The following is a 144179-nucleotide window of genomic DNA, read 5'->3' as shown; positions in this document are numbered from 1 at the left end:
ACATTTAATTTTCACATAAGGGTTAGGTTTCGAGAGACGAGAGATGGTGCAAGGTTTGCAAGATGACCCTGAATCTAAATGTCTAAAAATAATTCCTAGACAACCTATAATAGAAGTAATGGTTTTTAATGAAAATATTGAGTGTTTGATTGACAGTGGTTCTGAAATTTGTGCAGTATCACAAAATTTGTGAATGCTCTCCCTGAAAGGAAATAAGTAACTATTATTCCAGTGAGGGGGTTAAAAATTATTGTGGCCACCGGTAGAAGCAAAAAGATAGTTAAGCAAGTGTTAATGATACCCATTACTATAGGTGGGGTTGAAACGGAACAGAATTGTTTGATTATTAAAGGACTTAGTGTTGAGGTGCTAGTAGGTGCTGACGTCTTGCAAAAATATAAAGGAAGGTTAGATTTTGGGAAAATTGAGACGGTAATAAATGTACAAGGGGAACTTATATCTATTCCATCCATTGGAGAAAAATTGTCCATGGCTAAAGACTTACCAAAATGCTTTTGCAGAACCACAAAGAACATTGAAGTTATTGATGAAGACAGAGAAGGGAAAAAAGGAGGTCCTGCTGATATAAAATCATTTAAGTGGTTGGAAATCAAAAACATACTTGATTTAAAGAGATACTTGATGGAGCACCAAATAAATATCAGTAACTAAGGAGCCTCGATGGGGGGGGGGGGGGGCATACAGTCTTTGCATTGTCAGGTGGTTGACGATCACCAGGTCACCCGAATTGTTGACAATACCACTTCCCTTTCTTTTCGTCTTGTCGACCTTCCTCTTCAACATTCAGAACTTTGGCTATCATCTTTCCTTCTTCCCTATCAATAAATAGTGTACTAGCGTAGTACAAGAATAGAAACGGAGTTGTAGAGTGAGTATAGTAAAGGTAAAAGTAGTTGGAGTAAATAACATGACTAAGAAGTAACTGATGAGGATGAAAGATGAATGGAAATGAGAGGAAAAGAATACTTTAATGCGACTCTACAGTAATGGCAAGAGTGAATTGCCTACTAAGTAAGTAAAGTTTAGCATTTGAAGTGTTTTGAAAGCCACAGAGGTGAGCTCAATGTGTCTAATTTTCCAAAGTCTGTGACTTGTAGAAATATTGTTGTAAAAGTAATGTGTTCAGAGGCAAGAGAGGATTACCTGCAAAACGAGTGAAAGGAAGTTCTGTAATTGATGTCTTTTGAAAACCACAGAGGTGGACTTAAGAGTATTTACTAATTTTATTGAGGTACATTATTCTTGAATATAGTGTATGAGATGTGTGGGAGAGCCACAGAGAGTTGGCATTAGTCATGCGTAGTGTTTTTCTATAAGGAATTTTTGTATTTTTCTGGAATATTGTGTACAAGAGGCGAAGAGACACAGAAGCTTGCTGGAGTTAGTTTCAGTATTTTCCATAAGAATCTTTGGTATTCTTTGCCAATAAGAATGTATGCTCTTGATAAATGATGTGTCTAATGTGTATTTGCTAAAGCCACAGAAACCGGCAAAGATAATTTTCAGTAACTGTATAAGGACTTTTCTGTAGAATATGTATTCTCTGTAAATAGTAGTTGGCAAGATGTGCCTATGAGCTACTGAAGTGGGCATGAGTAATTTCAGTGATTTTATAAAATTGTTTTTCTCTTTGTATGTAATGTATATACGAGGCGTTGCAAAAGCTGCAGGAGGCGGCCTGGATGTTTTTCAGTGCTCAATAATTTTTATTTCTTTACGTAATGTGTAATAATGTTTTTCAGAGCCGCAGAGGGAGGCAGAAACAATTTTGCAGTATGTTTAATGATGATGTGTTTTTCTTTGTGTAAAATACAGTAGATTACGTATAAAGTCAAGCAAATTTCTGAAAGAAAGTTAAGAAATAGTAAAATTTTGAATCATCAACTTCTAACAGTAACTTGCTAAAACATTTACAAATTTTGGGAATAAGATTTTAGTAGTAGTGCCTATTTCGGGTACTGTTGAAGCTTTGAGAAAGAGTAATTCATTTTTCACTGAATTAATTAATACTAAATGTAAGGAAATGTTGGATTGAAAATGAATATGAATTTACCTGAAAAAGAATTTTGAGTGAAATTTGGATAAAATGTTTTGAGAAAAAAGTTATTTGAAAAAGTTTTGCTTTTACGTTTAAATTGGAGAGTCAAGCTTAAGAATTATTATCTATTAGAATAAATGTGTCTGTTAGGTCAAGGGTGTAGATATTAAGAATGGACATTTAGATGTACTGTACATTGGAAGTACGCAAAAATGTGACAGAACGGTACTGAGGCAGAAGCGGAGGATGAGATGGAGCTGAACACTGTATCCCAGTGACGAGCCATTATGTGTTTCCGGATGAAAGTATGTGTCAGTTGTACCCATTTGCTTCGTTAGTGGGAAAGCCCCCAATTGTGTGTTGAAAAAATGGTACAATGAAAGACAACCTTCGTATCGCCATATGAGTTTATATTTCAGTGGAGTATTTGGACCCGATTCCAGAATTTGTTCTTTTAAAATTTTATAAGAGTTTTTTCATGAGTGTTTTTTTAGTTTAAACTGCAAGCAAATGTTGTATCATGGGATGTTGCGAGAAAAGAATTGAAAAATTTTGTATAAGAATTTTCTGTATGCCATTATGCACTAGCCCATTATTATTTGATGTAAACTGTATATTATGTCGTTTGTTTTGATATTTTGTTTATGCGTGAAAGACTTAAATTCAACATAGAAATTCGAAAGGACCACTTTAGATTTGACAGTGTTGGTATAGATATTGAAATTCGTCCTATCCACTCCGTATTTGGTAAGAACCATAAACATTTGTAAAAGTGATTTTAGTTTCTTAGGGGGTGTATAACGTTGCGAGTCAAACCGCAATAGCATTTTCTTGCAGTAAGCTACCTTGCAGTACGGGCTCGAAACTTTGGAGTCGGTGGCGGTGACAGCCGCTTGTATCTGGCAGTGATTCACTTGACCTGTGGCTAGCACGACAGTGGCAAGCGATACTTGTGTCAGTCGCAACGACAGAATATTCAAACCCTTAAGAATCTAAATAAACTACACTAAATATTATTCAATTTTGATAAAACTTAATAAGTAAGCTTTTGTTATTAAAAAGAAGATGGTTGCAAAATCTCAGCTTTCTAGCTGGTGTATTTTCAAAATTAGAGAAATTACCTAAAATACCAGAAACTGACACTAATAAGATTAAAGTCCGTTTGGATGCATAACAGTTTGTCTTCTACTATCATTTGGAATTAATGCAGAAGCTTTCAAAATGTTACGTCAATGTGGTAGATTTTTTATACTTAAATAGCGTCCAACATTTTTCGTTTTCATAATACAAACTTTAGTCAGAGTCAATATTAATGTGAGAAATATTTGTTTTATTGTGTGAGTAAATGAGAGTGTGTATGATGGACATACAAAGAGTTTCAACATTATGTTCTATGTGTAGCGTAAAGCCGCGTACACACTGCCACTGGAAACATTGTTTTCTGCGATGTTTCGCAAATGTTTCAGACTTTGTTTCTGGTCTCTGTTTGCGTCCACACTGGCGGCAAACATTTCTCGTTGTGTGTTCACGCCGTCTGCAGTGCACCTTGTGTTATTGTTTTCGTATCTGCTACTGGGCTATGTCTGCTGTCGAAGAAACAATAATGATATGTGGTGCTGCATTATTAATACTAGAAGGTTTACACAAACAAAATGAAAGGCGTCCTCGTCGTTGGTGGAGAAAAACATTCTATAGAAGAACTCGCGGAAATAACCTGGTACGTGAGCTGAGTATGGAAGGCGGTTCTGGGTTCCGTAGCTTCACTCGGATCTCATCTACCGATTTTGAATATCTGGCAAATAGGATATCACTATTTGTTTAAAAAAAAACACGAATTTCAGGAAAGCTATTTCAGTCAACCAAAGGCTAGCAGGTACTCTTCGTTTCCTGGCAAACAGGAGATTCATTTCAGAGCCTTGCGTATTTATTTCACATTTCGAAGCAAGCAATATCTCAAATAGTACATGAAGTATGTGGAGCTCTGGTGGAAGTACTGAAGGATTATGTAAAGGTAAATAAATGAAAATCATCATTAAATAAGCATATTTTCGAAGTGTTATTATTTCTCAATTATATCCCATCAAACACAACTTCTTAAATAGTGTTGTCACTGTCTTCATAACTCGTAAATGTAACAGGGGAATTATTACTTGATGATGAGGATGACCCTGCCACATTCATACCCACTGTCGACTTCTCACTTTCCAAATAACCTACATGCTGTTTCATTAACACTTCATTAAGCAAAGCCATTGTTTTTGCTCTTTCTAAATCTGGCAATTTCCGTAAAACTGATACCACATACTGCCCATATGTACTACAGTCATCGTTCTTCTTCTCTTCTTGTTTTTGCAGCACTTTAGTTAATAACTGAGACGCAATCTTGTAGGGTTACAGCATATCTTTTTTCTCGACAATACTTCTAATTTTTCGTGGTGGAGGACTGGAAGGTCCAGCCGCAACCTCTTCATCTTGATTTGTGCCCTCTGGCGAATGTAGGAAAACCTGAAATCAAATTTCTTTCTTTCAGATACCTGCGACTGAAAACGACTGGAGTGAAACTGCATGTTTGTTCTCACAGACTCTTCAGTTCTCCATTGTGTCGGAGCAATTGATAGGAAATATATCGTGTTACAGTGCCCTGTTGGCAGTGTGAAGGGAATATTATAATTATAAAGGTTCACTGAGCATTGTGCTGCTTTCTGTCGCCGATGCTAGCTACAACTTCGTGTACGCAGATATCGACTGCCAAGGCAGAATATCAGATGGTGGTGTGTCCAAAAACGCGAGCTTAAGTGAGTTAATTAACCAAAAGAAACTAAACTTGCCACAAGCTGAATGCTTGTCAGGTGACACAAAAGGCCTACCATACGTTTTTGTAGCAGACGAAGTTTTTCTCTTACAGGAAAACATTTTGAAACCCTACCCGGGAAAACATGTTAAATGTTCAAAAGAGAGAGTTTTTAATTACGGACTTTCTAGGGCCAGAATCTTTGTTGAGAACACTTTCGTCATTGTGGCTTCAGTTTCTCGTGTGTTTACCCGGGTTCCCGGGTTCGATTCCCGGAGGGGTCAGGGATTTTCTCTGCCTTGTGGTGACTGGGTGTTGTGTGCTGTCATTAGGTTAGTTAGGTTAAAGTAGTTCTAAGTTCTAGGGGACTGATGACCATAGATGTTAAGTCCCATAGTGCTCAGAGCCATTTTTTTCGTGTGTTTAGAAAGCCTATGTTGCTACAACCGAAGAAGGCAATAACTGTCACACTTACAGCAGTATGTCTCCACAATTTTTTTAAAGCAAAATGCTGAGGCATGAAACCAGTACGCCCCAAATAGAAGCTTCGATTCCTACAATTTACAAACAGATGAGATGATTCCAGGCTCACGGAGACGAGATGACACTGCATCAGTTTTCATTGCAGCACTGAATATACCAAGGCAAGCTCCTTCCACGAATAAACAAATTCGAGACGAGTTTGCTAATTATTTTTAAGCCCACAAGGAAGTGTACCGTGGCGAAATAACTATGGATGAATTCGGCTCATGAACATCGTCCAAGAACAGCAGCCGATAGCTGAACTAGTGGGAACCATATGCAGTGTCTGGACCACTACCACATCGTGCGCTGGAAATAATTTTTATTTTCTCGCGCCTGTAAGCAACCACGAGCGATAGTATTTTTTTTCTTTATTGTTATTTTAAAACCTGTACAACAGGCAGGCTGTAAGCAGTGTTCTATGCTGCTCTTCAGCCATAGGATACACAACGAGAAAAAACGGAAAGATTACACATAGGTTACAGAACGGTGGGCAATAAAACAGTTGACACAGAAAGACAAACACTGAGCCGTTCACACTCGACGATAATCCACACTTTAAACTGTTGACACGACGCACAAACACTGAAGATGGCGATGGCACAGGTGAACGATGGAGTGCGACGGTGAACACTGAACACTAAAGACGATGGCACACAGGAGACACTGATGGCGATGATCTCCGGCGCGCGAAAGTCCATGTAGCATGTGCGAGTCCAGGGACATGCCAAGAGGAGAAGAAGGGGGGGGGGAGTGGAGAGGGTGTAGAGGGGAGAACAAAGACTCCAATGGCTGAGGAGATGGGAGGAGTAGTTGAAGGACAGGGGAGGGGAAGCCCGGGGGAGGAGTGGGGGGAAAGGGAGGAGGGAGGGAGGGTGCCCAATGGAACAGACACAGGAAGAGGGAGGGAGGATCAAAGTTGGTAGGAGGGGTATATGGAGGGGAGGAGGACATCATCAGGGATGGGGAACTGGCGGAAGCCACCTTGGGAGAAGGTAAGGAGGGTGGAGAGTTGGAGACTGGGTGGGACGTGGGAATACAGGTGCGGCAGCGGGCGGGGGCGGGAGAGGATGGGCGAGACAAGCGGGTGAGGAGGATCGAGTTTGCGGGAGGTGTACAGGATCTGTATCCTCTCAAGGAAAAGGAGGAGGTGGGGGAATGGAATGAGATCATACAGGATCTGGGTGGGGGAGGGGAGACAGATGCGATAGGTGAGGTGGAGAGCATGGCGTTTAAGGATTTGGAGGGAATTATAAAAGGGAGGGGGGAGGGGGGAGATCCAGGCCGGATGGGCATAACAGAGGATAGGGCGAATGAGGGATTTATAGGTGTGGAGTATGGCGGAGGGGTCCAGACCCCATGTATGGCCAGAAAGGAGCTTGAGGAGACAGAGTCAGTAGCATGCCTTGGCTTGGATTGTCCAAAGATGGGGAGTCCAGGAGAGGCGACGGTCGAGGGTGACGCCAAGGTACTTGAGGGTGGGCTTGAGTGTGATAGGACGGCCATAGACGGTGAGATAGAAATCAAGGAGGCGGAAGGAAGGGGTGGTTTTGCCTACAATGATCGCCTGAGTTTTGGAGGGATTGACCTTGAGCAACCACTGGTTGCCAAGCAGTGAACCGGTCAAAATGGGACTGGGAGCGCTGCAGGGTGGGGGCAAGGGCAAGAAAGGCAGTGTCATCGGCAAACTGGAGAAGGTGGACGGGGGGTGACGGCGGCTGCATGTCCTCCATATATAAAAGGTACAGAAGGGGAGATAGGACGGAGCCTTGGGGCACACTGGCGAAGGAGAAAAAGGTGTAGGAATCCGTGTTGTGGATGGTGACGTAGGAAGGACGGTGGGAGAGAAAGGAGCCGATCAGACGGACGTAATTAATTGGAAGGGCGAAGGTTTGGAGCTTGAAGAGGAGACCGGAGTGCCATACGCAGTCATAAGCACGTTCGAGGTCCAGGGAGAGGAAGATTGCGGAGCGACGGGAATTAAGCTGTTCGGAAAGGAGATGAGTGAGGTGATGGAAAAGGTGGCTGGAAGAGAAGGATGGCCGAAAGCCACATTGGGTAACAGGAAGGAGGCGGAGCTGGCGGAGATGCTGGTGGATGCGGTGGGTGAGGATAGATTCCAGGACCTTGCTGAAGACCGAGGTAAGGCTGATGGGACAGTAGGAGGAGATGGCAGACTGCGGTATACCAGGTTTAAGGAACATCAGGATACTGGAGGTTTTCCACAGGTCGCGGTAGTAACCGGTGGACAGGACTACATTGTAGAGCCTGGCCAGGGTGGAGAGGAAAGAGACAGAAGCTTCACGAAGGTCACAGTAGGTGACACGATCGTGACCAGGAGCGGTGTTGCGTTTCGTGTGCAGTGAAGCAATGAGATCCTGTGAAGTGATAGGGGCATTGAGTTCAGTGTGTGCTATGTTGTCCAAGTACTGGAAACCAGGTGCGATTGAAGGGACAGAGGTGTCAGTTCGATCGCGGACATCTGGGAAGAGAGAGTAATCGAACTGGGGATCATTGGGGATGGAAAAGACATCGGAGAGGTAAGAGGCAAAGTGATTGGCCTTACTAAGGGTGTCAGGGAAGGTGTGATCATCATGGAGAAGAGGATAGTAGGGGGTGGGTTTAGTTCTGGTAAGGTGATGGAAGGCTGACGAGTTGATAGGCAGGGTAGCATTTAAACGGGTGCATGTCTGTCGCCAGACCTGGCGTTTCTTAGCTGCGAGCAAATTTCGAATGTTTCGCTGGAGTTGCCGGTGGCGTCTTAGTGTGTCTGGGTCACGCGTGTGGAGGAAGGCATGGTAGAGACAGCGGGATTCACAGAGGAGGAGGACGGCCTTGAGGGTAAGGTAGGATAGTGGGGGTGGATGGCGATAGTAGCGATGTGGGCCTCCACAGCCTCAGACAAAGTCTGCTGGAGAAAGGAGGCAGCATGGGTGACATCATCAGGGTGGTGGTAGGTGAAGGGATGGCTATCGACCTGGATGGAGAGGGTATCCCAGTAGGCATTGCAGTTGGCACGGGAATAGTCATGGACGTACTTTGGGGGAGGGTCATTATGAGGGTTGGGGCGGGGGCGACGACCGTCTGAAATGGTGAGGAGGACAAGGAGATAGTCGCTACCAATAGGCTCCAGGACATCCACCGTTATGCAGACAAGGAGGTTAGGATTCGGGACAGGTGTGCTGGGGGATGGGGATGAGGTCACCGTGAAGGGAGGAGAGGAACCGATGCCACCACCGTAACTGGGCAGCGGAACGACTATGGATGTTGAGGTCGGCGGCGATCACGTAGGAGGAGAAGGTAAGGTCAATGTGGGAGAGGAAGTCGAAGGAAATAGGGACGTTAGGGCGGACATAGATGGTGGCACAGGTGACGGTAAGGCCGGGGAAGAAGAGACTAAGGATCAGGTGTTCAGTGGGGTCAGGAAGGAGAGGTTGGAGCCGAACTGGGATCTGGCGGTGGTGACCAATGGCAACTCTGCCACGCGCAATCGGGAGGGGATTATCGGAGTGGTGAAGGAGGTAGGGCGACGTGTGGACGGTGTGGTGGGGTTGGAGGAAAGTTTCATTGAGGAGGAAGACATCCATGCGGTGGGTGGCAAGGGTGTGCAAGAAGAGGTTCTTAGAGCGGATGTTGTTGAAAAAGATATGGTGCTGTCGTGCCATGATAGGGATTTAGACAAGGGTGTCAAGACGGGAGAAGATGAAATGGGCCTGGTTGTTGGAGTAGGTGGCATACATTTTTAAGTGAAAAATGGAATGGGTGGCGAGGGAGGCCTGTTGGAGGGTGTGAGGGCGCTGGAAAGGGTGGACGTTTTGTAGGACAATGGTGAGGATCCTGATGATGTCCTCAGCGGTTGGGGGCGAGGACAAAGGGAATTGCCAGGAGGGGTGGGGGAGTCCAGAGGATGGACAGGTACAGTGAGTTCAGGAGTGGTTGGAGGGGGTTGGGCTTTACGCTTTTGGGAGTAGGTGGGATGGGGGAGATTGCAGATATTGCAGGAGGGAGGGGATTGAAGGTTAGGGCACTGCTGGAGGAAGTGCGCTTGCATACAATGCGGGCAGCACTCGGCTGTTGGGTGTGCATTATAGTGCAGACACCCCAGGCAGCACAGGGATTGAGGAGGGGAACGGGAGGGGTCGACCTTATAGTGCTGGTTGAAGAGGAGGGCACCCTCCTTCAGGAGACGGTCAATGGAGGGGGCGTCCTTAGAGGAAACCCGCTTAAGGCGGATGGGGCCAGCGGTGGACCGCCCTCACCGCAAGCGTGGGATGCGCCTGGAGCTCCGCTAACACCTCCTCCTCCGTGATCGACAGACTGAGCCGAGTGATCACGGTGGTGAGGGTCGGCGGGCGATGCAGGGGTTGGGGTTGGCAAGTTGGAGGTGGAGAAGAAGCAGGGGTGAGGGAAGCGTTGACGCCAAAACGGGTGATGGGGAGGCGGGAGAGGATGTCAGTATGGAGGGTAGGGCTGGGGGAGGAGATGAGAACGGAATCCCGTCTGGGAGTGAGGAGAGAGACTGGGGCACCAGGGAAGTGTTGGTGGAGGATGAGGGAGAGATTCCGAGCCTCGAGAAGGGAAGGACTGGGACGGGAGAGGAGGTATTTGTATAAAGAGGGGGGAGGAGGCGGAGGAGGAGGAGGAGGAGGAGGAGGAGGAGGAGGCGGAGGCGGAGGGAGCAGGGTCAGGCGGGGAGACATCCATGGCATCCTGGGAGGGGGAAGGAGGACTGGGTGGGGCCTTTTTGGGAGCGGAGGAGGTGGTGGTGCCACTAGAGCGTTTAACGGCGCCAGAAGGGTGGGTGGTGATATGAGGGACAGGAGCAGCAGTGACAGGCTGGGGGAGTGGAGGGAAAGGATCAGAGGGAGAGGAGCGGGAGGAAGAAGCTGGAGAGGGGGAGTGAGAAGAGGGGGGTGTGACTGGGCACACCATGTAATGATGGTGGCGGCGGCAGAGGGGGAAGTATAAACTATGGCTGTGGTGGTAGTGGTCGTAGTGGTGGTGGGGGCTGACATGACGACAAGGATAAACAAAAACGCACAGGACAAAAATGAAAGGAAAAAAAAAGCTGGGGCAGACTAAGACGAAGACGGATGGAGACAAAGACGGACGAGGACCAGAGTCCCACGCTGTTGGCGCTGAAGCTGACGCCGACGACGGCTGGCAGGAATGCCGCAGCTGCTGCTGCTGCCGCGGACGGGGCCGGGGCCGCTGCTGCTGGAGGATGGGCTCGCTGGACCGCTGCTGCTGCAGGGCCGGCTGGCTGCTGCCGGCTGGACCGCTGCTGCCGGCCGGGACCGCTACTGCTGCTGCTGCTGCTGCTGCTGCACGGCTGGACCGCTGCTGCTCGGCTGGCTGGCTGGCTGGCTGGTACCTGAAAACCTAGCGCTTCGATTAGTGCTGGAATGGCACAATCGAAGGGCGGTAACCTTGCGGAGTACCGCCGGAGATGATGGAGCGATCGTAATTTTTTTCACTACACTCCCTTGTCAGTGCCCAAAGCTGCTGAAGTTTTCACAAGTGCATCGTATCTTTTAACAGTGTTTTTGTATTCTTTGCTCCGGACGTTCCATAAGCAATCGTCCCCCTGGTACATGGCAACTGAATCAACAATTTGTTGCCTTGACCAATCCATTATTTTAGAAAAATAAAGGGAAAACGACACTATAGTAAACACAACGCCCCTAAACAGTTGACGACACATACACGCTAACGCCTTGCAGCGGTGACATGTGGTAGCTAGCCTGAAACATTGTTTCCTTTGATTTGTATCGACACTGCTACGGATAGATATTTCTGTGTTTCGAAACATGTTTCCAAATGGTGTCCACATCAACCATTCGCAAACATGTTTTGAAAACATGTTTCAGGCTCAGTGTGTACGCAGCTTAATGTAGCCTTCTCACCGGAAAACGTGCAGCAAGCTGTGAAAACTAAAGCTATAATTCCCCATACTTGCTGATGACGTATGTCCAAGCGCACTTGTTGTTGTAACAAGGCTGCCACAATAACTACACTCCTGGAAATGGAAAAAAGAACACATTGACACCGGTGTGTCAGACCCACCATACTTGATCCGGACACTGCGAGAGGGCTGTACAAGCAATGATCACACGCACGGCACAGCGGACGCACCAGGAACCGCGGTGTTGGCCTCGAATGGGGCTAGCTGCGCAGCATTTGTGCACCGCCGCCGTCAGTGTCAGCCAGTTTGCCGTGGCATAAGGAGCTCCATCGCAGTCTTTAACACTGGTAGCATGCCGCGACAGCGTGGACGTGAACCGTATGTGCAGTTGACGGACTTTTAGCGAGGGCGTATAGTGGGCATGCGGGAGGCCGGGTGGACGTACCGCCGAATTGCTCAACACGTGGGGCGTGAGGTCTCCACAGTATATCGATGTTGTTGCCAGTTGTCGGCGGAAGGTGCACGTGCCCGTCGACCTGGGACCGGACCGCAGCGACGCACGGATGCACGTCAAGACCGTAGGATCCTACGCAGTGCCGTAGGGGACCGCACCGCCACTTCCCAGCAAATTAGGGACACTGTTACTCCTGGGGTATCGGCGAGGACCATTCGCAAACGTCTCCATGAAGCTGCGCTACGGTCCCGCACACCGTTAGGCCGTCTTCCCCTCACGCCCCAACATCGTGCAGCCCGCCTCCAGTGGTGTCGCGACAGGCGTGAATGGAGGGACGAATGGAGACGTGTCGTCTTCAGCGATGAGAGTCGCTTCTGCTTGGTGCCAATGATGGTCGTATGCGTGTTTGGCGCCGTGCAGGTGAGCGCCACAATCAGGACTGCATACGACCGAAGCACACAGGGCCAACACCTGGCATCTTGGTGTGGGGAGCGATCTCCTACACTGGCCGTACACCTCTGGTAATCGTCGAGGGGACACTGAATAGTGCACGGTACATCCAAACCGTCATCGAACCCATCGTTCTACCATTCCTAGACCTTCAAGGGAACTTGCTGTTCCAACAGGACAATGCACGTCCGCATGTATCCCGTGCCACCCAACGTGCTCTAGAAGGTGTAAGTCAACTACCCTGGCCAGCAAGATCTCCGGATCTGTCCCCCATTGAGCATGTTTGGGACTGGATGAAGCGTCGTCTCAGGCGGTCTGCACGTCCAGCACGAACGCTGGTCCAACTGAGGCGCCAGGTGGAAATGGCATGGCAAGCCGTTCCACAGGACTACATCCAGCATCTCTACGATCGTCTCCATGGGAGAATAGCAGCCTGCATTGCTGCGAAAGGTGGATATACACTGTACTAGTACCGACATTGTGCATGCTCTGTTGCCTGTGTCTATGTGCCTGTGGTTCTGTCAGTGTGATCATGTGATGTATCTGACCCCAGGAATGTGTCAATAAAGTTTCCCCTTCCTGGGACAATGAATTCACGGTGTTCTTATTTCAATTTCTAGGAGTGTATATGCATTCCGTAAATGCGGGCACCTAGCTGAACAAAGTCTTTTTGTAATATGCAAACAGCAGAATGAGAAGAAATGAGTCAACAGATAAGAAGAACTGTTTAAAAATCGAGAAACTCGTATACTCTAGTCTCTTATAACTTTGCAGTGAGTTACATCGCGTTCCATTCATTCCATGAAACTATTTTGGCAGATGCCTTCTCATGACTTACTTGTTAGTAATACGAACATGTGGTCTTACAACAAATCAGCCAGGAGAAACACGAGCCAGTTAGTGTTCTCATTTATGAAACTTCAGTGCTACGGACAGGAATTGCTGACTCAACTAAGGGGGTGATGATCTTTTTGCGGTCAAGTAACCTCATTTCCAGTTGTATTTACAAATATTTGATATGCTATATCCTGCAAAATAGTGAAGGGTATCGAGAATTGGGTGAACTGATAAGGAATGAGGTTCTCTGGAAAATCGGCGAGGAGATGAGCACCTGGAAAGTATTAACAAGAAGAAGGGGAAAACGGACACATGTTAAGACGTCAGGTGACAACTTCCATGGACTTGAGGGAGCTCTAGAGCGTAAAAACTGCAGAGAGAGACAGAGATTAGAATACAACTAACAAATAACAGAGGATGTTGTGTGCCTAGAACCAATCTGAGATGAACAGGTTGGCACAGCTCACGACTTCGTGGCGAGCTGCGTCAAACCAGTCAGAAGAAAAATCTAGGCTCAAAACCTGTAGAGGAACGGCACAGACTCAGAAGCAATCAGGAAATCAAACAATACACAAATATACATAGTGACACTACAAGATGCGGGTTAAGAGTCTATGGACACATTAAAAGAACGAACCTAGACAGACTCACAAAGAAAAGAGCCAATTTTTTTTTTGTTTTATTTTTTATAACGGGAGCAATGTCAAAACGGGCACGATAAAATTGTTGTCGAAATAAGAACTACCCTGAAACTGGTAAGAATTACTCAAAAAGATGCTGCATACCGTGAAATCGTCAGGTCCAAGAGGAAAGAACCAAACCAGGAGACTGGAGCAACTTGACGCGAAGAGAGAAAGAAAGCTCACTAAAGATAATGAAAGAAATATGGAGGCAAGTGCTTACCTCTAAGTACTTTGCATAATCTTAACGCGCTTATTTGTAAATAATAATAATGATAATAATAGTAATAAATACTAGTAATAATTTTCTTTCCCTTGGTGGATATTATCTTCTCATCATTCGATGACATTTTTTACCTGTTCCCGAACAGTGAAAGCAGCAAACATTTCACCGTAATCCAGATAAAATATTACGGGCAGAGAGAGTCTCCAGCTGATACCACGGATAAGTGGAACAAGCAATCCTCGAACTGGAGGTCTTCTGGCAGCAGCGACCAGTTGGCTAGAGCTAACAGAGAACCCTGCGTCAGCGGGATTGCGGCGGAAGACCTCGTCAGAGGGGCCCTAGGAGCTCTCACCGCGGGTCCGTACCTGGGTCGATGCTTCAGCTCTGGAGAGGCGTTCGGGAGAAACGCATCTCCCACCCTCCCTCCCCACAGCTATACAATCTGTGGCCGTGGAAGGGAAGGCACTCTTCAGCAGCAAGGCGTGACCTCCGCCGTTCGCCCATTGTTTGCCTAGCCCTACCAGACAGCTCCCGCCCTTTGCGCTTGCACGTGTCCCGCTCGATTGATTGAAAGCGATCAGAACGTGTCCCGGGGAGGGGAGACTCGTGCGAGCTCTTTTCTTTCGTTTGCTCTGTAGCGCGGGGTAGCCTATCTGTAGGAGGACGGGTTTCCGTCACTGTAAAAGGGGAACTAGGCTACGTGTTCTCACAGAAGGATACGCAATCATCCTTAAGGGGTACGACTGCGGGTTTATTTTTTGTTCAGACTTAATTGTTTTCCGACCTGGTGCGACATATTCTTGCATTTTGCCGTCTGTTAGATTTATACTGCCCAAGTGCTTTGAAATTACACTGAAGAGCCAAAGATACTGGTGCATCTGCCTAATATCGTGTAGGGCCCCGCAAGCACGCGGAAGTGCCGCAACAAGACGTGGCATCGACTCGACTAACGTCTGAAGCAGTGCTGGAGGGAACTGACGGGGCTGTTCATAAATCCGTAACAGAACGAGGGGGTGGAGACCTCTTCTGAACAGCACGTTGCAAGGCATCCCAAATATGCTCAATAATGTTCATGTCTGGAGAGTTTGGTGGCCAACGGAAATGTTTAAACTCAGAAGAGTGTTCTCGGAGCCACTCTGTACCAATTCTGGACGTGTGGTGTGTCGCTTTGTCCTCCTGGAATAGCCCAAATCAGTCGGAATACACAGTGGACACGAAAAGATGCAGGCGATTAGAAAGGATGCTTACATACGTGTCACCTGTCAGAGTCGTATCTAGACGTATCAGAGGTCACTTATCACTCCAACTGCACACGTTCCACACCATTACAGCGCCTCTACCAGCTTGAACAATCCCCGCTGACATGCAGGATCCATGGATTCATGAGATTGTCTTCATACCCGTACACGTCCATCCGCTCGATATAATTTGAAACGAGACTCGTCCGACCAGGCAACACGATTACAGTCATCAACAGTGCAATGTCAGTGTTGACAGGCCTAGGCGAGGCATAAAGTTTTGTGTCGTGCAGTCATCAAGGTTGCATGAGTGAACCTTCGGCGCCGGCCGGAATCGCCGAGCGATTCTAGGCGCCACAGTCTGGAACGACGTGACCGCTACGGTCGCAGGTTCAAATCCTGCCTCGGGAATGGATGTGTGTGATGTCCTTAGGTTAGTTAAGTTTAAGTAGTTCTGAGTTCTAGGGGACTGATTATCTCAGAAGTTAAGTCCCATAGTGCTCAGAGCCATTTGAACCATTTGAAACTTCGGCTCCGAAAGCCCATATCGATAAATGCTTCACTTGCTGACACATGTTGATGGCCGAGCACTGAAATCTGCTGCAATTTGCGGAAGGGTTGCACTTGTGCGGCTTGAACGATTCTATTCAGTCACGTTGAAAAGATTCTCGTCAGTCGTCGTTTGTCTCGTTCTTGAAGGATCTTTCTCCGATCGCAGCCATGACGGAGAGTTGATATTTTACGGTATTCCTGATACTCACTGTGAAATGGTCTTACTGGAAAATCCCCACTGCATCTTTATCTCTGAGGTGCTGTGTCCCATCGCTCGTGCGCCAACTGTAATACAAATGATTCAAATGGCTCTGAGCGTTATGGGACTTAACATTTGAGGTCATCAGTCCCCTAGAACGTAGAACTACTTAAACCTAACTATCCTAAGGACATCACAAACATCCATGGCCGAGGCAGGAGTCGAACCTGCGACCGTAGCGATCGCAAGGTTCCCGACTGAAGCGACTAGAACCGCTCGGCCGCAACGGCCGGCGACTGTACTACATCTGCATCTACGTGGCTACTCTGCAAATCACATTAAAGTGCCTGGCAGAGGATTCATCTAATCACCTTCACAATTCTCTCTTATTTCAATCTCTTATAGCGTGCGGAAAGTACGAACACCTGTATCTTTCCGTACGAGCTTGATTTTCCCTTATTTTATAAGGGTGATCGTTTCTCACTCTGTAGGTCGGCAGTATTCTAAACAAGGACGGACAAGTGTAGTCAAGGCAGTCTCTTTATTAGGTCTGTTACATTTCCTAAGTGTCCTGCCAATAGAACTTAGTCTTTGGTTAGACTTCCACACAACATTTTCTATGTGTTCCTTCCAATTTAAGTTGATCTTAATTGTAATTCCTAGGTATTTAGTTGAATTTATGGCCTTTAGATTTGCCTGATTTATCGTGTAACCAAAGTTTAAGGGAATCCTTTTGAGCACTAATGTGGATGACCTCCTGCGCTATTTAGGGTCAATTGCTAATTTTGGCACCATACATAAATCTTTTCTAAATCGTTTTTTCAATTTTTTTGGATCTTCTAATGACTTTACGAGTCGATAAGCAACAGCGTCATCTGCAGACAAGCTAAGATGACTGCTCAGATTGTCTCGCAAATCGTTTATGTAGATAAGGAACAGCTTTCAACACTACCGCGAGGAACGCCAGAAATCACTTCTGTTTTACTCCATGACTTTCTGTCAGTTACTACGAACTGTGACCTCCCTGACAGCAAATCACGAATCCAGTCACGTAAGAGAGACGATATTCCATAAGCACGCAATTTTACTACAAGCCGCTTATGTGGTACTGTGTGAAAAGCCGGAAATCCAGAAATACGGAATCAATTTGAAATCCCTTGAAGATAACACTCAACACTTCGTGAGAGTAAAGTGTTAGTTGTGTTTTACAAGAATGATGTTTTCTAAATCCGTGTTGACTGTGTATCAGCAGACCGTTTTCTTCGAGGTAAGTATTAGCCGAGCGGTCTAAGGCGCTGCAGTCATGGACTGTGCAGCTGGTCCCAGCGGAGGTTCGAGTCCTCCCTCGGGCATGGGTGTGTGTGTTTGTCCTTAGCATAATCTAGGTTAAGTAGTGTGTAAGCTTAGGGACTGATGACCTTAGCAGTCAAGTACCATAAGATTTCACACACATTTGAACTTTTTTTTCGAGGTAAACACTGGAGGATACGTAAACATCCTTGAGGCTCTCTGAGCACTATGTGACTTAACGTCTATGGTCATCAGTCCCCTCGAACTTAGAACTACTTAAACCTAACTAACCTAAGGACGTCACACAACTCCCAGTCACCACGAGGCAGAGAAAATCCCAGACCCCGCCGGGAATCGAACCCGAGAACCCTCGCGTGGGAAGCGAGAACGCTACCGCACGACCACGAGCTGCGGACCATCCTTGAGGGTTGCGACCACGGATCTGTTTCCTTTCCAAAATAAATTATTTGTTTTCCAATCTGGTTCAGCATAATCTTGCATTTTGCAGTCTATTAGGCTTATACTGCCTTAATAACGAGGGGGTGTAGATCTCTTCTGACCAGCACGTTGCAAAGCATCCCAGATATGCTCAATAATGTTCATGTCTGGGGAGTTTGGTAGAGTAGCGGAAGTGTTTAAACTCAGAAGAGCCACGCTGTAGTAATTCGGGACGTGTGGGGTGTCGCATTGACCTGATGGAATCGCCCAAGACCGTCTGAACGCACACTGGAAATGAGCGGTCGCAGGTGATCAGATAGGGTGCTTACGTACGTCACGTGCCAGAGTCCTATCTAGACGTACGAGTAGCGGTCCCTTATCACTCAAACTGCACATGCCCCACACCATTAAAGAGCCTGCACCAGGTTCAACAGTCCCTTCCTGACATGCAGTGTCCATGGATTCATGAGGCTGTCTCCATACCCATACACGTCCATCCGCTCGATACAATTTGAAACGAGACTCGTCCGATCAGGCAACATGTTTCCACTCATCAACAGTCCAATTTCGGTGTTGACGGGCCCATGCGAGACGTAAACATTCGTTAACGGTACACGAGTGGGCCTTCGACTCCAAAAGGCCATATCATAGATGTTTCGTTCAATGGTTCGCAAACTGACACTTGTTGATGGCCAAGCATAGAAATCTACAGCAATTTGCGGAAGAATTGTAGTTCTGTCACGACGAAAGATTTTCGCCAGTCATCGTTGGTCCCGTACTTGCGGGATATTTTTCCGGCCACACCGATGTCGGAGATTTGATGTTTTACCGGATTCATGATGTTGAAGGTACGCTCGTGAAATGGTCGTACGGGAAAATCCCTACTCCATCGCTACCTTCGAGACGCTGTAACGCATCGCTCATGCGCCAGCTATAACACCATGTTCAAACTTACTTAAATCTTGATAACCTGTGTATTTTTATTCAGAAACATTGAAGGATTGATTCAGGAGCTAATGTTTAGTACCCCTCCAATGAACAGTAAAATGTAGTATGTGTTATAAATTGCAATTTGATACGTCCTCCCGTTCTGAACAAAAGCGGTCTTAACAAACGGAAGGAAACACAGTTAACAAATAACAAAACAGTCTTTTTCGCGTAATATAATTTCAAATTAATAATGTTCAGATTTTCCCTTTGGTTGTACTGTGATACCTTGCTTCTTGCCAAAATTCATGATTGTGGATCATCCAGAAGTACCGTATAGCTTTTGATGAGTGAGTTTACGAGTATCAAAATACGTGATATTAGTATGTGACAAAAAAATTTTCTATCTGTTTCTGAGAAGAAAGGTTTTCAATAGTCCAACAGACAGACAGAGAGACGAACGGACAACAAAGTGCTCCTAAAAGTCTTCCCTTTTCACCAACTGGCTATGGAAGCCTAAAAGTGACGTGTTTTACGGACATGTGCCAGGATTACAATGATCTGAGCGTGAAGTTTCAAGGCACAAACAAAACAGTTGTTATGATGATTGATCTTATTACTGCTTTTGACGCTAAACGGAAAGTATTTAAAAAGGATTTCGTTTCCAAAAACTACAAGTATTTTCCAACTTTGAAAAAAAAATTTCCAGTGATTTGCGTTTTCACGATAAACTAGACTGAGGAAAATTCACTGACGAATCTTCTTCGGCATTACAGACTTCAGTCGAAGAATCTTCATCGAGATTTTCTCAGTTAAAAGAGTTTTCGGAAATCCTAAAATTTATTATGCATCCAGAAGTGGCTTGACTGGATAAAGTGAACTTATCTATAGTTGAATGGTTGGGTACTGAAGTAACTGAAAGGCAGGTGACTGATTTCCAATCTAGTTCAGTATGGACTGAAAAATCTATAGAAACAAGAAAAGAACTGGAAGTAAACGAATTAAAAAGACTATCAAACGCAAGATCAAAAATACCGACATTAAAATTATGAAAACGTGGAATTGAATTCCAGACACATAGAACTGTACAAAGGAGCTGGCCTTTGCTACCTGGACAATATTTTCATGCCCCTATTCCTATGAGTCATTATTTTCGTTATAGACTCGCTAAGAAATAGTTTGTCAGATAACATGTCCAGCTTGCATTCTGCAAAAAGTAAGAAAGTATGCACCAGTATAACTTATTTGGAACCTAATTTGCAACATCAAAAATCACATTATTTTTTATTTCTTTTAGATAAACTAAAAACTTTTATTTAATGATTACTTTGTAACAGTTCTGTTTATGGTTGCAAATAAAGAGTATTAATATTGGAGTCTTTCTTTCATTAATCAGTAGAATCCAAATTCCTATGAACTATAAAATATTAAAACATACATGCGTTCAAGCTCTATGATATGTCTAAACATGCACAAAATAAGCAAGAAAAAAAGGAGTAATATGCGGTATCAAAATTTAGTTCTACGATTAGTTTGATGGCAAGCCGTGGCCGTATTAAACATTTATGTGGGAAAAACGCTATATTGCTCTCGCCTACGTATATCTCGCGAAGAGACCATGAGAAAGTCAGAGAGATTAGAGCCCACACAGACGCATACTGACGGTCTTTCTTTCCACGAACAATACGAGACTGGAATAGTAGGGAGAACCAATAGAGATACTCAAGGTACCCTCCACCACACACCGCCAGGTGGCTTGTGGAGTATGGATATAGATGTAGACGTAGAATGGTTCGCCATCCTTGCTGTAAGGGTGTAGACACAGATCCTTTACACAACAAATCGAATCTGCCCTTACTCATCTTTGGTCGGTTGTAATGGCAACGATGAAGATACGATGCCCCATATTACGAGCGTGCAGATTTTGGAGTGCGGGTCAGTCCATTCTTAGCCAGTATGTTGAACGTACCGCAAAAGAAAGCGATGTACGTAAACGGGAGTAAAAGTGCGTTATTTGGAAATTAGGATTATTTTCATATTTTAGAAAAGAATATGAAATCGAAGGCGACCGTATAAAATCGAACAGCAATGGCAAACGCAAAAGAATCTTTGAAATACTGGTGGTCAAGACCGTTGTGTGGTTGCTGATTTTGGGACGTAGCGATATTTTGCTTGAACGTAAAGAATAATTAATTCAATGCTTATTTTAAGCAACGTCTAATCTTGGAAAAACCTGTAGATCATATTTTATTATTTTGGTTGGAACAAATGTAGAGAGATAAACTGGTGTCCAAAATTAAAGCTACAAACCGCCATTTCCCCGACCTGTGCCTGATTCACGATATATTAAAATAAACTGCCAACAGATGTCGGTACGATCATGTTCTGGACGGAAGATGGCATTCCGATTAAAGGACAGTCACGCCGACGATGACATCAGGGCACCTATCAAACGGAGTAGCGCTTGCTGGGTAGTACCACATCCACAGACGCTGTGTACACAGTCACGGACTTTGTGGGATGGCACACAGGAGACGCCTACCAGGCTATCTGCAGTGGAGGACCATAGAAAAAAACGGAAGCATGACTGATGTGGCCCGGTGGCTTAATGTGAATCTTGGATGAGGCGACAGTTTATAGAGACCGAAACTATCCCAGAGACCAGGATGGGGGCGACCACGTGTGACGTCAGGAAAAGTGGGCTGTTATTTGGCTGTAAGGGCACGACATTACTGCCTTACGGCACTGGAATCGGACCTCGCAGCATCCACTGGACCTCGTTGTATCGGGGCAAACGGCATGCAGAAGGCTTTGGCAGGTGGCCTTAATTGTCGGAAACCTGCTGTATGAGTAGCTCAGACGCGTGTTCTCAGAAGGGAACGTCTAGAGTGGAGCCATCAACATGCCACCTGTACTATCGACAAGTGGGCCAATGTTGTTTTCACAGATGAGTCACGATTTGGTCTGGAGAGTGATCCTGACGGATTCGCATCTGGAGGGAACGTGGAACTCGATTTCTGGACCCAAACATTGTGGAAAGAGACCGATATGGAGGAGAATCGTTATTGGTGTGAGCAGGGATTATATTGACCAGAGGAACACCTTTTAGTGAACTTTTACGAGTGAATCGGCAAGATTTAACTGCTATGAGGTATCGTGACGAGATCTTGGGGCCTCATGTGCGCTTGTTGTGAGGTGCTGTGGTTCCAGACTTCGCACTGATGGACGATAATGCTCGATCTCATAGAGCATGAGTGGTTGATGTTTTCTTGAAAACGGAAGACATTGCACTCATCGCATGGCCTGCTCGGTCACCCGATTTGAATCCCATGGATCATGTCAGGCATGCAGTAGGCAGGCGGGTTGTATCACGTCATAGTACACCAACCACTCTCCAAGAATCTGCAGGAATAATGGGTGTTATTGTCTCAACATGAGACTGATGACTTCATTCGCAGCTTCCTCCGTCGTTGTCAGGCTTGTATATCTGCCAGAGCTGGTCACACCCAATAATGAGCACATTAACCAGTTGTCAGAATGTGTGTACAAATCCGTTAAATTGGAAAAAACTAAAAAATTTTTGTTTACTTCTATGTATGTTGCAGTTGTTTGCGTTCTTTACATTGTTTCTACTTTATTACCACTTGTTTATACTGTTCTGTGGCGAAATAAACGCAACCTTACAAAATTTCCGTTTGTTGCTTTAATTTTGGACACCAGTGTGGTACAAGTGTCAGTTGATACATCCTTCAACATTTTCATCTTTTGAGGGATGCATTCATTTTTAAGAATGAGAGTGCGAGACCGCATCAAACAGTGCAGGTGGAGGAGTGCCTGAAATGAAAGGATTAGCGTCAATGGTCTGGCCCCCACTTCTATGGAGCACTTGTGGGATGTTTTGAGAGACACGTCGCAGCACATCCACAAGCACCAAGGACCATCTAGCACGTGTCAACCGCGCTGATGGAGGAATGAGCGTCCTATCACAACAAAACCTTGCCAGTATGGCACTACCGTAAAAATAACATGCCAAGTGTCGTTACTTTTATAGCTTTCCATTTGGGCTACCAGTTTCGGCTGCTCAACACAATCGTCTTCAGAGAAAAAAAACATCCAGCTATACACGTATATAAGAAGGCACTAATTATTGCGCCTGGTTTCCGTAGATGTTTCAATAAATGAAAAGGAGTAAGATCAGGTGATTACGACGGCCGAGCATTTGGAAGCGATCGGCTGATAATTCGATCGTTTCCAAATGTGTTTCGGAGAAGCTGGTGAACTTAATGAGCGATGTGCGGTGCAAGCATGAAAACTGTTTCTCCTGTAGGGCGGGTATGACATGCTGACGAAGCATAACGCAGTAACGCTTGGTGGTCACACTACACGTCTTTGATCCATGAGCGACGACTTGTTCAAAAAGGAATGGACCAATGATTAACGTAGCCGTGAAGCCACACCTTATGGTGACACGTTCACCATACAGAAGAACTTCATACAGAGCGACTGGAGGTGGATATCCCCACATTCGGCAATTCTGTGTGTTCACTTCATCCACAGTGAAAAATGAGCTTTGTCTGTCGATAGGATGGTCCAGGACCAGCTCTCATCAACTTCAGTCCTTGCGAGAAAGTGGAGAGCGAAGACAACGCGATGTTGTGCGTCCTGTGGTGCAAGCTGCTGTTCGGGATGGAGAATGGTTTGAAGCACCTCCTATACAGTCGACCACCGGATGTTCAACTGTCGTGACACAGCACGCGCACTACCTGACGATCGGGAATTGCGCGCAGCGTTGTCTGCCGTAGCAACAGCAATTTCATCAACCACCTGTGGTGCAACCTGTCGTCGGCCTCTTCCCGGAGTGACGCCCAGTTCTCCAGCTGATTCGAACTTCTTCATCGTGCTCCGCACAGCAGTTGGAGAAAGAGCACCCATCCGTAATCCTTCCAGACAGCAATATTCTCAAAGTGCAGCTGCAGCATCACTGTTGTTTTGGTAATAGAGCTTCCCCAATAATGCCCTGCTCCTCTTGCGCAAGCTCATGTTGACACATCAACAGCTGCACTGTGACTGGACAGGTGTGTGAGGCTTTGGATCACGATAACTTATAACGCCACCTGGTGGCCATGACTGCAACTGGACGGTGGTGCAGTGACACATGGAAATCTTGGACCCCATACCCCGGACATTAATTTTACCAAGTTTGGTACTCCTACGGTGATTAGTTTCCATGTAATAACGTGTTAAATAGGGAATATTTAACTATAACCACCCGGTGCGTGTACAGCTGGATGATTTTTGTCATTCATGCTACCGGGCCTGACGATGACAATATTGAGCAGGCGAAACTGGTAGCCTAAATAAAAGGCTATAAAAGTAACGGCTCTCGGAAATTTAATTCTACAATTCGTCGACCAGTCACAAATCCAAACTCGATAACCGTAACATGGAGTTACATTTACAGAGCATACGTATAGGTTACAGAGGACGCACTGCCGTCAGTGGAGATCACACAGCCTACTAAGAAGTATGGCCCAACTTTCGTAATGTCCAAGGAACTCTCATAATCACGATGACTTCAATGTAATAATAGTGTAATTTCTGTTCGTCTCATTGTCAGTGTCATTCAGTTACCATTTGTACTATTCTGTAGCTTCTCTTTCTATGTACAGTCCAAGATTTATAGAGCTATCCAACTTGGCAGTGACACATAATGCTAAGGATGCTTTCATCCTTAATCTTTGCACGCCAGTTAGTCTCTACAGTAGAATAACAACCACAGTTAAGGAATTCAATTATGTAAACTCAAGCACAGCTTTACAATTTGAACTTCAAGAACAAAATGTCAATCTATAAATAAACTCTTAGCTACTAGGGTAACAACATGTGAGATGAAAACTTCTCCATTCATTTTTACAAATTTGTGTAAATGAGGTACAAACAAAATGTCAATTTGGTTTCCAGAAAGGCTTTTCAACAGGAAATGCTATATATGTCTTAATTGATCGAATCTTAAATGCATTGAATAACCGAACCTCACCCACTGGGATATTTTGTGATCTCTCAAAGGCTTTTTATTGTGTGAATCATGAAATTCTTCTAGATAAGCTTAAGTATTGTGGTATGAGTGGGATAGTGCACAAATGGTTTAATTCATATTTAACTGGAAGTATAGTCTTCAAAAATCAGCAGAGTCCGCTAACTGGGGATGTATCAAGGATGGTGTACCGCAGGGTTCAGTTTTGGGTCCCTTGTTGTTCTTATTATATTAATGACTTGCCACTCTATATTCATGAAGATGCAAAACTAGTTCTTTGCTGATGTTACAAGTATAGTAATCACACTCAACAAACAAGAATCAGCTGAGAAAGTTGCAAATAATGTCTTTCAGAAAATTATTAAATGGTTCTCAGGAAATGGACTTTCAATAAATTTTGAGAAAACACAGTATATACAATTCTGTACAGTATATGGCATAACACCACTGGTAAATAAGGACTATGAACAGAAGTCTGTTGCTAAGGCAGAATATTCAAAATATCTGGGTGTTTGCAGTGATGAGAGATTGAATTGGAAGAAACACATCGATGTTCTGCTGAAACGGTTAGGTTCAGCTACTTATGCTATTAGGATTACTGCAAATTTTGGTGATAAACATATCGGTAAATTAGCCCACTATGCACATTTTGATTCACTGCTTTCATATGGCGTCATATTTTGGGGTAATTCATCATTAAAAGGAAAAGTATTCATTGTAGAACAGCGTGTAATCAGAATAATACCTGGATCCTACCCAAGATCACCTTGCAGACATTCATTTAAGGAATTCGGGATATTCATAGTACATTCGCAATACGTATATTCACTTACGAAATTTGTTATAAATAACACATCCCAATTCAGAAATAACAGCGAAGAGCATAGCTACAACACTAGAAGAAAGGATGATCTTCACAATTCTGGGTTAAATCTGACTTTGGCACGGAAAGGGGTGGATTATGCTGCCACAAAAATGTTTGGTCATTTGTCAAATAGCATTAAAAGTCTTACACATAGCCAACCAAAGTTTAAAAGCATATTAAAAGAATTCTTGAATGATCACTCGTTCTACTCAAAAGATGAATTTTTAGATATGAAGTAGTAACTGTAATGAAATTTATTAATCAATTATTTTGTCTAATGAAAACTTACGTTAAAGTGACACGTTACAAAGCATAACGAAATGTCGTATTCATGATCTATGGAACAAGTATTAACATAAGATTGTATATATGCAACCGGCTGTAGCCTATCTGTGTAACCAATAACAAGTGGACACAAGTTTTATGGAATGATTTATTGGAATTAGGTTGTCCCGCCACCTCCTCAATTTATTTACTAGTTCCCCTAAAACACTGTGCTTAAATAAGATTCGGATGGAGAGGAGGCAAATTGAATGACAGGCAAACAGAATGTACAGGACTGATTATCGAGGACAGCACTTTGGTGGACTTGCAAAACTAAAAGGGTTAAATACAACAGGAAGAAGTGGGGTACAGCAGCAGAGCTGAAAGATTTAGTTTTATTTCGCTTTGTTTGCGTTCGTCAGTTGAACCAGTGGCGGGGCGAGGATTTGAAAGCTGCAAACGGTGACGGGAGGGAATTTGGCGCGGACTGCATTCCGATGCAGAAGCACTGGCTGCCCGCAACGTACGAGCAATGGACGCGGAGACCGTTAATGTTTTGTGTTGCGGCCGGTTCTGGCTGAACAGTCGGTACGGCGCAGAGAGCGCGCGCGATTAATTTGCAGTAGTATCGAACCCTGCACGGAACCCGATCGAAAATTCTAATATTCATGGTCTCTTTGACGGCTGCGTTCTGGTGATTATTTGTCCCTTGCAGCGCAGCCTTCCGCCCACAGTGGAAAATGCGTCCTTCATTCGTGCTGTGTTTCGCGGCAACGGAATATGTCAAAGTGGTAGCACGCAGAATGAATATTACAGTCGCTGAAGTGTAAAACATTACAAATTGTACCAAGTAACGGAAATATTTGGGCATATAAAATGCATGTTGTGTTACACAGCAATTACTGGAAAGTTAAAACTCATTATTTATTTCAGAGACCATAGTGATTTAATTTACGTGTATTAATATCTTACAATGCAGTCTGGAAGTGGAAGAAGAACTTTAATGGGCAAATGAAGATTAACATAAATTTCGGCCAGAATTACCCTTTACCGTATTTTACGGACTATAAGACGCTACAAACTTTAATTCTTAAAATTTTTATCTTTTTTTATTATTAGACTGCAGTACCTGACTAAAAAGAGTTTTCGTTTATAAAACCGGACTGATCTTTAAAATACCTGAAAATCGCATCTGATATTTCTTCAGTAAATGAAGCAGGCAAAAAGGAATACAAACGTCTCAAAAATGACATCGACAGGAAGTGCAAAATGGCTAAGCAGGGATGGCTAGAGGACAAATGTAAGGATGTAGAGGCTTATCTCACTAGGGGTAAGATAGATACTGCCTACAGTAAAATTAAAGAGACCTATGGAGAAAAGAGGACCACTTGTATGAATATTAAGAGCTCAGATGGAAACCCAGTTCTAACCAAAGAAGGGAAAGCAGAAAGGTGGAAGGAGTATATGGAGGGTCTATACAAGGGCGATGTACTTGAGGACAATATTATGGAAATGGAAGAGGATGTAGATGAAGATAAAATGGGAGATACGATACTGCGTGAAGAGTTTGACAGAGCACTTAAAGACCTGGGTCGAAAAAAGGCCCCGGGAGTAGACAACATTTCATTGGAACTACTGACGGCCTTGGGAGAGCCAGTCCTGACAAAACTCAACCATTTGGTGAGCAAGATGTATGAGACAGGCGAAATACCCTCAGACTTCAGGAAGAATATAATAATTCCAATCCCAAAGAAAGCAGGTGTTGACAGATGTGAAAATTACCGAACTATCAGTTTAATAAGTCACAGCTGCAAAATACTAACGAAAGTTCATTACAGACGAATGGAAAAACTAGTAGAAGCCGACCTCGGGGAAGATCAATTTGGATTCCGTAGAAATGTTGGAACTCGTGAGGCAATACTGACCCTACGACTTATCTTAGAAGCTAGATTAAGGAAGGGCAAACCTACGTTTCTAGCATTTGTAGACTTAGAGAAAGCTTTTGACAATGTTGACTGGAATACTCTTTTTCAAATTCTAAAGGTGGCAGGGGTAAAATACAGGGAGCGAAAGGCTATTTACAATTTGTACAGAAACCAGATGGCAGTTATAAGAGTCGAGGGACATGAAAGGGAAGCAGTGGTTGGGAAGGGAGTGAGACAGGGCTGTAGTCTATCCCCGATGTTATTCAATCTGTATATTGAGCAAGCAGTGAAGGAAACAAAAGAAAAATTCGGAGTAGGTATTAAAGTCCATGGAGAAGAAATAAAAAGTTTGAGGTTCGCCGATGACATCGTAATTCTGTCAGAGACAGCAAAGGACTTGTAAGAGCAGTTGAACGGAATGGATAGTGTCTTGAAAGGAGGATATAAGATGACCATCAACAAAAGCAAAACGAGGATAATGGAATGTAGTCGAATAAAGTCGGGTGATGCTGAGGGAATTAGATTAGGAAGTGAGACATTTAAAGTAGTAAAGGAGTTTTGCTATTTGGGGAGCAAAATAACTGATGATGGTCGAAGTAGAGAGAATATAAAATGTAGATTGGCAATGGCAAGGAAAACGTTTCTGAAGAAGAGAAGTTTGTTAACATCGGGTATAGATTTAAGTGTCAGGAAGTCATTTCTGAAAGTATTTGTATGGAGTGTAGCCATGTATGGAAGTGAATCATGGACGATAAATAGTTTGGACAAGAAGAGAATAGAAGCTTTCGAAATGTGGTGCTACAGAAGAACGCTGAAGATTAGATGGGTAGATCACATAACTAACGAGGAAGTATTGAATCGGATTGGGGAGAAGAGAAGTTTGTGGCACAACTTGACCAGAAGAAGGGATCGGTTGGTAGGACATGTTCTGAGGCATCAAGGGATCACCAATTTAGTATTGGAGGGCAGCGTGGAGGGTAAAAATCGTAGAGGGATACCAAGAGATGACTACACTAAATAGATTCAGAAGGATGTAGGTTGCAGTAGGTACTGGGAGATGAAGAACCTTGCACAGGATAGAGTAGCATGGAGAGCTGCATCAAACCAGTTTCAGGACTGAAGACCACAACAACAATTTCTTCTTGTTCTTCTTCCTTCTCGTCGTCATCGTTGTCCTCTTCGTATATAAGATGATCTTCATTGCAATCGAGAGCGTTACTTGTGCCACACTTCTTGAAGTTTGTAACAATGATGTCTTCTCTCACTCTATACCACCATTGTGTTATCCACTGACTCACTTGTTTGATTGTGGGTCGTTTTAAAGCTTTCTTCGGCGTGAATTCATGTTGGTTTTCATCCCTCATCCATTTGTTCCATTCCTCACTCATATGCACTTTAAATGGTGCTACAGGGTTATGAACAATCATGGACTTACCGTGCGAGCCAAAACCAAAATACCTCGGAAAATACCACAAGAGTATACAGAGAAACCTCATGTTCGTCGCATCGGTGCACTGCTACTGCCATTTCAATCCAATGTTACCAGATGGAGATAGATTTCCCGCGGCATCGAATGTATGGCCCTTTTTAAGTCTGACGGTATTTTTAAATCAGACACTGGACATTTTTATTTTAATTTCGAGTATAAGACGCGCTTGAATTTTGCAGGCAATTTTTTTGTAGAGAAACGTGCGTCTTATAGTCGGCAAAATATGATATAAGCATTGCTGGAGGAAAATGAAGATGACATATAAAGAAGAATACATTTATTGGAAGAGATTTCGAAAGAGAGCCAGTTAACAATTTCAGAAAGAAAGACAAATCAATGGTTTTTAGAGGAAAACATCGCCTAAGGACAAAACTTGTAATTAACAATCGAATAATAGGACAGATCAAACATTTTAACTACTTAGGTTGTAACATCACACATGAGTATGACAAAGACATGGAGGAGAAATTACAGACGTTTGGGAGTATATGTGGAACAGTAAACAGACTAAAGAATAAAACGAGGAAAGAAACATGACCGAAATTCTGTAATACAATGGTGAGGCGTAGCGCCGCATATCAATTCTGCCTTGGAGGCGGTTGAGTGGGAGATGTGTCTCAGAGCTGGAGAGTGACAGATGGTGACGCGAGACTGGACGCGCATGTAGTTTTTGTATGAGCCGATAGAGGACAATATTGGATAGGGGGACTGTGATTTTAGTTTCGATTGTGCCCACTAGAGCGCACTACAGTAATAGAATGTTTTTCATAAACTGTTCTAGTATTTTCATAAAGTGTTATTACGTCTTGTTGTATAGGTAAAATGTTATAAATGTGTTTTAGCAGTATGAATGGTGCATGAGTATGGTTTAAGGTTAATATGAAGACAATTGTTTAACGAGTTATGTAGTAGGATATAGTGTGGGAACATTTCGAAGAAGTATGGATGTGGACAAAGGGGATTTTTGTAGAATAGATTGGTAACGTAAGTTTATGGTAAAGGGAGTTAATTTAGGTAAAAATAACAATAGTAAATAACTTCATGCATAAGCAAAACTTCAGCATATTAGATAATTACGTCGGTAAAAAATGCAGTCGTTTGGTTTACTATTTTGTGATTGGTTATTGTTGAAAAGCGCGGATTGACGCGGGAGAATGTTGTTTTGCTATTGGCTGTTGGGTAAACTGACCAATGGTAAAGCAATATTCTTCGCTCGCCTTTCTCTGCTGGTAGAGAAGACTTAGAGTATTCTAGAGAAGAGTGGGAGTGTAGCCATGAAACAGTTCGGACGTGTGTAGTAGTAGTTCCGATGGAAACGATAATTTGCCCGTTCTAGCAGTGTTTCATACATCAAAAGTGTGGTAAAGTGTCGGCACAGTTATTACGATGGGTGTGTAGAAATTTCGGAATTTTTAAGTGAATTTTGTGACGAGAAAAGACATATATTCCACGTGGCTAAAAACTGTGACTGCATTTGGTACCGACAGACTTAATATTTGGCGAGCATTATCAATCGAAAACAATCATTATTTTTGTAGCTATTACGCTTTCGGGAAATGCAACACCACAAACTTGCTAACGTGAGTGGAAGATATTGTGAGTGACTGTGTTAAGACTAGCACGTGCTTGGCAGTGATATTTGTTCACCTAAGTTTCAGTATATATTAATTAAGAACAAAATTTCCAATCTTTCATTTCGTGTGGAAACTTTCTCCCGAAACTTAACATTAGTGACTTTAATTGCAGCCTGGTTCATATCGAAGTCCAGTAGGTTGCACTCGCCTTCCCTACTGATGATATGCTGAGACAATGTTCACAGGTAGGTGCAGGTCCGTCGTCGTAAAGGGACGGAAAGAACCGCGCCGCGGCACGTGGTGCATCGGTGCCGGGTAACGCTAAAGCTATAGTATTTTGAATGCGCGGTCGAGAGAAAGACTTTGATGGACTGAACAGTGAATGTTAGTGAAAGAATTTAGTGAACTGGTACTAGCAGAAGTTTGAACGGAACCCTTTTCGTGTTGCTGGAGTTGCAAGAAAGAAGATACGCAACGGCTGCAGTAGCAACGGGAGCGCCGCGAAGCAGCAGATGGCGTGTTAAGCGGTGGCGGCGAGCAGTACACAACGGGGCAGCGCGGCCCAGCCTGCACGACGAGCGGGGGCCCGGAAACTGTTATGGCAGGGGATCGGACTCGCAGTCTCAACACGCCGAGGCTGCAGCATTCGACAAAAGATAAGTCAACTTTGTTACATCTGTTGTGTGTGTGTGTGCTGAAAGACGGCGAGACATGGCAAGTGATAAAGATTTTGTCAATACGGTGAAGGAGGAAGAACTTTTATTCAGTGTGAGTGCTTCACAAACTAGCACACCTGAACAGAGAGGAGTGGATGTTAAAATAAAAGGGAATGTTTTTGATGATATTTCTATGTTATTTACGGACAGTGGAATTGTGTCTGCTTCAAGTATGTCTGTTAAAGTAAGTAGTGGGGATAATACTAATTCAAAAAGTGACATTAAACATGAACTCAGTAATGATCAGGTGTGTGATGATAGTGTTGGGAATGTTACTGAATCAAATGTATCATCTGTGATACCAAATTTGATATAGTGCCGGTGGAACAAGGTAAACAAGAAGCAGTTACGCCAAAAATGGAACTAGGAAGTATGGAGGAAATGTTTGCCGGTTTAATGGGCTCTATACAAGGACAAACTGAAAAAAATTAACAGTAAGCCTGAAAAACTTGACAATGGTTTTAATGAAAAAATTAGTAAACTTGACAGTTGTTTTAATAAAAAAATTAGTAAACTTGACAGTGGTTTTAATGAAATAATTAGTAAACTTAATATTGGTTTTAATGAAAAACTTGGAAACCAGACTGCTGTTTTACAAGAAATGTAGGAAAATGAATTGAAGTCATTAGAAAATAAAGTAGATGCCAAAATTTCTCGAGTTGAGAATAATTGCAAAAGATCTGTTAGCATTGTAAAAGGTGAATTAACAGAGGCTTTGAAAAGAGTCGTTATTGGAAACAAAGAGTGGATGAAACTGAAGAAGGTATACAAAAAGTACAGGTTAAAATAGCGGCTGTAGGGTCTGTATGTGAAACTGATCACAAACTGTTAGCCAGCAAAGTCAGTTCTGAATCTGACAAACGTATGAATGAAGTAAAAACTGTGTCAGAACGAGTGGATGAGTCTGATAAAAATGTTCTTCAGCTAACTAACCAAGTATAAGAAGTGGAAAGTAGGTTGGATGATCATGACAGTAGACTATGCAAGTTGAAACTAACCTCAATCATGGAATTAACAGTAGTGGGTGTAGTTTTGTGGTAGAATCATCCGAAATTTCGTATGTCACTAACAGACAGTTTCTACGTTTTGATCCAACAGGAAATGTGCATCCAAAAGAATTTTGGAATGATTTTGAAGGTGTGTTACTAGTTTGTAGTCAGACAAACAAAAAACCGGTTTCATTACGTCAAAATTCTTAGGAGTGGCCAAAACTTGGGGGGGGGGGGGGGGCTGTTACTGCTACTGAACAGTATGATACTTTGGATAAATTTAAAGCGGAATTTTTGAAAAAAATATTGGGGTAAGAAAAAACAGTTGGAGTTATTAAATAGCTTCTGGGCTGGGGAAAAGTTTAATCCCAGAAGGGAAAGTGTAAAAAAGTTCCTGTTAAACTGGATTACAAATTTGTCATACTTAAACAACAAAATCGAGCCAGAGCAAATTGTTATGGGTTTGGAAGGTAAACTGCTTATGCACTGGTGGAACAAACTTATTTCAGCGCCAAGGGATGATGTGCGTAAGTTCATTTGTCATTTGGAGAGGGTTGAGAAGTTATTGCATGAGCAGGTATATGCAAATCGTAATGACAGACCACCAAATGATGCAGGACCGCGACGTAATGTAAACATTAACAGAATTGGCGTGTTCCGTGGAAATGGCAGGGGCAGAGGTGCCGGGAGGTGGCGCTATCCTGCAAATGATAGGCGAAGTAATGACGAACAGGTGCACGATTATCCATCATATATTCCAGTCCGAGAGAATGATGTTGCGCAAAGACAGTAACAGAGAGGGGTGAACGTAAGAAACGATACCGAACTACAGAATCCGTCAAACTAAATGCCGTCTGTGAAAGGGCTAGCATTTACCAGATGGGTAGTAGTTTAAGTCCACAAGCAAAACCTTTTGTATGTGTTAATAGTAACCAGACAGGGTCTGTAATGGAGGTACAGGAGAAGGTAGTAGCAACAGACGAAATGAGCTACGTAAAAATCTGTACGTTTAATGGAAGTTTAGAGGATTTTTTGGATAGACATAAACAAGATAAGCACTGTATTGCAGACGAGAGGTATGGTGTATTAGTGGAAGATGTGACAGAATCCGATTGCAAGAAAGTGGTTAGCAACCAAGTTGAAGCTGAGTCATGTTCTGAGGAAGGAGAAGGTACAGAGGCTGCAGAATTACAGGAAATTAGTGATGCCAGTGTGGAGGAAATATTAGCGTCAATAAATGACGACATTTGAGAGGCTATTAGGGAGAAGCAGGAGGATGGTGACCAAAGTGGGGGTCGACTAATCAATAGTGGAGAAAGGGAAGAGAGAGAGGGTATAATGGAGAATGGCGAAGCGCCAGAAGGGACTTTTGAGTTGTCACTAGTGGATAGAATACTTAGTATTCGGGAGAAAAGTGGTGAAGGTTCTTCGGCAAAAATCTTTGTAATTTCCGGAAACAGGCAAAGTTTCGATAGAAAAGAGGTTGTGAACGACTTGATGAAGGAGGGTGCTGATACTAGCAAGGAAAGGAAAGCACTGAGTCAACCAATAATTAGTCTGCAAGTGTGTGATGAAGAGGTACAGTGTTCAGCAGATACAGGTATTGATTTATGTGCAGTAAGTAAAGGTTGGTTAGAATCATTGCAAAACGGGAATAATATTGTAATAATGCCAGTAATGGAGGTATAGATTATTGTAGCTACTGGAAAAGTGAAAAAAGCCTGTTAGACATGAAGTCTGTTGCCAGTGAAAATAAAGGGATGGAAATATTCCATAACTTCCTTATAATCCCTGATCTGTGTATAAAAATGCTGATTGCTATAGATTTCTTTAACCATTACAAAGGGAGATCAAATTTTAAAGGAAATGTGATAATTTTTGAAATAAATGAGAAAGATGTGGTTGTGCCATTTTTCGAAAAGACTATGTGATCGATGAAGAAGTAGCTACTTTACCAGTTAGGGATTGTAGAAGGACAGAGGATTTGGGGGACTACAATGAGTATGGAGATGATGTGGGGGTGGACCCTGAGGAAGGTGGGTGGTACAAGAAACATGGAGCAAAAAGTGAAAGAGGTGCCAGATTTAGAGGAGGATCAAAGGAACTGCTTAAGAGTAGTGTTACTAGATCATAAAAATGTGTTTTTCTGATAAACCTGGCTTAGTCAAGGGGTATGAATGCTACTTAGATGTAAAAGCTGACACTCCTTTTTTTTTTAAAAAAAAAACCTATACCTATCGCTGAAGGACACAGGGAAGCTGTTAGGGACCTTATACAGAATATGATTAAATGGGGGATTGTTGAAAAGGCTGTGAGTGTATATAATAATCCGGTCATCATGGTTACGAAGAAGGATTGATCTGTATGACTAGTGCTGGATGCTAGAGCTTTGAATAAAGTTGTGTTACCAGAAAGTGACAGGCCAGATAACATTGATGAGTTACTGCAAAAATTTGAGGGATCTAATTATTTTACATCTATGGACGTGACCTCAGGTTACTGGAATCTGCCGCTGGCCAGGGAATCCAGAAAATATACTGCTTTTTTTGTTTGAAGGCAGATGTTATCAATAGAAGGCGGTACCCTTTGGTTTAAATATATGTGTGTGTGCTTTTGTTAGAGCCATGACACAAGTGTTGGAGGATGAAATACTTAAGAAAATAACAGTCTATGTACAAGATATATTAATTTCAACTGCCATATGGGAAGAACATTATGCTTTGTTAAATAAAGGTTTGGATGCTATTGAAAAAGGGGGATTGAAATTGAAATTGGAAAAAAAACTGATTTTGCTAAGAAAGAATTAAAATTTTGGGGTCACATTATTAGTGGGAAAGGAATAACACTGGATCCAGAAAAATTGAAGGCTATTATGGAATACAAAGCTCCGAATAGTAGAAGGAGTTTAAAAGGGATGTTTGGACTATTTGGATTTTACAGGCGTTTTGTACCAGGGCAATTATTTAACACAAACTGTTTAAGAAATTTGTTGAGAAAAGATGTACCATACAAATGGACCAATGAATGTCAAATTGCATTTGAGAAACTAAAGAAAGCTTTATGTGAAAGCCAAATACTTCATCATCCTGATTTTTCCAAACCTTTTTGCATAATGCCAGATGCGTGTGGATATGGGATTGCAGTAGAGCTGTTTCAAGTGTGTGAAGAAGGAGATAACGAGGTTCAGAAAACCAAAGCATTTGCGAGCAGATCATTGTAACAGTCTGAGAAAAATTATTGCATTTCAGAACAAGAGGCATTAGCTATTATCTTTGGATTAGAAAAATTTAAACAATACCTGTCGGGACATAAAGTATTTGTACAGAGTGCCCATAGGGCGTTGACATATCTGCAGACGTGCAAATTAAAACACCCCACGCTAACTAGGTGGTCTCTATAGTTGCAACAATACGATCTGGAAATTAAGTATATAAAAGGATCTGAGAATGTGGTGGCTGATGCATTATCCAGGTGGTTAGAGGATAATGAGGATAATGGAAGTATGTTGAAGACAAAGAAGGTGTTCATGTATTTGCAATTGTGATGAAGATTGAGAAGGAGGGACAGTTGAAAAAAGTGTTTAAAGAATTAAGAAGGGAACAGAACCAAGATGACAATTTGAAAATAGTAAAAAGTTATTTAGGTAATCCAGCTTATCCTAAAGTTGCCGAATATTATAAGATGTATCAAGGGGCTTTATTCTGTCAGAGAAAAAATACTGATAATCAACGGAAGGTTTGTTGTCCTGATCAACATGCGAATTTATTAATTGACTATATTCATAAGAAGTTTGGGCATTATGGGGCCAGAAAATGTGTAACTAAGCTCAGTGAAGATAATTGTGTAGACGAGTAAAAGCAAGGGTTGAAATGTGTGACAGATGTCAAAAAGTCAGGGCTAATAACAAAATAGTTCAAGGAAACATGTATAGTGTTGAGCCGCAGAATAAATTAGATCTTGTAGCCTGTGATTTGTTCGGTCCTTTGCCTGTGTCTCGAGGGGGTTGTGAATACGTTTTTGTGTTGGTGGATGGGTTCACAAAATTTGTGAAACTATACCCAATTAAGAAACCTAATGCGAAAGTGCCAGTAAATCGTTTGCAGAAAGAGTATTTTGTGGTGGGAGGAGTTCCAAAAGCTATCTCTTCAGACAATGGTCCGCAGTTTGTCTCCAACAAATTTAAGGAATGTTTAGAAAGTAGGAACAGTGTGCACATAAAGATTTCAGTGTATTTTCCGTAAGGAAATGTGCGAAAGAATTATGAAGAAGTTGAAAAGGTTATGTCATACTTATTGTCATAGAAAACATATGACATACGCACAGTATATAGAATATTTTGAGAATGCCATCAATAATATAAAGCATGAGGCTACAGGTTTCGCTCCATGTGAATTGTGTGGGGACTAGACCAGACAGTTTGCTGTTTCCAGTTAATGTAGACATGGCACTGAGTGTAAAAGAAAAAATTGCTAGAGAAAACATTAAGAACAAAGCATTGGAACGTAAAAGACGCCATGATGCTAAGGCTCCACCGACAAGTTTCGAAGTTGGAGAATTGGTATTAGTTGAAACAAGGGAGAAATCAAAAAAGATTACAACAGAAACGAAAAAGTTCACTGATGAATATATAGGTCCATTTAGAATTACTGAAAAACCACACCCAAATGCATACATATTAGTGTACTGGAAGGTGGGGAAACCATTGGGTTTAAGAAATATTGTTAATTTAAAAAGATACATTAGTCCTGAGGTAGATGTGAGTTAAGCTTCTAGCCTCAGAGGGCATTGCAACCTATGCAATGCTAGGTGTTTGACGAACACCAGGTGCTCGAGCTACTGGCAGTGTTATTTCATTTTCTTTTCGTATTGTCAGTCTTCCTCTTCTAATCATTCTGAGCTGAATCTATCTTCTGTAATATTATTCTCTATCAGGGAAGGTGTGTTTGTAGGTGTAAGATGGAGTCATGGGATTAAGATAAAGTACGTTTTGTGGTGAGAGAGATGGGGGTCAGTTTGTGATTGAAGGCTGAGTGACATGTACAAATATGAGAGTAACCGGACGTGACAAGGTCAGTTAGTAAAGGAGATCTAGGTGAAGAATATTTTCTATGAATGGAGTATGAATATATGAGAAGATATGTACATTTTGTAAATACAATTCTTGATTTGTGTTACATAGTGGTGTAACTATGAGGAAGAAGTGATGAAGATAGACGCTACATAAAAAGTGGTAACTATGTACTATAAAAATGTTTGTAAATAATTGCTTTATAGGAAATGTGTTTTTTACCATTAAATATTTTCAAGTTGAGTGAAAGTTAAACAGAAAAAATTAATATAACTTTTGCTTGCAATAGCAACTAGTTCTTTTAAATTTATTAAGTTTTTGGAAAACAAGTAAATTTTAGAAAAGATTTTCGAATAAATTTGATCTTGCTGATTGTAGTAAGCAATAATCTACTCTGTTAATTAACTTTCATTTGAATTCAAGTTAAACTAAATAGTAGAAAATATAAATAATCTCCTATACTATGAATAATCGTATGTTAGGATGCATATAAAGGAAGTAGGCTTAGACGGAATTATGGTTTCGGGGACAGCAATGAATGTAAACCATGGAGGGACCGATAAGGGAAGAATGGAGGTGTGTTCTGTACGCTACAATGCAAAGTGCCATACTCAAAACTCACGGAAAATGTGTGATAAAGAGGCGATAGTTATGTGCAGTTTTTTTAAGGCAGGACAAAATACTATTATTAAATAGTAGGACACCATTCGCCGTGTCTGATAAAAGACATTCAAAATGTAAATATAAAAAGTTATTAAAAAGTTAGGACTGTTTTTGTGAGATTTGCATTTTCAAATGAGAAAGGATTATTATCAAAGAAATTAAAGATTTTAGTCTAGGTTAGTTATAAACTTCCAAGTCCGAAGTAAGAGATTTGTGATTTTAGTCTATGTTGTTGTTGTTGTGGTCTTCAGTCCTGAAACTGGTTTGATGCAGCTCTCCATGCTACTCTATCCTGTGCAAGCTTCTTCATCTCCCAGTACCTACTGCAACCTACATCCTTCTGAATCTGCTTAGTGTAGTCATCTCTTGGTCTCCCTCTACGATTTTTACCCTCTACACTGCCCTCCAATACTAAATTGGTGATCCCTTGATGCCTCAGAACATGTCCTACCAACCGATCCCTTCTTCTGGTCAAGTTGTGCCACAAACTTCTCTTCTCCCCAATCCGATTCAATACTTCCTCATTAGTTATGTGATCTACCCATCTAATCTTCAGCATTCTTCTGGAGCACGACATTTCGAAAGCTTCTATTCTCTTCTTGTCCAAACTAGCTATCGTCCATGATTCACTTCCATACATGGCTACACTCCATACAAATACTTTCAGAAATGACTTCCTGACACTTAAATCTATACTCGATGTTAACATACTTCTCTTCTACAGAAACGCTTTCCTTGCCATTGCCAGTCTACATTTTATATCCTCTCTACTTCGACCATCATCAGTTATTTTGCTCCCCAAATAGCAAAACTCCTTTACTACTTTAAATGTCTCACTTCCTAATCTAATTCCCTCAGCATCACCCGACTTAATTCGAAAACATTCCATTATCCTCGTTTTGCTTTTGTTGATGTTCATCTTATATACTCCTCTCAAGACACTGTCCATTCCATTCAACTGCTCTTCCAAGTCCTTTGCTGTCTCTGACAGAATTACGATGTCATCGGCGAACCTCAAACTTTTTATTTCTTCTCCATGGACTTTAATACCTACTCCGAATTTTTCTTTTGTTTCCTTTACTGCTTGCTCAATATACAGATTGAATAACATCGGGGATAGACTACAGCCCTGTCTCACTCCCTTCCCAACCACTGCTTCCCTTTCATGTACCTCGACTCTTATAACTGCCATCTGGTTTCTGTACAAATTGTAAATAGCCTTTCGCTCCCTGTATTTTACACCTGCCACCTTCAGAATTTGAAAGAGAGTATTCCAGTCAACATTGTCAAAAGCTTTTTCTAAGTCTACAAATGCTAGAAACGTAGGTTTGCCCTTCCTTAATCTAGCTTCTAAGATAAGTCGTAGGGTCAGTATTGCCTCACGTGTTCCAAAATTTCTACAGAATCCAAACTGATCTTCCCCGAGGTGGGCTTCTACTAGTTTTTCCATTCTTCTGTAAAGAACTCGCGTTAGTCTATATGAATGAGAATATTTTTGTGAAATATTTTGTAGTTTTATGTGAGGTTCGATATTAGTATAATTTTAAAATTTTTTGGAATCAAATTATAGAATTATAGGGGGTGTGGGGCGTAGCGCCGTATACCGATTCTGCCTTGAAGGCGGTTAAGTGGGAAATGTGTCTCAGAGCTGGATAGTGACAGATAGTGACACGAGACTGGAAGCGCACGCATTTTATGTATCAGCCGACAGAGGACAATATTGGACTAGAGCGCACTAAAGTAATAGAATGTTTTTCATAAACTGTTCTAGTATTTTCGTAAAGTGTTATTATGTCTTGTTGTATAGGTAAAATGTTATAAATGTATGAATGATGCATGAGGGTGGTTTAAGGTTAATATGAAGATAACTGTTTAACGAGTAATGTAGCAGGATTTAGTGTGGGAACATTCCGAAGAAGTATGGATGTGGACAAAGGGGATTTTTGTAGAATAGATTTGTAACGTAAGCATATTAGATAATTACGTCGGTAAAAAATGCAGTCGTTTGGTTTACTATTTTGTGATTGGTTATTGTTGAAAAGCGCGGATTGACGCAGGAGAAGGTTGTTTTGCTATTGACTGTTGGGTAAACTGACCAATGGTAAAGCAATATTCTTCGCTCGCCTTTCTCTGCTGGTAGAGAAGACTTAGAGTATTCTAGAGAAGAGTGGGAGTGTAGCCATGAAACAGTTCGGACGTGTGTAGTAGTAGTTCCGATGGAAACGATAATTTGCCCGTTCTAGCAGTGTTTCATACATCAAAAGTGTGGTAAAGTGTCGGCACGGTTTTACGATGGGTGTGTAGAAATTTCGGAATTTTTAAGTGAATTTTGTGACGAGAAAAGACATATATTCCACGTGGCTAAAAACTGTGACTGCATTTGGTACCGACAGACTTAATATTTGTCGAGCATTATCAATCGAAAACAATCAGTATTTTTGTAGCTATTACGCTTTCGGGAAATGCAACACCACAAACTTGCTAACGTGAGTGGAAGATATTGTGAGTGACTGTGTTAAGACTAGCACTTGCTTGGCAGTGATATTTGTTCACCTAAGTTTCAGTATATATTAATTAAGAACAAAATTTCCAATCTTCCATTTCGTGGGGAAACTTTCTCGCGAAACGTAGATTAGAGATTTTTATGCATCCTGGTTCACGTCGAAATACAGTAGGCTTCACTCGGCTTCCCTACTGATGATATGCTGAGACAATGTTCACAGGTAGGTGCAGGTCCGTCGTCGTAAAGGGACGGAAAGAACCGCGCCGCCACAATGGGAGTGCCAGTACTTATCTATGGAATTGTGTCATGGGTTATACATGAACGCCAAGAAAGTAGCATACAGGCATCAGTGATGAGATATCTAAGAGCAGTAGGGGGATGCACAAAAGCTGATAGATATCGAAATTCAGAAATTAGACAAGAGCTGAATATATCTAATCTGCTCAATCAAATACATGAAAATAGGAGAAAATGGAATGAACATCTCGAAAGAATGAATGAAGCTACATCATCTACATCTACATGACTACTCTGCAATTCACATTTAAGTGCTTGGCAGAGGGTTCATCGAACCACAATCATACTATCTCTCTACTATTCCACTCCCGAACAGCGAGCGGGAAAAACGAACACCTAAACCTTTCTGTTCGAGCTCTGATTTCTCTTATTTTATTTTGATGATCATTCCTACCTATGTAGGTTGGGCTCAACAAAATATTTTCGCATTCGGAAGAGAAAGTTGGTGACTGAAATTTCGTAAAAAGGTCTCGCCGCGACGAAAAACATCTATGCTGTAATGACTTCTATCCCAACTCGTGTATCATATCTGCCACACTCTCTCCCCTATAACGTTATAATACAAAACGAGCTGCCCTTTTTTGCACCCTTTCGATGTCCTCCGTCAATCCCACCTGGTAAGGATCCCACACCGCACAGCAATATTCTAACAGAGGACGAACGAGTGTAGTGTAAGCTGTCTCTTTAGTGGACTTGTTGCATCTTCTAAGTGTCCTGCCAATGAAACGCAACCTTTGGCTCGCCTTCCCGACAATATTATCTATGTGGTCCTTCCAATTGAAGTTGTTCGTAATTTTAACACCCAGGTACTTAGTTGAATTGACAGCCTTGAGAATTGTACTATTTATCGAGTAATCGAATTCCAACGGATTTCTTTTGGAACTCATGTGGATCATCTCACACTTTTCGTTATTTAGCGTCAACTGCCACCTGACACACCATACAGCAATCTTTTCTAAATCGCTTTGCAACTGATACTGGTCTTCGAATGACCTTACTAGACGGTAAATTACAGCATCATCCGCGAACAATCTAAGAGAACTGCTCAGATTGTCACCCAGGTCATTTATATAGATCAGGAACAGCAGAGGTCCCAGGACGCTTCCCTGGGGAACACCTGATATCACTTCAGTATTACTCGATGATTTGCCGTCTGTTACTACGAACTGCGACCTTCCTGACAGGAAATCACGAATCCAGTCGCACAACTGAGACGATATCCCATAGCTCCGCAGCTTGATTAGAAGTCGCTTGTGAGGAACGGTGTCAAAAGCTTTCCGGAAATCTAGAAATACGGAATCAACTTGAGATCCCCTGTCGATAGCGGCCATTACTTCGTGCGAATAAAGAGCTAGCTGCGTTGCACAAGAGCGATGTTTTCTGAAGCCATGCTGATTACGTGTCAATAGATCGTTCCCTTCGAGGTGATTCATAATGTTTGAATACAGTATATGCTCCAAAACCCTACTGCAAACTGACGTCAATGATATAGGTCTGTAGTTAAATGGATTACTCCTACTACCCTTCTTGAACACTGGTGCGACCTGCGCAATTTTCCAATCTGTAGGTACAGATCTATCGGTGAGCGAGCGGTTGTATATGAGTGCTAAGTAGGGAGCTATAATATCAGCGTAATCTGAAAGGAACCTAATCGGTATACAATCTGGACTTGAAGACTTGACCGTGTCAAGCGATTTGAGTTGCTTCGCAACCCCTAAGGTATCTACTTCTAAGAAACTCATGCTAGCAGATGTTCGTGTTTCAAATTCTGGAATATTCCATTCGTCTTCCCTGGTGAAGGAATTTCGGAAAACTGCGTTCAATAACTCCGCTTTAGCGGCACAGTCGTCGATAACAGTACCATTGGCACTGCGCAGCGAAGGTATTGACTGCGTCTTGCCGCTTGTGTACTTTACATACGACCAGAATTTCTTCGGATTTTCTACCAAATTTCGAGACAATGTTTCGTTGTGGAACCTATTAAAGGCATCTCTCATCGAAGTACGTGCCAAATTTCGCGTGTCTGTAAATTTTAGCCCATCTTCGGGATTGCGCGTTCTTTTGAACTTCGCATGCTTTTTCCGTTGCCTCTGCAACAGCGTTCGGACCTTTTTTGTGTACCACGGGGGATCCGTTCCATCTCTTACCAATTTATGAGGTATGAATATCTTTGAATTTGAGCCACATCTCGTCTACATTCGCATAGTCAGTTCGGAAGGAATGGAAATTGTCTTTTAGGAAGGCTTCTAGTGACACTTTATCCGCTTTTTTAAATAAAATTATTTTGCGTTTGTTTCTGATGGATTTGGAAGAAATGGTATTGAGCCTAGCTACAATGACCTTGTGATCACTAATCCCTGTATCAGTCATGATGCTCTCTATCAGCTCTGGATTGTTTGTGGCTAAGAGGTCAAGTGTGTTTTCGTAACCATTTACAATTCGCGTGGATTCGTGGACTAACTGCACGAAATAATTTTCGGAGAAAGCATTTAGGACAATCTCGGAAGACGTTTTCTGCCTACCACCGGTTTTGAACAAGTATTTTTGCCAACATACCGAGGGTAGGTTGAAGTCCCCACCAACTATAACCGTATGAGTGGGGTATTTATTTGTTACGAGACTCAAACTTTCTCTGAACTGTTCCGCAACTGTATCATCGGAGTCTGGGGGTCGGTAGAAGGAGCCAATTATTAACTTAATTCGGCTGTTAAGTATAACCTCCACCCATACCAATTCGCACAGAGTATCTACTTCGACTTCACTACAAGATAAACCACTACTAACAGACACAAACACTCCACCACCAATTGTGCCTAATCTATCTTTCCTGAACACCGTCTTAGACTTCGTAAAAATTTCTGCAGAACTTATTTTAGGCTTAGCCAGCTTTCTGTACCTATAACGATATCAGCTTCTGTGCTTTCTATTAGCGCTTGAAGCTCAGGGACTTTTCCAGCGCAACTACAACAATTTACAACTATAATTCCGACTGTTCCTTGATCCAAGCACGTTCTGTAATTGCCAAGCACCCTTTGACATTGGCAGCCCATCCCGCACTTTCCCGAGGCCTTCTAACCTAAAAAACCGCCCAGTCCACGCCACACAGCCTCCGCTACCCGTGTAGCCGCCAGCAGAGTGTAGTGAACTCCTGACCTATTCAGCGGAACCCGAAACCCCACCACCCTATGGTGCAAGTCTAGGAATCTGCAGCCAATACGGTCGCAAAACCGTCTGAGCCTTTGATTCAGACCCTCCGCCCGGCTCTGCACCAAAGGTCCGCAGTCGGTTCTGTCAACGATGCTGCAGATGGCGAGCTCTCCCTTCATCTCGTAAGCAAGACCGGCAGCCCTCACCAAATCAGATAGCCGCTGGAATCCAGAGAGAATTTTCTCAGATCCAAAGCGACACACGTCATTAGTGCCGACATGTGCCACCACCTGCAGCTGGCTGCACCCTGTGCTCTTCATGGCATCCGGAAGGACTCTTTCCACATCAGGAATGCCTCCTCCCGGAATGCACACGGAGTGCACACTGGATTTCTTCCCCTCCTTAGCCGCCGTATCCCTAAGGGGCCCCATTACGCGCCTAAAATTGGAGCTTCCAACTACCAGTAAACCCACCCTCTGCGATTGCCCGGACCTTGAAGGCTGAGAATGATCCTCTGAAACAGGGCAGGCAGCTGCATCTGGCTCAGCCAGAGACAGTGCCTGAAACCGGTTTGTCAGACGCACCGGGGAGGCTTTCTGATCAGCCTCCGGGGACGCCTTTCTCTGCCTGCCACGCCTTGGAACGACCTCCCAGTCAACCACAGGCGAGGGCTCAGCCCCACTGCGGGCAGCAACCGGGGCAACCACAGCGGCAGACCTATCTGGGGACAGACGGGACGAGGTTGACATCCCCGTGATGCCCAAGTCCGGCTCCCCACAGTGGTGCCCATTGGCAACAGCCTCAAGCCTTGTACACTGCAAAGAGAGTAGTAAACCAGTTCCGAGGTAACAAAATCATTATAATAGTAAAGCCCAAAAATTATAAAATGTAATTACTACGTACAGTATTCCTGTGATTGTGATATGTGCTAGGCGGACTGAGCAGGAAGCTCTAGAGAGATGTTATCGACTGCTGACATAATGATAGCTCAATACCTCCAGCATGGCGTCACTACTGCCCAATCACTATGAATCATCAGTATAAGTAATAGAAGCTACTTCTAAAATAAACTGATTTTGTCTATTAAAGTGAAAAAAAAACGAGAACACTATTCATTTTAAACTAAAACTTGTTATATAACAGTTAAGACGTGGATAAAAACTTCGTTAATCATGATACTGGTCTTGTGACCGATCGCCGCCCTCTGCAGGTGACAGACAATTGATACTACGAGAGCTTGTTAACTATGGAAACGACATTTTACATCGGTTCCTTCGTAGGCCAAAGATATTGTGAAGGCTGGCTGGTGCAAGGGACACCATCCACTAACCAGGGAGACGATGTACTAATCGATAATTTGTGAAACTGAAAGATGACGGTGTAATATACAGCCAAAATCCGTTTATACGCATGAAATTCTATACCAGATCTGTCATAAAATGTGCATAATTACATCGTCAAAAAATTAAGTTAAATGCAGGGTGCACTGCCGGAAAGAAACTGCGTATACAAATAAAATAAACTAACGTCAGTTATTACATAAAGGTTTACCTGACGACCAAAAAGTAACAAAACAGCTCCCTAAAATATATTCTACTGTAGACGGTGAAAACGATGAGAAACATTTGCCTAGTGCATTTTAAATGTACTAGTGTAGCATAAGAAAATAGATACACCAGATACTTATTTAAATGATGCCTGCTTAATTTTCAAAGTTACTGTAGGTGTTATTAGGAACAAGTTATGTAAAATATCTAGAACTGCAAAGACTACTTTGCCAATACAGCATCACAAGCATCACCACTCCTATAGAGGTATATAATTGAAAGCGTGATGGACATGGAGGAAAGAAGTTCCAAAGCAATCTGTAACTTAAGATGTCAAGAAGTGTAGAAAGAGGCAATATTAATTACATTTAAATTTAAACATGTGTTGGATTCAGTACGATAATAACCCATCTGCATAAGAGAAACTGTTAGAGTTAGGGATATTGCAGAATAGCTCATCGAATAAATGGGAGGAACCTTTTTCTCTAAAATCGAACTGTTCGTTAAGAAGAGCATCGTGATCATTTTTTAGATAAGTGTAGATTTCAAGTTCCTCTGAAGTATAAGCAGAATACCTTTGCATTCACATGGCTGGCTGTATGCAGCATTTTGAGGTTATTTTCGATGGTTACCTCGAAATGCTTGTTGTGAATAATGTGTTGACCAAAGACTAGACGTTCCAACAGTATGCTCATGATATCTCGTTCGGAAATTCCTTCCTGTTTGGCCTTTATAATGACTGTCACGTGTGTTACACATTATTTTATAAACCCGAGAGTTTAGATATTTACTATTACAATTTCCAATAACGTGTCTTACTTTATTCTGCAAACAGCTATTTGTTTGAAAGGCAAAACACACTTCTGCATTTTTAAATATTGTCAGAAATATTTATTAAATAGGTCATTTTTGCAAGTTACAATTATTTTGACCTGTGGCTTGATTTGAATTTTGGTAAGAATATTTTATTTTAGTGAATGAAGTCATAATTATTGACTGTTGCTGTCTGTTTCAGTATGTCAACTTCTTTCTGAACTGCATCTGCTCCTAATAGCAACTTTAGAATTCTATAAATCATTGACTAAAAAATTAATTTTTGTAAAGCAAGATGTTGCATTAATAATAACATTGAAAGATGTTCGCTTTCTATAGATAGCGAAGACATGTTTGCCATCATCATTGATAATGGTAATATCAAGAAAATTCATGCTTTCATCAACCTCATGTTCAACTGTGAAAACCTTATTAGGGTGCATATTATTCATCTTGATTGTTGTAGAGTCAATTTCTTCTTGAGAGCCTTTGAAAATAATGAGCATATCATCTACATATATTTTGTGGTATATGACTTTAGTGCTAATAACAGGATTAGCTACAATAAAATCTGGTTCTATGTGATAAACGGAAATATCCTCAATTGTACCTGCAAGGGAGTTGGCCATGGCAATGCCATCTTTCTGTAAGTAATTTTTACCATTAAATGAAAAACAGTTGAAGGGAAGACTATTCTAGAATAATTCAATTAGTTCAGATATTTCCTCGAGGTTCATTATCTTGTGTTGATAAGATTATGTTTTATGATAGCAATAGTTGCTGCAACAGGAATGTTTGTGTGTAGGCTGGTATTGTCCAAAGATGCAAACCTTGCACTGTCAGGGATACTGATATCGAACATTAACTCAGATAAATGGAATCCGCTATTAACACCGAAATTTTCTTCATAGAAGTAAAAGTTTTTTAAAATAACTTTTCATTTCCTATGTAATTTATATGATGGATGGAGTCTGTTTTTAACTGTAGGACATACAGGTATGTTTTCTTTGTGTAACTTTATCTCAGACCTTAACGTAGGTAACTGAGGATTCTTTACATTGAGAGAACTTGTCTCATTGGACTGGAAAAGAAATTTACTATAGTCAATTATCTTTTGCAGAGTTGTTTGAAATTTAGAGTTAGGTTCTTTTTTTACTTCTGTAGTATTATTACTGCAATTTTTTTTAATGTTTTCGAAATACAAATCTGTTCATCTATTGTAATTAAGGTTTTCCCTTGTCAGAGTTTACAACTATAGCTATGTTCATTGCCTATAGTTCATTAATCCCTTCAATTATTTCCAATTCATCGTTTATTTTACATTTAATTTTGTATTTTCATTTATAATGAGATCATCGACTTTAAGCTTTATCCTATAAGTTTCAGATATATTCCATTTAGCCAACTTTGTGTCAACCCTGACATCATGTATTAAATGTTTGATATTTACATGGTTAATGGGTAGGGTCTTGTGTTTAATGGAAAATTGGCAACGAACAATGCTATAGTTGTAAAGACTGATAGAGGAAACATTTAACCATTCCCATAATGATGATTTGCACATATTTTTCCAAATCATTAAATTTGATTTTCTTTGGTAATTTAAAATCATACATCATATTTCTCTATATTATTTCACAAAGCGTGCTGTTGGTTGCATATGTCAGATATTTCGATAGCACACATTGGTATATATTACTGAAGTTTTAATTTACTGTTCAGATAACCGACTGCTCAGTGAATAGAGACTTGTCTATTTGGACAGGCGACTCTGTTTAGAAATAACCAGAGTGATTTGATGTGGGCTGCTCAGAACTTTGTGGAGCCGTTTCGTTGCATTTGCGCTACTCCATAACGTTTATTCACAATTTACGTAAGAAAAGAGTGCAGTATGTAATTTGTAAAAATGCCTTGTAGTAAATTTTCCACCATTAATTAATTATTACTGCGGAAACGACTGCCTGAATTTTCTAATTCTTTTAGGGCAACGCCGTCACGATTATTTTTGCATAACCGATTAAAGAGAGGGAAGGTTACAAGTTCTCCACAGAATCTGAGACGAACGAAATATGGGAAAACTGAAGGGAGAGGTTGAAAGGGCAGGTAATACCTTCCATGGTAGTAGAGGCAGCTGCAGAGGACATAAATTGTTATAGGAGGTTGAGTACATACAGAAAATAATTGACAAGCTTGGCTGTAAGTGCAATTTCGAAATTTAGAAAGGATATCATGGCAGGTCGTCTGGAGCAATGAGAAGAGTAATGTCAAGGAAAAAAAAAAGTTAGCACGGACGAAACTGGGCAAAGGCTGTGTTAGGAAGCACTGACCGTCCCAGTGGGTGAGTCTTGCAGGGCTTAGAGGAGGCGCCCGCCACCTGTAATATATCGATACAGCCAGGGCCGCAGGGAATATCGACTTGCGGCGGAGGTACTAAATCTTTCTTTCCCTTAAGCCAACCCGCAGTGTCTGTGGTGGCCACGATTTTACGTGGGCGGGCAACGGAGCTCCTACCATCGTTGGTGGCGAAAGTTGTTTTGTTGCTGTCGGTCCCAATAAACACAAGTAACTGAGTGAGTCTCAATTTTGAGTAGAGAAAATTTGTTGGAGAGATCGATACATCTTAGAAAATATTTTCTAAACATCAGTCCGGTTTTCTTGAAGACTGAGGCAGCGTTCAAACTGCATTCCAGGTGTCTCAGTAAATTGGTGAGGGTGTCAGTCTACGAAAGCGTTCTTGCTGCGGGGAACAGTTTCCTGCTAACGTAATTACCCCGAGAAGATCATGAGAATCGTATCGTATAGAGAGAGGTCAATGATAATCAAATTTCTATATTCCGTCTCGCTTCTATTTCGTATGGAAATCATGAACAATTAGAGATCAGAATGAGATTTTCACTCTGCAGCGGAGTGTGCGCTGATATGAAACTTCCTGGCAGATTTAAACTGTGTGCCCGACCAAGACTCGAACTCGGGACCTTTGCCTTTCGCGGGCAAGTGCTCTACCAACTGAGCTACCGAAGCACGACTCACGCCCGGTACCCACAGCTTTACTTCTGCCAGTATCCGTCTCCTACCTTCCAAACTTTACAGAAGCTCTCCTATGAAACTTGCAGAACTAGCACTCCTGCAAGAAAGGATATTGCGGAGACATGGCTTAGCCACAGCGTGGGGGGATGTTTCCAGAATGAGATTTTCAGTCTGCAGCGGAGTGTGCGCTGATATGAAACTTCCTGGCAGATTAAAACTGGTAGAGCACTTGCCCGCGAAAGGCAAAAGTCCCGAGTTCGAGTCTCGGTCGGGCACACAGTTTTAATCTGACAGGAAGTTTCAATTAGAGATCAGTGTTGCAAAGAGAGCTCTTCTGTAGCCGTGAAAAGTAATAAGGCTTGGCGTGTTTAATATACCCCTCCCTCCTTGTTGTTGCTCCTGGCCACGACGATGAAGTCTATTCAGAGGATTCGAGAAGTGAGATTTACAATAAAGTTTTTACTTATCTTTTCTGGCGCAGTTGGCTCCACTTCTTCATGTCTATAGGTCTGATTCTTGAAGCTGAAATTCTAACATTTTAGGTTCTTTCTTCAATTCATCTACATAATTTTGAGAAATGTCTTTGCAGAATTTTTATATTCACGACAATGTATTGTCTCGCATTTTACTATATCACACTGTCTTTTGGATTTTCACATTAAAAAAGCCGAAATTACATTGTTCGTCCAAAATACAAATATACGTCCGATCACATCTGAAGCATGCTGACTATTACGTCACCCTGCGGTAATAACAATATTGCAAAGGGTTTACAGTTTTTCTTGACAAATGAATTTCTAGTAGTTTACATTATTATTTTATAAATGAATCCAGAAATAAGCATAATAAACAGTACTAGATTGTGTCATTAATAATACAAATTTTAGGCGCGCCAAATATTTCGTAATTTCAGATGTTTCTAAAAAAATTTTAACTTTTCTTCAGAGCTCTAGTAGTTTAGATTATTATTTTATAAATGAATCCAGAAATAAGCATAATAAACAGTACTAGATTGTGTAATTAATAATACAAATTTTAAGCGTGCCAAATATTTCGTAATATCAGATGTTTCTAAAAAAAATTTAACTTTTCTTCATAGCTAGTACATATCGATTGTTACGACGAATACAAAGTAATTCCATTTCATAAACTTAAGATTGAAGTATAATATTTCGTATAAAATTACATGAAATTTTTCAGAAAAACAGCTGAGGTAATCTCGACCTGTCCAAAATTTGAAAAATATTTCTAGTATTAACTTCTACTGTTAAGGAAAAGGAGGAGGTCCCTTTACACGTGTCACATGGCAAAGCGGTTTCATCAAGAATATAAGAGCAGAGCTGAAAGTTTATCTCGTAAATACGAATGTTGAGGGGGGAATAACGAAGACATTAGAATCTAAGAAACAACCTGTTGTTATTAACCTAGTTATAGAAGAGATTTGCGCAAAGAGAAAAAGATTTGGCCGAAAATCGTGAGAGTTCGAAACACACAGACAGTTCAACCTTGAACAATAAGAACAAGAGATTAACTAAAATGGTATTCTGGAAACTGTCTTCTTTTCCACTCTACATCTTGGACATATATTAAACCTTCATTTTCACTTTGAAAAGCTATCAGAACCGTATTGTATAACTTGTATTACAAAATAGCTGCCACACAATGACTGCCCCTTTCTGTAGGCTACGTTTTGAGGCGCAAAGGGGACAGAAATGTCAAGGGAAAGTAACCAGAAGGTTCCCAGAATTTCCATCAACTCAGCGAGATTAATTTTCATTGCTATTCTAATTATAGCCACAGATAATATAGAAACGATAAAATATACGTCTTTTCTCAGAAAAAAGTGCTATGGAGTAAAACTGGGGCAGACTGTTCTCGCTAAAGAATCGACCCACTGCGTTGTATGCTGGTACCCGCTCCTCTCTGCAGTGTTACGACAAGTAGACAACCAAAAAGATAGGCAGAAGTCCTGACCACTTAGAAGCGAGTGATTCCACGTGTTTCAGCACCAGCCGCACTCATGTAGGTTTCCTCTTCTTTTTGTTTCTACTTACATTCACAAAAAGTACAGAATTTGGAAACGAAGAATAAGCATGTGATACACGCTGGTATTTTCTGATGACAAGACACATTGACTAATCAAATGCCAACAATGCCTGTCCGTAAGAGCAACGGCAGGTAGCACACCGAAAGTACATCCTTTGTGATGGCGTCGAATAACGTCCGCTTTGATGACCGCCTCGTTTGGCAGCCATAAACGCAACGAAATTTGACGTTGTCGCACAGGAGTACTAGACTGGATTTGTCTTCATTGTATTTGATGAACTTACGCCAGTGTACTGATTTAGATGCTTAAGAGAGCCAGAATCAGCATCTGGTTACTCGTTGGAGTAGAAACAGATAAATCTTACGAAGACAGTTGACAATATACAGTCACATATGGGGTCAGGTAGCGAAAGTCGCATTTTGCGGAACTGAAACACATCGATTTACGAAGAGGTGTAATGAAGGTTGCGAAGATCCTGTACCAACACGTCACATTTTACTTTAATTTTTGCATTTTAAACTTATTTATTTAGTTTGCCTTCTAGTGAGTATCGATTGCCAAGCTGTAACAGCTGGTTAAATTGCGTCCACCAGTAAAAAATAACCTTTGCATGCTGACAATGGTTTTGGAACTATCGACTAACAGATTTAAAGAGCAGGTTCATAAAATAATTTTGTATGTCACGTTGTAAAAAGTAGATAACTAATAAATTTTATCACGGATGTTTAAGCGTAATTTTTAATTCATATTAAATAAATAATAGTAGAGCCTAAGTACGTAAATTCATATGCTATTGTAAAGACATAAGTGAAAATTTTCTTATCAGCATGTGCAAATTGATTTCTAATTGGTTGCATTCATCTTCTTTGTTTTTTGTGTATGGTAAAAACTTTCTGTAAATAATTATTTTTTGTGTATGCTTTCAAAATTGTCTGCAAAATCATTAACATATAACTTGAACAGTAAGTGTTTCAACATATTTCCCTGGATCACGTGCGAAGTTATTTCTACATCTCTCGCCGGACGGTGTAGTCGAGCGGTTCTAGGCGCTTCAGTCTAGAACCACGTGACCACTACGGTCGCAGGTTCGAATCCTGCCTCGGGCATGGACGTGTGTGATGCCCTTAGGTTAGTTAGGTTTAAGTAGTTCTAAGTTCTAGGGGACTGATGACCTCAGATGTTAAGTCCCATAGTGCCCAGAGCCATTTGAACCATTTTCTACATCTCTCGATGACTCTCCCTCCAAGTTAATATGCTGCATTGTACCTACCAAGAAATCACCATCACATTCACAAATTTTTCTTGACACCACATGCAACCTCACGTTTGATAATAAGTGCAGAAGTGGTACTAACTCAAATGTTTTCGGAAATCGAGCGATACTGCGTTTTCATGACTGTCTTGATCCACGGTTTTCGGCATATCGTGTGAGAAAACTTTTATTCGGTTTTCGCATTGTCGATGTTTTGAGGATCCATGCTGAAAAATGTCATTCTGTTCGAGATACCTCATTATGTTTGAGCTCAGAACATGTTCTAAGATGGATATCATGGATACTGGAGTTGCTTGGATCACTTGCTACCCTTCTTATAGAAAGATGACAGCTGTGTTTTCTGCCAACGACTGGGAATAGTTTTTGGCCCGGCGCATCTACGATATATCGTGATTAAGATAGGGTCTAATTCGGGTGAAGAATTCGCTATAATATCTGAGAGGCAATAGCGATATGTGGTGAATAAAAACGTTCTATGGTTTCCAGAGAGCTCAGGTGATTAAAATCATGTGAGTTTTCGTCCAAGCACTTCTCCCGAATGCGGCTCCAGGGTACTAACCTAACACTGGAGCTCCCGGTAACTATAAATACCCCCTCCCCAGCCCTCCCTTTTCCGGACTGTCGACTTACTCACTGATGTCTCTGTCCAGTCAAATCGGACCTGAGATTACTTTGTAATGCTGATTTATGAATGATAGTAAAAAAAAAATATACGTAAATGTTTCCATGTATCTCTTGTTTTTCAGATTTTCATTTATACGCTGAAGAGCAAAAAAACTGGTACACCTGACTAATATCGTGTAGGGCCCCTGCGAGCACGCAAGAGTGCCGCAGCACGACGTGGCATGGGCTCGATTAATGTCTGAAGCAGTGCTGGAGGGAACTGACACCATAAATCCTGCATAGCTGTCTACAACTCCGTAAGAGTACGAAGAGGTGGAGGTCTCTCTGAACAGCAGGTTGCAAGGTATGCCAGATACGTTGAATAATTTTCATATCTGGTGAGTTTGGTTGCCAGCGGAAGTGTTTAAACTCAGAACAGTGCTCCTGGAGCCACTCTGTAGCAATTATGGACGTGTGGGGTGTAACGTTGTCTTGCTCGAATTGCCCAAGTCAGTCTGAATGCACAGTGGACATGAATGGATGCAGGTGATCAGACAGGTTTACGTACGTATCGCCAGTAAGAGTCGTATCTAGACGTATCAGGGTCCGATATCACTCCAACTGCACACGGCCCACACCATTACAGCGCCTCCTCGAGCTTGGCCAGTCCCCTGCTGACTTGAGGGGCCCATGGATTCATCAGGTTGTCACCATAACCGTACACGCCCATCCGGTCGATACAATTTGAAACGAGACTCGTCCGGCCAGGAAACATATTTCCAGTCGTCAATAGTCCAATGTCGGTGTTGATGGGCCCAGGCGAGGCGTAAAGCTTTGCGTCATGCAGTCATCAAGAGTACACGAGTAGGCCTTCGGCTCCGAAAACCTATATAAATGATGTTTCGTTGAATGGTTCGCACGCTGACACTTGTTTATGGCCCAGCATTGAAATCTGTAGCAAACTGCGAAAGGGTTGCACTTCTGTCACGCTGCACTTCAGTCGTCGTCGTTTCCGTTCTTGCAGGATCTTTTTCCTGCCGCAGCGATGTCGGAGATTTGATATTTTACCCGATTGCCGATATTGACGGTACAATTGTGAAATGACCGTAAGGGAAAATCTCCACTTCGTCACTTCCTAGGAGATGCTGTATCCCATTACTCGTGCGCCGACTATCATTCAAGCAGCAGTAACCGATCTAACAACTGCACGTAGACACTGCCGACTGCGCCGTCGTATTCTGCCTATTTACATATGTCTGTGTTTGAATACGCATGCCTATGCAAGTTTCTTTGGCGTTTCAGTGTACAATGCTAATCAGTTTACACACATCAAAACAAGTTTTGCAATAACTCATTTCCCAGAACTCCTGAAGATAGACGTTGACTGTGGATATTGTATCACAGACACAGTCCCTTCGACTGTTCACTAAACGGGCCCAAAGATGTAAACAACCATGCATGAGAAGTGCCTCTTAGACGGAGGGGGTCCGACAGCCAACCAGTTCCAGTCATTCCACCAGGGAGGAGGTACACGGCTCGTATTGTCTGTAGTTCAACCATGCCTAGACGGTCAATACCGCGGTTCGACGTGTCCGCATTGTTACTTTGTGCCAAGAAGGGCTCTTAACAAGCGGAATGTCCAGGCGTTTCAGAGGGAATCAAAGCGATGTTGTTCGGACATGGAGGAGATACAGAGAGACAGGAACTGCCTCGCTCAGGCCGCCCAAAGGCTGCCGCTGCAGTGGATGACCGCTGCCTACGGATTATGACTCGGAGGAAACTTGACAGCAACACTACCATGTTGAATAATGCTTTTCGTGCAGCCACAGGACGTCGTGGTACGACTCAAACTGTGTGCAATAGGCTGCATGATGCGCAGCTTCATTCCCGATGTCCATGGCAAGGTCCATCTTTGCAACCACGACACCATGCAGTGCGATATACACTCCTGGAAATTGAAATAAGAACACCGTGAATTCATTGTCCCAGGAAGGGGAAACTTTATTGACACATTCCTGGGGTCAGATACATCACATGATCACACTGACAGAACCACAGGCACATAGACACAGGCAACAGAGCATGCACAATGTCGGCACTAGTACAGTGTATATCCACCTTTCGCAGCAATGCAGGCTGCTATTCTCCCATGGAGACGATCGTAGAGATGCTGGATGTAGTCCTGTGAAACGGCTTGCCATGCCATTTCCACCTGGCGCCTCAGTTGGACCAGCGTTCGTGCTGGACGTGCAGACCGCGTGAGACAACGCTTCATCCAGTCCCAAACATGCTCAATGGGGGACAGATCCGGAGATCTTGCTGGCCAGGGCAGTTGACTTACACCTTCTAGAGCACGTTGGGTGGCACAGGATACATGCGGACGTGCATTGTCCTGTTGGAACAGCAAGTTCCCTTGCCGGTCTAGGAATGGTAGAACGATGGGTTCAATGACGGTTTGGATGTACCGTGCACTATTCAGTGTCCCCTCGACGATCACCAGAGGTGTACGGCCAGTGTAGGAGATCGCTCCCCACACCATGATGCCGGGTGTTGGCTCTGTGTGCCTCGGTCGTATGCAGTCCTGATTGTGGCGCTCACCTGCACGGCGCCAAACACGCATACGACCATCATTGGCACCAAGGCAGAAGCGACTCTCATCGCTGAAGACGACACGTCTCCATTCGTCCCTCCATTCACGCCTGTCGCGACATCACTGGAGGCGGGCTGCACGATGTTGGGGCGTGAGCGGAAGACGGCCTAACGGTGTGCGGGACCGTAGCCCAGCTTCATGGAGACGGTTGCGAATGGTCCTCGCCGATACCCCAGGAACAACAGTGTCCCTAATTTGCTGGGAAGTGGCGGTGCGGTCCCCTACGGCACTGCGTAGGATCCTACGGTCTTGGCGTGCATCCGTGCGTCGCTGCGGTCCGGTCCCAGGTCGACGGGCACGTGCACCATCCACCGACCACTGGCGACAACATCGATGTACTGTGGAGACCTCACGCCCCACGTGTTGAGCAATTCGGCGGTACGTCCATCCGGCCTCCCGCATGCCCACTATACGCCCTCGCTCAAAGTCCGTCAACTGCACATACGGTTCACGTCCATGCTGTCGCGGCATGCTACCAGTGTTAAAGACTGCGATGGAGCTCCGTATGCCACGGCAAACTGGCTGACACTGACGGCGGCGGTGCACAAATGCTGCGCAGCTAGCGCCATTCGACGGCCAACACCGCGGTTCCTGGAGTGTCCGCTGTGCCGTGCGTGTGATCATTGCTTGTACAGCCCTCTCGCAGTGTCCGGAACAAGTATGGTGGGTCTGACACACCGGTGTCAATGTGTTCTTTTTTTCATTTCCATGAGTGTAGATGAGTTCAACAACGAGCAAATTAGACCGCTCAGGACTGGCATCACGTTCTCTTCACCGATGAGTGTCGCATGTGCCTACAAGCAATCGTCGAAGACGTGTTTGGAGGCAACCCGGTCAGATTTAAAGCCTTAGGCACACTGTGCAGCGCGTGCAGCAAGGTGCAGGTTCCTTGCTGTTTTGGCGTGGCATTATGTGGGGCCGACGTACGCCGCTGGTGGTCATGGACGGCGCCGTAACCGCTGTACGATACGTGAATGCCATCCTCCGACCGATAGTGCAACCATATCGGCAGCATATTGGCGAGGCGTTCGTCTTCATCGGCGACAATTCGCGCCTGCATCGTGCAAATCTTGTGAATGACTTCCCCTTCAGGATAATGAAATCGCTCGACTAGAGTGGCCAGCATGTTCTCCAGACATGAATCCTATCGAACATGACTGGGATAGATTGAAAAGTGCTGTTTATGAACGACGTGACCCACCAACCACTCTGGGGGATCCACGCCGAGTCGTCATTGAGGAGTGGGACAATCTGGACCAACATTGCCTTGATGAACTTGTGGACAGTATGCCACGACAAATACAGGCATGCTCAATGAAAGAGGATATCCTACTGGGTATTAGAGATGCCGTGGTGTAGAGCAATCTGGACCGCCGCCTCTGAAGGTCTCTCTGTGTGGTGGTACAACATACAAAGTGTGGTTTTGATGAGCAATGAAAAGGGGAAAATGATGTTTATGTTCATCTCTATTCCTATTTTCTCTGTAGGTTCCGGAACTCTCGGAACCGAGGTGACGCAAAATATATTTTTGATGTGTATATTTTACTACAATGTGGTATAGTGTTGTATTACATTGTCCCAAGAATATCAATAATTTCGGTAGAATTTAGTCTTACTTCTACTGCTTTATTTCGACTCAGGTCTTTTCCAGCGTTCTGTCAATGTCTTCTCGCATTACCACATTTCCTACCTCATCTTCATACAATTCCTCTTCAGTTTCTATGTTACTGTGTTCCATCAGTACGCTTCCTGTACATTACATTAATACTTGTTCCATAGAACAAGAATACAGCATTTCATACTATTAGGGAACGTGTCAGTTTAACATACGTTTTTTTGTCTTTTCCCTTTCTTTTACATGATGCTTTTCTATTACTACTACATATCTAAAAATTCATCTTTTGAGTAGAAAGAGCTGTCATTCAGAAATTCCTTTAATTTGTTTGTAAACGCTAGTTGGCTATCTGTCAGGCTTTTAGTGCTATTTGGCAAATGAACAAACATTTTTGTGGCAGCATAATTCATCTCTTTCTGTGCAGAAGTCAGATTTAACACAGAATAGTGATGATCATCATTTCCTCTAGTGTTGCAGTTTAGCACTTCCCTGTTATTTTTAAACTGAGATGGGTTATTAATAACGAATTTCGCGAGTGAATATATATATTGCGAAGGTAGTGCGAATATTCCAAGTTCTTTAATAATTGTCTCTGTATAGCCCATGTGTATATTTCTTCCATCTTTGAGCCTCCATTTCTTTGATTAGAATGGCATGATATCTGAACTGCTGGTATTAAAACACCTGATTATGTTTTCCACAAAGGTTCCTTTAACTGTCCTAGAAGCTGCATGTATCATACAGTCATGTAAACTTTAACTACTACACGAATTTCCTTTAGCCATTCCTGCACTGCCATTGTGGACTTTCGATAATATTTTTAGGTGGTCGTATTATCTTTTCTCTGCTACGTTTACTGTCTTTTTATATTTTCTGTTTGCGTCATATAATGTTGGTAGTCAGAATGCAAATTACCGACTGCCAAGGAAAGGAAGGTAGATTAAAGTTTAAAGTCCTTAGATAACGTCGTAAGAGGAGGAGCAAAGGCTCGCATTGGCAAAGGAGGGGGAAGGAAATTGGCAGTGCCCTGTCAAAGGAATCGCCCCAGCATTCACATCAAGCATTTTAAAGGAGTCGCACCTGCATGACCTATGTTTCGATATCTTGGATGAAATATCTGTTTCACCAAAATTGTGCTCCAACTTACTTTAAGGAGACACTCAACTGTTTTCTCGGACAGACTTTGTAAGTTGAAAACCGGCCTACAAGAACAATAAAAACATTCGGTCTGTAGTTTTCGTTCATAAATATGAAATCAGTGTACGTAGCAGCGACGGAACAGTCCTGCCTGAATGTTTTTCTCGTGCAGCTACCAGGCTTACGTATTTAGGGGGAAACGGGTTTGCGCTACATTGGCGCACCGAAGCGCCAATTTCCGCTAACACAGTTGCTGAATTTTCTCGTTTCCACTAATGGGATCACTTGCTTCCCGATGAGGGCGCTGCTAGCTCTGATACTCTGATACAAAGGGTTACGATTGGATTCGCTGAATGTAGACCCGACCAAAAAAAAAAAAAAAAAAAAAAAAAAAAAGGGGGGGGGGAGTCTCAAACATAATTACATTCGTTGACTAAACTAACAGACTGGAGGTTACGTGGCTCCCTCCTATGTAAAAGTTACATGCAGCCAACTTTACTGTTAAAATATTGCATACAATGAAACAATGGTGAACTGAAGCGGGGTCAGAGTTCAATACCGTACACTTCATTGTCATATAAGTGGGTTATTCAGAAAGTAAGGAACGATCGTTCGCGAAATGGAAACCACAGTGAAAATCCGATGACGTTTTGCACAGGTGTGTTGGGCAGTGTCTCTAGTATGCCCGTTGATCGCCTTACATTGTTCTTTTTAGTTATGAGCACATAGGGAGCACATAAAGATACCTAGAACCATAGCATCTCCCTCCAAGCACGAGGGCCTGGTGAGAAATTTCGCCTGAAGCTATGCAGCCAACATTAAATAACTGTCGTGCGTTTTCTTCTTCAAGACAATTCTCAGCCGCATTCTGCCGGGGCAATTAAGATGCTCCTGCATCGTTTTCAATTGGAAATGTTTGATTACCCACAATACAGCCCTTAATTGCCTCCCTCTGAGTTCGATCTCTGCTCAATTAACCGCTGGCTACGAAGACATCATTTTGGCACAGACAACGAGCTGTAGGTCAGCGTAGAAAGTTGGCGGAAAGCACTGGCGGCTGTCTTCTATAACGAGGGTATTGGAAAGCTGGTACAACGCTACGACAAACGTCTAAGTCAGATCGGCAACTATGGTCATAAGTAGCTGGAAGTTGTAGCTAACTGTTGCAAATAAAACAGTTTTGATTTTCACTGTGGTTTCCATTCTGCGACCTATAGTTCCTTACTTTCCGAAAAGCCCTCGTGCAACATTTTGGTGGTACTCAGTTCAGACCCAGAAAAAAATTGCAGGCCAAACATTTATGGCCTCTGTTTATTAAATGCGAATGCATATGGTGAAACCATTCGAGGGAACTTAACTGAAAGGCAGTATTGTAGAAAACGGAGAGGAAGTATTCGAATATGAGATCGATGGTGTGACGAAGGTTTCCATCCAGTCACTCGTCGACCAGTCTGGTGTGACAATAGAACAGAGCAAAGGAGAGCTGAAGTTTTAAATTTTAAGTTTAAGGAATCACTCACGCAGAAGGATCGTACAGACATACCGTCGTTTGACTGTCGCACACCGAGCGAGGTGGCGCAGTGGTTAGCACACTGGACTCGCATTCGGGAGGACGACGGTTCAGTCCCGTCTCCAGCCATCCTGATTTAGGTTTTCCGTGATTTCCCTAAATCGTTTCAGGCAAGTGCCGGGATGGTTCCTTTGAAAGGGCACGGCTGATTTCCTTCCCCATCCTTCCCTAACCCGAGCTTGCGCTCCGTCTCTAATGACCTCGTTGTCGATGGGACGTTAGACATCACTAACCTAACCTAACCTAATGACTGTCGCACAGACCCCCGTATGGGGGACGTAGTAATAGACATCCCTGGCGCAGAGAAGCAACTGACAGAGTTGAAAACATATAAGTCGCCAAGTCGAGATGGAATCCCTGTTCGGTTTCACAAAGAGTATCGTACGCCATTGGCCCCTTACTTTGCTTGCATTTATCGTGAATCTCTCGTCCAGCGCAGAGTCCTGAGCGACTGGAAAGATACACAAGTGACTCCTGTATATAATAAGGGTACAAAAATGGACCATCATAATTACATCTAAATATCCTTAGCATGGTTTACTGCAAAGTTCTTAAATATATTCAGAGTTCGAATATATAAAAATAAACACTTCAATTATTCTTACAACAAAATTGGATGAAATTCAGACGCAGAATAACTTGAATGTTGCCCAATGATAGACAACTTGGCAACAACATGATCATTTACAGTGTCTGGCAATCAGCCATAACCAAAAACAATAACTCAAAGGCTTATGATGCCAAAGAAAACTTAACCCTACCTACAATCGGTAAATACAGGATATGAAGGATATAAGTGCACTTATTTTTACAGGTGATTGAAGGCAGTGTACTGGGCATGATTATATTACACTGATAATTGTAACTATTGGGAATAGAAAATGTTTAGGTTGGTTAGTACCTGCAAGTACATATGGTGATAACAAGCCATTATTGCTTATTTTCCTCTGGGCAGTAGGTCTTGTGTAGAAATGAGGAGATATGAACGCAAGACGGTTAGTCTATACTGAGAGGCATAGTCTACTTCGCTGTGCCGTAAGTCCGTGCAGAAAACAACAGGTAGTAAATTATGTGTTGTGTTTGCGGGAAGACTATTGGATGAAGAGAAAAAATAAGTGACACACTAAGGTGAGTGCATATTAAGGTACCAACGATCACAGTATCTGTAATAACACCTCTAACGCTCTGTATAATCTCTAACTACGTGTCCGCCCCAAGAGCTGAGCGGTCAGTGCATTGGAATGCCACACACGGGGGCCCGGGTTCGATCCCCGGCTGGGGTGGGAGATTTTCTTCCCTCAGGGACTGGGTGTTGTGCTGTCCTCATGATTATTTCATCCCAACTGTCGACACACAAGTCGCCCAATGTGGCGTCCACTCAATAAGACCTGCACTTGGGGGCCAAACTTCCCGCCTGGGAACTCCCGGCCACTAACGGCATACGACCATTTACATTTCCATCTATAACTACGTGTTGATGTAGTATTACTACCATCACCAGACTGCTAAAAGACCAACTACCCACAGTGCTATCAACTTGTCCATGCAGACGTCTGAATTATGTGTTATTACACAATCATGTAGCAGCTGTTTCACAAAAAAAAGCAATAACGACAAAATCTTACTGGAACCAGACAGCCACATGCTCAATCACATAAAACCAATAATCCGATAAACTCTTAAAACGACTGGACTAACCAGTTGATTTACTCTTACAGCGATAAACAAGCAGTCTCTACTTAAAGCAGCTAATCGCACCCACAGCGGGTAGTAACACAATTCACCTACCCTGCATCCCGGTAGGCTTCGCGTGCCATAAACAACGAGCTACTAGTCACATAGCAACCAAAGCTTCCGTGCAGGAAGCTGTTTAGAAGTGGCCACACTCAGTGCACGGTTCGCACGTAACACGGTGCACCGCCTTAGCCGCAATACCACCAGGATGTCAGCGTTAGCCGCGACAAGTAGAAGCCGTTCCGTCGCCTCCACTGGAATTACTGTGCCTCTGGCCGGATAAACCAGCAGCCGCTCTACCTGGTTATCGTCCACACGGCAGCCCCGCCCGTGCTGAACGTCGTCTGGCCTGGTAACACACCAGCTTCCTGAGGCCTTTGGAGTTATCTCTCTCTTCTTTGTACGCGTCCAGCAACTGACCAGCCCCAACAGATTCATGATCAGTCCACAGTTACTAACGCATTGGCTGCTGTCCCAAACCAATCCCAAAAATCCAGTCCGCTGGACTGCCCAACGCTCTCACCACGGCAACGGCTTCGGCACCTGCACACGTCACTCAAGTAGTTAAGAAAAGTAGTAGGAGTAGGTCGATGAACCACGGGCTCATCTCAATCACGTCGATTTGCAGTAGGATTTTTGATTATACAAGGGCCGTTGAATAAGTAATGGAACACATTGATTTTGTCGCACAGCTTCCGTTGAAAAGATACAGAATTTGTTGTGGGACACCGTGAAATATTCCCACTTCAGCACCTAAAGTTTCATGTAGTTTAGACAGATGGCGACCCTGTATGTAGCTTTCAAAATGGTGTCTGTAACGGAGGTGCATTCCAAGCAGAGATCTGTCACTGAGTCTATTTTGGCGGAAAACCAAGGCGTCGTAGATATGCATAGACGCTTGCAAAAAGTCTATACAGAAATGGCACTGAACAAAAGCACGACGAGTCGTTGGGCGCGGTGTCTGTGATCACTGTAACAAGGTCGCTGAAACCTGTCTGGTCTCCTGTGTGCCGGATGGCCGCACACATTGGTGACTCCTTCAGCGTTGGAACGTGCGGACACTGCCATTCGAGGTGATCGACGGATTACAATCAAACACCTTACTGCACAACTGGAGGTCGCTGTTGGTGGTGCTGACACAGTCGTCCACCAGTTATGGTGCTCAAAGTGTGTGACCAATGGATTCCTCGCCACCTGACCGAAGAGCGTAAAGACCAACGTAGGGGTGCTAGTACGGAGTTATATGTGCATTGCACGGCTGATCGTGACAATTTTTGTCGAACATTGTCACAGGCGATGCAACATTGGTTCATCATTTCGAACTGGAAACAAAGCGTGCATCGCTCAGGCCGCCCAAGAGCTACTACCTCCGTGGATGAGCGCTACCTACGGATTATGGCTCGGAAGAACCCTGACAACAACACCACCATGTTGAATAATGATTTTTGTGCAGCCACAGGACGTCGTGTTATTACTCAAACTGTGCGCAATATGCTGCACGAAGCGCACCTCCACTCCCGACGTCCATGGCGAGGACCATCTTTGCAACCACGACACCATGCGGCGCCATACAGTAGTGCCCAACAACATGCCGAATGGACGGCTCAGGGTTGCCATCACGTTCTCTTCACCGATGAGTGTCGCATATGCCTTCAGCCAGACAAACGTTGGAGACGTGTTTGGAGGCAACCCGGTCAATCTGAACGCCTTATACACACTGTCCAGCGAGTGCAGCAACGTGGAGGTTCTCTGCTGTTTTGGAGTGGCATTATGTGGGGCCGATGTACGCCGCTGGTGGTCATGGAAAGCGCCGTAATGACTGTACAATACATGAATGCCATCCTCCGAAGGATAGTGCAACCATTTTGGCAGCATACTGTAGAGGAATTCGTCTTCATGGACAATTCTCGTCCCCATAGTGCACATCTTGTGAATGGCCAACATGTTCTCAAGACATGAACCCTATCAACATGCCTGAGATAGATGAAAATGGCTCTTTATGGACGAAGTGACCTAATAACCACTCTGAGGGATCTACGCCGAATCGCCGTTGAGCAGTGGGACAATCTGGACCAACCGTTCCTTGATGAACTTTTGGATAGTATGCCACGACGAATACAGGCATCCATCAATGCAAGAGGACCTGCTACTAGGTATACCGGTATGTACAGCAATCTGGACCACCACCTCTGAAGGTCTTGCTGTATGGTGGTACAACATGCAATGTGTGGTTTTCATGAGCAATAAAAAGGGCAGAACTGATATTTACGTTGATCTCTATTCCAAATTTCTGTACAGGTTCCCGAACTCTCGAAATTGAGGTGATGCTAAACTTTTTTCGATGTGTGTATATAAACGATTTAGAAGACTCTTTGAGCAGCCCTGCTAGATTGGAGATGATGCTGGCATTTACCGTCTAGTAAAGTCACCAGAAGATAAAAAATAGTCGCAAAATGATTTAGACAGGGCACGTGTAAGCCGCGAAAAGTTGTAGTCGACTCTAAATAGTGAGAAATTGTTAAATTTCGGTTACGCGATAAATCACAACAATCTAAAGGTCGGCAATTCAGGTAGATACCCAGAAATTACAACTACGTTCAAAGTAAATTAGAACCATCACGTAGATAATGTTGTGGGGAAGGCAAACCAAAGACTGTGTTACATTGGCAAGGCATTTAGAAGATCGGACAGGCGTACTAAACAGACTGCCTACATTGCGCTTGTCCATCATCTGTTAGAATATTGCTTTGCAGTATGGGATCCTTGCCAGATAGGATTGATGAAGGACATCGAAAAAGTTAAAACAAGTGCAGCCCGCTTTTTGTTATCCTGAAATACAGCACACGGTGTCACGAACATGATGTTCGTGCAGCTGTGGCTATCACTAACGCAAAGGCATTTTTTATTGCGGCGAGATCTTTTCACGAAGTTTAAATTTCCAACATTCTTCTCAGAATGGGAAACACCCGCGTTTATTGGGAGAAATGATCATTGCAGCAAAATAGGAGAAATCACAGCTCGCAAGGAAAGATTTAAGTGATCCATTGGACGCGCGTTGTTCGAGTATGGAACGGTAGCGAAATAGTGGGAAAATGGTTCGATGAATCCTCTGCCGGGAACTTCAGTGCGCAGAGTAGCCACGTAGATGTAGATGTTCCTGGTTCCAGTCGCTCCAACAACCCATTCACATCCTGGCCATCGCGGTGCTAGCGTCCATCAAGTGCCCACGACATCCACCCTCTCGCGGTACGAGCGCGACACTCAACTGGAAAAGACTCTGTGATGTCGGGGAAATCGAGCCTGCCCTCAACACGGCACAATGTTCAAACGGCTTTTCAGTTGGCCTCTTAAGCCTAAGGCCAGAAGAACACTGGGACGCAGCCGACGAAGGCAGGACAAGGCAGCGCGACTCAGTACGTATATGCGATTATTGTGAGGCAGTTTAGCTATTGTCGCACAATCTTTTCTTCTTGATCCAGTGCACAATCTTTCCACGTGAAGGTATGGCTGAACCCATCAATCTTAGTTCAGAGTCGGATTTTCAAGAGAAAAAGTACACGCGATCGTATAACCAAAATGGAACAAATAAGAATGGAAAAGCCGATAGCATACATGAACAAGAGAAATACTGATGACGAATTCTCTTTGACGTTGAGAGTTTTCTGATAAACAGGTCACGAACTATCTCTGTTTACACCGTGTGCGGTTGGGCGGGGTGTTTAGTCGATTACTTGATCGTACAGTCTCTCATTAACTGTCCAACTACCACAGTACGGCTTCCTTACGACGTCGCTTCACTCTGCAGTAGCAGATACTCACTAGGCCGTGTAAAGCAGAGTTGATGCTACCACGACCTAATACCTACTACACAGAGGCTGCGTAACTCAAGTTGCGAATCAGTTCCTGTAAGTTCATTTTAACAAGTTTCGGGTGATGGGTAAATGCAGTTTAACCGCAGTAAGCTTTCAGAAATTTTAGCAAACTGGTTTTTATTCTTAAGGATGGACATACATTTCCTATTAAGTCCGAATTTACTATTTTAACTGCTCTACTATTCCCAACTCACAGCCTGTACAAAATGCTCTCACACGAAAAAAAAGCCAGAATATCTACCAGTCCGACCCGATTAATGTTCGATCTGACAGTTACTGACCCACTACTATAGCGAGTTGAAACTTCGATCGTATCAGTGGTGTTCAAAGTTAGAAGCGGTCGCCCAAGTATTCTATAAAGTATGAGGAATATGCCACGTGGAATTTCACTAATATCGAAATATCACACACTCATAAAACATTAATTAATTAATCAAATTGTCCTCAAAATGTTCGTTAACTTAAACTGCCTGAGTCACTTCCTATCAGAAATGAACTCAACAGTGCTTCATTTTACATTTACATTTACATTTACCTCGGCGACATTCAGCACGATGTTACACGTACGAAGGTGGCCATTTAGCTTGATGTTAAACGTACGAAGGTGGCGAACGACTCTATCGATGCCACCCCACTCTATGCCTATCTAACGTTCTGCTCACAGGAACAAAAAAATGGCTCTGAGCACTATGGGACTCAACTGCTGTGGTTATCAGCCCCCTAGAACTTAGAACTACTTAAACCTAACTAACCTAAGGACATCACACACATTCTAGCCCGAGGCAGGATTCAAACCTGCGACCGTAGCAGTCGCTCCTGGAACCGCGAGACCAACGCTGCTGGCGCTCACGGGAACAGCTTAATTCTGATTGGCTAATGGTTTGAATGACCAATCAGAATGATCGTTCTTCATCATTCTCGTGGCAAAACTTGCCTATCAGAAAATCATTTATGTTCTTCCAATGCCAATTTCTAATATAATATTTAATAAAATAGACCGAAATACAAAATAATCTTTAAATTAATTTAGAAACTTATTCCACTTTCGACTTCTATTCTGGCTGCTCTCTTACAAAAGCAATCACACATCGACAAACGTCAGCAGCTTTGTGGTTACAACACTATTTTACCGCTTCATTTTCATAAATTTGTACATAAAATAGTAGTAAGTTTTTTTGAGTATGTCCCACAGACACTCTCTCATTCACTCCCATGTATACACACAACAAAATAATAAACAGATAATAATTTTGAATGATTCTTTTACACTACGGAATGCAGAGTAATTATAGTTTTGAAAAGACAATTCCAGTTAAGTGATTTTATACACCGGTAACTCTGTTTATGACTTGAGATGATGGTAAAAGACAAACTAATATTGTTCCTAACTGAGTTTTGAAACATAAGTGTCGGTTTTTTGACATTTAAGTAATTTTCGTAATCTCCGGAACTATATGAGATAAAAGTCTGAAAATCTTACAGCATCTTTTACTTAACAAACGATGGTATACGAAGTTTGAGCAAAATCGGACGATAATTACTATAGTTTATTTAAATTCGCAGGGGGTATGAATTTACGTTCCTACTAGCCGTTCTCACGGCTAGCAGCGACAGCTGCGCTGTGAGTCATAGCGAAGGCACAATCCTGCAGCCACCGGGCTACACGGCTGCGTGCTTAACTGCAATGAATGTTATCTCGTAATAAGTTGCTACGTTAGATGTGGTTCATGAACTTGTAAGGGAATCTGTATTTTCTGAAGGACATAATACCAAAAACTCCGTTGGAAGCGAAGAAAATCCCGCTGTGTTCTTGACGTAAGTTTTACGGATATTTATTAGAAAGGAAAGATAAGCAAGAATTATGTTAGTTACTTTGGAAAATTAGTTAGGGAAATTGTTGTTATTATTTGTAAGTTAGGCCTGAGATCCATCAGCTGTTCTTAAAGGCACGTCCTCTGAGTTCTGAAAAAGTGTCAAAGACGTACTGTTGGCTTCCGGCGAGTACGATGGATCTGAAGCATTTGCTGCATCGTAATTCCGATACGGGTTGGGTTCTTGAGCTGGAGGACTGAGAATTTCTAGGAGAGATTCCTCAGTTTGCGGAATCATTTCAAATATTTTTACTTCTGATTAAATGTTGGCCTGTTGGTGGAGTGTTTTTCATTGCTTGCCAGAGGGACAAGAAGAAATTCTGCAGTGGGTTGCTAGCAAATTTTGAATCTTTAGTCTTTTTACTTTCAATCCCTCTTTCCTTTACAACTGAAACAGCAGATGACGGCCGGCCGGTGTGGCCTTGCGGTTCGAGGCCCGTCAGTCTGGAACCGCGTGACCGCTACGGTCGCAGGTTCGAATCCTGCCTCGGGCATGGATGTGTGTGATGTCCTTAGGTTAGTTAGGTTTAAGTAGTTCGAAGTTCTAGGGGACTGATGACCACAGATGTTAAGTCCCATGGTGCTCAGAGCCATTTGAACCATTTGAAGTAGATGACGAGAGCGGTGGAAAACAGTAACATCACCGGCGAAGCAGTTTACAGGTTCTGCCAGCGAAGCGTCATGAGCAGCCAGGGTGAGATGCACTGTATGTAATGCACATGTACGTATTCTAAACGGGCACTTGATTATTCAGTGGCGCGCACAGACATCTACCGTGGGGCAGCACTCCACACGTACTAAAGCTCAGATATACGCCATTATGGTCTCCAAGTGATTCCTCCCCCCCCCCCCCCCCCCAGCCCCCCGCTCTCGGGAGTGAACACCATATTTCTGTCACTCGAACCATTTAACCAGTGCGCTTTGCCGAGAAATACACACCGTTTCGTGTCCGTTGCTTGTGTCTATGAAGAGACGCTAAGAATTTCACCTGTAACAGCGGCCAGGAAAACACATTCACAATATGTAAGGGTCGAGAAACAATGTAGCTAAACATTGGTTTTGGAAATTCTGAGTAACGTGGAGAAAGGAGTATGTGGTGAATTGTGCTTCATGCTTCATGGAAACATCTGAGTCCGCAGCTCGTGGTCGTGCGGTAGCGTTCTCGCTTCCCGCGCCCGGGTCCGCGCGTTCGATTCCCGGCGGGGTCAGAGACTTTTCTCTGCCTCGTGATGACTGGGTGTTGTGTGATGTCCTTAGGTTGTTAGGTTTAAGTAGTTCTACGTTCTAGGGGATTTATGACCATAGATGTTAAGCCCCATAGTGCTCAGAGCCTTTTGAAACATGTGATGTATGTTATGACACATTTTCAGCAACTCACAGGAACTGACACACATACACATACACAGCTCCGGATGGTCGAGTCTGAAGTGGTGACCGAGACGCGAACTACTACACCACACTACATGCACCACAGCGTTTTTTTAATATATATTATTTAGTATTGAACAGTTTCAAATAATTAGAGAAAACGAACTCATATGAAAAGTAAAAATATACAGTACAACACTTTCACATTTCAGTCTTTTGTCTTTTGTACGGAAATCTGCAAGATATTGTCCACTGAGTTATTTCTTACGTAGATTCACATTACATACCTTTTTTCTTTTTATTTTTTTTCCTTTTTCGTTAGCTTTCATGTCAATATACTGTCATCTGCTTTACATATTGGAATCTCGAGAGAATTCAAGTACGTAAGCCTGTATTTAGGATGACGAGTTACTTCCTCAGTTTCATCCCATATGTATACCAGATACTGTAACTTATCTGTTAATTTTTAAGTCCAAAAATTATATGAATTTTGTGCAGCATGAACCACGTTGTTCCATATCGCTTTGCTTTGGGAACCGGTTTCCATTCGGTTATCACAGCATTGGAAACCTATATATTGCGTATGTCCGTTCTATTGATCAGTCGAATCATGTCCCTTGCAGTGTGCCATATCTCGACAAATTTCGGACACTCAAAACGAGGTTCGATTGTGTCCTCCGAATTACTGTTTCCAAATGCGGCAGCAATATTTTGCTCTGAACAAAGACTGTGTAATGTTTGACTCCACGAGGAACTGTTGCGTTACAGGCGAAGTTTAAATTTACTGAGCACTTCCTGGGATTGCGGAAGCACCTTCCAGCTTAACTAGCGGTCCAACAACTTTACAAGAACGTCCTCCTAATCTGAGCAGATGAGTAGGTTGGTTTGCACAGCGCCGTTCCGCGTCTGCTCTTGAGAGCAGTGTTTTCCTCGACTCATCTGCTGCCGTTTCCTGAATTTGTTCTTTCATTACCGTGACTGGTTGTTAGCCTAACTGTTGGAGGTTCATGCTCTGCAATCATTAAACATTAATGTTTGTAAAGCTTTTTCCGCTGTTTCTTAACAGTGGCCGATGTTTTTGGCAATTCAAATATTAAAGTAGAAAGATGGGATACACATTATTGGGCTACGATGTTTCCTTCCTAGAGAATAACTGTATGTAGTCTTATTACCACACATTACAAAGAATCTTCAGATTTCACTTTATAGCGATGGAACACAATTAACGTAGTATAGCATTTTCAAGGGAAAATACGGATCATTAACGGAAGTTGTAAGGAAAACGAGGGGAAATGGTAAAAATTAAACATTAAACGTAATTCCACGGAAGTGGTAAATCAATATTTTAAAGTAAGAGGACTGTACGACTATATAAGGGACAAGTGACGTCGCTGAGGATGACTGAAGACGGTGATGATTATGTTGATACGGACGAAATACGGAATCTAGCAACACGATAGCGCCGGCAGGGGTGGCCGAGTGGTTCTAGGTGCTACAGTCTGGAACCGCGCGACCGTTGCGGTCACAGGTTCGAATGCTGCCTCGGGCATGGATGTGTGTGATGTCCTTAGGTTAGTTAGGTTTAAGTATTCTAAGTTCTAGAGTACTGATGACCTCAGAAGTTAAGTCCCTTAGTGCTCAGAGCTATTTGAACCATTTGAACACGATAGCACTTCGTTAAGGTGCCGAAATATTGAAACCCAAAAAAATGTGCAGCATATTACACTAGTAATAACAGTTCTGCAGGTACAGTTCATTCTTTTATTTACTATTACTAGCCAATGAAAAATACCACGAAAAGTGTCAGCATTAGTCGATAAGGCACCATTGTTCTACCTCGCCATTTCTGCTTCATTTGCAAGTGGCGTGCTAAATGATATCCATAAGCCTCCGTGTGAGCTTGAATATTCTAGTTTTTCCGTCGCGATCGTTTCGCGATAACTTTGTATGGCAGGAAGAAGTATGTAATCTAACAGTAAATCTGTCCGTAATTAGTGACGCACTGAAAGCAGTCTCGTTTGCAGAAAAAAAGTAGACATATTTAGCAAAAAAACATTGAAGTCAGTTCTAAAACCGTGATTCACAACACCTCTCATCTGGTACGTGTCTCAGTGTGTCGAACAGTACTCTAGTACCGGTCAAAAGATGATTTTACGAGGTATTTCTTTCTAGAAGAATCGCATCTGCTCAGACTTTTCCCACTGAATTCCTGTAAGGCGTTTTGTTTGGATGTTACCACAGTGGTTCCGTTGGTGTGGACTGTTACCAGATGCATCATTTATTTACCTTTTAATGTTATAAATTTGCAGAAACATGAGAGTAAAGGGTAATGAAATAACCGAAAATTAAAGATTCGCGCTCCTTTTGAGAAAATTGTGTGCACTGCGGCGGGGGGGGGGGGGGGGGGGGGGGGGGGGGGAGGGGGAGTGAGTGTAGAGGGGAAAGGAGAGAAAGTGACGTCCACTGTTGTTGTTGTGACATTGGACTACATCTTATTCATTGCGAAATTTGAGTTTCTACCTTCCAAACTTTATCTGATATATTTTGTGATTGAACCACTGTATTACGAGTATACGAGGGATGTCATGTAAGTAATGCAACACATTTCTCATATCTGAAAAGAACTTGAATTTATTCACTGTTCTGACAAACCATATTATTTACCAATCTTTCAGCTCCAAAACCCTATTTTTAAACATATTCTCCGTTCAATGTTACAGCCTAATGCCACCTTATTAGCAGGGCTTGAAGGACTCTACTGGTCGACGATGGAATCAAGATCTTGCTCCATCAACAACATCGCAATCATCGACATACCGCTTTCCGCAGAGCTCATCCTTCATTCGGCAAAACATATGCAAGGTGCGAGATGTAGGCTGTACGGTGGATGAGAAAGAACAGTCCAAAAAGTTGTGTGAGCTCCTCTCGGGTGTGCAGACCTGCTTTAAGGAGAAGGAGAAGCCCTTTCGAATTTTTGTGACGACGCATACACTGAAGTCGTTTCTTCAATTTCCTGGCGGTATCACAACACACTTCAGAGTTGATCCTTGCACCATGAGGGAGGACATCAAACAGAGCAACCCCTTCAGAATCCCAGAAGACCGTCGCCACTACTTAACCGGTTAAGGGTGTGGGTTTGAACTTTTTCTTCGGAGGCGCGACTTCATGAACTGCTTTTCTTGTTTCCGGTTCGAAGTGATGAACCCCCGTTTCATCACTTTTTCGATCCTTGACAAAAAATTGTTACGATTAGCGTGCTAATGCACAAGCAATTCCGCACAGATGGTGTTGGACTGAGACTCGAACTCGGGTACTTAGCCTTTCGGGTCCTTTCTTCCACGAGTGCTAGTCTTGCAAGGTGCGCAGGAGAGCTTCTGTAATGTTTGGAGGATAGGAGACGAGGTACTGGCGGAAGTAAAGATGTGGAGACGGGGCGTGAGTCGTGCTTGGGTAGCTCAGCTGGTAGAGCACTTGCCCGCGAAAGACAAAGGTCCCGAGTTCGAGTATCAGTCCGGCACGCTGTTTCAATCTGCCAGGAAGATTCATATGAGCGCACACTCCGCTGCAGAGTGAAAATCTGTTCCCAGAGCACTGTTGCAGGACCTCGTTCAAACTCAGTGAGACGTTCATAATCGAGTCTTTGTCGCCTAAAGGAATTCTTAACTAACGTCAACTCGGTACGTGCAATCTCAAAGTTTACTAAGGCTCATGACAGTTACAACCTGTGTTTAAAGGAAACCTGATTTATCCTCGTGGCGCTATTAGCGGCTGTCTAATGCGACTAGCGTGAAATATGAATAGACGGCATCTTTCAGATGCATGCCCACCAACTTTTGTTTATGTCGCACAACTCCTTCTCGATGTTGCGATTTTTTTTCCGTCAGTGTAGTAAAGTAAGTGGGAATTATCCGATTTCAGATATATCTCCAAAACCTACGGTAACGAGGTTTGGCATTATATTTTGATATAAACATTGCCGTCATAATAATGAAGAACAGGTAATGTCGCGAGTTAATACGCAAAAGCATTTATTGCACTACTTTGCAGTATGGCTCGTAACTTTGGAGCCGTTGGTGGTGACAAAAACAGCCGCTTGTATCTTAGCGTGACTCATTCGTACCTGTCGCTAGCTTAGCCAAGGGAAGTGGTATATGTGTCAATTCGGGCTACAGAATATTCAAACCCCTAAGAATCTAAATAAACTATATTAAATATTACTCAATTTAGTTAAAAGTCAAAATGGTGCCCTTTGTTATTAAAAAAAACGATTGTGTAAAAATTTAAGCTTTCTAACTGGCATACTTTCAGAGTTAGAGAAAATCACTTAAAACACCGCTGACCGACACTTATAAGATGTAAGTCAGTTAGGATTCATAACAGTTTGTCTTTTAGTATCATTTGGAATCATTACTGAAGCTCACAGAACCTTAGGTCAATTTGTTTAGAGCTTCGTAATTCAAAACTTTAACTATTTGGCATTTTTCGTAATATAAAATTCAGCAAAGATCAATATTTTTTAAATGTGTTGTTGTGTGAGTAAATGAGAACGAGTGAAAGTGTGTATGTGGCACATACCAAAAAATTCAATATTATCTCATGTTAAACATTACATAACTATGTCATGGGAAAGTGTTAAGCAAGCAAGTTGCAATGAAATATGTAATTTCCCCACCGTGCTGATGACGTATGTCCAAGGCTACCTGCTTTTGTAAGAGGGCAGCCAGAATAGCAATTTGAATGGTAATAGCTTTCTAAAGTTCTTTCAAGATTAGTTTCCTTTTCGTTTCGTTTTGTTAAGCATTTTATTAATATTTGCATGATGAGGTGACGTAACTGCATCTGTGAATGTTGATTGGAGTAAGACAGTTTTAGCGCGAAAAAGAACTGGAAGGATCTTTTTGATTGGCTGGTCATTTTGGACAACCAATCAGAGTTAAGCATTTCCCGTGCATTGCAAGTGGTTATAGTCCCGGGAAGGAACGGCAGTGAGTCATTCGCTGGCTAACTATCGGACGTGCACGTCATGTTGGATGTATCAGTCTACATTATGAGTAAAATGAAGAAGTTATTGGTTTCTCGCGTCCGGATTGTATTGCCGTGAAAACAGTTGCATTTACGGACAGATTGTGAAAATTTGAGCTTGGTGAAGTGATTTGTTAGAGAGATAAACGCGTGTGAACTTTAGGCCTTTGTAAAATTCCGCGTGGCATGTTTCATATTCGTCTATGGAAAATCTGGCGCGCAATTTCTTTATTAGAAATCCACTGAAAAGGACCGATTGTGAAGTTCATATATAGTAGCAGAATAATGACTGTAAATCGCGTAATAATTCGGGTCGGATTTAAGCACATTTCTGGCTGTATTGTGTGTGCTGGGTTGTATGAACTGTGAGCTGAGGACACTGATATTATTCGTTGGTGGCAAGTGTTTTATTTTGAACCTAAAGAAATAAAAGAATTCGTTGCAGAATTTTGCCATTTTTCTAAATAGATGAAGCAATCGCCCTCCACCCGAAATCTGTTATAAGCTATTACATGACAGCTTGCTACCATAGTTACCGAGACTTTGCAAAAGTAAGTATTGGCGGTGTTTTTCTTCAACGTTGCTTTTAATATCGTCTGAACAGTATCTACGTATGCAGAGAAACGGGCTGGTGATTTGACGCCGTACTGAGGTAGGTGGAACTTTTGTGGAAAAGTACGCCAAAGATTAGTGATCAAACAATCATTTACGCTACAAGACAAACCCGCCATGCCGCAAACTTACGTGAATTATCGCGTCGTGTCGGTTGAGGGAGATGGGACACCTTACAGAAGACGTGCGATCTTACGTCAGTCGACACAATGGACGAGAGAAAGTAGCGTGGGCTGCTTACTGTGACAGCGGCTCTGCTACAAGCTGAAATAATTTCAGAGTACGCAACACCATGTAAATCTCAAAGGAGCAAGATAGAAATCAAAGTCAAAATGGATTCATGACAATGGAACTCTGCTCCAGTCACTACTGCAAGGCTAAGACCTCCTCAGCTAACTCTCAGCTCGTGTCAGTGTAAGTCGGCAAGTTATTCCGCCGAGTCTATGTCGCTATCAGCAGCAGCCTGCCGAGGCTAACACCTGTTCTTCTAAGTCCGAGACTGGGCGACTAGCGAAACAGCGGTAGTGTATCCTTACCCATGCAGACCTGTTCTCCTCTGGATCGCAGAAGGACCCGTATTTATTATTTTCACATAGGGCGCTGTCTTGGACCATACTATACTAGTAAGTCTTCTACAAAGTCTCTTCTGATTTCTGTTTGTGTGTGGCGTGGCTAGAATCACGTACACGACACAAGCCTCCATTCATTTGTGTGTAAGAGTCCTGGTTTGTCTCCCGGCGCCGAGATGTCGTCAGCTTTGACATGCTTGTTGTTCATACGATGTCTCAGCGCCCCGGCTGGTTCTGGCTGCCAGCTCATAACTACGGTTTCGGAATAATTTCTGAGGTTGAAATCTTTTTTTAACTCTTAAAAAAAATGGTTCAAATGGCTCTGAGCACTATGCGACTTAACTTCTGAGGTCATCAGTCGCCTAGAACTTAGACCTAATTACACCTAACTAACCTGAGGACATCACTCACACCCATGCCCGAGGCAGGATTCGAAACTGGGACCGTGGCGGTCGCTCGGTTCCAGAGTGTAGCGCCTAGAACCGCACGGCCACTCCGGCCGGCTATCTCTTAAAATCAAATGGCTCTGAGAACTATGGGACTTAAAATTTGAAGTCATCAGCCCCTAGAACTTAGAACTACTTAAAATCTACTAACCTAAGGACACCACACACATCCATGCCCGAGCCAGGATTCGAACCTACGACCGTAGCGGTCGCGCTGTTCCAGACTGAAGCGCCTAGAACCGCTCGGTCATTTACCTATTAAGGTATCAGGATTAGCTACAGGATAACTGACTCTACATACACCCCAACTTTCGAACTTGAGATTTCTGACTAGACCGATAAGCAAAAGATACAAGAAGCAACGTTAAAGAAGTTCTGGGCTAAGATTGCCTCATACACTGATGAGCCAAAACATTACGACCACCTGCTTAACAGATTGTTTGTCCGTTTTTGGAACGAAATACATTACTGATTCTGCGTGTCAGAGATCCCACGTTTGATGGTAGTTTTGTGGAGGTATGTGGCATTAGACGTCCAGCGCAAGTAAAGCACTACACGTAAATAAAGGGCCGTTGATTTGCGTATTCTGTGATGGTACCCGACAGCGACCCAGATAGGTTCTTTAGGATTTAAGTCAGACAAATTTGGAGGCCGAGACATCAACGTGAGTTAACTATAATGCTCCTCAAACCACTGTAGCCCGGTTTTGGCTCAAAGGCACGGACAATCATACTGCTAAAAGGAGACATCGCTGTCGGGGAAGTTATCAGGCACGCAGTGACGCAGGTAGTTCGCAGCTGTCAGAGTGTCTCCGATTGCTACGAGAGGCCCCATGCAAGCGCACGAGATTACTGCTCCGACTAGCCTGCAGCCGTGCTGCGCTGCACGTTCCGGGCCACCGCTCATCTCGATCATGGCGTTTGAGGAGACTAACAGCAATCTAGTGCAGCATAGACCGACACATTTCCGTTGATCGACAGTAGAATCCCGATGGTCCCGTGCCCACTTCAATGATACTTGACAATGACGTTGGGTCAACTTGTGAACATGTAGGGGTGGTCTGCTGCAGAGCTCCATGTTCGACAATGTACGAGGATAAGTCAGTTATTATCCGCAGTTTAGTTATATATTTCTTTATTTTGCTAGTACTGTCGTTTTACGTCGAAGACGCGCGCTTTGTTTATTTGTTGTTACATCTTTGTAATTTTGAAGCTTTATCGCTGTCGTACTGTTAATCATCGAGGACTTTCGGTACAGTACCGGAACAGTGTTTTGCCGCAACCGAGTGCCTACGAATGGAGTGAAAAATTTCAAAATGGTCTCACACATGTTACGCACGATGAAGGAGCCGGGCGACCGTTTACCGCCACAAATGAAGAAACCATAGAGCTTTCACGTGAAATGATTCTCTTAGACAGACGATTAACTATTGACGAAGTGACACATCGTCTGCAAAGTAGTCACAGCTCTGCCGACGAAATCATAAAGTTTCTGCAAGATGGTTCCCAAAACAAGTCACACAGTTGCATAAACAAACGCGCTTTTACATCTGCAAAAAAACATTTGGTTCGCAATGGTAACGAAGGGGACAACTTCTTAGACAGGATCATTATTTGTGACGAAATATGGATCCATCATTACGAGCCGGAGAGTAAACGGCAGAGTATGGAACGGAAACATTCAAATTCGCCGTGTTCAAGACTCAACCGTCCGCAGGAAAACTGATGTTTACGGCTTTTTTGGAACGCAGTAGGTCCAGTACTGGAACGTTATGGGGAAAGGGGCACAACAGTAAACAGTGTACGTTAGAGTGAGATGCTTACTGCCAGGCTAAAGCCTGCGATTCGAAGCAAACGCCGAGGATTGCCGCCGAAAGGTGTTGTGTTGTTGCGCGACAATGACCGTCCGCATACTGCTGCCCACACTGCTAAAACGCTCCAGAAACTCAAATTTGAAGAACTGGATCATCGTCCATATAGTCCCGATCTTGTCACTTCTGACTACACTTGTTTTGTCCACTCAAACAGGCATTAAGGGGCGGTCTGTTTGCTTCGTACAAAGCAGTGAAACAAGCGGTGCATTCCTGGTTCGCAGCTCAAACGATAAACTTCCTTTATGAGGGCATCAGGAAGGCTGGACAACGATGGACCAAGTGCGTTGAAACGCAAGGAGACTATGTCGAAAAATGATGTCCTATTTGATTACAATAAAATTGTATCGCTACTTTGTATAATAATTGACTTACCCTCGTACGATGGATGGTGGTCTCCGAAACACTTGTGCATGCACCAGCATTGTGCTCTTTCGACAGAGATGTCACAGATAACCATCTATTCTACTTTATAGAGCAGACAAGGCTCAGAACCCCACGTTCTGTGAAGAGCCGTGGACGTCCAGCCATTTAGAGCCTGGTGGTAGTTGCACTGTCCTACTACCTCTTTCCGTACAAGCTGGCGACAGTAGCGCGTGAACATTCGACCAGCCTTGGAGTTTTAAAAATACTCGTTCACAGGTTCTGCGTAATAATAATCTGCCCTTTGTCAAACTCACTTATCTGAATGAATTTCTCCACTTGCAGATAGCGTGATCACCCGTCCGTGTCTGTTCCGCTTATATACTTTTGTTAGAAAGCCACGTGCGTACAGTGCCACCAGGCAGCATCCAACCGCGGTGGGCGGGCGTCTATTAAGGTAGTGGTAACACAATGCATTTCTCACCTACGGCTTACAATTGAAATTTAGAGCAGAGAAAATCGGTAGGACTTTAGTGTCATTTGTCGAGCTAGAAAAAAAAAATTCTTGGACAGTGTCAGGTGGCATACTATCCCGAGAATCCTGAGAAGCCTGGGACTCAAATACAGAAGGAGACGAGTAGGCTACACTACACACACACACACACACACACACACACACACGCACACACACACACGCACAAACAAAAATGAGAAATCAAGAGCTAAGTTTGTCCTAGGGAGTTAGATGGCTTGTAGTTTGCCACCACTGTTGTTTAGCTTGCGAATCGAAGTTGCATTGCAGATAGAGTATGTAAAATTTGGAAGTGGAATAACAGTGCTTAGGGAACTACTGTCAGTGTTACAAAAATGGTTCAAATGGCTCTGAGCACTATGCGACTTAACTTCTGAGGTCACCAGTCGCCTAGAACTTAGAACTAAGTAAACCTAACCTAAGGACATCACACACATCCATGCCCGAGGTAGGATTCGAACCTGCGACCGTAGCGGTCGCTCGGTTCCAGGCTGCAGCGCCTAGAACAGCACGGCCACCCTGGGCACAGTTTGTCCAGTTGAATGGAATGTCAGCTTACATAGAATGTGAGACAAGTGTGAAAAAGCTAACATAAGACAAAAGTGGTGAAGAGTGATGGAAATTAAATCTGTAATATAGCTGTGGAGAATGACTGTACAGAACGGTCGAAAAAAATGAGCTACTTTTTAGGAACAAACACTGAAATTACAAAAAAGTAATAGAGAATGCTGGCTATGTTAAACTTGTAGATAAGAAAAGATAAGCATGAAATTGGGAGAGAAACAGAACCGGATCAAGGCAGTCTAAAAATTATTCTGACAAAGGAATTTTACAGTCAGCTTAAGGACGGCGATGAATAACGTTCTTGTCAGTCCACACAATAGCCTGAAGAATAGTAATCTCCAATTTGACGCATAGAGTCATGGTTTGAAACTCGAAAAGCAATGATACTAGTAATACAGATTTGTAATAAAATAAGTGGATGTAATATTGGTTCTTACAGTTCTGCTACATATGGCTTGAAGAATTACACATTGTATTACGCAATATTAAATTTAATACTCTCTTTACTCATTCTTCGAATGACTATATTCATTACATTATAGACTATTTCAACAAATATTTAATAATAAATGGTACCTTGTTAATATTTATAAAATATGTAAGAATTTAATAATACTCAAATTAAGCAGTGATTTTCTGTCGTGGCCCTGAGAATGACAAGCTAAGTTGACATCTGCAGAGAATTTCATCCTCTCACTGCTTCTTGCGCTATATCATGCGAAGAATTTTTAGATGAAAGCAAAGTATTTTCCGATAGGAAAAGACTTAAAATATCTCATCAAAAGTCTCCTAGAAGCAAATTACTTCCGTTTCAGGTGGCCTTTAAGAAGACAGCATATTAAATGCCTGTGAAATAAATTACACACCTTGCATATTTCACAACTTACGTTAATAGTCTCTGTACCAGAGCAGCAGACATTTCTGACATATCTTAAAGTAATGGAGCCATTCCGTAAATACGGATACTCGAATAAGCAACGCGAAGCGTCTGCGAAACTCCACCCTACGCCTTTCATTAATATCCGTCAATCAAGGCATCGTTACAGGGAAAGCACTTAGTGAATTCCCGCTAGGTGCAGGGGTAAATGTTCAACGACTGACTTGGTATCCCTCCATCGACTTGGAGTTAGCTACGATGGATGAAAACAGAGCTGAAATACGGTGTGTAGGAAATTTCATATATTAGAGTGATTCAAAAAGAAACGGGTCTGCCTTGTAAAACTAGGCTAGGCGCAAATTGAGACGCGTATAGCGTGTGTGGCGCGACGCAGCGCAGCGCGCGTTTTTGTAGCATCACAGTTTCGAATAGGACCGCGCAAATTGCGACGCGACGCGACTGGGACGCGACACGCGCCTGCCCTAGGTCGCCCGGCGTTGTGGTTGAGGCACAGTTTCTGGCGCCACGCGTCGCGTTTGCCTCCCTGGCACCGTGGGAAATTTGAGTTGTGGAGCGGAAAAGTAGCCCGGCCATATGCTCACATCGGAACGGCGCATATGAGCAGTGCGAATATTGCCCATACGATAAATTTTGCCTTACTGTGTACTGAATTTTATTGCCTTTGGGCAGTGTTTCGTTTTTCGCCATTTAAACGCTCCATCTTTCTTCGTTAGTACATTATACTTTTCTGTTACTTATATCTGTATAGTTTTGTTTTGTTTTTCTTCTGTCAAGAAAAATGCATACTTCAGTAACTGATGAGCCATTGACCGCTGGAATTGTATCATATGCCTCCGCGATGTTCTCAGATCGCAAGAAGGGACAGAGAGTGGTGAATAAGGAAGCAAGGAATATTATAAAATCATGTGATTAAGAATAAAGGTAGGAAAGTGAAACAAGGTTATCTTCTAGCTGTCTAGTATGCTGGCGTATCTCTACGATCTGTTACAAAAATTTAGAAAGGGATAGCTACACAGGTGTGATCCTTTTGTGCTCCTGGTAAAAAGCGTCCAAGATCTGAAGTATAGAAGTCTCACTGTGATTACTCTGATGTGGATGTAATAATGTAATACGACACACTGTACTACATGCATGTGAACGTCACATTTCCACTGCAAGCTAGAAACAGTCGAAAAGCAGTCACAAATAACAATGTTTTAATTGGTTCGCCGTGATGAGAAAAAGCATTTCAATTGTTGCATGCACATTATCAGCACTAATAAACTAATTATACAACAGGCTGCACAAATGCAGAAAATGGTCTGTGTTATTACGAAAGTAGGAATATCCTAAAATAGTGTTATGATTAGATATATTTAATTCGTTGAAATGTACTGCTGACAAAGGCAGGTCTACTTTCATGACAATGTTTTTCGAACTCCATCTCACAACGCACACATGGCTAGCTTGTGGATTCCTGTCGCGCGCATTATCCTTTGCTGCTGACAATACACTGACCATTGTGTTGTGCGACACATCAGTTGTTTATTTTTCTCAATAACAACTATTTTATTCGCGATCACACATTGTCAGTTTGGCAAGCCGTAGGTGAGTAACCAGTATCTGGCATGTGCCTATTATTCCACCTGAAGGAACGCTCGTCATTATTTTAATACTGCTCAGATCAAGAGAAGGAATAAAATACTTTGGTAAGTTTCCATTCCAGTCGCTCAGCGTCAAATACGATGGGTTACGTGGATTCCACAAATATTCCAACGGAATTGGCAATCTATTTTTGTGTGAGTTGTTAATCGTTTCCCATGCGAAGAAGCATCACCGTTTGTGAGTAACGGTGAATGGTTTAATTATACTTGTTTTGTCACAATGTAATTTGCAAAACGCATCTCACAGCAACTGTTGAGACAGACTTCCGAAACGGAGGGCCTCATTAAACAAGTAATTGGCAATCACAGAGCTCAATAGCTTACGAAAAACCTCATAGTGTCGGTTTGCAGTAACATAAAAGAAGAAATTGCATGTTTATTTTCATACTAGGAAGCTCTTGCTTCGCTAGCTGTCGACAACTCTTAAAAAATTACAGTCACTGGAGTGAAATAAATTAAAAAGGGAAGTATAAGTACTGATATATCGCCATAGATAAGAAAGTTCCGTGTGTTTAAGAATTGACAGAACAGTCTCCTCCTTGTGTGCTATCATTCGCCAAACTTTCGTTTCGATGTCTCGAGCGGTTTAGGAGATACGCGAGATGTTGCGAGTATTTCATTCTCGCGGGCGTGAGATCGAAAGTGAGCGTGCTACATGGGATCCGTTTTCTCGAGATCGGAGGCAGATAGAGACCTCCTCCCAAATCTAAACAAAAATTGAGCATGTTAGCTAAAGCAAGGCAAAAATCGTATATTTTCAGTGAATAGTTTCTGTAAAAATCGTTTGAGTAAGATAACAGGTTGCGCGTGCCTCGGTTCTGTCAGCGCAGTTCTTCGCGCGTGCGAAGTATGGTGTACGCGTCGCAATATGCGCTGGACCCGCGCGACCCGTGCGGCACGTGCGTGTCGCGCTGTAGTGTCGTGTCACGTCACACGTGCTATACGCGTCTCAATTTGCGCCTAGCCTAAAGAGCGTCTGAGGCCACAGACGCGGTGCTAGAGGGACACGTACGCACACCCACGTGACAACAGGACAAGCACGTACACGCGTCCACCGCCCACTGCACACGATCGTGCTGAGAACGGCGAAACGGTGGCTTAACAGAAGTGCAAAGGGAAGTAGCGCGTTTCCTCACAGTGGAATGAATGGGGGAACGGAAATTCATCGGCAAATGGCCCAAGCGTACGGACAGATTGCAGGTTTGTTACAAGGGTCAAGGCGTGGCACAGGCAATTCAAGGAAAGACGAATGTCGCTACTCGATGACTCAAGGTATCTTTTGTTTCAGGGCGCAAAAACAACTAGGGTCATAGGCGCCCATGTCAGAACAGCAGAACACGAAAATAAAGAGAGGAATTAAAAACGACTACACGTTAAGTCCAGTCGACGGAAGGGGAGACAGTTAAGGAGGGAGACGTCGAGAAAGGTCTATAAAATACGCCATAGAGAAACGGAGGTTCTGAATTAAAGATTAAATGTCCTTCGCCCTACTACTGCGACGGATTAAAGGAAAACGCGGTCTACAGCCCGCACGTCGTTCGCTAAAACGGCTGATAACTCAGATGGTAAATATAAATGAGAACGTAAGTGGTTAAAAAAAAGCATTCTGTCATGAAATGGCGGAACGTTAAAGGTTGAGGCCAATGAGCACAGAGTGGTGGGCCACCACCTAAGAAATGACGATGGGTAAAAAGACCGTGTCCAATACGCAACCTAACTAAAAAAGGTTGTCCAAGATTTAATTCCCCGAAGCGTGTTCCCATGAAGGGAGGACCAGCGGTGATACAACAGTGCCCACAGACGGCAACACAGAGATCATGGGAAGCAATGTGAGAACTAGCGGGCTGAGGTACGAGGACTGCAGCAGCGTCAGCAGCCTCTTTTCCCATCAGACCGAAATGACCAGGAACCCACAGAAACATCACATTGGTTCCATCATGAGTGAACAAGTAACAGCTTTCCTGGACGCGTTGCACTAAGCAATGGGCTCTGTACAGCACGCAGAGGCTCTGAAGGGGACTGAGAGAGTCGGAGCAGAAGACACAATTGAAAAGCCAGTGTCGCCGGATGTACTGCAGGCACTGTTACAGGGCGAAGAGCTCTGCTGTCAATACTGAGCAGTGTTCCGGAAGCCGATACCGATAAATGTAGGCTCCAATGACGAAGGGGCTGTGCGGTTCTAGGCGCTTCAGTCTGGATCCGCAGAACCGCTATGGTCGCAGGTTCGAATCCTGCCTCGGGCATGTATGTGTGTGATGTCCTTAAGTTAGTTAGGTTTAAGTAGTTCTGAGTTCTAGGGGACTGATGACCTTAGCTATTAAGTCCCATAGTGCTCAGAGCCATTTGAGCCAATGACGAAGGAACACTCGTCACCACAGTCAGTCAGGCACCAATGTATACAAATGTACTATCGCGAAGTTCCGTGCGAAGGTCGTGAAGCTTACAGCGACAGAGCGAGGCCGCAGTAGTATCCTCTAAATGGTTCAGATGTCTCTGAGCACTATGGGACTTAACATCTGAGGTCATCAGTCCCCTAGAACTCCTTAAACCTAACTAACCTAAGGACATCACACACATCCATGCCCGAGGCAGGATACGAACCTATTGCCGTAGCAGAATCGTGGTACCGGACTGAAGCGCATAGAACTGCTCGGCTTAGTATCCTTAGGAAGCGAATGAAGACCAAGATAAATACTGGCCACCGCACGAAGCCAATGTGGTGAAGGGTTCATATCCATTGGGAAAGTGGCAGGTAGCGTGAAGTTAAACTGCTGGAGCAATAACCGAAAGCGAACTCCATGAGGTAAGAGAGAAGAGGGACGCCGATACTGCCGATCAAGGGAGTCACCGCAGAGGGGGGCATAGGATGGGTAGCCAGATGTGGCAGACAAAACGGCGTGTAACTGCTGAGGAAGAAATGGTATGACAACAGTAGTTCGGCAGCGTCTGCATACACACTCTCCACCGCGCTAGTGTAGGGGGCGCCAGCGATTGCCATGACGTTGGTCTTTACTGAAATGCTTAAAACGGAGAGACATTTCACTATCTTCGACTTCCCAACAGGTGGATGCTTAATATGAGTATCTCGAACAGAATCGTTAGCGACCAAGATATTATATGAAGCGTACTCGCGCCCAACTGACTGCGAGAAAGCATCTTTATCGCAGACGCTCTCTCTAGTCTTTGAACTAAGGGAGTTTTGGATCGATGTTAACTATTGTGAAAAGATATAGTCCAGATATAGTCCGGCTTAAGAGAGAAGGCATTGTTGCGAGACCGCCATCTTTAATTGTAAGGCATTTTCTGATTTTGTGCGAGAATAATAAGCTAATAAACCAATTTCTGTGCAGCATAAGGTGTGTATTGCGCAAATTATTGTCCATCTTATGGTTTCACATTTTCAAATATTTGTGCATGCCTACGAGACACTTGTTTGGAGTGTGGATGCTCGAACCTGCAAACTCTATACAGTCATTAATTTAAAGACTTTTAAACAAATCCACTTCGACGGACAGGCTTTCATAAAAAGGACAATTGGGCCGTAGTTAACGTACACTAAGGTTCCTACAGATTCGGCACGCAGTTCGACGGCCGGCACACATCGAGTACAGCTTACAGTGAGAGTGCAGCAGCAGATCTCTGGTCTACCATGCACAATCCCCTGAACATAAAAGTCGTCTAGGGAGATCTGTTTGGCTATTTATTCATTTCAAAGACCTAACCTCGTTTCTAAGAGAGACTGAATACTAAACAACAGTCGGCCGTGGTCGCCGAGCGGTTCTAGGTGCTACAAAAAAAAAAAAAATGGTTCAAATGGCTCTGAGCACGGTGGGACATCTGATGTGATGTCCTTAGGTTCCTTGGGATTAAGTAGCTCTAAGTCTAGGGGACTGATGACCTCAGATGTTAAGTCCCATAGTGCTCAGAGACATTTGAACCAGCCGTAACCATCGCCCAAGTGGTCGTATTGAGCATAGGAATGGCAGTGGATATTTAGCGCTTTCCGTACACGTATGCCATTTTTCTATGAATTTACCTTCCCCGCAGTCCTTTCGTTGTCAGGAAACGCACTACACCCCTTTGCAGTTCTTCTGAAGCATCCAGGTCTCTGACAAAATATCTGCGTCTCGGATTCTTCGATCGCCGGTCGTTTCACGATTTTTTCCGAGGTATCACTATCACGAGTTGCTGGCATTGTCAAACCTTCACCCTCCAATGCTGGTGAACGACACGAGCTGAGCTCGCGGCTGCGGATTATACACGGTCCAATTACTATAATGTGACCACCGCCTACGTTCTACGTCAACGTGTAATGACCACGCAGGTGGCAGCTGGCAGCACTAGCAGTGGGAGGCATATAAAGTGGGGACACGGTAACAAGTGCAGGCGTTATGGTAATGAGTAAATGCTGTGTACTGCTTTGTAGACAACGATAAGGAGAAGCGGGCTACAGAATGGCGCAGCAGCTGTCGCCTTGAAGAAGCTGGACAGGAGCAGAAATGATTAACGAATTCGTAAATACAGCGAATAGAAGTCTTTTACCTTTCTCCAAGCGTTGCCAAGAAACTTTACAAAAGAACAAATAAAAAAATGGCTCTGAGCACAATGGGACTTAACTTCTGAGGTCATCAGTGCCCTAGAACTTATAAATACTTAAAAAACTAACTAACGTAAGGACATCACACACATCCATGCCCAGGGGAGGATTCGAACCTGCGACCATAGCGGTCACGCGGTTCCAGACTGAAGTGCCTAGAACCGCTCGGCCACAGCGGCGGGCAAGAACAAATAGCAACAGAGTCCAGCTGATATAATAAGCAAACGAAATGACATCGTGAAGTGTGAGGCATCCGCTACTAATGCACGTGCGTACTGTTGAAGGCTGACTAAGAATGGGCCATGTAGCTGCCGCCAACAATACTACACTCATGCTCATAAATTAAGGATAATTGCAGAATGTGGTGCTACAGAACGTGGTACTACACAAAACTGGCGCTAATAGCATAGGTACATAGGCCGGTATTACACTATCAAATTTCTTTGTCCAATATCTTTGTCAAAGATATTTGCTGGTGTAATAGGAACTTTGTCAAATGTCGTCCAATATTTAATCAAATCTAGGGCCTCGCTGTAGATTTGATCAAAGAAATCGCTTGTCTTTTGTTCACTGCAATGTGATATGTTACCACATGGAGCGCTAGCATCGCTGAAGCGTTGTGTCATCTGTAGTGTTTTTATAAACATTGCCGGTAAATACATTTGGTGTGTCCGACAACGTATGAAGCTGATGAGGCGCTTTACAACGTGAGGTACCCTGAATACAAAAATAGATTAAGAAGATTGGAGACATGACCTAACCCAACCTAACCTAAATCTCTCCTGTAGCAAGGAATCGGAGTGTTACAGTGAGCCTGTTTTCTGAAGATGTAGCAGTTCTTAAGTGAATATTGTGCTTTGTGATATGAGGATACACTTCACTGAGCACATACAGAAATGTATGCTCATCCATTCTTAAGTAATTGATGTACGACTTGACGTCTTCCACTGTAAGCTCGCGTAACAAGTTTTGTTGAATGCTTTTATCGTGTCGTCGTGAAACCCACGGCTTCATCCAGATTAGATTAGTTTTTCGTTCCATAGATCCGTGCTGAGGAGATCCTCGTGGATGTGGAACATGTCAATTTTTTTAAGCTGAAATAACAATACTAATAGTATGAATAAATACAATACATCATTTGTTTCTATTAAAAATTTCGTCAATGGAGTAGAAGGAGTTGGCCACTAGTAAGTCATTCAGGCTCCTTTTAAACTGATCTTTATTTGTAACTAATTTTTTTATGTTTGCTGGCGAATTATTGAAGATGAGTGTTCCTGAGTAGTGGACTCCTTTTTGAACTAAAGTAAGTGCTTTTAAGTGCTTGTGCAGATCATTTTTGTTCCTGGTATTGTACGTATGAATTGAGTTGTTTGTTGGAAAAAGAGATATATTATTTAGGACAAATTTCATTAATGAGTAAATATACTGAGAGGCAGTAGTTAGTATACCCAGCTCTCTGAATAGGTTTCTGCAGGACGTCCGTGAATTTACTCCACAAATAATACGTATTACACGCTTTTGGACTCTGAAAACTTTTGTTTGACTTGAAGATGTACCCCAAAATATTATCCCATATGACATTATGCAATGAAAGTAGGCAAAGTATGCGAGCTTTTTCATTTTTACGTTGCCTATGTCTGCTAACACTCGAATTGCAAATACAGATTTGTTAAGGCGTTTGTGCAGTTCTGTGGTGTGCTCCTCCCAACTGAATTTAATATCAAGTTGTAATCACAGGAATTTAAGACTGTCAACCTCGTATGTATGGTTCCTTTTTTCCCCCCACTTCTTTTCCGCATGTGCACACAATGCAATTGCGGTACGTGCTGCGGTTAATAACAAGTTGTTTTCAGCCATCTTGAACTTTGACGAAAAATTGGATGACAGTGTAATACACCTTCTAGCGCTACGTCAAAGATCTTTGTCAAATATATTTGAAGGAGTATTTGATCACACCTTTGATCAAATCTTTGAAAAAGAAATTTGATAGTGTAATACCGGCCATAGGGAACACACACGATACAGATCTGTTACTTCGTGATATTGGTGATACGTTGAGAAAACCGTCCCGAAACACATATGCTACAAAACGCCCTGTTTCTTGCGCATGTACCACGACATCTTTATGGGATATCATCACCATGCACTCGCACTCAGGCCGCACAACGGGCTGGCATACAATGGATCAGGAGAAAGAGCAGCTGCTGGGGTATAGCCTCCCATTCTTGCACCGGTGCCTGTCGGAGTTCTTGAAGTGTCTAAGGGGTTTGAAGATGTGCAGCGATACGTCGACCGAGAGCATCTCAGACGTGCTCGATGGGGTTTAGGTCTGGAGAACAGGCAAGCCACTCCATTCGCCTGATATCTTCTGTTTCAAGGTACTCCTCCGATGGCAGCTCGGTGGGGCCGTGCGTTATCATCCATCAGGAGGAAGGTGGGACCCACTGCACCCCTGAAAAGGCGGACATACTGGTGCAAAATTACGTCCCGGCGCTCTTGACCTGTTACAGTTCTTTTGTCAAAGACATGCAGGAGTGTACGTGCACCAATCATAATCCCACACCACACCATCAAACCACGACCTCCATACAGGTCCCTTTCATGGACGTTAAGGAGTTGGTATCTGGTTCCTGGTTCACGCCAGATGAAAACCCGGTGACAATCACTGTTCAGACTGTACCTGGACTCGTCCGTGAACATAACATGGGACCACTGTTCCAATGACCATGTACTGTGTTTTTGACACTAGGCTTTATGGACTCTCCTGGGACCAGGGGTCACTGAAAGGCACCTTACAGGTCTCCGGGTGAATAAACCATGTCTGTTCAGTCGTCTGTGGACTGTGTGTCCGGAGACAACAGTTCCCATGGCTACGGTAAGGTCCCGAGCAAGGCTTCCTGCAGTACTCCGTGGCCGTCTGCGGGCACTGATGGTGAGTATCGTTCTTCTTGTGGTTTTGTACACTGTGGACGTCCCGTAATGTAGCCCCTGGACACGTTTCCTGTGTGCTGGATTCGTTGCCATAATCTTTGTGGCACACGGAGGGCCCGTGCTACGACCTGCTGTGTTTGACCAGCCTCCAGTCGCCCTAGTATTGTACCACTCACAACCTCATCAATATGTATTTCTTGAGCCATTCTCAGCACACAGTCACCATTAGCACGTCTGAAAACGTCCGCACAATTACTCGCTGCACTGTACTCTGACATGTACCAACACACCTCTGCGTATGTGAACTGCTGCCAGCGCCACCGTGCGATGTCTGCAGATCAAATGCACCGAATAGTCATACTACGAGGTAATTTAAATCCGCAAACCGCCCACCACAGCGTTGTTTCACCATGTATCAGCATTATCCTTAATTTATGAGCATGAGTGTAGATTGCGTCGGCAGAGGGCGCTAGTAGTCGGAAGAGCTGAAGGCGTGACGCAGATGGCGTGCATCGTTGGAACTGCCGGCTACCCAGGCGATCGCTATTGGGGTCTGTCGGAAACGCGCGTTTCCGTTGCCAACTCAGAGATACCAGTGGGAGCGATATCGATCTATGGTATGGTATCACAGTAAACATAAGATTTATCTGACGTCTAAAAGAGTAGGATCATTGAGTTTCAGGCAAAGGATGCAACCATTTCCGAAACAAGTTTGCAAAGACTTCCCGTGCCGACGTGGTTAAAGTATATAATGCGTGGCAAAATGGCACTATCGAAAATGGTGCCAAGGCAACAGTGGTGCCCTATGGGCAGTAGATGACAGGAGTCAATGACAGTTGTGGAAATGTGTACGGGTGAATAGTTGTGCAATGCAGAGCGACCAATTGCTCAGGGGGTACCAACAGTGTCTCCTCAACGACTGTTCAGCGAACGTTGCTGTCTATAGTCCTCCACAGCGGGTGCCTCGTTAATGCACACAGGCTGACTGCTGGTCTTCAATGATGAAGGCTAGAATTTGGACGCCGGTACCTCAACTGGACATCCACTGCATGATGAAAGGTGGCCTTTTTAAGTGAAGCACCTTTTACAGATTATCAGACAAATGCCCGTAGACTTGAACGGCGTGAAACGTCTCGAAGCAAATTCTCTGCAACTATCTCAGGGAGGATCCAGGACCGAGTGAGGTGGCGCAGTGGCTAGCACACTACTTGCATTGGGAAGGACGACAGTTCAAACTCGCGTCAGGCCATATAGATCCAGGTTTTCCATGATTTTCCTAAATCGCTTTAGGCAAATGCTGGGATTGTTCCTTTGAAAGGGCACACCGGCTTCCTTCCCCATCCTTCCCTAATCCGATGGAACCGATGGCCTCGCTGTTTGCTCCCCCCCCCCCCCCCACCCCATAAACCAACCAACAAACCAACCAAGTGTCCAGGCCGGTGAGCACTCTCTGAGTGCCAGCCGGAGTGGCCGAGCGGTTCTAGGCGCTACAGTCTGGAATCGCGTGACCGCTACAGTCACAGGTTCGAATCCTGCCTCGGGCATGGATATGTGTGATGTTCTTAGGTTAGTAAGGTTTAAGTAGTTCTAAGTTCTAGGTGACTGATGACCTCAGAAGTTAAGTACCATAGCGCTCGGAGCCATTTGAACCATTAGCCACTCTCTGAGTGATCTCGTCGCTCTTGAAGGCACAATGGTTACCATCTATCCTTGGGGAACATGTCCACCCCTACAGGCAGTTTGATTTTCCTCGGAACGCCTCACACAGCTCGTAGGGTACGTGTGTGCTTCGTAGAGCACCAGCATCAGTTTACCCTACTCCTCTGGCCACCAAACTCCCCAGATTTTACCCAATGGAGAACCTGTGGGACCAGCTCGGTCGGGCTGTTCACGCCATTTACTCTCAGCTGAGAAACCTACTGCAGCTGGCTGCTGTACTGGAGTCGGCATGGCTCCATATCCCTGACCGTACCTTCCAGAATCTCACTGAATCATATCCCGCACGTCTCGCTGCGGTCCTTTGACAGGTTATCACATTAATGTGACTGATTAGTAGATCTACCTGTCGCTCCGCCGTCAGAGGGTTTTTCCTCTGGTTGATTACCACGGTGGTTCTCCCTATGCTACTTGCAATGGTCGTTCGCTGCAGCACGGGAATTCACGATCCGTTCCCCTTCACCTTCTGCTCTTTCTTGTTGAAGCTGTTATCACGTTTGCGGATTTCTAAGGCTCTCCTGAACAAGCAGGCGTGGCAGCTGTTCTCCACAGCCAAGATTTCTGTGTTAGCGAATTTTGTTACGTGATCGGTCTCACAGAGCAGGTGCTCAACCACGGCAGATTTCTCCAATTGTCCCAAACTACAGTGCCATTTATATTTTCTAATTCTTGTGTTGAGTGATCGTCGAGTGATTCCAAGATAGATTTTTCCACATTAGCAGGGTGTGTGGTATATTCCCGACACCTCCATATACATACAAACTCCGCAAGCCACCGTGTACCTTGTACCACGAACAGTCGTTTCCACGTTTCACTCACAGGTAGAGCGAGAGAAAAGCGACTGGCTATATGCCTCTGTGTGAGAAACAATTTCTCGTAACTTGTCTTCGTCGTCCTTACGTGAAATGTATGATGGTGGCAGATTTAAATGGCGGTTCTTTAAAGTTTCTAAATAGTCTCCTTACCTCTAGGTATACCCATTTGAGTTCCTGAAGCCCTTACGTAACACTTATGTGTTCTTTGAACCTACCAATAACAAATCTAGCAGCCCGTCTCTAAACTGTGTCGATGTCTTCCTTTGATTCAACCTGGTACGGATCCCAAGGAATCGAGTAGTATTCAAGAATAGGTCGCACCAGCGTCCTATTGCGGTCTCCTGTACCCAGATGAGTCACGCTTTCCTAAAATTCTCCCAATAAACCGAAGTCGACCATTTGACTTCCGTACCACAATTCTCACTTGCTCGTTGCAATTCATATCGCTTTGCAATGCTGCACCCAAGTGTTTAAAAGACGCGACTGTGGCGAGCAGGCCACTACTAATGCTTTATCCGAACATCAAGGGTTTCCTTTTCTTATCGGCATTAACTTAACTTTTTCTGCATCTAGAGCTAGCTGCCATTCATGACACCAACTAGAGCCGTTAACACCACTTGTCCGAAATTACAGTCCGCAATGCTATCTCACAGCAAGTTATGATCCTTGAAGTTTCAACAACAGCCGTATAGAAAGTCAAACCGAGGCGTCCTGACCGCGAATGTACGGGGGGCTTCCGATAAGTAATACAATACTTTTTTTCTCAGAGCAAATTGGTTTCATTCAGAATGAAAATGGAACTGAAGCCCCATGCTTCTTCATAGGGGAACGAAGCGGGAGACCCGCACCGCCATACCAGGCAAGGTCCTAATGGAGGCGGTTTGCCATTGCCTTCCTCCGACCGTAATGGGGATGAATGATGGTGATGATGATGATGATGATGATGATGAAGAAGACGACACAACAAAACCCAGTCATCTCGGGGCAGGTGTAAATCCCTGACCCCGCTGGGAATCGAACCCGGGACCCCGTGCTCGGAAAGCGAGAACGCTACCGCGAGACCCCGAGCTGTGGACAGAATTCCAGTATTCCTTATTATTATCCATTTTTCTGACTACAATAAATCCTATTTTTCTACATAGTCCCCGTTCAATGCGAAGGCCTTACGCCACTTTACTGGGAGGACCTATATGCCTGCATGGTGGCACTCTGCTGATCGACGTCAGAGACAACTTCTTGCTGCGTCAATAACCTTCCCATCATCCATGTACCACTTCCCGCGGAGTGAATCCTTCATCGGGCCATACAGATGGAAGTCGATAGTTACGAGATCTGCGCTGTAGGGTGGATCTCAGCGGACACACACCTCTGAATACTCTAAATGGTGGACAAGTGTGTCAGCACTATGAACAGAGCCATCCAACAGTGCAGCGAGGTGTTCGATTGTGACCCGTTGATCAAATCGAATGAGAGTGTCCGCACGTTCTAACACTGTAGGAGTCGCAGCTGTGTCCGACCGGCTGGCACGCGGGAGATACGACAGGTTTACGCGATTTTGTTGCCCAACGACTCACCGTGCTTTTGTTCACTGTTAGGTCTCCGTATGTATTCTCCAATCGCTTATGAATATTTGCGATGCTCTGGTTTTCCGCCAAACGATACTCTATGACAGCTCTCTGCTTGGAGCGCACTTCTGTTACAGACGCCATTTGATGAATACGTATTGTTCTGCAACCTGGTGGAACTTCATGAAGCAATTGAGTCTGAAGCGGGAATATTCCACAATGTCCCACAACAAATTCCGCCGAGAAAGAGAATGTATTGCATTACTTATTGAATGACCCTCGTAAGAGTGTGTGCCTGATACTCGTCGGAAAATGACGGGGTAGCAGCGAGGCAACATCAAATGTTGTGTAATGTTTTGTGTTCGTGGTCGAGAATTCCTAGAATTCAACCCCAGTGCTGGGAGGTAGCTTCCTGGACGCTCTAGCTCACACAGTGAGGATTGCACGCGAGATTTTGGACAGCAAACGGATCATAGTATTGGATCACCCACCGTTTTCGCCGGATTTTGCCGTAGCCGACATCTGGTTGTTTCGCAAATTGCAGCTGCCAATGAAAGGACACCGTTACGACGCAATTCAAGACATCCAAGAAAATTGTACTGCCGTCCTAAATTCAGTCCCAAAAAAGGCTCAGTTTTCAGCTGTGTAATGATTCAGGAGGAGAGTATTATGAATAAATACAGTGACTTTTAGAATACAATCCATGACCCGTTATTCATAACCACAGTCCTAACGGAGGTGGGACGCACTGCGTATTGCCTCTTGACTTTCGTCTCGGGATCTTTGGACGACTTTTATAAGTGACTTTTTCTGACGTTTAGCCAGAGCAACTGGCTGGCAATGTCAACAATTTACTCTTTATTTCTGGTCGATCCCACGGATGAATATTATGTGCCTACTATTAATTTAGACGAATACAAAAATTTCATGTAGCGTGTGAAGTTATTTGAAATAGTTGTGTTTGTGAAGACCCGTTACATCTCTAGTGCGAAAAAGTGAGACCGTTTCGAGAAATTAGAGTGAGGTCGCAGTAGGTCTGCTCGGACGAGCTCATGTTTGCATAATACCGGAAAAATAATCTGCCTCGCTTGTTTCTGAAAACGAATTCAGCTGCGGCGAGTTGAGACGAGATAACATACATATTCACATCAGCAGGACTTGCTTAGAAGTCGTCCTCTGTGATGACTTTTCACTTGTGGAGGGAGGAGAGCGGGGGGGGGGGGGGGGGGGGGGAGGAGGCATTAAAATGCGATAATATCGCGTCACTATTCTGGGGCACGCTTTTCCTTCCCGGCGAAGGTGCTGGTAATGCAGTACTCGGAAAATGACGTCTCTGATTTCTGAAAACCGGTGTACAGAATTCCGTTTACATTTACACTAATCGTACGCGATTAAGTTTGAAACCACAGCAGCAGGTATGCTGCCTCGGTAGTTTCCATGTCTCTTATTCTTTATTCTTCTTATCCAGTAGACGGTTGTATTTCCGTATTGCCACCCACACCTACGAACTAAAGAAAGAGTACTCTATGACTGCGGACAACTCTCATATTAATTCCATTTTTTCTCTACATGTGCATCAGCATACATCTCATACGAACGCTATAAGCCACAGTGTGATACATGTACCACTACATCTACATCTACATGGATACTCTGCAAATTACATTTAAGTGCCTGGCAGATAGTTCATCGAACCACCTTCACAATTCTCTATTATTCCAATCTTGTAAACCCCTCGGAAAGAATGAACACCTATATCTTTCCGTACGAGCTCTGATTTCCCTTATTTTATCATGGTGAACGTTTCTCCCTATGTAGGTAGGTGTCAACAAAATATTTTCGCATTCGGAGGAGAAAGTTGGTGATTGGAATTTCGTGAGAAGATTCCGTCACAACGAAAATCGCCTTTCTTTTAATGATGTCCAGCCCAAATCCTGTATCATTTCTGTGACACTCTCTCCCATATTTCGCGATAATACAAAACGTGCTGCCTTTCTATGAACTTTTTCGATGTACTCCATCAGTCCTATCTGGTAAGGATCCCACACAGCGCAGCAGTATTCTAAAAGAGGACGGACAAGCGCAGCGTAGGCAGCCTCCTTAGTAAGTCTGTTACATTTTCTAAGTTTCCCGCCAATAAAATGCAGTCTTTGGTTAGCCTTCCGCACAACATTTTCTATGTGTTCCTTGAAATTTAAGTTGTTCGTTATTGTAAACCTAGGCATGTAGTTGAATTTATCGTGTAATCGAAGTTCAACGAGTTCCTTTTAGCACTCATGTGGATGATCTCATACTTTTCGTTGTTTTTTAGTGTCAACTGACACTTTTCGCACAATTCAGATATCTTTTGTAAATCTTTTTGCAGCTTGTTTTAATCTTCTTATGACTTTATTAGTCGATAAACGACAGCGTCATCTGCAAACAACCGAAGACGGCTGCTCAGATTGTCTCCCAAATCGTTTATATAGATAAGGAACAGCAAAAGGCCTATAACAGTACCTTGGGGAACGCCAGAAATCACTTCTGTTTTAATCGATGGCTTTCCGTCAGTTACTACGAACTGTTACCTTTCTGACAGGAAATTACAAATCCAGTCACATAATTAAGATGATATTCCATAAGCATGCAATTTCACTACGAGCCGCTTGTGTGGTACAGTGTCAAAAGCCTTCCGGAAGATCTGAAATCCCTTGTCAATAGCACTCAGCACTTCATGTGAATAAAGAGCTAGTTGTGTTTCATAGGAACGATGTTTTCTAAACCCATGTTGACTGTGTGCCAATAGACCGTTTTCAAAAATGGTTCAAATGGCTCTGAGCACTATGGGACTTAACAGCTATGGTCATCAGTCCCCTAGAACTTAGAACTACTTAAACCTAACTAACGTAAGGACATCACACAACACCCAGGCATCACGAGGCAGAGAAAATCCGTGACCGCGACGGGAATCGAACTCGGGAACCCGGGAGCGGGAAGCGAGAACGAATAGACCGTTTTCTTCGAGGTAATTCATAATGTTCGGGCACAACATATGTTCCAAAATCCTGCTGCATATCGACGTTAACGATATGGGCCTGTAATTTAGTGGATTACTCCTACTACCTTTCTTGAATATTGGTGTGACCTGTGCAACTTTCCAGTCTTTGAGTACGGATCTTTCGTCGAGCGAAAGGTCATATATGATTGTTAAGTATGGAGCTAATGCATCAGCATACTCCGAAAGGAACCTGATTGGTATACAGTATGGACCAGAAGACTTGCTTCTATTAAGTGATTTAAGTTGCTTCACTACTCCGAGGATATTTACTTCTACGTTACTCAGGTTGCAGCTGTTCTCGATTCGAATTCTGGAATATTTACTTCGTCTTATTATGTGAAGACATTTCGGAAAGCTGTATTTAGTAACTCTGCTTTGGCAGCACTATCTTCTATAGTATCTCCATTGCTATCTCGCAGAGAAGGCATTGATTGTTTCTTGCCGCTAACATATTTGGATCTTCTGCCAGGTTTCAAGATGAAGTTTCGTCGTGGAAACTGTTATAAGCATGGAGTCCGTGCTAAATTTCGAGGTTCTGTAAAAGATCACCAATCTTGGGGATTTTGCGTCTGTTTAAATTTGGCATGTCTGTTTCGTTGTATCTGCTACAGTGTACTTACCCGTTTTGTGTACCAAGGAAGATCAGTCACTCCCTTTCGTATTCCACTCTGAAATGGAGCGAGACAAAAATGACTGTCTGTATGCCTCCGTACGAAAACTAATTTCTCATATCTTATCTTTGCGGTCTTTGCTCGAAATGTACATTGGCAGCAGTACAGTCGTTGTGCAGTCAGCTGCGAACGCCTGTTCTCTAAATTTCTCAATAGCGTTCCTCGAAAACAACGTCACCTTCCATGAAGGATTCCCATCTGAGTTCAACTACCCGTAACAAATCTAATAGCGTGAATGTGGATTGCTTCGATGTCTTCTTTTAATCCAACGTGATGAGCATCTTAAACACTCGAGCAGTACTCGAAAATGAATCGAACACCTGTTTTATACGCGGGCTCCTTTGTAGAAAAGCTGTATTATTTTGTCAGAAGCACAGTAGAATCAGTGAACTAATTACGTCAGGTCGTTTACTAAGTGGTGTCCAGCGATTATCTGTAACTGATCTTATCTTACTAGTGGAGCCGTCAGGCAAAGTTATGTCGTGTTGCTTGAGTGCCCCATTCAAAATTGTAAATATCGTGTGAATTAAGTCATTACTGTGACGTGGTAGTTAAATTTTAAGGTAGTTCGTCGAACCTTATGAGTATGAGTGGTTCTTTTAATGATGTTTCCCTGTTGTGTATATGTATAGTTTAGTACTTTTTAAGACTGTTCATCTGTCTTTCGTTTGTTACAGGAAAGGCGCCTTGTAATTCTGTCTGTTTAATTTGTGTATCCTTGGACTCCATACCGGGTTCAGCACGTGATAAACCACGCCTATACTGAAACCGACTGTTCACTAGCAACAAAAAAACCTTTACACCAGGTGGTTATAGTTGAACTTTCCCTATTTAACACATTATATTGACAGTAAATGAAACAAGTTCACTGTTACCAGCCACCGTTTTATTTATTTCCACGACGCGTTTCAAAGGTTTAAACCTCCATCATTGGGTGGATTTACATTAGTTAGTATGGCATTTGTGTGTGTGTTGTGTTACGATTTTTTGGAGGAGCTTGTGGCACTGCCTAGTGGAGAAACAAGACACTATTTCAGAACATAGTTTTAGATTTCTTCTGACAAAAAATTAAACTGATATCTATCGGTTCAAATGGCTCTGAGCACTGTGGGACTTAACTTCTGAGGTCATCAGTCCCCTAGAACTTAGAACTAGTTAAACCTAACTAACCTAAGGACAGCACACACATCCATGCCCGAGGCAGGATTCGAACCTGCGAGCGTAGCGGTCGCGCGGTTCCAGAGTGTAGCGCCTGATATCTGATGGTAAACATAAAATAAGTAAAATAGAGTACCTCCAATGGTCACAGGTTCCATTCGCTGTCGTAACACATCACATGTATACTGTCACATTTGTAGAGAAATATGACGTGTAACTAATGTAAATCAACCCGTTGATGGAGATTTAAACCTTTAAAACGCGTCGTGGAAATAAATAAAACGGTGACTGGTAACAGTGAACTTGTTGTTTGATTTAATATCAATAACAGTCACGGTGAAGCCTAACCTAAAATGTTCGCATTTAAAACATTATATTGAAATGAAATTTTGTGGTAAGCTCTGTGGGACCAAACTGCTTACGTCATCGGCCCCTAGGCTTAACACACTACTTAATCTAACTTTAACTGACTTACGCTAAGGACAATACAGACACCCATGCCCAAGAGAGGACTCTAACCTCCGACCGGGGGAGCCGTGTGAACCGTGGCAAGGCGCGCCAGACTGCACGGCTACCACGCGCGGCTAACACATTATAACACGGAAACTAATTACCGTACGAGTGCCAAACTTGGTAGCATTAATGACCAGCGTGTGGGGTGCATGATTTCCATGCGTCACAGCGACACCATCCAGTTCCAACTATGACCACCAGGTGCCGTGAACAGTCATCGTAATTGAAACTTCCTGGCAGATTAAAACTGTGTGCCCGACCGAGACTCGAACTCGGGACCTTTGCCTTTCGCGGGCAAGTCCTCTACCAACTGAGCCACCGAAGCACGACTCACGCCCGGTACTCACAGCTTTACTTCTGCCAGTATCCCGTCTCCTACCTCAGTTGGTAGAGCACTTGCCCGCGAAAGGCAAAGGTCCCGAGTTCGAGTCTCGGTAGGGCACACAGTTTTAATCTGCCAGGAAGTTTCATATCAGCGCACACTCCGCTGCAGAGTGAAAATCTCATTCTGAAAACATCCCCCAGGCTGTGGCTAAGCCATGTCTCCGCTATATCCTTTCTTTCAGAAGTGCTAGTTCTGCAAGGTTCGCAGAAGAGCTTCGGTAAAGTTTGGAAGGTAGGAGACGAGATACTGGCAGAAGTAAAGCTGTGAGTACCGGGCGTGAGTCGTGCTTCGGTAGCTCAGTTGGTAGAGCACTTGCCCGCGAAAGGCAAAGGTCCCGAGTTCGAGTCTCGGTCGGGCACACAGTTTTAATCTCCCAGGAAGTATCATATCAGCGCACACTCCGCTGCAGAGTGAAAATCTCATTCTGGAAACATCCCCCAGGCTGTGGCTAAGCCATGTCTCCGCTATATCCTTTCTTTCAGGAGTGCTAGTTCTGCAAGGTTCGCAGAAGAGCTTCTGTAAAGTTTGGAAGGTAGGAGACGAGATACTGGCAGAAGTAAAGCTGTGAGTACCCGGCGTGAGTCGTGCTTCGGTAGCTCAGTTGGTAGAGCACTTGCCCGCGAAAGGCAAAGGTCCCGAGTTCGAGTCTCGGTCGGGCACACAGTTTTAATCTGCCAGGAAGTTTCATATCAGCGCACACTCCGCTGCAGAGTGAAAATCTCATTCTGGAAACATCCCCCAGGCTGTGGCTAAGCCATGTCTCCGCTATATCCTTTCTTTCAGGAGTGCTAGTTCTGCAAGGTTCGCAGAAGAGCTTCTGTAAAGTTTGGAAGGTAGGAGACGCGATACTGGCAGAAGTAAAGCTGTGAGTACCGGGCGTGAGTCGTGCTTCGGTAGCTCAGTTGGTAGAGCACTTGGCCGCGAAAGGCAAAGGTCCCGAGTTCGAGTCTCGGTCGGGCACACAGTTTTAATCTGCCAGGAAGTTTCATATCGGCGCACACTCCGCTGCAGAGTGAAAATCTCATTCTGGAAACATCCCCCAGGCTGTGGCTAAGCCATGTCTCCGCTATATCCTTTCTTTCAGGAGTGCTAGTTCTGCAAGGTTCGCAGAAGAGCTTCTGTAAAGTTTGGAAGGTAGGAGACGAGATACTGGCAGAAGTAAAGCTGTGAGTACCGGGCGTGAGTACTGCTTCGGTAGCTCAGTTGGTAGAGCACTTGCCCGCGAAAGGCAAAGGTCCCGAGTTCGAGTCTCGGTCGGGCACACAGTTTTAATCTCCCAGGAAGTTTCATATCAGCGCACACTCCGCTGCAGAGTGAAAATCTCATTCCAGTCATCGTGATTCATAGTGTCACACCCCTGACCAGTCGCAGTGCACTTGCTGACCTGTCAACATGTGAGTCGTGAGCGGCTCGCGTTGGTGGCATTAGTAGGTTGGCATCGTGTAGTAGGGAGAGTGGTGTCACGTTTTCTTCTTCTGTTTACTGGTGCCACAACGCTGCTAGCGTTGTCTGTCCGCGAGTGGCAGCAGCAGCGCTTATCAATGTCTAGTACCCGTACCGTCTTTGGAAGGACGCGAAGTTTTTTCCGGGTCGGGACTGTGGGGAGTTCGGTTGGGAAGGAGCGGCAGACGGGTCCGGCAGCGCGAATACTTGCCGGGACCGCTGGGGGCACGCAGGCATGGCCAGATCGAGGGGCTGTAGATGTGAGGGCCACAACCTCGTTGTCCACCAGACCCACCACGCTGTGCTGAGTGAACACTAATCCACTAGTGATGCCTCCACTACTCTGTGATCACGCCATTTGTTCGTGCGGTGATGCTCGAGGGTCGCCGTGACATGAACAGTAGCAAGTGGAGCGTGTCGAGTTGGTGGAATCTACGAGGGTCAGTCAAAAAGTAATGCCTCCTATTTTTTTTTCTATGTTTAATTGTCAGGAAATTTAAAGGCAATTACATAGGTTGAAAACCACAACATTGAGGATCATTTTGTCATTTTTCAATGTAATCTCCGCCCATCTCTACAGTTTTGGTCCATCTTTGAACAAGGGCATGTATCCCAGCACGGTATAAATCACAGCTCTGCTTCCTAAGCCATTGACGCACGGATGTTTTGACGGCCTCCTCATCTTCAAAATGAATCCCACGATGAGCTTCTTTTAGTGGCCCGAACAGATGGAAGTCTGATGGTGCCAGGTCAGGGCTGTATGGGGGATGAGGCAAAACTTCCCATCCAATTTTGACAATCTCGTCAGAGGTGTGACGACTGGTGTGTGGTCTTGCATTGTCATGCAAAAGAAGAACATCTGCCATTGATTTTGTTGGGCGAACTCGCTGAAGACGTGCTTTAAGTTTTTTGAGGGTTGTGACGTATTGAACAGAATTTATTGTGCGTCCCTGCTCCAAAAAATCAACCAGAATCACACCCTCTGTATCCCAGAAAACTGTTGCCATAACTTTCCCTGCCGATCGCACAGTTTTGAATTTTTTCTTCCTCGGCGAGCTTGTGTGACGCCTCTTTGATTCGGGTTCAAAAAAAATGCACCCATGTTTCGTCCCCGGTCACAATTTTTTTCAGAAACTCATCTCCCTCCAAACGGAAGCGCTGCAAGTGTTGGGAGGCTATTGTTTTCCTTGCCTCTTTATTCTGATCGGTTAACATTCTTGGAACCCACCGTGCACAAACTTTTGAGTACCCCAATTGTTTAATAATCGTGATCACACTGCCTTTACTAAGAGAAATAATGCCACACACTTCATCTGCAGTCACCCGACGGTCACCACGAATGATGTCATCAACTTGCTGAATGTTGTGTGGAGTCACTGCACTCACCGGCCTGCCGCTCCGCTTTTCGTCAGTCAACGGTGTTTGCCCTTCAGCTTCCTTACAACGACGAACCCATCGTCTAACAGTGCTGACATCCACTGTCACAACACCATACACCTTCTTCAGTCTTTCATGAATGCGTATGGGCGTTTCACCTTCTGCATTCAAGAATTCAATCACACAACGCTGTCTCAAACGAACATCGATGTCGGCCATCTTACAAACTTCTGCTGTGCTGCCACCTGTTGACACAGAAAGTTACTACTGCAGTGGATTGCAGAAGAAGGTTTGAGGAATGGCGCCAAATTCAAATTTTTCACTTAACTTAATTTTTTTAAGTAGAAAAAAAATGGGAGGCATTACTTTTTGACCGACCCTCGTATTAGCCGTCCTCTACTGCCTGTTATTAGTTTTTGAATTTTGTGTTATTATTTTGTGAAGTACAACCAGCGGCCGCTAACGCCTCAGTTACCTGCCCTGGAGGTTACCGTATTTTTGCGGCACTGTACTTTTCCTCGTCTTGCCGATGCTGTCCGGCATGACGTGTATTGCGACAGCCTCCTTGATTGCGGCGTATATTGTGGTTTCTTTTGTCCAGGTTGGTTGCAGTGGTTCCTTCTGCCTCTCGATGTTTTAAACACCGGGTATTGAAGACGCAGTGCTGTTTGTCACTTCGTCCTCGCTTGAACTATTCCATCGTTGTACTGGTTATCACACGTTAGGTGGAGTTGGTAAGAGGACTGATCGGCGTTTAAATTGTCCCTAGTTTGAGTTGCCATCCTGTTAGGTGAGCATAACTCTTGGCTGCCTGTCTCACCATTTACGCAGCTGTAGGGACTTTTCTCAGGTCGATCCTTGGAGCACTGTCTGTGGATCGTTCCCTTTTTTTATTTGGTCTGGTTGTGTAAATTGTTTAAAACTAATATTTTGTTTAAATTATTCCTATTGCTTGTAGCCTTCAGCCGACAAATGATTTTGAATTCTTTCGAATTAAGAACTTCAGCCGTCAGTGTAGCTTGTGTTACAGTCAATTTTTTAATGATTCTTTTTAAAAATTACTTTGGTATTTTTAACGTGTAATTGTCTTCCTCATTTGTGATTCAGGCCTTCAGCCATTAATTGTTCTGAAGTATTGCTTGTGGCCTTCAGCCGACAAATAATTTTGAGTTCTCTCTTATTAAGGCCTTCAGCCGTCAGTGAAGCTTGTCTTACAGTCAATTTTTTTAAGTGATTGTTTTAATAAAGTGTATGTGTTTACTGTGCAACCAACGGTAACTGATTAGGCCCCGTCCACACCTTTTCCTGCTTTCCCTTAGCCCCACTTTTCAATATGAGCTTGGACAAAAGGAGGGAAGCTCTGTAATCAAAACAACAGTAATGCTGCAGCTGCACTTGAGAATATCGCCGGCTGAGAGGATCACGGGAGGGTTCTGTTTCTCCTTCTGCTGTGCGGAGCGTGATAAAGAAGTTAGAATCGACTGGGGAACTTGGCGTCGCCCGGGAGGAGGCTGACGACCGTTTGCACCACAGGTGGCTGATGAAATCGCTGTTGCTACGGCAGGCAAAGCTGCGCGCAGTCCCCGATCGCCAGGCAGTGCGCATGCCGTTTTACAACAGTTGAACATCTCGTGGTCCACTGTACGGAGGGAGCTTCGAACCATTCTCATACGGTATCCGTACAAGACCCATACCGTACAGCAGCATGCACCACAGGTCGCACAACGATGTGTTGACTTCGCTCTCCACTTTCTCGCAAGGATCGAAGTTGACGAGGGTTGGCCCTGAGGGGTGAGGTGAACACACAGAATTGCCCAGTGAGGGGATCTTCACCTTCAGTCACTGTGCATGAGGGTCCCCTGTAAAGTGAATGTGTCACCGTGTGGTGTGGCTTCACGGCTAGGTTCATCATTGGCCCATTCTTTTCTGAACAGGTTGGCGGTCGAGGACCAAGTGGCCAGCGTTAATGCGATACGCTTCGCCAGCCTGTAATACCCGCCCTACAGGAGAGAGACGCATTGAACTCAACAGTTTTCATGCATGATGGGACCCCACCGCACATCGCTCGTGAAGCTCGCCTGCTTCTCGGAAACACGTTTCGCAACGATCGAATTATCAGCCGATTGTTTCCAAATACTTCACCGGCACGATCACCTGCTCTCACTCCCTACGATTTCTGGCTGTGGGCCTACCTGAAGGAGAGCGTTTACCGGGGGAATAATCACATTCGTGCTGATCTGAAGCGCAGCATCTCAAGAGAGGTAGCCGGCATACCCACCGACATACTTCGTTCTGCTGCGTAGAATGCAGTCCTGCGCTTTCAGACTCTTCTGGACACTGATGAGCGCCACATTGAGCCCCTTTTGTAGCAGTAATGTTACTGGTATGTAATGGTGTGATCTACCGTAGAAGCACATTAAAAGTATTTCAGTTGTACTGATTCTGCATTATTTCCCTTCTTCGTGTCCTTGACATTAATGCTACCAAGTTTAGTACTTGTTCGGTAATTATTTTCCGTGTTAGATTGTGTTAAATACGGAAAGTTTAACTATATCCTCCCAGTGTTATCCGCAAGCCGCATAATTTGGGTTAAATTAAGTCACCCCTCATTCTGCCAACGGCCTTGTCTAAGAGGGTGGAGGAGCGGACAGAGGTTCAGGGAACTCTCTTGCTCTAGGAGTGGGAAACTGCCCGTAAACACCAAAGACTCAGCGATGATCAACGGCATGAGGGTGAAGAAGGCATTGGTCACTACTGCATTAAAGACACGTAACGCCTATCCATAGAACAAGTAGCCTGCAATTGCAGAAGTGTCATGATGATCTCTGGTTAGATGAGTATAGGGTAACATCAACAGCAGCAGAAAATAGTATAACGGGAGTGGGATTCGTTATGAATAGGAAGATAGCCCAGAGTGTGTTACCGTGGACAGTTTCCTGATGGGTTGTTCTTATCAGAATCGCAGCAAACTAACACCGACAACGATAGTTCAGGTATACATCCCGACGTCGCAAGCTGAAGATGAAGAGATAGAGAAAGTGTATGAGGACATTGAAAGGGTATTACAGTATATGCAAATCTAATACTCATGGGAGACTGGAATGAAGTTGTAGGGGCAGGAGTAGAAGAAAAGGTTATAGGAGAATATGGGCTTGAGACGAGGAATGAGAGAGGAGAATAACTGAGTTCTGTAACACGTTTCGACTAATAATAGTGAATACTATATTCAAGAATCACAAGAGGACGAGGTATAATTGGAAAAGCGCCGGTGATACGGGAAGATTTCGGTTAGACTACATCATTGTCAGACAGAGATTCGGAAATCTGATACTGGATTGTAAGGCGTACCCAGGAGCAGATACAGACTCAGATCACAATATGGTAGTGATTAAGAGAGGGCTGAAGTTTAAGACATTAGTCAGGAAGGATCAATACGTAAGGAAGTGGGATATGGACGTACTAAGGAATGACGAGATACGGTAGAAGTTCTCTAGGGCTATAGATACAGCAATAAGGAATAGTTGAGTAGGCAGTACACTTGAAGAGGAACGGACATCTCTAAAAAGGACCATCACAGAAGTCAGAAAGAAAAACATAGATACAAAGAAATAAACTGCGAAGAAACCATGGAAAGTCAAAACAACTTTCTGTGACATTAAAAGCAAGGGTGATAACATTAAGAGTGCAACGGGAATTCCAGTGTTAAATGCAGAGGAGAGAACGGATAGGTGGAAAGCCTCTATGAGGGGGAAGATTTGTGTGATGTGATAGAAGAAGAAACAGGGGTCGGTTTAGAAGAGATAGGGAATCTGGTACTGGAATCGGAATTAAAAAGTGCTTTGGAGGAGATCAAATAAGACAGAAGGAATACATAACATTGCATCAGAATCTCTAAAATCATTGGCAGAAGTGGCAACAAAACGACTATTCTCGTTGATGTGTAGCATGTATGAGCCTGGCGATATACTGTCTGACTTTCGGGAAAGCATCGTCCACACAATTCCGAAGACGGCAAGAGCTGACAAGTGGGAGAATTACCGCACAATCAGCTTAACAGCTCATGCATCGAAGCTGCTTACAAGAATAATATACAGAAGAATGGAAAAGGAAATTAAGGGTGCTCTAGATGACGATCAGTTTGGCTTTAGGAAAGGTAGAGGCACGAGAGAAGCAATTCTGATGTTGTGGTTGATAATGGAAGCAAGACTAAAGAAAAATCAAGACACGTTCAAGGATTCGCCGACCTGGAAGAAGCGTTCGACAGTGTAAAATGGTGCATGATGTTCGAAATTCTGAGAAAAGTAGGGGTAAGCTATAGGGAGAGACGGGTCATATACAATATGTACAACAACCAAGAGGGAATAATAAGAGTGGACGATCAAGAACGAAGTGCTCGTATTAAGAAGGGTGAAGACAAGGCTGTAGCCTTTCGCCCCTACTGGCCAATCTGTACATTGAGAAAGCAATGACGGAAATAAAAGAAAGGTTCAGGAGTGGAATTAAAATACAAGGTGAAAGGATATCAATGATACGATTCGCTGATGTCATTGCTATCCTTAGTGAAAGTGAAGAAGAATGACATGATCTGCTGAACGGAATGAACAGCCAAATGAGTGCAGAGTATGGATTGAGAGTAAATCGAAGAAAGACGAAGTTAATGAGAAGTAGCAGAAATGAGAACAGTGAGCGGCTTAACATCAGGACAGATGGTCACGAAGTCAATGAAGTTAAGGAATTCTGCCACCTAGGTATTAAAATAACCAATGACAGACGGAACAAGGAGGACATTAAAACCAGACCTGCAATGGTAAAAAGGGCATTCCTGGCCAAGAAAAGTCTACTAATATCAAATATCGGCCTTAATTTGAGGAAGAAATTCCTGAGACTGTACGTCTGGAGCACAACATTGTATGGTCGTAAAACATGGACTGTGGGAAAACCGGAACAGAAGAGAATCGAAGCATTTGAGATGTGGTGCTGCAGACGAATGTTGAAAATTAGGTGGGCTGGTAAGGTAAGGAATGAGGAGGTGCTGCGCAGAATCTGAGAGGAAAGGAATATGTGGAAAACACTGACACAGAGAAGGGACAGGGTGATAGGACATCTGTTAAGACATGAGGGAATGGCTTCCATGGTACTAGAGGGAGCTGTAGAGCAAGTCAGAGATTGTAATACATCGAGGAAATAATTGAGGACGTAGGTTGCAAGTGCTACTCTGAAATGAAGAGGTTAGCACAGGAGAGGACTCGTGGCCGACCTCTCCAAACCAGTCAGAAGACTGATGACCAAAAAATTAAGAAACTAGTGCGGTTGGCCACCTGTTAACTCTAGCGCTGCTAAGACTAACATTTTTTTTTTTAAAATTCTGCTTCCGTTACAGTCTAACGGCCCGATGTCACAGACAGAATTTTTTGTAACAGCGTACTATTTCAGGATATGATTACCGGTGTTGAGTTTTGGTCCAGCTAAATATTGAGTGTCTATTCTGTAATAAGTTTTGTGACTGAAAGTGTCTACCGTTTGATTTCATTTTCATTAGGTAATTAGATCTTCATGGTACAATACTAATAAATATATTTGCTACAATATTTCGGTGGACTAGCCACTCTAAATTAATTTAACATTCACTTAAATTGACAGTGTTATACACACGTCGAAAGAAGTTTTACATCACCTCGGTTCCGAGAGTTCCGGAATCTGTACAGAATTTGGAATAGAGATCAACATAACCATCATTTCCTCCCTTTTAATTGCTCACGGAAACCACACATTGCATGTTGTACCACCATATAGCGAGACCTACAGAGGTGGTGGTCCAGATTGCTGTACACACCGGAACCTCTAGTACATAGTAGCACGTCCTCTTGCATTGCTGCAGAGCTGTATTCGTCGTGTCATACTATACACAAGTTCATCAAGGCATTGTTGGTCCAGATTGTCCCACTCCTCAACAGCGATTCGATGTAAATCCCTCAGAGTGGTTAATGGGTCACGTCGTCCGAAAACAGCCCTTTTCAATCAATCCCGGGAATGTTCGACAGGGGTCGTGTCTGAAGGAAGTCATTCACAAGATGGGCACTAAGGGGGCGCGAATTTTCGTCCACGAAGACGAATGCCTGGCCACTATGTTGCTGATATGGTTGCACTATCGGTCGGAGGATGGGATTCACGTATCGTACAGTCGTTGCGGCGCCTTCCACGACCACCAGCGGCGTACGTCGACCCCACATAACGACACGCCAAAAGAGCAGCAAACCTCTACCTCGCTGCTCTCGCCGGACATTGTATCTAAGGTGTTCAGTCTGACCGGGTTGTCTCAAAATACGTCTCGTTGAAGGCATGTGCGACACCCATCGGTGAGAGAACATGATGCCAATCCTGAGGGTTCCATTCGGCATGTTGTTGGGTCCATCTGCACTGCGCTGCATGGTGTCGTGGTTGCAAAAATGGACCTCGCCATGGACGTCGGGAGTGAAGTTGCGCATCATGCAGCCTATTGCACACAATTTGAGTCGTAACACGACGTCCTGTGGCTGCACGAAAAGCATTATTCAACATGGTGGCGTTGCTGTCGGGGTTCCTCCGAGCCATAATCCGTAGGTAGCGGTCATCCACTGCAGTAGTAGCCCTGGCCTGAGCGAGGCATGTCATCGACAGTTCCCGGCTCTCTGCATCTCCTCCGTGTCCGAACAACATCGCTTATGTTCAGTCCGAGACGCCTGGACACTTCCGTTGTTGAGAACTCTTCCTTGCACAAAGTAAAAATGCGGCCGCGATCGAACCGCGGTATTGATCGTCTAGGCATGGTTGAACTACAGACAACACGGGTCATGTATCTCCTTCGCCGTGGAATGACTGAAACTGATCGGCTGTCGAACCCGCTCCGTCCAATAGGAGCTGCTCATGCATGATTGCTTACATCTTTGGGTGGGTTTAGTGACATCTCTGAACAGTCAAAGGGACTGTGTCTGTGATACAATATCTACAGTCAACGTTTCAATAGTTCTGGGAACCGGGGCGATGCGAAACCATTCTTTATATGTGTATTAAATGTTAATTATATCAATAGTTTTTATCACTCTTTTGTGGGAAGTTATTGCTGGAGTTTGTGCTTGTACGATCAATCTATTAAAATTGGCCAGGATTTCTTAATCTTCTGTAGTAAATTCCTTCGGCAGTGGTTTCTTAAAATTGTTGCACGAACAGTCGCTTTTTTTAACTGCATTTGTAAATGTTGTTGGCAGTGTTCCTTGATGGTGGTGTTATTAACTTATTTGTATTAAAACTGTTAGTGTCATAAAATCTCAAGAGTAAATTATGCAATGCTTTGATTTATAGTAAGTTAAGCCACCTTGTGTTTTGGTTAAAGTGTCATTAATAAAGTCTTGCTGTAAGTGCTGGATGATGTGATAGTATTCAACTTATCTGTGAGAAAATTTTTTCCTTGTTTAAATAAAATGATTTGTTTAATTTTTAATAAGTTCATTGTGATCCGGTATCTTAAGCACTCCACCCCAGTTCCCCTCCGCGGGCAGCTGGAAGTGGCATACATTTTTAATTCTACGGACTGAAGGCAAACCCGCTCTGTCTGTGACTGGAAATGCCGACACCTGAAAAAATAAAAATGTCCCGGGGGTGGGGGCAGTTTAGGATGGACAATCCAATAACACTGAAGGCTGCTGTTCCACGGAGCGCGTGACCTCGCTACACAAGCAGAGGGGCAGAAACAACCGCCGCTGTCTGTTAGATGGTGCAAAAATATTTCGGCTACCGGAATGCAGAGAACTCATGGCCTGTGGCGCTAGACGGACGCCAATGGACCGTCGATTGATGAGCGGTGCGCGTGTGTGTCAGGCCAAATGATGTAACACGCCATATATAGTCCGCGGCTCGTGGTCGTGCGGTAGCGTTCTCGCTTCCCGTTCCCGGGTTCGATTCCCGGCGGGGTCAGGGATTTTCTCTGCCTCGTGATGACTGGGTGTTGTGTGATGTCCTTAGGTTAGTTAGGTTTAAGTAGTTCTAAGTCCTAGGGGACTGATGGCCATAGATGTTAAGTGTCATGCTCAGAGCCATTTGAACCATTTTTTGGGATATACACAGAAGCGCCAAAGAAACTGGTACAGGCACGCGTATTCAAATTCAGGGATATGTAAATAGGCAGAATACGGCGCTGCGGTCGGCACCACCTGTATAAGGTAACAAGTGTCTGGTGCAGTTGTTGGATCAGTTACTGCTGCTACAATAGCAGGTTATCAAGATTGAAATGAGTTTGAAAGTGGTGTTATAGTCGCCGCATGAGCGGTGGGACACAGCATCTCCGATCTGGTGATGAAGTAGGGACTTTCCCGTATGACCATTTGACGAGTGTACTGTGAATATCAGGAATCCGATAAAACATCAGATCTCCGACATCGCAGCTGCCGGAAAAACATCCTGCAAGAAGGGGACCAACGGCGACTGAAGAGAATCGTTAAACGTGACAGAAGTGGCACCCTTCCGAAAATTGCTGCAGATTTCAGTGCTGGGCCATCAACAAGTGTCAGCGTGCGAACCATTCGACGAAACATCGTCGATATGGGCTTTCGGAGTCGAAGGTCCACTCGTGTACCCTTGATGACTGCACGACACAAAGCGTTACGCCTCGCCTGGGCCAGTCAACACCGACATTGGTCTGTTGATGACTGGAAACACATTACTTGGTCGGACGAGTCTCGTTTCAAATTGTATCGAGCGGATGGATGTCAACAGGTATGGAGACAAACTTATGAATCCATGGGCCCTGCATGTCGGCAGGGGACTGTTGAAGCTAGAGGAGGCTCTGTGGGGTGTGCAGTTGGAGTGACATGCCACCCCTGATACGTCTAGATACGATCCTGTCGATTGTCTATTTCGACAGACTTGAGCAATTCGAGGAAGCCAATGCGACACCCCACACGTCCAGAATTGCCACAGAGTGCCTCCAGGAACACTCTTACGAGTTTAAACACTTCCGCTGGCTATCGCACTCCCCAGACATGAACATTATTGAGTACATCCGGGATGGCTTACAATGTAATATTCAGAAGAAATATCCTGCCCCTCGTACTCTTACGGGTTTATGGACAGCCCTGCAATATTCATGGTGTCAGTTCCCCCCAGCACAACTTCAGATATTAGCCGAGTTCATGCCAAGTCGTGTTGGGGTGCTTCTGCCTGGTCGCGGGGCCCTACACGATGTTAAGCAGGTGTACCACTTTCTTTAACTCCTTAGTGTATTTACTTATGATAATGCGCGAGCGCACTGCCAACTTGCCTCATCGGACTTTCACGTGTTACCTGCATTGAAAACCGCGCTCTAGGGGCGTCGCTTCCAAACCAGGTCTGAGGTTTGGAGTGGGCTGTGCGACAGTTTCCTGCATCGCGTGGCACCGAGTAATTTCTCCAAACTGATTGCACACCACGACAGATGTCTCGATGTCGGTGGCGATTTTGTCTGAAAATAGTGCAAGACGTATACTTCATGATGCCACGGAGTATTTGATTTTGCCGACGAAATTTCCGTGTACAGAATAATGGCGAAAGTTGATTTCGGAACTTCAAAAAAATGGTGCAAATGGCTCTGAGCACTATGGGACTCAACTGCTGTGGTCATTAGTCCCCTAGAACTTAGAACTACTTAAACCTAACTAACCTAAGGACATCACACACATCCATGCCCGAGGCAGGATTCGAACCTGCGACCGTACCAGTCTCACTTCGGAACTTCAGTGTCGTTTGTTTTGCCATTTATAATTTGTGTATTATGGTATTCAGAATTGACGGAACATCAATTAAAATCTTCGAAGATAGCTTCATCTAATGTTCACAGTTTGCAGTACCCATTCCCTTGATTATAGATAACGTATAAAACTGGTTAAACAGAGGAAGCCGCATGGGCTGTCCAACCTTAAAGTGTACGTTCTAAAGCGGACACTCCACTACTGCAATCATCAGGTGACAAATGGTCGATCAAAGCGTATACATCACTAGATTCAAAGCGTGATCCTGAACACGTCTAAACACGGTCGCTGTTTTTTTCCATTCTGTGCCGTCTTCAGATCCACCCATCTTACTCTGGTGAGTCCATAGAAACGACTGGAACATAAGACACTCTAGTCCACCGTTATGATGTACGCCTACGACGGAGGGTCAGATGACCGGCTGGTACTATTTCCACACTATCCAAAGTCTTTTAACAGAGTGCCAAGGATTTTGTCCGGTGACTTTAGTAATAATTCAGCTTTGAACGGTGATACAATCATTTACCTGTAGAATCAGTTTACCGTAATACGTCTTAAGACTGACAAAGAAGCGACATCCGGTCTGTTAGAAACCTGTGTATCACATTCTGTATTCCATGTTGGTGATATCTGTTGATATTATCTGAATAAATCGTCATATTATACTGTGAATCTCCTACATAACGTTTTGAAAGTTAGTCGTTCAATATTTTCGCCTTCCTTTGGTTTACACTCAATCCCTACTCTGTCCTTAGAATACTTCGTTCAGTTCGATAGGTCATGTAATTCTTACTGACTTCCTCACATGACAGGAATTTTATAACTGAATTTCATGACTGATATCCTTTCACCCTAAACTTTAGTACAAAATTCGAGCCACTCTTGTATTTTTGTCTGGCAAATATTTGAAAGGGATCATCGCTGTTTTAAGCAATCTCCTTGGAATTCCTGAGCTGGGTGGTCGCCGATCTAGAGGGGGCTGCATACTGCTTTAATTGGTGAGGGCTCACGATGTTCCTATGGGCGGAGAACGCATTCCTATTACGCTTTTTTACAATAACTTCAAGAATTCATCGCACTTCCAGCGTTTCTCTTACGCATCGTAAGTTCACTCATTTCACTGACGGATGGGAGAGGAGGAGCTCGATGAGTCTGGAATGGGTTTGAGGTTCGTACCCATACGGGCGAGGGTACCACATCTACACTCCTGGAAATGGAAAAAAGAACACATTGACACCGGTGTGTCAGACCCACCATACTTGCTTCGGACACTGCGAGAGGGCTGTACAAGCAATGATCACACGCACGGCACAGCGGACACAACAGGAACCGCGGTGTTGGCCGTCGAATGGCGCTATCTGCGCAGCATTTGTGCACCGCCGCCGTCAGTGTCAGCCAGTTTGCCGTGGCATACGGAGCTCCATCGCAGTCTTTAACACTGGTAGCATGCCGCGACAGCGTGGACGTGAACCGTATGTGCAGTTGACGGACTTTGAGCGAGGGCGTATAGTGGGCATGCGGGAGGCCGGGTGGACGTACCGCCGAATTGCTCAACACGTGGGGCGTGAGGTCTCCACAGTACATCGATGTTGTCGCCAGTGGTCGGCGGAAGGTGCACGTGCCCGTCGACATGGGACCGGACCGCAGCGACGCACGGATGCACGCCAAAACCGTAGGATCCTACGCAGTGCCGTAGGGGACCGCACCGCCACTTCCCAGCAAATTAGGGACACTGTTGCTCCTGGGGTATCGGCGAGGACCATTCGCAACCGTCTCCATGAAGCTAGGCTACGGTCCCGCACACCGTTAGGCCGTCTTCCGCTCACGCCCCAACATCGTGCAGCCCGCCTCCAGTGGTGTCGCGACAGGCGTGAATGGAGGGACGAATGGAGACGTGTCGTCTTCAGCGATGAGAGTCGCTTCTGCCTTGGTGCCAATGATGGTCGTATGCGTGTTTGACGCCGTGCAGGTGAGCGCCACAATCAGGACTGCATACGACCGAGGCACACAGGGCCAACACCCGGCATCATGGTGTGGGGAGCGATCTCCTACACTGGCCGTACACCTCTGGTGATCATCGAGAGGACACTGAATAGTGCACGGTACATCCAAACCGTCATCGAACCCATCGTTCTACCATTCCTAGACCGGCAAGGAAACTTGCTGTTCCAACAGGACAATGCACGTCCGCATGTATCCCGTGCCACCCAACGTGCTCTAGAAGGTGTAAGTCAACTACCCTGGCCAGCAAGATATCCGGATCTGTCCCCCATTGAGCATGTGTGGGACTGGATGAAGCGTCGTCTCACGCGGTCTGCACGTCCAGCACGAACGCTGGTCGAACTGAGGTGCCAGGTGGAAATGGCATGGCAAGCCGTTCCACAGGACTACATCCAGCATCTCTACGATCGTCTCCATGGGAGAATAGCAGCCTGCATTGCTGCGAAAGGTGCCGACATTGTGCATGCTCTGTTGCCTGTGTCTATGTGCCTGTGGTTCTGTCAGTGTGATCATGTGATGTATCTGACCCCAGGAATGTGTCAATAAAGTTTCCCCTTCCTGGGACAATGAATTCACGGTGTTCTCATTTCAATTTCCAGGAGTGTATTAGCCTCTCTAATCTGGAAGCAAGTCACCTGATTATTCCAGTAGCTTTCTGTCGAGCATTTTCTCCTACGTTTACTGGAGACCTGCCTCTCCCTGTTGAACTAAAGCCTACATGCATGAACGTTCCTTTCGGGGGTGGGAGTGGGGAGGGAGGGTTCCAATCTGTTTCGTTGCGGGCCGCCAGGAATGCCTCCCCAGCGCCAGCCTCTTCATCTCAGAGTAGTAATTACGCCGAGCGTCCTCAATTACTTGTTGGACAGATCTAAATCTGTCTTCCTCAACAGTCTTTACCCTTTTAATCTCCCGCTAGCCCCATGATAGTTATTCCCTACTGTCTTAACACATACTCTATAATTTTGTCCCCTCTTCTTATCAGTGTTTGCCACATGTTTCTCTCTCCCCGATTTTGGGGAGAATCTTCTCATATCAGACCACCTAATTTTCGACATCCTTCTACAGCATGACCTCTCAAACGCTTGTGTTCTATGTAAATCTGCAGGCATTCGTAATCGTTGTCACTGAAGGTAAGGTGTGAAGCACTGTCATGTTCACTTTATTCGATGTTTCGACCAATCAGCGGTAATCTTTTTCAGGATCTTCAAGTGGTTCTGTTTAACTGAATACTGTAAGACAGTATTCAAATACCAGGAACATCAAATGGTTCAAATGGCTCTGAGCAGTATGGGACTTTAACATCTGAGGCCATCAGTCCCCTAGAACTTAGAACTACTTAAAACTAACTAACCTAAGGACATCGCACACATCCATGCCCGAGGCAGGATTCGAACCTGCGACCGTAGCGGTGGCGTGGTTCCAGACTGTAGCGCCTAGAACCACTCGGACACTCCGGCCGCCCCCAGGATGTATCAGACGATACCGAAGAAGACTCCAGCGGAGGGGTTGAAAAGTGCAAGAAGTAACTGAAGATGAGCATGACGTCCCTCCACAACTTAGAAGGCCTGCGACGGTACGTAACGGTTACTGCTGAGTGTAGCTGCCAATCCAAATAGCATCCCATACGAGAATGTAGGGTCCATAGATTCATGAGGTTGTCTCCATACCCGTTCACGTCCATCCGCTCGATACAATTTGAAACGAGACTCGTCCGACCAGGCAACATGTTTCCAGTCATCAACAGTCCAATGTCGGTTCTGACGGGCCCAGGCGAGGCGTAAAGCTTGGTGTTGTGCTGTCATCAAGGCTACACGAGTGAGTCTTCGGCTCCGAAAGCCCATATCGATGAACGGTTCGCATGCTGACACTTGTTTATGGGCCAGGTTTGCACTCCTGTCACGTCGAACGATTCTCTTCAGTTGTCGTTGGTGCCGTTTTTGCTGGATCTTTTTCCGGCCGCAGCGGCCACGGATACTTGATGTTTTACCGGATTTCTGACATTTACGGTACACCCAAATCATCGCTACCTCGGAGATGCTGCGTCCCATCGCTCGTGCACCGACTATAATACGATGTTGATAGGGGCCCTGACGTCATCGTTGGTGCGGCTGTCTGTTGACCGCAATACTATCTTCCGTGCAGAACACAGCGATTGTTAATGTGGGACTACCCTAAAAACACTACTCCACTTGATAGGGGCCCTGACGTCATCGTTGGCGCGGCTGTCTGTTGACCGCAATACTATCTTCTGTGCAGGACACAGCGATTGTTAATGTGGGACTACCCTAAAAACACTACTCCACTTGATAGGGGCCCTGACGTCATCGTTGGCGCGGCTCTCTGTTGACCGCAATACTATCTTCTGTGCAGAACACAGCGATTGTTAATGTGGGACTACCCTAAAAACACTACTCCGCTTGATAGGGGCCCTGACGTCATCGTTGGCGCGGCTCTCTGTTGACCGCAATACTATCTTCTGTGCAGGACACAGCGATTGTTAATGTGGGACTACCCTAAAAACACTACTCCACTTGATAGGGGCCCTGACGTCATCGTTGGCGCGGCTCTCTGTTGACCGCAATTCTATCTTCTGTGCAGAACACAGCGATTGTTAATGTGGGACTACCCTAAAAACACTACTCCGCTTGATAGGGGCCCCGACGTCATCGTTGGCGCGGCTGTCTGTTGACCGCAATACTATCTTCCGTGCAGAACACAGCGATTGTTAATGTGGGACTACCCTAAAAACACTACTCCACTTGATAGGGGCCCTGACGTCATCGTTGGCGCGGCTCTCTGTTGACCGCAATACTATCTTCTGTGCAGGACACAGCGATTGTTAATGTGGGACTACCCTAAAAACACTACTCCACTTGATAGGGGCCCTGACGTCATCGTTGGCGCGGCTCTCTGTTGACCGCAATACTATCTTCTGTGCAGGACACAGCGATTGTTAATGTGGGACTACCCTAAAAACACTACTCCGCTTGATAGGGGCCCTGACGTCATCGTTGGCGCGGCTCTCTGTTGACCGCAATACTATCTTCTGTGCAGGACACAGCGATTGTTAATGTGGGACTACCCTAAAAACACTACTCCGCTTGATAGGGGCCCTGACGTCATCGTTGGCGCGGCTCTCTGTTGACCGCAATACTATCTTCTGTGCAGGACACAGCGATTGTTAATGTGGGACTACCCTAAAAACACTACTCCACTTGATAGGGGCCCTGACGTCATCGTTGGCGCGGCTCTCTGTTGACCGCAATTCTATCTTCTGTGCAGAACACAGCGATTGTTAATGTGGGACTACCCTAAAAACACTACTCCGCTTGATAGGGGCCCCGACGTCATCGTTGGCGCGGCTGTCTGTTGACCGCAATACTATCTTCTGTGCAGAACACAGCGATTGTTAATGTGGGACTACCCTAAAAACACTACTCCACTTGATAGGGGCCCTGACGTCATCGTTGGTGCGGCTGTCTGTTGACCGCAATACTATCTTCCGTGCAGAACACAGCGATTGTTAATGTGGGACTATCCTAAAAACACTACTCCACTTGATAGGGGCCCTGACGTCATCGTTGGCGCGGCTCTCTGTTGACCGCAATACTATCTTCTGTGCAGGACACAGCGATTGTTAATGTGGGACTACTCTAAAAACACTACTTCACTTGATAGGGGCCCTGACGTCATCGTTGGCGCGGCTGTCTGTTGACCGCAATACTATCTTCTGTGCAGAACACAGCGATTGTTAATGTGGGACTACCCTAAAAACACTACTCCGCTTGATAGGGGCCCTGACGTCATCGTTGGCGCGGCTGTCTGTTGACCGCAATACTATCTTCTGTGCAGAACACTATTGTACGGACATCGGTTGACAGTTTGTATGATTGTATCGTGACTTAGACAAAGGACGGGGAAATAGCGGTTTGTTGCTATAATTTTGGACGTTAATCTATATTCGATGTTAACAGATCCATCCTCTTCAGAAAACGTTTTCCTTGCCATTGCCAGACTACATTTTACATCACTCTACTTCAGCAAACCACCAGTTACTTTGCTGCCCAAATATCAAAACTCATCTACCACTTTAAGAACCTCGTTTCCTAATTAAATTAGCCGCACGGTGTAGCCGCGAGGTCACGGTTCGCTCGGCTACCCCGTCGGAGGTTCGACTCCTCCCTCGGGCATGGGTGTGTGTGTTGTCCTTAGCGTAAGTTAGATTAAGCAGTGTGTAAGCTTAAGAACCGATGACCTCAGCAGTTTGGTCCCATACAACGTATCACAAAAATGTTTCATAATCGAATCTCCTCAGCATTACCTGATTGAATCTGACTACATTACATTATCCTTGTTTTCATTTTGTTGATGTTAATCATATATCTTTCTTTCAGGACACTATCCATTACGTTCAACTGCTCTTCTAAGTCCTTTGCTGTCTTTGACGGAATTACAGTTTCATCGGCAGACTTCTAAGTTTCTATTTCTTCTCCCTGGACTTGAATTACTGATGAAAATTTTTCTTTTGTTTTCTTTATTGGTAGCTCAATATACAGATTGAATAACATTCGCGATAGGTAACAACCCTATCTCACTCCTTTCTCAACTACTGCTTCCGTTTCGTTGCCTTCGACTCTTGTAACTGCCATCTGGTTTCTGTACAAATTGTAAATAGGTTTTCGCTCCCTGTATTTTACCCGTGCTACTTTTAGTATTTCGGAGTATTCCATTCAACATTGTCGAAAGCTTTCTCTATGTCTACAAATGCGATAAACGTACGTTTGCCTTTCCTTAATCTATCTTCTGTGAGAAGTCGTAGGGTCAATACCGCCTCGCGTGGTCGTATATTTTTCCGGAATCCAAATTGATCTTTCCCAAAGTCGGCTTCTACCATTTTTTCTCTTTTTTGTAAAAAATTCGTGTCAGTATTTTGCAACCGTGACTTATCAAAGGGATAATTTGGTAATACTCACACCTGACAGCATCTGCTTTCTTTGGCATTAGAATAATTACATTCTTCTTGTAGTCTGAGGATATTTCACCCGTTTCGCACATATTGCTCACCAGATGGAGGACTTTTGTAATGGCTGGTTTCTGGCTCTCCAAATGCTATCAGTAGTTCTGAGGGAATGTTTTATACTTATTTATACTTAGGGTTTTTAGTGCTCTGTCAACTTCTTCCCGCAGTATCATATCTCCCATCTCATTTCATCTAAGTCCTCTTCCGTTTCTATAATATATTTTTTTTTTATAATATCGCCTTCAAGTTTGTCTGCCTCCGTTATCAAGTCCCACGTCGGAAATGCCGACTATTGAGATGAAATAAAGAAGGCTACATTACCTCGCAACGATAGTGCTGTGATTTCTGTTTCGTTACACTTGTTTCGTCGGGGGTCACGGTTAACATTATCACCGTTCATGGAATCTGTGTATGACGGTACTGCTCTTCTGTTGGATGGCATTTTACTTTTTTTTGGAGTGTTTTGTGCCAACACTTGTTCTTTTGCATTATCTTGAACCCACAGACGACGACGACGGATTGCTTATATTGATATTTTGAGCGACTGTTCGCTCTCTCGGAACACATATGCGATTTAGGGAATAAAGATTTGCACAACCGTAAAGTTAGCGTAAATAATGAATCCTTGCTAACAAACAGTCTACCTGGAAAATTTTAAATGACGTCGACATGTATGTCTACACACGCAAACACCCAAACGAAGCAAATGGTGAACAATAGTAAGGACAGAGCGAGAAGTACACTGTTTAGGCAGATAATTCAAAAACTTCAGAATTAATTTGCACTTTGCAGTGAAGTGAGCGCAGATGTGTTTAATAGTTTTAACCTGCCAGGAAGTTTCACTTTAGCAATCGATGAATCGATAAAAAATTACTCCACCCATCTCAGCCATTACATGTGTAAATGAATGTTAAACTAGATTTAAACATATACACTTTCGCTATGTCACAAATGCTGAAGTAAAAATTATTTACAACGTGGATAATTATAGACATCCGCGACGTCCACATGTTAACAGTGGTACGAGTATAAATGAAGTTTACTTTAAGGACATTGACGTGGTGTATCGTAATTTGTTGCTTAAGGGAAACCTGAAATGACTTTATGAGGTTTTGTTTTCGTTGTCTCTTGTCACCGTCGTTACAAACTTTCTACGGGCAGAACTAATTTTTGCATCAGGAAGTAATTAATTTTTCCGAACTTCTGTAATTGACTTTTTGTAGCCAGTGGACAGTAATTCGATATCCGTAGCTCTCGTCTGCCACACGCAAATTTTTCAATAGTAAGTCAAAATCCACCAAAATATGTTGAATACTAACTGCAGTAGTCCCAGAAAGTTAGAATCTCTCGCTTCTATAAAAGTTTTATTTAGTTTCGTACGACTGTTAATGAGCACATCTCAAAGACGAGCCTAAAATGCTCATGTTGAAAAATTATACTTATTTCAGAATTTCTGCCACAGCGGAAATTTATGTCTTTCCAAAAGACCTCACAGATAATTTATTGTGACATCAAAATTTATTTCTGTGCAAATATACCGATAGGTTAGAACTCATGAATATTAATGTCACCCGTAGAACATACCTCGAACGACTGAGAAAGCTGAACGGAAGACTTAGATTATTGCGGCTGGATCGATAACCACTAGAATTAATATTGGAGGTTATTGTGAAAAATCTATGGTATTGAATCGTTGGCAACGTTGCAATGATGCTTTTTCACAGTCTGCTTTTAAATCGAAGTCAATACATCTTTAATTCACTGCCCCCCCCCCCTCCCCGCACCGCCACCAAAACGTCCATCTATTCCTGTAGGAAGGTATCTATGTATAATGGAAAGCGAATTGGCAGCAGGTCGGTTGCCGTTTACGGAAGATATTATTAATTTAAACACAGTTTATTTTCAACGTGGAATTCGCGTTTCGGTTCCGGCCGCCTAAATTTATTTTTTCCGTCGATTCTAGAGATCGTTTCAGCTGCATGACGGAATGGGTTTCTCCTGTTGTACACTACTGGCCATTAAAATTGCTACACCACGAAGATGACTTGCTACAGACGCGAAATTTAACCGACAGGAAGACGATGCTGTGATATGCAAATGATTAGCTTTTCAGGGCATTCACACAAGGTTGGCGCCGGTGGCGACACCTACAACGTGCTGACATGAGGAAAGTTTCCAACCCATTTCTCATACACAAACAGCAGTTGAATCGCGTTGCCTGGTGAAACGTTTTTGTGTTGCCTCGTGTAAGGAGGAGAAATGCGTACCATCACGTTTCCGACTTTGATAAAAGTCTGATTGTAGCCTGTCGCGATTGCTGTTTATCGTATCGCGACATTGCTGCTCGCGTTGGTCGATATCCAATGACTGTTAGCAGAATATGGAATCGGTGGGTTCAGGAGGGTAATACGGAACGCCGTGCTGGATCCCAACGGCCTCGTATCAGTAGCAGTCGAGATGACAGGCATTTTATCCGCATGGCTGCAACGCATCGTGCAGCCACGTCTCGATCCCTGAACCAACAGATGGGGACGTTTGCAAGACAACAATCATCTGCACGAACAGTTCGACGACGTTTGCAGCAGCATGGACCATCAGTTCGGAGGCCATGGTTGCGGTTACCCTTGACGCTGCAACACAGACATGAGCACCTGCGATGGTGTACTCAACGACGAACGTGGGTGCACGAATGGCAAAACGTCATTTTTTTCGGACGAATCCAGGTTCTGTTTACAGAATCATGATGGTCGAATCCGTGTGTGGTGACATCACGGTGACCGCACATTGGAAGCGTGTATTCGTCATCACCATACTGGCGTATCACCCGGCGTGTTGGTATGGGGTGCCATTGGCTACACGTCTCGGTCACCTCTCGTTCGCACTGACAGCACTTTGAACAGAGGACGTTACATTCCATATGTGTTACGACCTGTGGCTCTACCCTTCATCCGATCCCTGCGAAACCCTGCTTTTCAGCAGGGTAATGCACGACCGCATGTTGGAGGTCCTGTACGGGCCTTTCTGGATACAGAAAATGTTCGACTGCTGCCTTGGCCAGCACATTCTTCAGATCTCTCACCAACTGAAAACGTCTGGTCAATGGAGGCCGATCATCTGGCTCGTCACAATACGCCAGTCACTACTCGTGATGAACTCTGGTATCGTGTTGAAGATGCGTGGGCAACTGTACCTGTACACGCCATCCAAGCTCTGTTTGACTCAATGCCTAGGCGTATCAAGGTCGTTATTACGGCCAGAGATGGTTGTTTTGGGTACTGATTTCTGAGGATTTATGCACCCAAATTGCGTGAAAATGTAGTCACATGTCAGTTCTAGTATAATATATTTGTCCAATGAATACCCGTTTGTCATCTACATTTCTTCTTGGTGTAGCAATTTTAATGGCCACTAGTGTATATTAAATCTGTCTGAATATATTTTAAAGTTGCAGTAACAATACTTCAGTTCTCTATTATCTTGTAACATATCTGCCATCTTAGAGAAATAAAACAAATCTTAGCAAAATAAAACATATGAATTATGTACGAAATTTAAAATGGCTGAGAATTTATGCATAAAGTATCTCTTCTTAAAGAAGCTTTTGGGCTGGTTCCAAAACTGGTCTCGACTTTTTCGAGTCTATAATATTTTCGAAGTTATAGAGAATTTAAGCTTCCCATTTATATTCTAGTTATAAAGTATTAAATCAGCTGATGCATTTGGATCTTGGTTATATGTGATCACATCTTTTTCCCTCTAACATATGTGGAAAAAATTTTAGTTTTCAAAACAATCATTTAAATGAATGTGAGTATTGCTCATCAGAGTCCTTTCCTCATATGTGATACGCTTTCAGAATTATACAAATTAATAGTGGTCCCATGAGACCCATTATCCCATTATGATATTAACAGCTATTGACTTTTAATTTACGGTTCCAAAGTATAGGCTGAGGGATGAAGTTGGTTTAACATACGAAATGTGGTTTTCTTACAGGACTGTGTTGTATCAGTGCAATCGGTAATATTGTGTTGTTGTCATAAATATGCGTTATGTATAAAAGAAATGTAACTCGCTTGATATAAAATTTTTCGTTTCATTCAAAGAGTAGTTGGATGTTGCCACCGATTTGGGGCGGTTCGGGGTTTAACTTCTCGTGTCTATACGACATTGTCACTGTGCTGGCTGTAAATTAACATTCGCCTACCTCAGAAAGGCGTCTGCTCAATGTCCCTTCACTCGGCATCGCAAATACTTACAAGATGATGTAAAAACAACGTTGATAAAAACACCACCTAATATCTACAATTACTGAGGCTGGGCAACTCTAGTTATGAAAGAAAATTCTGTAGAAATACTGACACCCAATTTTACTGGGCAGTAAGAAAATGGATTGGCTTTTGAAAAATAATGTCCAAAATTTCCACATAGTAATGTTTATTTTGTCCTTGATAACCAAAGAATAGGTACTATTCAGTCCACATTTAAACTACTGGCTATTTACTTACAGTTCACGATTGATACACGCATTTCAAACGCAAAACAGTCTCAAATCTGTCCAAACACGACCCAAATTAAACAACGTCTTCACAGTCATTAATTTCACCACTAATATGGGTTATTACATTCGGTCCTTCTTGTTGATTTCTTAAAAAGAAACTACTCGCAAAAAATGCTCATTAGTTGAATACTGAAACATGCCACACGGATTCTATAAAGGCCAATATTTCACACGCGAATATCTGTCCAACAGATTTAGTCAAAACCTCTGAAATTTCGCCAAGCGGTCCTCAACAACAACTGCTATCGACTTAGCTCACCAATAACTCCAACACTAAGTACTTCTTCATCTTGCACATTATTTTTACTGGCACTAATAACGTGACCGTCCGTGTTCAAAGCTAGTGAGCGACTTCCTTTTTCCAGCCTCACTCCCAGTATAACTATCAGGTAACGAGCGGGGACCGTCTCAGTTCTGATTGGCTGACCATACTGAATGCCAATCAGAATACTGTCTTGTGATAATACTCACGACAAAACTCGTCTGCACCAATCCTTATACACAGACACATTTACGTCAATCTGACATAAAAATATTATAGTAATGTTTAATAAACGAAATATTCTTTAGATAAAGATTTTACTCCAGCTGACTTTCTGGCTGCTCTGTTACAATAGCAATCACACCTAGACATACGTCATCAACAAAGTGGGTAGATCCGCTAGGATCATTTTTCCATGACAGGCTTGTGTAACGCTTGCACGTTACTTAAGGCGGTATATAATGCAGTATTGAAATTTGAAGAATGACGCACATACACACTCTCATTTACTCACAGGCTCACATAACACATCATAAAACAATTATTGATTTTAATAGTTCTTTCTGAAATTATTCTAGATTTCATACCATGAAAACTGTAAGCTATTTGAAATTTTTAAATTAAATTTCAATTAAACATGCTGATACTTCAGGTGAGTATTTCAATTGACAACCAAATACAAGTCATAAATATTCCCAGCTGAATTTCCTTTCTTAAGTGTACTTTTTCTAATTTTAAAATAAATTGTTCTATCTCCGAAAATATGCCAGCTAGAAAGCTGAAATTTTCACAACACCTTTCTATTAATAACAAACTGCAGTATACAGATTTTGGAAGCGATTAGACAAAAACTACCATCCTTTATTTAGATTCTTATAGAGGATGAATGTACGAGTTCAGTTAGAGAGATTTAATAGCTTTGCCACGGCAGGCAGTGACAGATGTACATGTGTCTCTCTGGTAGACCGCTATATGTCAGCTCCCGAAGTTACATACAGCAAGCTATCCTAAAACAAACATTTGCTCGGAACAAATGGTTCAAATGGCTCTCAGCACAATGGGACTTAACATCTCAGGGCATTAGTCCCCTAGAACTTAGAACTACTTAAACCTAACTAACCTTAGGACATCACCCACATCGCCCGAGGTAGGATTCGAACCTGCGACCGTAGCTGTGGCGCGGCTCCAGACTGAAGCCCCTAGAACCGCTCGGCCACACTGGCCAGTTCGCAGGGATTAGTTTATATTAAAGCCAGGGTGTATCCTTCGAAAAGGACGCACATGATTGCTGAAACCAAAAACCAAAATATGTCATTTAGTGAATAATTGTGAAGCACTTCGTTACATATCTATTGTGTTTAAATTAGGTCTGTTAGAAATTCTGCCATAAGCTTAAGCCCAAGACACAGTACACCAACATAAGAGGTATACTAACAATAAACGTAATAAACACTGGAGGTCATTACACACTCTTTGTTTTTGTTTTGTTTTGTTTGCAGGCGATATGATGCCCCGCTCCCCCCCCCCCCCCCCCACCCCCCCTCAACTACAATTCTGCCTTCTGCCTTATAATCACTGATACGTTACAGACTCGCTAGCACTTCCTAAAGGCCGGTCGCGGTGGTCTCGCGGTTCTAGGCGCGCAGTCCGGAACCGTGCGACTGCTACGGTCGCAGGTTCGAATCCTGCCTCGGGCATGGATGTGTGTGATGTCCTTCGGTTAGTTAGGTTTAAGTAGTTCTACGTTCTAGGGGACTGATGACCACAGCAGTTGAGTCCCAAAGAGCTCAGAGTCATTTGAGCCATTTTGACTTCCTAGAGCACGTCATGTGGCTACTCTCATCGGCATGAGGCTGGGACACGGGTGTTACCCACCCACTTATACAGTGGCTGAAAATCATCGCTTCTGGACACTGTGATCGGGACACAACGGCGGTGGCGAATCTGAACCACGTCATACTAGCATGTATCACGTACTCGGCTGCACAGGCGGTCTTGCACTAAACATTACCTGCGTGGCATTACCTCCTACCTATAAGTTCTACTTCATCGGTTCCACATACTCAAATACAGGTATAATTTACTCGTGAACTATTTAAAATACGCTGGTTTGCAGCAGTTGTGTGGATCTTGTCCTTCCACGGAGCCAGAGTCTTTCGAAAATTGGAACATCTGTATTTCTACTTTGCATTAAGGGAGCACGTTCGTGAAACTCACAGAAAACGCCTATTTCCAAGTTATTTTTTATTTATTAGTAGAACTCATGGAAAATAAGTTCCCAAAGTTACAATTATGAAATCGGATTCGAAGTGTCTTAAAAATAATTAAACGTGCACGCGGCCTTCCTGCCACGCCCACTTTTTGTAGGAACCCTTCAATACTAGCCTGGCGAACAACAGTCCAGCGGAATACTTTTCAGCAAACTGACGCGAGACGCTTACTTGCTGGGGCTTACGTGCTTCATTTCAGTACTCTGTTATTAACGATAATTTAAATTTAATTTCCTATTCGCTCGTATTTTTTGAATACGCATGGAAGGCTGTGAATCCGAACTACTAAAACAAAGTGTGTTCGTGGCAAAACCCAGAATGTAAATGAGTCTTTAAATTCATCCATATGGAAATGGTACGTTAAAACTATATTTTCATTCTCTACAGTTGTCAGAATTGCAACTTATGATGCTCTTCTTGTAGGCGTGTTTAATGATGGGGACGTAGGGAGGGTGAAGATATTAGAGAGAACGGGCTATGGAACAAATTTCATTCAAGAGTTCTTGAGAAAAATAGATTTACGGCGTCTCTCTGCAGCTCAAAAGTCAGTGGAAGACGTGGTAAAGGAAATGAGATAGAAAACAAGTAATCCAGAAGACAAGCCTTTGAGGGAAAGAGGATCCAGAGAGCCGTTGTGGGGCCTTCTGAAGACGTGAAATAGGAAAAAAAACTTAGGTTGAACATTCAGTCGCATTTCCTGGAAATAATGTCTCTTTTTCAATTTTATGCGCCTTTTTCTCGCGGTATATGATGGCTAAAATTATGAAATTTTGTCACTTATTGCTATAAACGCAGAAAATGTTTTCTGAAGAGTAATTTTTGAAATTCTGAATGTAAACTGTGATATGGAGCAAAGTGCTTGGAATTTTGCATGAATTTTATATTATACTTACAGAATTATAATGAGAAAATTATCATAATTCTATTTGATATATTCAAAAATCCTGATGAGAGAAGCTTACTACGTGCATAAACACAGAAAAATGTATAGAAACTTCTTGAATAGTTTCTGAGAAAACAGGTACTCATGTTATTGTTTGAAATTAAAATTTTTAAATCCCATAAAAATTAAAATATATGTAGTCCAAGGTACTTAACTGTGAATGTGTTAATTTAAAACATGGTACAAAGTTGATTGTTGTATATTCAAAATTGTGAATATGGCGCATGTTTTAAGTAATATGTGTTTTTTCATAAATGTCCCCCTTAAGAACTTATCTTGATGTTACAATTATAATATGAGATAGAATAATTATAAGCGCGTGAAATACAAAGATAAATTCGTTGCATAAACTAAAAAACACGATAATTATAAGCGCGTGAAATACAAAGATAAATTCGTTGCATAAACTAAAAAACAGAAAATTACTACACAAGGTCCGAACCGTGTCGGTTCCTAAGGAAAATAACAACCAACTCATGCTTGGAAGCTAGACAGCAGTGTCGTTTCATCTTAGATTTGCAAAATTTATTACCTGGAAACGAAAAATATAAACGAATAAGAAATTAAATTTTAAATATCGTTAATAATTGAGTAATGAAGTGAAGCATGTAAGCGCAGGGTACGTCACCTGGAGCAGGCGGCGGGGTGGGGGGAACCAGGGCGCGATCGCTCTGCAGCCTGATTATTAAATTGACGATAAACGTAAGGTAAATTAAATAAGTATTAAGAATTTACCTGGTTGTTTTTCTTTTAGGGCAAAAATTTCAATAACATGCGTGTTTACCTCGTCAAGTTCCGCAGAGCAAGTACAAAAGGATTTTTGTACGTGGTGCAGAAGCAGCGATCCCAAAGATTATGCAACTGCAGGTCGTTTAGAAACACAGGGAATGTGTTCACATTTGAGAGTCTGAACCACCATCGGCTGTACAATGGAAACGCGACAAGGGATATTTGTGCCCAACCGGGACTCGAACACAAATTTTCCACTTTACGTTTTAGCTGCCTCGGCTATCCTTGCACGAATCACAACAAGACGCAAACATTCGTATTTCGTCATCCTTTAGTCACAAGTGCTCTCATGCGTTACGTATATCCCATCCTAGAAGGACACGTTTATTGTGAGTCGAGGGCCTGACGTACTCCGAGCTTGCACACTTCACTTTGTTACTGAATTACTAAAACGATAAATCAATGGAACATAAGTTAGTATATTTTTCTTGAAAGTCTTAGTACTCAATGTATCCTCCGTCAAGCGCATCACTGTAGATTTTTTAAAAGCTGTCTCGGCTCTGGTAGTTTGCTTTATTATTTTTGTTGTTTTGCTATTATTTTTTTCTAAATTATGAAAAATGACAGCGATTTCTTTTCAAAAAATAAAAATTTAGCTTAAGAAAAAGTCCAAATATTTCAAGTTTTTCGAAGTCATCTTCGATCTTTAGAATTAATAAAATCGTAAAAATTATTTACTAGCATGGTACTGCAACACTTTGCGAAGAAAATAAGCGTAAAACCGTTGCTATCGGGTTTTCCACTGGGAAGATATAGCCAATTTTTCAAAAAATGGGTGTATCTCGAAAAATAATTGGTAGCAGTTCTGAAGCGAATGCCGTGAAGTGTTTCCTTCAGTTTAGAAATCGGGTTGAACTCAGGAGGGCTTAAGTCACGGGAGTGTAGTAGGTGGTGCAGCACTTAGCAGCCCATCAGTCAAACACATTCATAACAGTTTGTACTGTATGTGCTTGAGCACTGCCCCTCAAAATGATGGTCAGGTCCCGCAGAAACTGTCATCACGTCTATCTCTATGCTCTTCATTTTTGGAACACAACCTACGACCAGCTTAGAGACAGAAGTGATGTCACTTTCTGCAGCATCTGACCATCATTTTGCAGGACAAAGCTCAAGCACGCACAGTGTTACTGTTACTGATGTGTTTGACTGATGCGGCTGCTAAGTGCTATTCCACCTTCTGCACTCCCCTGACTTAAGTCCTCATGAGTTCAACTCGATTTCTAAACTGAAGGAATCACTTCACGATATTCGCTTCAGGGCTGCTACAAATTCGCCGGGCTCGACACAGCGCCGCTCGAACTGTCAACACAACTGGCACTGCTAAGAGTACCCTACGACTTCCACATTGCTGGAACGGGTTATACACAATGCTCGTGACTACTTTGAAGGTCAGTAAAACTTCGAAACACGTATCTGTTTTGTACGAGTTGTAAATAAATAGTTGCCACTATTAAAGTTCCAACCCACGTAGCCTATATGTTCATACAAGAAAATATCCAGACGAAATTCTAAATGAACACAAGGACTTTAAACATTTATACTATACCGAAAACTTTATTGACATAATAGAATATGAAAAGGGATAGTCATATAGATACACAGATACACAGACCGCGCTGATACACACAGCTTTACTTCTGCCAGTACCTCGTCTCCTAACTTCCAAACTTTACAGAAGCTCTCCTGCGAACCTTGCAGAACTAGCACTCCTGAAAGAAAGGATATTGCGGAGACGTGGCTTAGCCACAGCCTGGGGGATGTTTCCAGAATGAGATTTTCACTCTGCAGCGGAGTGTGCGCTGATATGAAACTTCGCAGGAGAGCTTCTGTAGAGTTTGGAAGGTAGGAGACGAGGTTCTGGCAGAAGTACAGCTGTGAGTACCGGGCCTGAGTCGTGCTTCGGTGGCTCAGATGATAGAACACTTTCCCGCGAAAGGCAAAGATCCCGAGTTCGAGTCTCGGTCGGACACACAGTTTTAATCTGCCAGGAAGTTTCATATCAGCGCACACTCCGCTGCAGAGTGAAAATCTCATTCTGGAGTTTTTCATAAGTTCTTGTGTTCTTCATGTAATTCTTAATTACCTTTTTTATACTTAGTTCTTCAGTAACCAGTCAACAAGACACTTGTTCGTTTTCGCGCGAGTCTTGCCTTGACGTACACTGCGTCTAAAAGATGTCCTGTATTAACTGCCGGACGAACGAATAAAGATCTTGCCATGTCAGCATTGGAGATATCGTTGTGCTTATTTATCGCAAACTAGCAGGCTAACCGGTCGGACGGGCCAGTACCTAGTCCTATGGCCAAAAGTATAAAACAGCTGCGATTTTCGTACGGATAATCTTACCAATGTTATTTTCCGAGGTCACTTAATGATGGCAAATAAGCCGAAAGGAGCCTATCGGTAAAATATTAATTATATTATTTTTTAACCATCTACAGCTTATGTCCATCTGCTAAAGAGATACAACGAAATAGTCAGGCAATAACTTTTTATTTCCTGAAGCTCCTACACAAACCGACTGAAAAAAACCATGTCAGTAGAAAGAATACTAATAAAAATCAAAGAGCAAAGCAAATTGTTCGTGAGCTCGTCGCTGCACAGTAATGCTGCGATTCACTGTGCATTCGCAGGTGATCTGGCGACTCTCACAATTTTATTTCAGGTAGTTTTGGAGCTTACATTTTCATATGGTTTGCTGACTTTTTTGGCCATAGTCCCCATCTTATATCCAGTTCCATTATAAAGACATACTACTTAAAATTTGATTTCCGGCACGGTCTTATATTTTGTTTTCAGGCAATAACTATTGCAATCACTTGCGCATAACGGTTAGCCTAAACGTATATCCCAAAGGTGGAGTCTCGGGTTTCTTTCTGAAATGCAATTTTAACACTGCAAAGGAATGTGGGGTGTTGTGAACATCGTGACGTAATACAAATCTGTGCTTAGTTGGACTTGTACCACAACACTTGGTTCTCCGATCAAATTTGGAATACAGAATATAGGTAGCGAAAGAATTGGAGCAATAACGCAGATCGTGACTCCTGTGTGGTTAGGTTACCCAATAAGAGAACTGCCTATGAAAGGTTAATCTTAGAGTCACGACACGGCACACATCTGTATCAGTAAAGACCTAAAATGATCCCCAGTTACAGGATGCCCGTCCAACGGCTTCCAGGGGCAACAAAAATTTGATTTTTAGTGTTTAATTAATCACCAAATTAAATTAATTGCTGACATAATCTATTGACTGAGACGTACACTGAAGAGCCAAAGGAACAGGTACACCTGCCTAATATCGCGCGGGGCTCCTGTGAGCACGCAGAAGTACCGCAACACGACGTAACATGGAGTCGACTAATGTCTGAAGTAGTGCTGAAGGAAACTGACACCATGAATCCTGCAGGGCTGTCCATAAATCGCTAAGAGAGCGAGGGGGTGGAGATCTCTTCTGAATGGCACAATGCAAGGCATCCCAGATATCCTCAATAATGTTCATGTCCGGGGAGTTTGGCGGCCATCGGAAGCGTTTAAACTCAGAAGAGTGTTCCTTGAGCCACTCGGTAGCAATTTTGGACGTGTGGCGTGCCGCATTGTCCTGCTGGAATTGCCCAACTCCATCGGAATGTACAATGGACTTGAATGGATTCAGGTGATCAGATAGGATGCTTACGTACGTGTCACCTGCCAGTGTCGTATCTAGACGTATGAGGGGTCCCATATCGTTCCAGCTGCACATGTCACACACCATAACAGAGCCTCCACCAGCTTGAACAGTCCCTTGATGACATGCACCGTCCACGGCTTCATGAGGTTGTCTGCATACCCACCCGCTCGATACAATTTGAAACTAAGCACATCCTGTCAGGCAACATGTTTCCAGTCATCAACAGCCAACGTCGGTGTTGACTGGCCCAGGCGAGACGTCAGGCTTTGTGTCGTGCAGTCATCAAGGGTACACGAGTGGGCCTTCGGTTCCGAAAGCCCATATCGACGATGTTTCGTTAAATGGTTCGCACGCTGACACTTGTTGATGGCCCAGCATTGAAATCTGCAGAAATCTGCGGGAAGGTTGCACTACCGTCACTTTGAACGATTCCCTTGAGTCGTCGTCGGTCCCGTTCTTGCCGGATCTTTTTCCGGCCCCAGCGACGTCGGACATTTGATGTTTTACCGGATTCCTGATTATCACGGTACACTCGTGAAATGATCATACGGGAAAACCCCGCTTCATCGCTATCTCGGAGATGCTGTCTCCCGTCGCCCGTGCGCCGACCACAACACCACGTTCAACCTCAGTCAAATTTTGACAACCAGCCATTCTAGCAGCAGTAACCGATCTAACAACTGCGCCAGACACTTGTTGTCTTATATAGGCGTTGCCGACAGCGCCGTATCCTGCCTGTTTAGATATCTGTGTTTGAGTACGTGTGCCTATACATTTTCTTAGGCGCTTCATTGTATATATTCATACAAGAAAATATCCACAGTTAGTTCTTAATGAAGATACCAACTTGAAACGTAAATACTATCTCGAAAACTTTATTGCCGTATAGTATATCAAAAGGGATAGTCATTTGGAAACAGAACATACACAGTCCATAATACAATTTAAACGAAAATAGAAGCACCGAAATGTAATATCATCTCTGGTAAGGTGTATATACTTTCTGAACATATAGCATCGTAGCAAAGGATTGTAAGAATATTGTACTGTCAAAATATCTGTCAAAACCTTTTTTTACGATTTGCAAGTTCAAACAAATATTATACTTGCAACTAATTGACAGAAAAAATTTACTACAGAGGCAATGTGGTCATCACTTCCAACTAGACGCAAGTGTTGCAAACGTAAACATGAAACAGTCACTATTTACGTGTAGATAATCTTACCAATGTCATTTTCGCAGTTCGCTTGGTAATGGCAGTTAAGCTGAAAGATGCCTGTCGGTAAAATATCAAATATATTACATTACTGAAGCTAGGTTTGGTTCTTTCATTTACATTATGTTTGTGGACCTTTTTTGGCCATGTTCGCCATCTTAGATCGAATTCCATTAAAAAGACACTCTAATTAAAATTTGTTTTCTGGTACGCTCTTATCTTTTCTTTTCAGCTAATAATTATTGCAATCACTTCTTCATAATGGTTGAACTACAGTATATCGTGGAGCTGCAGTTTCGGGTTTTTTATTGGAATGAAATTTTAACACTCCAAAGGAGTGTGGTGTATTGTGAAATATCCTGACGTATTACAAATTTGGACTTGTACCACAATACTTTTGTCCTCCAGTCAAGTTTGGAATGTGGATACAGGAGCCGTGAAGGCAGTTTGTGACCCCAACCGGTAAGACTGCCTCTAAAGGTTTAATGTTGAAGTCCCTGTACGGCACACGTCTATACCAGTAAAGGGCTAAAATTGTACCTAGTTGCCGGTTGGCTATCCAGCGGCTCCTAGAGACAAACAAAAATTTGGTTTTTAGTGTTGTTAATTAATGTCCGAATTCAGAAATTTAAATTGCTGCCACAATATACTGATTAAGAGCTATAATCTTACATTTAAGTGCTGACAGAATTAAGAAACAGTTACAAACTGAGTACATTCCTTGAGGCAGCGTAGCTCATAGTGTGCAAATTATCCAGACTACACTCATCTATATGGGACGGTAAAAGAAAAAAAGAGGCACATGGAAAAGCGTAACTAAACTGTTTATTATTTCCAAAGAAATCGCCATAACTGTTAATACAATTTTCCCACTGTGAGACAAATCGTTCAATGGCTTCATGCAAAAATTTTTACGCTTGTCTAAAAAACCATGATTGCATAGGTACGCGCATCTCTTCGTCCGGACCAAATCGAAGACCTCGAATGTCTTTCCTCAGGCCTCGAGAAATATGAAAATCATGTAGGGAGAGGTCGGGGCTGTATGGAGGATGTATGGAGGATGTGTAAGGGCTACTCGCGGAAAGTCTGCAACGAAGTTGAAACAACGTTGCCGCAAACAGAGTGACACTGTCCGTCAAGATGCCTGCGCGTTTGGATGTGATGCCCCGTTTAATTTTTGCACAGTGTCCACGTACCGCTGTGTGTCTACTGTCGCACCGTGTTCCAGAAAGTCGACGATCAGCAGGCCATTTTATTCAAAGAAAAAGATCATCATAACTTTGACGGAGATACTGTACCTGTCGTTCACACTACACTGGAGAATTTTCTCTGGGAAGCTCTTATACATCCTGCCTACATCCCCGATCTCTTTCCATGTGAGTCCCATATTTTTGGAGGCGCGAAGGAAGACATTCATGGCCTTACATTTGTTCCGGACGAAAAGGTTCACTCCTGAGTAACAGCATAGTTCCGGAGGGCGGGAGTCTTACGGGCGCTCAAAAATCATAGTACAGTAAGGAACCGCAATAATTTTCGATGAATGCATTGACGGTCATGTGTCTCACATGCCTCGAAAGCGTTTGACTGCCCCTTATAGTATTTCAGGATGAGATCACAAAGGACTTCCAACAAAATTTACACCTAATTTTAAGCCTTTTAGGAACATTTTCTCGCGCGCACCCACTAGAAAATAGTGAAAGAAAGAGAGTTAATCGCTTACCTCATTTTCGCTGTTCGTGTAGTGAAACGTGAGCATCAGTTATGACGTTTTAATTCACTACTTCTTTACTATCGCCTCAGTTCACTGTGTACTTTGCAGGCTGTTAACATGTATACCACTGAATTTATCTGCAAAAGTATGTTACTGTAAGATATACAGCTTAGTAGATAGACATCATAAGCATTTAGAGGCGTGAGAGCACTAAACGACTTCCAAAAAAAGTTAAACAGAATTTCAAACCTTTTGTAAACTTAATACTTTTGGTTTTGACTTTTTCGTTAGTGTATGGGTGAATAGTCTGGTACTAATAAAACCATTATAGTTAGGGTTTTACCTCTTTAGCCGTAAAGGGTTTATTTGCTTAATATGAAATATAACTCATTAACTCATTTGCGAAGTAATCAGACGTTTGAAGCTGTTTTATATTTGGTATTTCCAATTTTTAAAGACTCGGGGATGTGCGGGGTTAAATTTGTGTTAAGATCTTATGGGAACAAACTGCTTGGGTCATCGGTCCCTAAGCTTACACACTACTTAATCTAACTTAAGGTAATTTACAATATGGATAACACACTCAGCCATGACAGATGAAGGACTCGAACCTCCGACGGGGGGGGGGGGGGGGGGGGGGGGCGCACTGACCGTGACAAGACGCCTCAGCCCGCGGGCTATCCTGCGCGGTTGTGCGGGGTTAGTGGTATTTAATAAATCAGGAAGTTCCATAAAACGCCAGATACGCTACATACTGAAATTTTCATTCCGAATCTTCTTGTTGGTCATCTTTACAACAGGTGTTTTGCAGTAAGGAGTTCCAAGCTACACATTTCTCCTGAATAATCTTGCTTTTTACGTTGTCTGAACATTTACCATTTTGTAGCAGAATAAACCCAAAATACTAAAGAGCTTTTCGACTTAAATCTTCTGTTTAAAGGTCTACATATACCTATATCATATGGTATATATGTTCAAGTTTCTCTCTCTCTTTATGATACCCAGCACCTCTCTTGTGGCGTCTGACAGGGGAGTTGAATGGGTTACCTGTGACATGATCGCTATTTATACAACGAACCGTGACGAATTGAGCTGCTGTTCTATGGATTTGACCCACGCAATGTTTCGATGTCAAATCGAAACTGATATTAACCTAATTATATGAATGCAGCAGCAGCAGCACTCCGTCTTCAGGCCAAGATGGACCATCGAGACCATCCGACCGCCGTGCCTTCCTCAGCTGAGGATGTGGGTAGGAGGGGCGTGTAGTCAGCACACCGCTCTCCCGGTCGTTATGACGGTTTTCTTTGACCGGAACCGCTTCTATGCGCTCGAGTAGCTCCTCAATTGGCATCACGAGGCTGAGTGCACCCCTAAAAATGGAAACAACGCATTTCAGCCCAGATGGTCACCCATCCAAGTGCCGGCTACGCCCGATAGCGCTTAACTTCGATGATGTGACGGGAACCTGTGTAACCACTGCGGCAAGGAGGTTGCCTAATTATATGAATGCGTGGATGCATAATTTCATTGGCCTAGCTGGGTAATTGATATGCCTTCTTCAGTGCGGATGCACAAATACGCTCCTGGAAATGGAAAAAAGAACACATTGACACCGGTGTGTCAGACCCACCATACTTGCTCCGGACACTGCGAGAGGGCTGTACAAGCAATGATCACACGCACGGCACAGCGGACACACCAGGAACCGCGGTGTTGGCCGTCGAATGGCGCTAGCTGCGCAGCATTTGTGCACCGCCGCCGTCAGTGTCAGCCAGTTTGCCGTGGCATACGAAGCTCCATCGCAGTCTTTAACACTGGTAGCATGCCGCGACAGCGTGGACGTGAACCGTATGTGCAGTTGACGGACTTTGAGCGAGGGCGTATAGTGGGCATGCGGGAGGCCGGGTAGACGTACCGCCGAATTGCTCAACACGTGGGGTCTCCACAGTACATCGATGTTGTCGCCAGTGGTCGGCGGAAGGTGCACGTGCCCGTCGACCTGGGACCGGACCGCAGCGACGCACGGATGCACGCCAAGACCGTAGGATCCTACGCAGTGCCGTAGGGGACCGCACCGCCACTTTCCAGCAAATTAGCACCATTCGCAACCGTCTCCATGAAGCTGGGCTACGGTCCCGCACACTGTTAGGCCGTCTTCCGCTCACGCCCCAACATCGTGCAGCCCGCCTCCAGTGGTGTCGCGACAGGCGGACGAATGGAGACATGTCGTCTTCAGCGATGAGAGTCGCTTCTGCCTTGGTGCCAATGATGGTCGTATGCGTGTTTGGCGCCGTGCAGGTGAGCGCCACAATCAGGACTGCATACGACCGAGGCACACAGGGCCAACACCCGGCATCATGGTGTGGGGAGCGATCTCCTACACTGGCCGTACACCTCTGGTGATCGTCGAGGGGACACTGAATAGTGCATGGTACATCCAAACCGTCATCGAACCCATCGTTCTACCATTCCTAGACCGGCAAGGGAACTTGCTGTTCCAACAGGACAATGCACGTCCGCATGTATCCCGTGCCACCCAACGTGCTCTAGAAGGTGTAAGTCAACTACCCTGGCCAGCACGATCTCCGGATCTGTCCCCCATTGAGCATGTTTGGGACTGGATGAAGCGTCGTCTCACGCGGTCTGCACGTCCAGCACGAACGCTGGTCCAACTGAGGCGCCAGGTGGAAACGGCATGGCAAGCCGTTCCACAGGACTACATCCAGCATCTCTACGATCGTCTCCATGGGAGAATAGCAGCCTGCATTGCTGCGAAAGGTGGATATACACTGTACTAGTGCCGACATTGTGCATGCTCTGTTGCCTGTGTCTATGTGCCTGTGGTTCTGTCAGTGTGATCATGTGATGTATCTGACCCCAGGAATGTGTCAATAAAATTTCCCCTCCCTGGGACAATCAATTCACGGTGTTCTTATTTCAATTTCCAGGAGTGTAATTAAGGACGTAGGTTGCAAGTGCTACTCTCAGATGAAGAGGTTAGCACAGGAAAGAATTCGTGGCGGGCCGCATCAAACCAGTCAGTAGACTGACGACACAAAAAAATAAAAAAGTCTGCCTCATCTTCTCATCTTTCACGTTCCGGTACGGGGCATGCGTGTTCTCGATGACGCCGACTTCATTAATAGCGGTCCGGATAAGCTCGCTCACACTTGTTGACCTCCGATAAATGGAGGATGACCATCCAATGGGAAGCGGTGGTAGTTATGTGCGACGTGGACGCTGTAAGAAACTGCCGAATTGACTATCACTTTGAGCGAGAGTGTGCGCTGCTAATCTGTCAGTGTACATGCCCGAGAAACGTGTCGCTTGTATACGGTGGAAGACGGGCGCAGTATTGCGTCTGGTGTTTGGTATTACGAGCAAAGTGGAATGGCTGAGCCTTGTGGACTTGTTTAGTGAGCGACTTAATGCGCAGACTGTACAAGCTGCTATTTGGAGCTATCCGCTGTCCCATAAAGTTCTTTACACTGTGTGTTTTTGGCCAGAGTTAGCCCCAGTTTCATTTACAAAGTCATTTACCGCTGCAGTAAGTTACAATGGTAAATGTTTATGTATCACCATTGTGTCTGGCTGTTGGCTTCCAGACTTGTGGCCCTACTGAAAATTTGTGAATTTTATATGAGTTGTATGTATAATCTATTATGTACTCAGCATAGCTGCAAGTTAATTTCCCTGTCTTAGTTGAAGCCATGTACACGTTTCCGTTCAAATTTCATATATACCATCTGTTGTGGTCATAGCCTCTGTAATCTGAGTTTAAAATCAAACTACGTACTTTTTCTGTCTGTCTATGTTGTAGATATTCGTGTCTGTCAGGTTTGAGTCCAGTTTGGAATTTGTCAGTTTTATTTGTGCTGGCTTTCGTACTCACGGCTATCTTTATTACTCGTTGCTGAAGCCTGCTGGCCATTGTATTTTAAATTTTGTTTGTACATATTTCGCCATTGTCCACTTGTTTCATAGCGTTTTTTGTACTGACTCATTGACTGTTCTGGTCTATTAACTAAATGTTTATTGATATTAGCTTTATTTTTGTGGAAAACTTGAGAACCACTAGAGCAGGATGAAACTCAGAGGTCTGGTATATCATGTGAAACAGTTACATTTTTAATTCTAAAATTGTATTCTTCAGCTGCCTGCATTTACTTGAACTTTACGTGTAAAGAAATACGGAGGCTCCTTTAAAAAATAAAACTTCTCTGGTTCAAATGTTACGTTTTTTGTCACCTGGCAACTTTTACACTACTAACTTCTCGTCCACCATTGTATTTCAAGGTCTTTTCCTTCTCCTGCATTTATACAACGTAGTTTGAGTCACAGACAGACGAGCAATAAGCAAAAAATGGTCGAACGAGAGTCTTGCAAGCTCACTCCTTTGTGAAGTATGCCTTCCAAGCAGTCTTCCAATGAATCCAAACTGGCCTCTACTTTTCCTACGACTGGTGTAATGTGAATCTTACTGGATCCATATTCCACCTTATTTTACAACAACAGTTTTTCCATTGCCAAAAACTGTTATCGAATAATAATGGTTGGTGTATTGGTACCTTCAATTTGTACATATTGAACACGAACCACCACCATCTGGATAGACGACGCCGATTTCAATGTGACGACGGCATATGCCACCTGAGGGATTGTAGACGTAATGCAAATGGTTTCAACATCCTCGGCCAACAGGTGGCGTAGTGGCAGAGCCACCAGAAAGCCATCTGTGCCTACCCTTTAATAGAGAATGCCCACAACCAGAAGGCGCCCGTCCTACCTTCTACAAGTCCATTCAAATCCTGGAACGCCATGTGTTCCACCTCGGTTATCGTCTCCGCCTCCCATCCCCCACGTGGATCGTCTATGACGTAATTCCTTTCCCAAACCTCCTCCTCTTCCTTGAACGGATATGGATCCTTTGCACCTCCTGCAAACATGATCCCCCTCACCCGCTTTTCTTTCCCATCTTTCCCTACCCCGTCTGCTGCCGCGCCTTACACCTGCATCCCACCCACTCTCAATCTTATCACACTCCATACCCTTGTCCATGGTGACTTCCGCCAACTTCCCCTCCCAGATGATACCCTAGTCCCCTCCGTCTACCCCTCCTACCAGATTTAATCCACGTCTTTCTCCTTCTGTGTTTTTCCTCCAGGGCACCCTATTTTCCTTTCTCTCTCTCCTCACTTCCTCCCTCCACTCTCCCTCTCGTCCCCCCTCACCAGGCTTCCCCACCCCACCATACCATCTCCCTCCCTCTCCCTTTCTTCTCTCCCACTGGCATCCTCCCCCCTGCTCCCTCCTACCTTACTTCCTCCACATGGCAGGACCACGGCTTTTTTGGGCAAACAGTGCGTTTTAGTGCGCCAAAATTCGTCGCCATTGTGCTAGTATTTTTCTTCCCATCAGTTCATCAGTCTCTCCCCTTCAGTGCTCCTACATTCTCGTGTGTAACTCTGTGTCTCCGTTTGTATACAGTGCTGAACTTTGTTATACAACCAGTGCGTCTGTGAACGCCTTCCTTTATTTAAATATGTATGTCTCCTGTTTTCATCCTTCATGTATGTTTGTTTTTATCTCTTCCTGTTTCATGTGTGTTTTTATGGCCGAAGAGCGGCATACATAGGTCGCTGCCGGCCTACCTTTTTCTCTAAAGGTTTGAAAATAACAATAAATGGAAAAAAACAAAACCAGAAGGCTGAGAATGGTGCAAACGTGCGAAGCAAGCAAACAACCAAGCCATGGAGACGCACTCGTGCTTCCTACAGCCAAACGAGTGACTTTGAAAGAGGTCAAATTGTAGCCTTCAACTGGTGGGATGGTCGTTTTGAAGAACTCCCATGCAAGCTGGAGGCACTTTGTTAGTTGTGCAACGATGCTGGTATCAGTAGTCACGTGAACATTCTGACACACCTAGACGAGGTTCTGGACGTCCACGGAGCACAGACGCCCGCCAGGATCGTCGTATTGTAAGGGCAGCAATGGCAGATCGTCCAGCTACCACAGCACATATAAGAGGGCTTGTGAGCCAAGAAGTGTCAATGCGAGCTGTTGCAAACTAGTTATGAGGGACAACACATCCCTAGCCCGTCTCCCACCTCTTGCCCGCCTCAAGCATCGATGTGCATGGCTTTACTGGTGCCGTCGGAGATCACTTGGAGGACTGAATAGTGCATCGTGTTCTTCACTCATGAAAGCAGATGACGCCTCAAGTAATGGTCGTTTGAGTGTACATCATAGACCTGGTTGGCTCTGTCATGTAGCGTGCATTTGTCCGAGAGACAATGGCCTGAGGCAGGCCTTATGGTCTGGGGTGCGATAAACTACAACTCACATTCGCCTTTGATGTTTCTAGAGTGGACACTAACTAGCGCTTGGTACATGCAGAATGTTGTTAGAGCCTCCCCTTTGCTAGTCTTGCAAGAGGAAGATGATGTGCTGTTGCAACAGGACAGTCGTCCCCAAAACACTTCCTCTGAAAATCTACATGCTCTGCAAGACGTGCAGTAACTTCAGCGCCCAGCATGATAACCAGACCTGTCTCCAGTGGAGCACGTGTGGTAAGTACTGGCATGCTGGCATGAGAAGTGACTCATACAACTCGTCAACCAATAACTTTTACGGAACTATGTGAACAGGTCGAGCAGGTGTGGCATAACCTGTTCTAGGACAGTATTCGCCTCTGTTGATTGACTGGATGCCAGAGTCATAGCTCCATATGCACTGTTGCAACACTGAATCTTGAGTGAATTGCAGACCTCTAAGGAAGTGTACTAACCTTTTGCTGGCAGAGTATGAAACAGCGCTATCCACAGACACTCCACAATACTATCCACCTGGTCTTGTATTTCACCGTGTTGAACATGTAGATTTTGTTTTTTTCTTAATATTGTGAAGTATTGAAACAAAACATTGTTTTTACCACATTTTTATTAGGTCGCTTTTTTGTTTGTATCTCTGTACAGTAAAAATTTTCTAGTTGCTTTTAGATTAACTTCCCGATGAACTAGAGACTTGAAATTTTAAACACAGCTCACTGCCAGGTGAAAATGCAATATTCATTGGTGTTTTTGTCGGTCTGATCGACCTGGCTCCCACAGGGTTGGCGGTGGGACTGAAAATGTTTGGCAACGCCTGTCATCTCAGCTGGCGTGCAGTACTCATCTGTTGTGCGGGTAGTATAAGGATGTGACTCTATGACGGCCGCCAGATGGCACCGCTACCCTTGTGGGCGCCAGTAACTCCTTTGTGCGGCCACGCCCACCTTGCCGGCCAATTACTGCTCGCGGGCGAACTATAAAGTTAGTTGCGCGACGGCTCTGCCTGCAGTCGTGTAATCGCTGTGCCCTGTGCATTCGCTGGAGTATCGTCCTCTTCTTATCACACACTCTCGGTTTGATCAGAGATCTCGCTGTGCCTTGGGTTTTCGCTCTTGGATTACTCATCTGCACTTTGTTATCCTGCTGGGCCGTCCCCATTGCCCATTTTCCTCTTGTTGTCATCGTCCTACTGGGTGTTGTGTGATGTCCTTAGGTTAGTTAGGTTTAAGTAGTTCTATGTTCTAGGGGACTGATGACCATAGATGTTAAGTCCCATAGTGCTCAGAGCCATTTGAACCATTTTGTCATCCTGTTCACACTCGGCTAACGACTGTTTACAGTCCTTGACCGGTTAGCCACTCTCTGCTTGTCAGATTCTGATCGCAGTAGTTTGCAACAGTAAAATAATTACTCAAATAAAAATAAATATTTAGTACTACATATTTTCAAATTGGACTAATGAGTATAAAATAACTGTTTAAATAAAAATAAATTTTTAATACAGCACGTTCTTAGATTGGACTAAAAGTGTAAAATAAATTCACTTAGCCGAAACGGACTTCTAATCCCGTACAGATAGTTCTGAAAACTGGAGATGAGATTAGGAATCTGTACAGGGCTAGCAGAAATTATACTTTTTGGTGTGATTTAAATGCGATTTATTTAAAAAGTCTTGTTTTATTTAAATAATTATTTCTTCTAGTGGGTGCATATAAATTGCAACATCCATGCCTGCACTGAAAAGAACGTGCAGTGTGCAAAACCCTACCAATACTCCTACGCCAACACATTTTCGTAAAAAAAACTTAACTCTTTCCGAACAGGCCATGAAGGCCCAACGGTACCGACAGGCCGCTGTGTCATCCTCACCCATAGGCGTCACTGGATGCTGATATGGAGGGGCATGTGGTCAGCACACCGCTCTCCCGGCCGTATGTCAGTTTCTGAGACCGGAGGCGCTACTTCTCAATCAAGTAGCTCCTCAGTTTGCCTCACAAGGGCTGAGTGCACCCCGCTTGCCAACAGCGATCGGCAGACTGACGGTCACCCATCCAAGTGCTAGCCCAGCCCGACAGCGCTTAACTTCTGTGATCTGACGGGAACCGGTGTTACCACAGTGACAAGGCCGTTGGCACACATATTCTTAGCAAAGTCCTAAAAGGTAGAAAATATTTACAATACAACGTTGATTTTCTGATGGATGATGGCGCACGTTCTGTGAGTACACATACTGTGACCAGCGGAAACAGGCTTCTTACGAAGAAAGAAAAAACCGAGGACGCAAAAGTCCAGATTTCACTTGGCTCAAAAGCTGCCGGCGTTTGTCTGAACGCTTTAACTCACGCTGAACAGTAAATTTGTACGGACACAGATGCATGTTTCTGACGATAACGTTTCCACGCTTCAGTCTCTCAATTCCCACTTGCATGGATAAATGGCGTTGACATTTCGTCGCACATCATTCACTCGAGAAATGTTTTCGGATGTACGAAGGTTATTGGAACAGTTACGGTTTTTATTCGCTAAACGGCCAGTTTTATGCTATTTTCCCAATAGGTTTCCTTTTGGAACATTGCTCGAGGTTTTGCCAAAACAATTCCAGTCTTGGGCTCTTGCTCAAACAATTCTGCATCTGTTTTCCACGAACTGGGCTTCATGTAGAACTCCTCAATGAACACGCTGTGTTCTATCGTGAAGACCATTTTGTGTTGCACTGAATTGGCCACTAAACGCGTCTGTTCTTCTCGTTCTCTCAAACACTGTTTTGTCTTTGCGCTTAGCAGCATAGTGGAAGCCTATTAATCCACACGGGAAACAGCAGACATGATCGACTGTTGTGGTCTGCAAAATAGAAATAACCGTTGAGTCCTAGTCTGTGTGCTGAAAAATATCCATTATGTGGGCAAATGCGAAGATAAAACTACAACGTAAAAGCATCTCACGAACTTATCAAGATGCAAAATGGTTCCATTAGAACTAACGTAAGCGCTGCATTTATCGAGAACTGTGAAGAGGGTTTGCAGTAGCAACACTAATAGATGTGAGCTGGATGTATTACGTCAAGAACTCCTTACTTGTCTTGAGATCAGTTGTTGTTGTTGTGGTCTTCAGTCCTGAGACCGGTTTGATGCAGCTCTCCATGCTACTCTATCCTGTGCAAGCTTCTTCATCTCCCAGTACCTACTGCAAACTACATCCTTCTGAATCTGCTTAGCGTATTAATCTCTTGGTCTCCCTCTACTATTTTTACCCTCCATGCTTCCCTCCAATACTAAATTGGTGATCCCTTGATACCTTCGAATGTCCTACCAACCGATCCCTTCTTCTAGTCCAGTTGTGCCACAAACTCCTCTTCTCCCCAATTCTTTTCAATACCTCCTCATTAGTTATGTGATATACCCATCTAATCTTCAGCATTCTTCTCTAGCACCACATTTCGAAAGCTTCTATTCTCTTCTTGTCCAAACTATTTATCGTCCATGTTTCACTTCCATATACGGCTACACTCCATACAAATACTTTCAGAAACGACTTCTTGATGTTTAAATCCATACTCGATGTTAACAAATTTCTCTTCTTCAGAAACACTTTCCTTGCCATTGCCAGTCTATATTTTATATCCTCTTTACTTATATCATCATCAGTTATTTTGCTCCCCAAATGGCAAAACTCCTTTACTGCTTTAAGTG

Source organism: Schistocerca gregaria, chromosome 1 (genome assembly GCF_023897955.1).
Source record: "Schistocerca gregaria isolate iqSchGreg1 chromosome 1, iqSchGreg1.2, whole genome shotgun sequence".
NCBI lineage: Eukaryota > Metazoa > Arthropoda > Insecta > Orthoptera > Acrididae > Schistocerca > Schistocerca gregaria.
The sequence above is the reverse complement of the archived record's forward strand: the minus strand, read 5'-3'. Positions refer to the sequence as shown.